The following is a 144,179-nucleotide window of genomic DNA, read 5'->3' on the forward strand; positions in this document are numbered from 1 at the left end:
GTTTCTAATATTTAATTTGTTTCAATCAGGATCCAAACAAGGGCTACATATTTCATTGGGTTGCTAGATCGCTTCAGTCTCTTTTAGTTGATAAGTGTCCCACCTCTCTCTTTTATTCCTTGTAATTCGTTTATTGCAGAAACCAGGGTATTTACCTTATAGTGTTTACAACATTCTAGAATTTGTTGTAAAAACCACGCTAAGGGTATATATGCATTATCTCATTTAATATTCTCAAAAACTCTGAGTGGGCACCATTATGGTTCCCATTTTACAGATTGGGAAATTGAGCTTCAGGAAAACTACCTTGTGGAACCAAGAACTCGAATCCAGCTCTGTCAGACTCTGAAGCCCATCATTTCCATTCTGTGCACAGCTTCTCTTCATCACCTTTTCCATATCGTTCCTCAAGCTGAAGTGAGAGCTGGTTAGGAACCCTTAAGTAGACGTGGATGTGGCTGTGAATGGAAGTTTGGAGTTAAGTACTGGGAGCCAGATAGATAGCCTTGGCCTTTGTTAGCAGCACATCGTAACTGCTGACTCAAGACGCTTAGTTTGGGGCAAAAGAATGAAGCCTTATTCACTGATACTCTTCTGCCACCCCCAAGCAAAAAAGGAGGAAAAAAAAGTCAAAGGCCATAGGCTAAAAGTCATAAATGAACTTACTGAAGCCTAGCTGGACTCATGGAGATCATTTCCATGCTCAAGACCCAAGCTGGTTTCTGATGGCCGGTGGCAACAAATCTAAATGTTTAACCTCTCATATAAATAAATAAAATCTTTAAAAAAAGAATGTTCATGTATTTACCCATTCTTGCATCTAAAATAGAGTGCACTGCATATAATTTAATATTTCTGGATGAACCCTATTGTGAAATGTGATGCCCTATTCCTAGGGGAATGTATAGTATTGTCCAATTTTTTTCCTAGGTTATACTTTCAGTTTTTCTTTTTCTCCTTTACTGTCAAGGTATCAGCCTACTCACTGTTACCAATGTGCCAGCCTGTGTACTTTTCAGCTACTTCTAATCTGATGTTGGCTTAGGAATGAAATATCTGGGATCTTACATGGCATGTAAAATAAGAGTCTACAGAGCCAGAGGAAGACATAACCTCTTATATTATTAACATACATGAGCTTCGAGTATGATTCAGAAGAAGTGAAGGAAGCTAGAAAGAAAATAAAATGACGCATTGGACTTGATTATTGAAAGTGTCTCTTGTGAGCCGCCAAGCTACAAAAATATAAGACTATAACATTCTTGGGGAGCCTGGGTGGTGCAGTCGGTTAAGCATCTGACTCCCGGTTTCAGCCCAGGTTGTGACCTCGGAGTCATGAGATCGAACCCCATGTAGGGCTCCATGCTCCGCACGGAGTCAGTTTTTAGGATTCTCTCTCCTTCTCCCTCTGCCCCTCCCCGCTCCTCTCTCTCTCTCTAAAATAAATAAATAAATAAATAAATAAATAAATAAATAAATAAATAAATCTTTAAAAAATAACATTCTTTCATTGAGGTATATTTCATGTACAATAAAATGCATAGATCTTCAGTGTATAGTTTAGTAAGTGTTGACACATGTATACATACCCATGTGATCCCATTACTCAAAGCAAGATGTAGAGCATTTTCACCACCCCAGAAGCTTCCTTGTGCCCTTTCAAGCCTATGTCTTCTTCCTGTCACCACACGCATACACAGAGGCAGCAGTTGTTCTGATTTCTATTGTTATGGATTCCTTCACCTGCCCTTGAACTTCACATGAATGGAATCATACAATATATACTCTTCTATATCTGATGTCTTTAGTTCAGTATAATGTTTTGCAGGTCCCCGTTGTTGCACATATCTGTGGTTCATTCGTTTTTATTGTGAAGTAGTAGTCCGTTGCCCAAATATAGCACAATTTGTTTATCCATTCTTCTGTTGATGGAATTTGGAATTCTACTTTGGAGCTCTAATAAATGAAGCCTTATTAATTTAAGTATACGTGTTTTGGTGGGCATATGTTTTTATCACTCTTGGAACAAGAGTGGAATTTTTAAAATAGGCCCCATCTTACCACTTATTTTTGTAATGACTTATATACATATTCATTCCTTACATGTTATTGCTTGGCTTTTAAGTTTTAGGACTAACCTATAGACAAAGAAAGTGAAATGAAACTTAGTTCTAGAAAAAAGAGTGGAGAAATGAGCATGATAGGTCAAAGGAACAGCACCCGCAAAGGCCCCAAGGAGGAAAATATTTGATGTAATTGAGGATCTGACTGAAAGGCATGTGGCTGGAGCATAATGTTTGAAGGAAATAGTGATTGGAGATGAAGCTGGGGAGGATGGCTGGGGTCAGAACATGCACGGTTTAATAGGCTGCTTTTAAGCATGCTAGAATTTATCTTAAGTGCATCCAACCAATGATTCTACGAAGCCAAGTAATATGGTCCCTTGTTCTCTGTGTCAGAGATGGAAGTATAGATGGAGAAGAAGACGGATTTCCAGAAGTAAAGTTCAGGGGAGATGCACATGGCCTTAGGGTATAGATGGAGAAATATGGGCATATGCGAGACATATTTTGGAAGTAGAATTTGAGCTCATGACACCCACCAAATGAATTTCCATGTGAAAAATTGAGCAAAATTTAAATAAATTTCCAAGCACCATTTTTGAAATCTTTAATTTATCATTTTTTTCTTTGAGCTGATTTTCTCTGAGTCATTAAAAGGTATTGCCAGGACAGATCAAAGAAATGAGGCTAAGGAGAAAAGGTAAATAAAAAGCCTTCTCTCCATGTTAATAAGCTTTTCCCAACCTTCTGATAGTTATGTATTTTTCAAAGTAGGTCACTTGTTCACTTGTATCAGAAGCACTTGGGGCTGATTGTTTTAAGTGTGCATTCCTGGATTCAACCCTAGACCTATTGAATCTCAATGTCAAGGAGGTTAGGGGTGGGGATTTGCATTTTAAACTAATTCCCCAGAAGATTATGAAGTATCGCTCTATGCTTCGCCAAAGCAGTAACAGCCATCATTCTGTACTAGCCTCAATCCCTTTTGCTGTTGGATGAGTTGGATATACGAGGTCTTGATGAGTTCAAACTATTACACAGTAATATTAGAGAAAGCATCTCAGATAATTGAAGGGAAGTATTGAGAAGTAAACATTCAGAGTCACTTTTCCCAGCATAGACTATCTAAAAATGCTACTGCAAAGAAAAAAATCTAAATATGCTACTGCAAAAGGCATATTTTTAAAAGATATTTATTTATTTGAGAGAGAGAGAGAGAGTGCATGCATGAGTGGGAGAGGCAGATAGAGATGCAGAAAGAATCTCAAGCAGATTCCACACTGAGCATAGAACCCCACAGCAGGTGGGGGAGCTCGACGAGGGGTTCAATCTCACAACCACGAGATCACGACCTGAGCTGAAACCAAGAGTCAGACACTTAACCGACTGAGCCACCCAAGTGCCCCTGCAAAAGTCATATTTTTAAAAGGTACGTTGGGCTAAAACTAAGGTAACTAGTAAGAGGACCAGAAAGAAAAACAAATCCAAAGGAAAAGCTAATGTTTGTGCTGGTCCTGGTGGCTGGAACATTCAGGGAACCAGGACACAAAGCCTAAGAACTGAGCAGGTGGAAGTCAGACTGTACCTCCACATAAAGTTAGGCCACAGAGGACATCTCAGTGAATGAATCTGATCATCCACCATACTACTGTTAGTTGTGAGTCTGTTTGGAGGGAATATTGTGAATAAATTTGCAGTGAGTCCTTTTGTGTGTGTGTGGGGGGGTAAGCCTCCTTAGACACCACTCCGAAGTCACACATCAGGGAGGCAGGTATAACACAGCAGCTAAGAGCGTGAGCTGTGGAGGAAATTGCTGGGGGTATGATCTTGACTCCGTCATTTTCTCAATGTGACCTTGGACGAGCTCTTTAACCTCCTTGGGTCTCGGTGTCCTTGTCTGAAGACACATAGCTCACAAAATTGGTGTAACAATTAAATTATGTAATACACGTCAAGTGCCTTCACCAGTGCCTCACACATAGCAAATTCTCAACAAATACAAGCTGGGATTACTTGCACTGGTGCCCTCACAGCAAATGCAAAGCAGACTAGTCTCTTTGGACTTAACCTTTTAATGTCCAAATCACACCCATTTAGCTCAAGTATTTGGAAATAAAAACAGTGGCCCCTAATTCTGGTATAAACATTGGCAAGTTATTTCTTTAACATCCTAGCACACCATAAGTATAAATAGCATATGGTCTCGCAGCTACTTCTCCATAGAAGTGCAATTCCACACATTAATTTCGGGGCCTGGTTTATTCCAACAGGATCTAGTCCCTCCCTCTTGTCCTCCGCTCTCATCTCCTGCCATTGGCCCATCACTGACAACTCTGGAGATAACTGCCTCGGTGTGGCTTCTAGCCCATCCAAAATGCAATGATTCCCCAATCCTGCTGTGGCTATTTCTTACCAGATTGACTTCTTTCATGCTTTCTGACATTCTGTTTTGCCAAGCCTGTATAACTTCTACATAAAGTCAGCAAACAGCTGTCGATTTTTATAGTCACCACACCCTCTCAAACTCTAGAAAACAAATTCCCTAAAAGCAAATTCTGTGTTTTAAAATTGCTTTTAAATGGAAAACAATCTTCTTCTTTCACTTGAGCTGTGTCTTACGGGATGGGTCATTAATCTTAAACTAAGTAATAGGACTTTGGATAGGTTATGCTGGCACTGTTAGTGCATCCTGCATTATATGTATCTAGTAATTACCAATGTCATAAGCTAGAAAGGAACATTCAAAACTGAAAAATGGTATCAGAGATCTAGGACATTCTTTTTCTTCTCCAAAAGTTTCCATTAGTCTTAAACTAGATTTTAAATATGGAAATTAAGTTAAAATTATTCCTTAACGAATTTTCTCTTTTGACTCATATAACTTTCAAACCATCATTATTTATGAATATCACCTCATGAATCCTCGGAATCAACTGGGTTTTAAAAAGTTAAGTCAAGCAAACAACGTTGTTATAATGTTACTTTTTACAACTGTGAGCAAGGAACCCATAGCATGTCCCTGCTCCTCTTGTATTTTGGAAGGAATTTTTCCTATAAAATCCCAGACTTGAAATGTAAATCTTTTTTTCCGACATGCATAAACCAAAGTTTAATCTAATAAATAAGGGTGACAAGTTACTGATTGAGAACACAACACAAAATCAACAGAAGAACTGTCTTTTAATAACAAATGGCTCGAAACAGCCAAAGTCCAACCTACATAAAACATTGCTCTGCCTTAATCTGCTTGAACAAGAAGTTCCAGTTGGAAAGCATTTACTGTGGGGATTGTGCTAGAAGGACAGGAACATCTGGACTCTGCAGTGGTAGAGTAGAAACAGATGGTGACTTCACGGAAGGAGAACTGTGGCCCTTTGACTACCAAGAACTGTTCATCCTATGTTTTCCCTTGTTTTCCTAATATACAGGAAAATATAATCAGGAAAACAAGAAAACCATTTCAGTGTCTCTATCTAATTAGCTTCGAAAATATTTTATTTTTCTAGAACCCTCTAAAGAAATTGTACATTTGTATCACGGGGTGTCACAGCAATAAAGAATTGAATGTCAATCAAAATATCATTAAAGATCACATTCTTAGGGCACCTGAGTGTCTCAGCCAGTTGAGTGTCTGGCTCTTGATTTCAGCTCAGGACATGATCTCGGGATCCTGAGATCAAGCCCTGCATCAGGCTCTATGCTCAGCGGGGTGTCTGCTTCTCTTCCCCCACCCCCCCACCCCCGCTCCTTCAAATAAACAAATAAATCTTAAAATCTCTAAAAGAAAATCACATTGTTATCTTTATACCATGAATATTTCATTGGGTTTTGAATGCCAGCTAGTGCTTTATTTGCTACCTCCCACCACCCTCACCCCCCCTTAAATAAAAGGCAAACAGCTACAACATAGTTTATTGTGTGTATATGAACTTTGGAGCCTGACTACCTGTGTTCGAATCCTGACTCAGATGCTCACCAACTGTGCCCTTGGGCAAACAAGTTATTCAACTTCTTTGCACCTCACTTTCTTCGTCTGTAAACTGAGAATAATATGTTCTAGAGTTGATGTGAGAATGAAATGAATTAATTCAATACATGTAAGCACCTAAACAATGCCAGCACACAGTAGGCACTCAATAAATGTTAGCTGTTTTTATTTTATTAAAATCTCACAGCAGACCCTTCTTGAGGCTGATGATTTCTAGATGATGAAGTTACTATCCTTCTTGTCAGTGTCCAGTGTGATAGGAAATCATGTGCTGCCTCGGGGACCAGTGGAAAGGACTAGCCAACACTCATTCTTCCTCAGCGGGAGCGATGGTTGTGTCACCCTGAGCGGGTCCTTACTCTGGGAGCCTCCCACGGCCATGCGAATTCAGCGAGTTGCCTTATACCTGTGCACCTCGGCTGCTGCAGAGAGCTCACACAGGAAGCATTCCTGACTGGAAAGATGCATATCTGTAAGGTCCTCTGGGAAATTACTCACAGCTAGCCCTTCTTTTCTAAGTTTCCACAAGTTACAGCCATCAACAAAGCTCTTCAGATAAACTAGATAAAGAAATGATACCCATCGGTTCTGAAAGCTTGGTTAAGCCAAATTTGAAGACTAAATTCACATCTAGGCTGGTTTGATGCCTGAAGGATGTCTTCCTCTGGTTTCTGCTTCCTCTAAGCCCGGGGTTCCTGCCTTCAGGGGTCTCATGGGTTATGTAAATGAGTGAAGCAAGGTAATAGGGAGTGTTAGGAACTGTGAAAAACTGGACCGTAGAGGCTCTGTGAAAAGGACTCTAACTTAAACTTTTTGTCTAATATTTATCTGTAGACCAAAGTCAATCCTTAGGCAACCAGACCTCAGCTTTGGTTTTTGTTTTTTAATTGGTATACCTAGCCAAAAGGGGTGTACTTTGACTGGTATTTAGTCTTTTTATTTACCGTAGCTTTATGCAGTTCTTTGCTGTACTACTCTTCCTATATTCTATAAGTAGTATCCGGAGTTATTCAGTGCCCAGAGTTAAGCCCCACTGGTTGTAAAAACTCGAGAAGACCCACTGATTTTCAAAGCCAAATGTTATTATAGAGACTCATCTTCCCAGGGCCGGTACCCCCATGTATGGGTATCCGGTGTAGGGTCTGCAACTCTCCCGTCTCTGTGCTTGCAGGGCCCCTCCTATTTGTGGTTAGTCTTACCAGGAGTTTTGGTCCCAACCACGTCTCCACCCCACCTACCCTTTTCAGTGTGGCCTCCTCTCTATGATGAACTGTGCAAAGTCTGTTCTGTCAGTCTTCGTTTTCAGAGTTAGTGGCTCTGATGTGGCTATTATCTCATTGTGTCCATGGGACAAGGTGAGCTCAGGATCCTCCTGTTAGGTAGAAACTTGACCTGAGCAGTGGAAAGAATGCCCAAAGACAGAGTCCTAAATCCTTGAAGGGGAATGCTAGACATGGAAGCTGGAGACAAGGACAGTGATAAACGAGCTACACATTAGAAGTCGGGGGACACAACATCCTGACCTTGTGGCTTCCAAGACCTTGGAGCTGACAGATCAAGAACCTCAGGTGTGGAGCATGCGCTCTCCTCCTCCACCTCTGCCCCAGGGTAACCCCTAGACTCATTATAATGCATTTGCATTGTGAGTACAGCCCCACCCTACAGAGAAAGGCTGCCAAGACTGTTCTGATACAAACCTCAACCAGTCAAAAACTCCCCCTCCAACCTGTGGGAGGAGTCCGCCAGATGACTGGAAGTTATCTTTAGAGACCACCCCACTGTACGGTCACAGCTCCTGCCAGACCAGAGAGACGCAACAAATATCCAATCCCCAAACAACCTAGGGCTATTCCAAACCTGGGAGGAACCTGCCGGCTCTCCCACCTTGAGAGTGTACTTTCGCTTTAATAAACTGTTTTGTGCTTGCTACTTTCCTTCTGGCTGTCTTTATTTGAGCATGGATCCCCATGTAGAGCTTTTCGTGGGGAATCCAAGGACTGAGACCTCCATTCACACATTGCAGACTCTCCCACCAGTAACACTCCTACTCCACCATCTTCCCAGAAATCCCCAAGATGTTTATTCAGAATTGGCCTTTCTTCTCCTGCACAGTCTAACAACGATGCTAACACCACACTCCTCTTGCAGCTCTCTGCAATAAGACACTACTCAGGGATATGGCTAGCTGCTCCTAGGAGCTAGTTAAAGCTCTACCCAGTGGAGTAACTGCAGTCATTCAACTTTCATTCAACAGGTTATTTACGGAGTGCCTACTCTGAGCATAACCAAACATCACAAAGGCAGCCAGGCAGGTTTTTCTATTTTTCAGCCCCTATTTTACTAAAAGGATTTGGATTTAGCAAATCATGCCATCACTTTCCTTTCTTATTTCTTTAGATAAACTGTGGCCTTCCCATTTATCAGAAGCAAAACATTTTTTACTTCTTACTTATAAGTAAAATCACAGTAAATCTGTTTCTAATCTTGCCATTTCCGAGCCTGCTCTAAAGTTGTTCTGAACTCTGTTCAAGTTGCCTCAGCCAATGCACATGAAGGCCCAGATACTCTATTCAACCATATGCCGAGGATTATACGGCTTTTTCTTCCTTGTAGGGTTTACAATCTAAAAGGACCACCTGTGACTCTGGTAGACATAAAACGAATACACAGAACTATAATTGCAACACAAAAACATGAAATACACAGAGCTGGGCTTGGAATGGTAAAGCTTGGTTGTCATAGCAGAGCTGTGGCTGTTACTTTAGTTCCACTCATATCTTTTGTTTGAATTCAAGTTGTTCCTCTCCTCATTTTAGAGCTGAGGAAACTGAAGCCTGACCAGTTAAATGTTCTGCAAAGTCCCCCCAGAGCCAAGAGAGACCTCGGGCTCCTGATAGGTTGTTCTCTGCAGTGCACATGGATAGCTTCCTTCTTTCTTCATTTAGTAACTGGGGCCCAATTCTGGACCATTCAAAGCGCATTTCAGGAACGTATTAGATTAAGAATATCATGTTAAATGTGAGAGGATGATGAGTGTTCTTTTTGTTCAATTTAATAAAGTTGATCGAAATCTGTGTGCCAGCCACTACCCTGAGCTCTCAGGTAACAAAGTTGATTTTCTTGAGGAAGACAAACATGTGAGAAACAAATCCCACTATGTTATCAGAGCTCCGGGGTGGGGGTGGGGGGGCACACAGAGGAAGTTCCTGGGAATCTCTGCCTGGAAATATCAGGGACGACCTAAGTAGGAGTTCACTAGATGGACAAAGCATGGAAGGGCATCTGTGCATCAGGAATAGCATTGCAAAGTCTAGTAAATGAAAGTTGTGGCTTCTTTAAGGAACTGCACACAATGAATAGGATATTTGTGTCAATGTAGGAAATCTATGCCAGATCTTGAATGGTCTTCCATACCATGCTAAGAAGTTTGAATGATTTATTTTTTTGTTGTTGTTTAAGATTTTATTTATTTATTTAACAGAGAGAGACAGCAAGAGAGGGAACACAAGCAAGCGGAATGTCAGAGGGAGAAGCAGGCTTCCCGCCAAGCAGGGTGCCTGATGCGGGGCTTGATCCCAGGACCCTGGGATCATGACCTGAGCCGAAGGCAGACGCTTAATGGCTGCGCCACCCAGGCGCCCCAGAAGTTTGAATGATTTCTGTACACAGTTGGAAGTCACTAAAGAGGACTCCGTAAGGGGAGCGTCACGGTCAGATTTGCATTTTAAAAAGAATGCTCTGGCTGCTGTGTGTCACATGAATTACAGAAGGGCAAGACGGAGGTAGGGGAATTTTAGAAAATTAATGAAACAGTACAAGCAAGAAATTATAAGGCAGTGCAATAAGGCTAGAAAACAGGGATAACACCGATATAGTTTTTGATGACCTTCTGGATGCAGGAAACTGGTGAAAGAAAGGAGTTCAGTCATTCCTAAGTTTCTGACCTGAGAAGAGGAGTCAGTTCGGTAGTGGAGCAGTTTGGGAAGAGAAATGGATGTGTTGGCATCCAGGTTGGGATGACCATTCTGGAGGTAGGAGCATGGCCAAGAGCTGGAAATACATGTTTGAGAATTTTCATCTTCTCGATGGTTGTTGAAGCCCTGAGTGTGCGTAAGGCTGTCTGGAAAAGTGTGGAAAGTGAAGAGTAAAGTAACAAGGACAATACCAGGAGGACCAATATTTAAGAGTAAGAAGAAGAAAAGAAGCTGACAAAGGGAAATAAGAAGTGGTCTGAAACTGGAAGGCCACCCAGGAGAGTATGTGGTCATGGAAATAAGGGGAAACAAGTGTCAAATGTCACCAATGGGCCAAGTGGGACACCACCTGAAAAGGAGAAAATGAGTTTAGAAACAAAAAGTCATGTATTTGTTCAAATTGGTGAATATGCACTAAGCATGTATTAGGTACACATGGTATTCAAGGCACTGAGGTGAACGAGTAGAAGATAAAAATCCCTTCATCTAGTCTTACTTCTAGTGAGGGGCACAGACAATGAACAAAAAAATATGTGAAATTTTAATAGATTGTTTAAGTACTATGCAGAAATGTGGAACAGGTAAGGAGGTCCAGAGTTGGGTCTAGGAGAGTTGTGGCTGCAGTGTAGGATAGGGGGGTTAAAATGGTTTTGGGAACAAGTACAAAGACCTTGTCAGAAGAGTGACTTTTATTGCAGTTGGTTTCAATCTCATGAGGGTAAAAACCAGATGGCAATGAATTAAAGAGTGACTGGGAAGGGAGGAAGGAAGGAAGGAAGGAAGGAAGGAAGGAAGGAAGGAAGGAAGGAAGGAAGGAAGGAAGAAAGGGTTGATGAAAGAGAAGGTAATGGAGTGAGTAGGTCTTTAAGAAGTCTGCTGCTACAGGGCAGAGATGAGATGCTAAGCACAGGTAGAAGGGACAGGAGAAACATAGACAAAGAAGGGTCTGGAAATGAAGAGTTTTGTAGTTTGGAGGTGAGGAAGTGGGGCTGCAAAGTTGCACAACTCCAGGGACACCGTTCACTTTCAGGGACTGTCTGTGGGACTACTGCTCCCTCGTGTTGTGAAACGGGGTGTTCCAACTCACCTCCCCCACTAACTCCAAATTTGCCATGAATTAAGTAGCAAGAACACCTGTTTTCAAAAGAGAGACCACAGGGGTATCCTGGAAGGTTTCAACTGGCTGGAACACAGAGTATAAAGAAATAAAAATGTAAAATGTATCAAAAGAGCTGGTGTCCATAGAAATGAAATCTGAATCCAAAGACAAAAAATGGTGGCCAAGTAGCTTTGAGAGCTTGGAGGACAGTTGGGTCACACACTGGACGCTTCACTCACATCATCTCACTTAATGTTACCAGCAGTCTGGCAAGGAGAGATTATTCTTGCTTTACGGATGAGAAAACTGAAGCCTGCAGCACTGAGGTACCATGTACAAGTTCACACAGCTGGGAGGTGACAGAGCCAAGACTCTGGAGACACTGAACTTTCCCCTGCAACATGCTGCTTGAGATACAAAAAGAAATGGGATACGATCCCTGCTCTCAGCTCTCACACCCTATTGGGAATAAAAACATATAAATAACTATAAAACAATGAGATGAATGCAAAACTGGTTTCTGAGCAAAGTGCTGTGGGAATATAGGCTTGTAAATTCTCCCAGGCAGTTGTATATTTATGGCTAGCCAGGAGGGAGAATAGGAATGATAAAAGCAAAATATTAATAAATTCTCATGATGATACAATGAGTATCCTTCAATGCCACTTTATTTTAAAATGTGCATCCAATAGTTATCATTTAGAATCAGCAATTTCTTTTTTTTTAAAGATTTATTTATGTATTTGAAAGGGGGGTGCAGAGGGAGAGGGAAAGAGACTCTCCAGCAGACACCCCACTGAGCGCAGAGCCTGATGCGGGGCTCAATCTCACAACCCTGAGATCATGAACCTGAGATCATGACCTGATCCAAAATCAGGTGTTGGGATAGGCTGGTGATAGGTAGTAAGGAGGGCACGTATTGCATGGTGCACTGGGTGTTATACGCAAGTAATGAATCATGGAACTTTACATCAAAAACTAGGGATGTACTGTACGGTAACTAATATAATATAATAAAAAATATTATTTAAAAAAATCAGGTGTTGGATGCTTAACAGACTGAGCCACCCAGGCACCCAGAATCAGCAATTTCTTAAGATTGTATGTGATTGGTTACTATGAGCCTTATACGCAGGTTTTAAAAACAAACAGTTTAAGACTCATACATTGAAAGTGAAGAGCTTCAAAAATCAAAACCTTCACATTCTGGGTAAAGAATGAGGGAAATAAGAGTATAAACGTATAGATATAAATATAGATCTTATTTTTGCATAAAGAAACACTGGAAGGACAAATCAGAAACCTCTTAAGGAGGGGTGTGAGGAATGGGTTAGAAGGGATAGGGAGGGAAGTGAGACTTTTCTGAGTATAAATTTTTATAGTTTTATTTGTGATCCATATAAATGTTTTATATATTTAAAAAAGAAACAAAAGAATCATAAAATGAAAAACAGACGTGAAACAGGGGCGCCTGGGTGGCTCAGTTGGCTTAAGCTTCTGCCTTCAGCTCAGGTCATGATCCCAGGGTCCTGGGACTGAGCCCCCCATTTGGGCTCCCTGCTTAGGAGGGAGTCCTCTTCCCCCTCTGCCACTCCTCCTGCTCATGCTCTCTCTCTCTCTTGCTCTTGCTCCCTCTCAAATAAATAAAAATAAAATCTTTACAAAAAATTTTAAAAAACAGACTGAAACAAATCGACCAAACTATGTGTCAAATTGGTAAGATAACCACACAGGGATAAGAATTTTGAATGAATTTTTGAACACAATGCTCTATTTGTATACCTTACTGCAATATATTCTAAGGGCAAATGGAATTTTGAAGGTATCTTAAACTTCATCCTATACTTTTACTTTGAGTTGCAATTATAAACTTTTCAAGACCACTTTGTGTATCTTATAGATAAAGCAAATACATATTTTGATATTTTCAGGAACCAAGAGGTGTAGCATAAGAAAAATGGTATACAAATATATTATAGGAGTTTTAAAATGTAATAATGTTAAAATCTAAATTGATCTATTCATCAAAGGACACAATCAACAGGTCAAAAGGCAACTTAAAGAATAGAAGAAAATATTTATAAATTATGTATCTGATAAAGGATTAATATCCAAAATATATAAAGAACTCCTACAACTCAACAACGATAAAACAATATAACCTTATTTTAAAATGGGCAAAGGTTTTGAATAGACATTTTTCTTTTTTTTTAATGTTTTTTTTATTATATTATGTTAGTCACCATACAGTACATCCCTGGTTTCTGATGTAAAGTTCGATGATTCGTTAGTTGCATATAACACCCAGTGTACCATGCAATACGTGCCCTCCTTACTACCCATCACCGGTCTATCCCATTCCCCCACCCCCCTCCCCTCTGAAGCCCTCTGTTTGTTTCTCAGAGCCTATAGTCTCTCATGCTTCATTCCCCCTTCTGATTACCCCCCCCATCATCATCCCTTTCTTCCCCTACCAATCTTCCTAGTTCTTATGTTCCGTAGATGAGAGAAATCCTATGATAATTGTCTTTCTCTGCTTGACTTATTTCACTTAGCATTATCTCCTCCAGTGCCGTCCATGTTGCAGCAAATGTTGAGAACTCGTTCTTTCTGATAGCTGAGTAATATTCCATTGTATATATGGACCACAACTTCTTAATCCAGTCATCTGTTGAAGGGCATCTCGGCTCCTTCCACGATTTAGCTATTGTGGACATTGCTGCTATGAACATTGGGGTGCATATGGCCCTTCCCTTCACTACGTCTGTATCTTTGGGGTAAACACCCAGTAGTGCAATGGCTGGATCATAGGGTAGCTCAATTTTTAACTTTTTAAGGGACCTCCACACTGTTTTCCAGAGTGGCTGTACCAACGTGCATTCCCACCAACAATGTAGGAGGGATCTCCTTTCTCTACATCTCCTCCAGCAATTGTTGTTTCTTGCCTTGTCGATTTTTGCCATTCTAACTGGCGTAAGGTGGTATCTTAGTGTGGTTTTGATTTGAATTTCCCTGATGGCTAATGATTTTGAACATTTTTTCATGTGTCTGTTGGCCATTTGTATGTCCTCATTGGAAAATATATTCTCCCATTCCGTGGGCTGCCTCTTAGTGTTTTTAATTGTTTCCTTGGCTGTGCAGAAGCTTTTTATCTTGATGAAGTCCCACGTGTTCATTTTATATTTTGTTTCTCTTGCCTTTGGGGATGTGTCATGAAAAAGGTTGCTTTGGCCAATGTTGTAGAGGTTGCTGCCTACGTTCTCCTCTAGGATTTTGATGGATTTCTGTCTCACATCGAGGTCTTCCATCCATTTGGAGTTTATCTTTGTGTATGGTGTGAGAGAGTGGTCAAGTTTCATTCTTTTGCATGTAGCTGTCCAATTTTCCCAGCACCATTTATTGAAGAGACTGTCTTTTTTCCACTGAATGTTTTTTCCTGCTTTGTCAAAGATTAATTGCCCAAGGAGCCGAGGGTCCATTTCTGGGTTCTCTATTCTGTTCCATTGGTCTATGTGTCTGTTTTTGTGCCAGTACCATGCTGTCTTTGTGATCACAGCTTTGTAGTACAGCTCGAAATCCGGCATTGTGATGCCCCCAGCTTTGTTTTTCCTTTTCAACAGTTCCTTGGCAATTCGGGGCCTTTTCTGGTTCCATACAAATTTAAGGACTATTTGTTCCAGTTCTTTGAAAAATGTCATCGGTATTTTAATCAGGATATGAATAGACATTTTTCTAAAGAATATATATGCATGACCAATAAGCATGTAAAAAGATGTTCAATATCACTAATCATTGGGGAAATGAAAATCAAAACCACATTGAGATATCACCTCACACCCTTTAGGATGGGTATTGCTAAAAAAAAAAAAGAAGAAGAAGAAAGAAAATAAGAAGTATTGGTGAAGACGTAAAGAAATTGGAACCCTTGTGCACACTGTTGGTAGACATGTAAAATAGTGTAGCCTCTATGAAAAGCAGCATGATGGTTCCCCCCAAAATTAAACAGAATTATCATATAATCCTGCAATTCCACTTCTGGGTATATACTCAAAGGAATCAAAAGTAGGGTTTTGAAGAGATACTTGCACATCCATGTTCACAGCAGTATTCGCAGTAGTCAAGCAAATTGAATGTCCATCAACAGATGAATGGATAAACAATATGTGGTCTATACATATAATGGAATATTATTCAGCCTTAAAAAGAAAGGAAATTCTGGCTCATGCTGAAACATGGATGAACCTTGAAGACGTTATGTTAAGTAAAATAAGCCAATTTAAGGCAAATACTGTATGATTTCACTTATATGAGGCACAAGAGTAGGTAAATTCATAAAGACAGAAAATAGAATGGTAGTTGCCAGGGCCTGGGAGGGGGGAAAGGAAGGAACAAGGAGTTATTTAACAAATGCAGAGTTCCAGTTTTACAAGATGCAAAAGTTCTGGAGATTGATTGCACAATAATGTGAATATACTTAACACTAGTGAACTGAGCAGTTAAAAATGGTTAAGATGGTAAATTTTATGTTATAGGTATTTCTCCACAGTTTTTAAAAATCTGAATCAAAATAGCATTATGACCTCATGATTTTTAAAAATTTAATTCTCAGTGCTGTCCTTCAAAAGGGTCAGAAGCAAGGGGACCCTTGACCTTGTTTTCTTAAATATTATTTCCCACCAAAAGGAACCAGAACTTTTTAAAGAAATGGCTGATTTCAGCCCTGGGCAGAGAAACACAAGTTGAACCCAGAATATCTTAATGTGCCAAAAAGCAAGGAAGTTCTAAATTAGAAAGACTAACAGGGATGTGCCAAAAGGACAGAGGATCCAGTATGAAGAGGGTCCTGCTGGACAGATTCAAGCATTTTGGACATTAAACAGAATGTTTAATTTTAAACTGATTATAAACTATTAAATTTTTTAAAACTCTATGAGTTCAGAGATATAAAAATTATTATACTAATGACTTACTTTAAAATTTGATAATTAAAGGGGAAACTGTTAGGTATTTATCCTACTTTTTGTAAGGAACTGTAGTTCATTCTCAGTGGATGAGGGGAAACCCTACCAAAAACACAATTGATAAATGTGAAAAAAATAATAGAAACAGAAAATCGCTATTTTGCTACCTCCAACAAACTGGTTGATTTAGGCAAAGATTACAAAGGGAATCTAAAACCATTTGGTAAAGTGTTTTGGGGGAAAAAGATGTTGACACAGTGCCGGTGTATCACCCACAGATTACTTACTAATTGCAAAGGGAAACATCAAGAACCGAGAAAAATCTGAGAAAACCCTACTTGCGAACAAATTAGCCTGCCAGTTTTGGATGCCTTAGTGAGGGATCATTCCTCAAAATGTATCAGCATTTTTGTGCTGGTTTCCCCAAAATCCACAGGGAAAAGCAAAGAGGGCCAGATGAGGCCACACACTGTAAATTGTATAACAATAAAAGAACCTTGAGCTTAGGGAACCCTAATTTTTTACACTAGACAGTAAGCATGCCTGCCCTTGGCTGCAAAGGGAGAAATGATTTGTACCTTCCAAGGCTATTCAAACTTCCTTGAAAAGAGAGTTGGGAGGGTGGGACTTGTGGGGGGGGATGCAGTCATGGCCTTGCTTACCAAAGTTGTGCAGAAAAGTGAGAGACCGTGGAGCATTGTCTCCTCATATGTACTTACAATAGAGAGGTCTGGCCATTGCCACCTTAATCAAGTGTCCAAACCTAGCATCATTAATAATAGAACACTTGTGCCTTCTGATGTGATGCAATACAAAATACCCAAACTCCTATGAGTCTTCAGCTGAATCTAATCAAGTCTTTAGATGTAACTTCGAAGTTACAAGAAATACGGGGAATAGAGGAACAAGTTACCACCACCAGGAAGCAGTCAGAGAAATCTGCATGGGACAAGGCAAGCGACCCAATTTAAAAGAGCAGTGTCATTTTTATTTGTTTTTTCTATTTTTCGTGGCGGGGGGGAGAGAAAGGGAATGTGTGCAAGTGGTGGAGAGGCGCAGAGGGAGAGGGGGAGAGAGAATCTTAAACAGGCTCCATACTGAGGGATCAAGACCCTGAGATCACGACCTGAGCCGAAATCAAGAGTCAGATGCTCAACTGACTCAGTCACCCAGACACCACAAGGCAATGTCATTTTAAAAACATACTCTATGTTTTTAATCTAGGGTAAGAGAAGATATAGGGACAATCTAGGGTAAGAGAAGATATAATCAAATGAGATGTGTGAATTTTGATTGGATTCTGAATCAGAAATAGTTACTTTGGGAACAATTGAAATCTGAATATGGACTGGAAATTAGCTATTTTAGGGGATTGTTTTCTTAGGGGTGATAATAATATGGGTTTTGTAGAAGAATGTCCCTCTTGGAAGACACATTTTGAAGGGGCATGCAACATAGTTTCAAACTGGCAACACACGCCCACACAGACAAGACTGAACTATAGGAAATTGTTTCTATTCAACATTTGTAATATTCTATTACAATTTCATATGGTTCAACTTAACAGATAAATAAAACATGTATGGCAAATGTTAACAACAGTACTTGAAGTCTCGTGGTGGATAGATGAGTGCTACTGTACATTCTTTTAACTCTTCTGATTTGAACATTTTATTAATAAAATCTTGAAGAAAAAAAACCAACCAAATAAGAAAACAGGTAACAGTTTGAATGAAAATTCAGGGAGGAAGTGAATCCTGCCTTTGCCACTTAGTAGCTATAGGACAGCAATGAAGCTGAGAGAAGGTTCTTGGGAAGGGAAGCGGAGGGGCATTGGGAGAGGCTTTCGTCTATCCATACCCTCCGTGGGGTCCCCACCCACCCCAACAAGCACGATCCTACCTAAGATCAGTGTGCTTTAACATAAGCCTCCTAAACACTAGCGTTTTGACTCCTAAAGCCCACCCATGGGAAGCTCTGTGGCCTGGGCAGGGTACTTACTTTCCCCAAGGACTTCATACTGAGTAGATCTGAAGAATGAAGAGGAAGGAGAAGTTTAGGATGACTTCCAGATTTCTGGCCGGAGTGACACCTCAGGAAGAGGAGGTGTAAGCATCCCTGGGGTTTGGAAGAATTTCAGGCCAAGGGACTCCTGGGGGAGAAAGAGACTCTTCTCTTCAGAAGTGGTATGAGGGCTCAGAGTTACCTAATTTTAACAAAACGGGATTTCTTTTTGTACCCCACGCTGATGAAGAGGAATGGGACAATTACATCTATTTTTCAAATCTTCTATCAGGAGCGTATAGGATGAGCAGTTCTGCAGTATAAAGCTCAGAAACACCAAAAACTGATTCAAGGTTTTGTATATTTTGAACTATATTTTTAATGGAGTCATTATAGGATTATGACCTAAATCTTAAATTTTAAGTGCATGCATTTGAACTTATAAATTTATGTCAATCAATTAAGAATAATATAGAATAATGTTGCTTGATGGGTTTTGGCCCCTGTCAAGACAGCAACTGACAACAGCCGTGACCGCACCAGCTGGGTCCCCCGCCCGGGCCGCGGGGGTGGCATCCGGAGCAGGGGTGGGCAATGAGACCCAAGTCCCACAGCTGGTGCCGAGAGACACAGGAGACAAGGACAGGACAGCTGGAAGTAGAAACCATCCAGGTTCCGCAAGGAAGGGGGAGAAAAACAACAACCCACAAGCCAGGGTGGGGAGGGCGGAGGTGCAGCCACGACTGGTGGAGGTCCAGCCACGACAGCCGGAGCTAATTCTGCTCACGGCAGCCACAAGATGGCTCACGAATTAACTTTCCAGGCATTAGCAAGAGATCACCCTCACCCTCACCACAACCCTGTAAAGTAGGACTGTTAATGGTTGATTTTTTTTCGTTCGAGTGAAAGTGGGGAGGGGAAAATAGTACAGGAGGATTTACAGCAAGAAGTTCCTTGCTTTTCATTTCCAGCCTCAGTCCTACTTTGTAGGCACAACTGCTTTTCCCTTCCTGGCTTTTCTTCCTCCTGCGGCTGCTCTCCAACCATGCAGGTATGACTGAGCCACTCTTTTCTGACATCACTTATCAACTCTCTCGCCATGACAGGTAGACACAGCTCACTTAACATCACCCCCTACTCCCCCCCACACACAATAGTTACATCACTATTTTTAGTTCTATTGTTTACTTTTGCGACTTGAACTTCCTTAAATTTTGCTTTTCGTTCTCTTAAGTAGAGACAGCGTCTCTTATGGTGTAGAGGAGGATTTTTACGAGAAGTTGCTATTTGAGCTCCAGTGACTCCCACACTCCACCTCCATTTCCTTTTTAAAAATATTAATTTATTTAAGTAATCTCTACAGCCAACATGGGGCTGGAACTCATAACCCCGAGGACACAAGCCGCATGCTCTTCCAACTGAGCCAGCCAGGCACACACCCCCTCCACTTCTACCTCCAAACTTCTCATAATGCTGTGCTCTGACTTAGATTTCTGTGACCGAGAACATTTACGTTCCATTCTGTAACCATATCGTCCTCTATAGTTCGTCCTTAGAGTCCGAGTCTAATAGAGAGTAAGCAATAAATGGCATTAAGACAATTAAATTTATGAAAAATTTCTTCACAGCAGAGCCAAGAAGTGTGATTCCTTGTCTGCATTCAGGGTCACAACCCTGTACTGCTCAACTGCTCAAAAACATGGTCAGTTTTCTTCTTTTTTTTTTCCTAGTGTTTTCTTCTCAAAGAAAATCTGTGCCATCTTGCCCATTCTATTACTTGGAATCCTCCAATTCTATGTTCTATGAAATTCTTCCCTTTCCTATAGCCCTATTCTTGTTCAAATAGGAAACATCACACAGCTGATATTCTTAGTTACACTGGCTGTTTTCTGGTCCCATGTCTTCCTCCTGTTACTTGGCTGTTTTACTGGGCTACCCGTTCAAACAATGTCTCAAGAAAAGGTATGTGGCCAGTAAGCTTTCTGAGTCCTTGCATATCTAACAAAGTCTTTATTTTGTCCTCACAACTGATTTGACTGGGTATAGGTTTCTCAAGTTGAAAATCATTTCTCCCCTGAACGTTGAGGCTGTTAGACCACTGTTTCTAGTGGAGCTACTGAGAAATCTAATGCCAGTAGGATTCCTGTTTCTTGTAGGAGTTGCTGTTGCCCTACCCCAGGAGAACTCTAAGGATTCTCTCTGTAAACCTTGTTCTAAAACTTCCAAATGATGTGGGGCCTTTTCCATTCCCCCTAATCAAAACTCAGGAGGCCCTTTTTGATTGAAAGCTCCTATCTTACGTTGTGGAAATTTTCATTGCATTCTTTCTTTTTTTTTTTTTTTTAAGATTTTATTTATTTATTTGTCAGAGAGAGTGAGAGAGAGAGATAGAGAGAGAGAGCACAGCAGGGGGAGCGGCAGACAGAGGGAGAAGCAGGCTCCTCACTGAGCAGGGAGTCCAATGCAGGACTTGATCCCAGGACCCTAGGATCATGACCTGAGCTGAAGGCCGCTGCTTTAACCGACTGAGCCATCCAGGCATTCCTCATTGTATTATTTCTTTGGTATCTTTCCCCCCGCGGTCTCTCTGTTCTTTCTGTAATTACTACTTGTCTCTTATTGGATCTCCTCTGGATCAATCTTCTGTGTGTTTATATTCTCATATTTTCCATATTTTTGCTCCAGGTTTTGGGAGATTTCCTCTAATTTATCTTACCATCGTCTCTTAAATATTTCATTTCGAAGGGTTCTGTCCCATTTTCTTTTCTTCTTTTTTAAGATTTTATTTTTAAGTAATCTCTACACCCCATGTGGGGCTCGAACTCACAACCCTGAGATCAAGAGTCGCATGCTCTACTGACTGAGCCAGCCAGGCGCCCAACTGTCCCATTTTCTGATTCTTCCTTTTTATGGCATCATGTTTTTATTTCATAGAGAGAATAACATTTCACATCTCTTTGGTGACAAATAATTAATTTTGTAGGGTTTTTGACTCTTCTTATCTTCCCTGAATTGTATGTTTCCTCTGGGGTTGGTTTTTCTCTGTTTATCTTTTTTTCATCATACTGTAGGCTTTTCTCAAATGTTTGGTGATTCTCAGTTGTCAGGCTGTTCTTAAGAATGAGACAGGAGCAAGGCTGACTAGGGGTTCTAAGCACATGTGTGGAACTTGCTGAATGGCAGGCTTCAATCTGGGGTGACTAGTAAGAGGCCTGATCCTTATGTTGAGACCTCTCCAAGGCCAGAATTTAGATGGCTTTGTGCTGGACACTGGCGACGACTCCACTGCTCACGTTTCTCAGATTGATCCTTCAGTGTCTTTAGAAAAGCCCCCTCTAGTTGGTTTTGTTTCTGTCTGTGGCTCAGCACCTAGTTGCTGGGGGTTCTTGGCACCAGAGTTGAGAAGTAGTGTGAAGGATGAAAATACGAATTATGAATATGAAAATATGAATATACAGATTTTCACTGTACCCTGTCTTCTCTTCACTCTACTAACCTCCCAGACTCTCCAACCTCTGCCAGGTTCTAGCACATAGGGAGGCTTCCTCGTCTTCTGCAAGACCCTCCAAGCATATCCTGGGCTATAGCTTCTTTCATTCAGTGTTGTCCCATGCACTTTGTCTTCCAGAAATTCACTGATAGCACTTATCCTTTGTTCTCTGTACGGTTTTTGATATTGTACCTTTTGTATTCCTTTATATAGTTTACAGTTGAGTCCTAGGAGGAAGAGGGAATAAATATGTGTGCTCCCCATCTTGAACCAGTAGCAAAAGTAGGGATTATTCCCATTTTACATTTGGAAAACAGAGGCTCGTATGATTAAGTGACTTGCCTAAGATCACACAGTTAGAAAGGGAAGGGCCAGAATTAAACTTGCATGCTTTTGACTATGCCACACTAGTCTTTTTGTCCAAACCATGACCCAGCTGGTAGGATCTGGAGAAACAAGGCCTTTACATAACACTATGAGTTTTAAATATGCTGTCATTTAATTTCAATTGTTGAACACTACATCTGAGACTAATGATGTACTAGGATCCAACAGTACATTAAAAGGATTATTCACCATGATCAGGTGGGATTTATTCCTGGGATGCAAGGGTGGCTCAACATTTGCAAATCAATTAACGTGATAGAGCACATTAATAAAAGAAAAGACAAAAACCATATGATCCTCTCAATTCATGTGGAGAAAGCATTTGACAAAATACAGCATACACTCCTGACTAAAACTCTTCATAGTACAGGGATATAGGGAGCATACCTCAATATCATAAAAGCCATCTATGAAAAGCCCACAGCAAATATCTTTCTTAATGGGGAAAAAACTGAGAGCTTTTCCCTTAAGGTCAGGAATGCAACAAGGAGGGGCGCCTGGGTGGCTCTGCCTTTAGCTCAGGGCGTGATCCCGGCTGTTCTGGGATTGAGCCCCACATCAGGCTCCTCCCCTGGGAGACTGCTTCTTCCTCTCCCACTCCCCCTGCTTGTGTTCCCTCTCTCACTGCCTGTCTCTCTCTCTCTGTCAAATAAATAAATACAATCTTAAAAAAAAAAAAAAGGAATACAATAAGGATGCCCACTCTCATCATTATTGTTCAACATAGCACTAGAAGTCCTAGCCTCAGCAATCAGACCACAAAAAGAAATAAAAGGCATTCAAATTGGCAAAGAAGTCAAACTCTCTCTCTACACAGATGACATGATGCTTTACGTGGAAAACCCAAAAGACACTACCCCCAAGTTATTAAACTCATACAGCAATTCAACAACATGGCAGGATCAATAAGGCAAAATCAATGCACAGAAGTCAGTTGCATTTCTATACACTAATATTCTAACTGAAGAAAGAGAAATTAAGGAATCACTTCCATTTTCAATAGCACCAAAAACCATAAGATACCTAGGAATAAACCTAACCAAAGAGGTAAAGGATCTATACTCTAGAAACTATAGAACACTTATGAAAGAAATTGAAGAAGACACAAAGAGATGGGAAAACATTCCATGCTCATGGATTGGAAGAATAAACATCATTAAAATGTCTATGCTTCCCAGAACTATTTTCTTTTCCTTGCTGCTTTAAAATTTTGTTTTTATGACTACTTTTTGTAATTTTAATTACTATATGTCTTGGTATGAACCTCCTTGAGTTGATTTTGTTGGGGGCTGTTTCTCCTAGATCTGGATGTCTGTTTACTTCCCCAGATTTGGGATGTTTTCAGCTATTACTTTTTCAAGTAAGTTTTCTGCCCCCTTTTCTCTCTCTTGTCCGAGATTCCTATAATGCAAATAATATTATGCTTGATGATGACCCTGAATTCCCCTAACCTATTCTCTTTTTTATTATTCTTTTTACCTCTTGCTATTCAGTTTGGTTGTTTCCTATTACTCTGTCTTCCAGCTCGCTGATCCATTCTTCTGCCCCCTCTAATCTGCTATTGAGTCCCTCTAGTATATTTTTTTTCCATTTTAGTTATTCAGTTCTTCATCTCTGATTGGTTCTTTTTAATATTTCTGTCCCTTTTTTGAACATCTCCCTGAGGCCCTCCACTCTTTTCCCAAATCCAGTAAGTATATTTGCGACCATTACTTTGTATTCTGTATCAGGCATATTGCTTGTCTTTCTTTCATTTAGCTCTTTTGTTGTGGGTTTGTCCTATTCTTTCATCTGGGACATATTCCTGTCTCATTTTTCTAACTCTCTGTGTTTGTGCCTATGTATTAGAAGAGTCAGTTATGTCTCCTTATCTGGAAAGTAGTAACTTTATGAAAAAGAGGTTCTGTGGTGCCCTGTAGAGCAATGTCCCCTGTTCGCCAGAACCAGGCAATTCTGGTGCTTCCTGTATGGGTTGTATGCACCTTATTGTTGTGGCTGAGCCTGGTTTGCCTTCAGTCCAGTCATCTGCAGTGGTCCATTTTGTCTGTTGCAGGCAGGTTTTGGTCCCTGTACTGCTAAGGAGCCAGTTTGGGGTTGCTATAGGTTTGTAGTGGGACAGTGTGAGTAGTCAGCCCAGATGCCTGCCCTCAGCACATGTGCTGTCACTGCTGTCACACCAAACTGCAGGGCACTCTCCCTGCCTCGTCATTTGAAAGGCTTTCCCTGGTGGATGGGGCCTGCAGTCAAGCCAGATGCCTGCCCACAGTCTGTCTGTTGGGGCTGCAGTAGCACCAACTTGCAGGATGTTCTCCCTGCCTCATCCTCTGAGAGGATTTTGTTGGTGGATGGGGCTGGTAGTCAGACCAGATGCCTGTCCCCACTCTGTCTGCCAGGGCTGCGGTGGCCCAAATTGCAGAATGTTCTCTGTGTATTGCCCCCAGGAGGTTTTTGTTGGTGGGTAGGGCCAGCAGTAAGATCAGATGCCTACCCCCAGTCTATCTGCTTGGGCTGCAGACACACTGATCAGCAGGGCACTCTCTCTGCACTGCCAGTTATAAGGTTTGACTGCTGGGACTATGAGTGCACTCCCCAGGGCAGGAGTGGCACTTTGGAGTGGCACCAATTCCTGCCAGAGCTGTTTGCAGGATGAGATGAGGCAGGGGAACTTTGGAGGGACTTTACTGAGTGCGGCAGGTTGGGTGGGGGAGATTCTCAGGAGAATGTGGGGACGGGACATGTGGTGTTAGTAGGGTATGAGGAGTGCTCATACTGGTGTCTGCAGGTATCCAGGTATCTATGCTGGGGCCCAGGGGAGAGAAATGGCTGTCCACTAGACATCTGTTCTGGGAGCAGTTGCCTAAAGATCCCTGCTTTCCAGTACACATTCTGAGATTAGTAACTAAATCCTCCTCAGCTATACCCCAGATACTTTCAAACTGCTGTTTCTGTGCTTATCTCAGTGGGATTGTTATTCTGGTTCTTCAAGGGCAGGGACTCAATTTCCTATTGCCCTCTGGCTCTCAAAGAGCTAAGGCTACTGATTTTTAAAGAACTTGGTGTTAAGCCCTACTGGTATAAAAGGTCATGAAATTAAGCCCCACTGGTTTTCAAAGCCAAATGTTATGGGGCTTCATCTTCCCAGTGCAGGTCCGCTGTGCCTGGGTTGCCTGTTGTGGGGTCTGCTCCTCTCCCTTCTTCCTGCTTGTTGTGTCCCTCCCATTTGCGGTCTTGCCGGGAGTTTGGTTTCCTACCACATCTCCACCTCTGCCACTCTTTTCAATGTGGTCTCCTCTCTATGATTAACTGTGGAAAGTCTATTCTGCCAGTCTTTGGGCTTGTTTTCTGGGTTAGTTGCACTGATGTGGCTGTTATCTAGGGATGCCTATGGGATGAGGTGAACTCAGGATCCTCCTACTCCACCTCCTTCCCAGAAGTCTGTTTGGAATTTTCATGAACACTGTGTTCATCCACGTTTGTCCCATTTTCAGATAGCATCTCTATGACTATTACTTTGAACTCTTTATCAGGTAATTACTTATATCCATTTCATTAAGGTCTTTTTCTGAGGTTTTATCTTGTTCTTTCATTTGGAACACATTCCTCTGTAGGAGATTATTTCTAATGAAGTTTATCATTTATCCACCAAGAAAATGCTGAAGCATCTACTTTTCTCTTTCTCAGAAACAAGGGCCAAATTAGCTTAACTCTGAATTGTAGAGATTGACTCTTGATTAGAGCCACAGAAAACTGTGCTAGGTAGATGGTGAACAGGCTATACGCTGATATTAAATTCCCTGTTATATTAATTTAGATGCATGATATACTGGGGAAGAACATGATTTAACAGAAAATCTTTCCATTCAGAGTGTTTTTCTCTAATTTTCACCTTCCTTGTGGCTGTTTTGGTCTTAGTCTGACACTGTAGGGAAATTCACTGTGAAGTGTGGAACAAGTGAGCATATATCCTCTGTCCTCAAAAGCTGGCATGCAAGCCTGTGAATTTGGAAAGAGAACAAAGCTTTCTAATATGGTAAACCAAGAAAATGTAGATTAAGAAGTCTGGTTTCCTCTTCTTTGCATCAGCACATAACAGCTGTCAGATACCACCAAATAATCTACTCCTCCTGTTCCTGAAAGGTAGATAGTTATTATTAAAGCATTTCCAAAAGGAAGTGTGTTTTAATTTTGAACAATGGTACGAATGAAGTGGTAATGCAACGATATAAGAGAAATTTCATTTATGACTTTTGGTCCCACCTAATTCCACTCTCTCCCGTGGTCCCTGAAACCTCACCAGCAGGCTGACATCCTGATAAATTCTAAAAGGAAGAAGAAAAACAATGCAAAAGGCAAGGTGGGTGTGGCAGCTAGAGAGGTCATGGTGAACAAGAAGGAAAGTGCAGCTACTCAAGCTTGTGCAGATAAGGCCTTAGGTTCAAGGGCTGAAAGGAAGTACACCAGATTGAAGAGTGCCCACGTGGTACCTGATGACAGACTTCAAGGAAAGAGCCCAACCTTTAGGTTCTTGTTTAGCCCTCACTTCCAAACAAAGCAAGTTGCAAGACCAGTCCTAACATCAAGCAGCAGAAAGTTTCCTTCCATTGGGAAAAACTAATAAAGGCATCGTTCTGTGCCCTCTTCTTGCTAAAATGGCCAGCTTTCTCCTGAAGTCCCTGCTGTTAGGGAAGACTTGTAAAGGCTGCGATGGCATTGTACAAAGGGAATGGTCATTAGAATAAAAATATGAGTCCGTGTTCATCCAACCCGGCAGGAGTTAATTCCCCTCATTGGGAATCGAATTCTTCACCTGTAAATGTGATAGGCAGACTGAACCAGAAAACAAAAGATTTGTTTCTAAAAGACTTATTTTCTCTATTCCTTCTTTACTTCATTCTTCCAATTAAAAAACTTAGCTATAAAATCACAATCTCATCTGTCCGCTTTCCATATACCTGAGATTAATTCACATACTGTCTGAGTAACATGATAAAGTCATCTTTAGAAACATAAACACACTGGTTTCAGAATGACACCCTCTAGGGTCTTGGCTGCCAGTCTGATCCGGGAACACATAGTCAGCATCCTAATGCCAGGCAGTGTCTTTGCCAGCATCCACTGCCCATGTTCTAGTTGATTCTCTCAAGAGATAATACTTTCCTTTCTAAAGTATATACTTTTTGCTCCAAACAATGATGAGTATATGGATAGGTCTTCATTTGAATCACTACCTGAACAATCAGCTTCTTACATTATTTCTCCAAAGCTGAATTAACTTACATAATTTTGTGTCAAGTCACCAGAACTCTTTGTTGCATAAAAAACCATGAAGAGATCACCCAACTCTGGCATGAAAGTTCTTCTGGAATATCTTGTAGCATCAGTCTTTCAGCTTAACATGCAATCTATTCAATACTGCCCCTGGAGGAGTTAAATTCTTAAGTATTTATAACTTAATAAACTATAATTCAGAGCTGTGTTCACAAGTTAACTTTGTTCCAGCCCTTATTATTGTGGAGACTCCCACATTTACTTCATGTTGGACGCTGCCAAGAAAGTGTTCAAAGCACTTCATACTTAATGTCACATTTGCCCTCTTTCACATCCACATGAGAGACCAAGCCCTATTTCACTCTTGTTTAAATTTTATTATTGTACTTATTAGTAATAAACCAAGAGCACTAGGATAACAAAGGGAAAAGTTCAGGATAAGTAACTTCTTCCTTAGGAATTAAAACATACGCACACTTGAGTTACCTCCTCCCCACCCAATCCTAATGTACAAATGGCTACCTAATACAGACCGTAGAACAGTCTGAGCAGCTGAGACCAGGAGCTGGGCAAAGGACCCCAGTTGTGTGAAGGCTCACGCTGATCTGGGTCTAGATGACCAGCTTCTCCACGCTGAGTGTACTTGTGGTTTCGTCCTCTTCATTTGACCCAAAGTAGCCCGGGAGGTCCAGCATCCTCTGCTCTGCCTCGGTGAGGCCGAACGACGTATTGTCATAGAAGGCGAACTCAGGGTGGGCCGGGAAGCTCTGACACTTGTCTTTTCTACACTGAGAAGGGCTCAGAGGGCTGACCCTCTGGTAGCCATCTTTGGGGACAGTGGGGGAAGGCTGCTTCCGTGAGACACCCCTGTGACTGGGGGACGGGCCCCTCCGAGCTCTGTGAGGCTCCGTTCTCTCCACTCCCGCCGTGAATGCTGCCTGGCAGTCCCCCAGGTCTGGTTTCCTCGCGGGCTGCCCCAGGGTGTAGGATTTAGGGGGAGGGCTTAATGGACCTCTGGTCGCCCCTGCCCCTTGGAAAGGGTCCGGTTTCTCAGGAAACGGGGCAGCGCCTCGACTCTGAGGCCGGAATCGGTCTTCCGCCTGGTCCCAGGTCCGCGTCCTAGAGCTGTAGGCGGGGGCCTGCCGAGGAGTCAGGGTGGACATGCTCCTCTCCCGGAACGGCCGCGCCTGCTTGGCTTCGTGAAAGCTCGCTGTCCTCCTGAAGTGGGAGCCCCGGGGGTGGCTCCTCTCCGGCAGCGCGCCTCTGCCGCCCACGTGCCTCAGCGCCGACTTGCGGATCACCGCCTGGCTGGGGCTGACGGCACAGCTGGCAGGACAGGCGGGGAGGTCCAGCCTGGAGGGGGGCCTGGGCGCGGCGCCCCCCGCAGGCTGCTCCGGAAATGGGGCTTTGATCCGGAACTTGCCGGCGGCGGCCTCCTCGGGGCCCTCCAAGTCTAAGGGCGGGACGGCGGCCGCGTCGATGGCCGTGTCCGTCAGGGGGCTCTGAGACACGTGGTACACCTTGGTGGTTTCCGTCAGGCCCTTCTTCTTCATCTCCTTCAGCTGCTGCTGCGCGAGGCGGTAGCTGAACAGCGGCGGGATGATCTTCTGCGCGGTGGACTGCACGCTCTCGCTGCCCGAGGCGTCGTCCTCGGGCGACAGCGGCACGCTGCGCCTGTAGGTCAGGGGGATGCCCGCGTCCCCGGGGCCCCCCGCGGGGCCGTCGCCCCCGTCCGAGAAGCTGCCGCGGGGCTCGCTCAGCTCGCAGATGTTCTCCTCATCCGAGTTCTTCCGGAAGCTGGGGGAGTGGATGGAGTTGTGCCGCGCAGGCGTGCTGCATTTGGGGGCGCGGCCGAACTTCCTCCACAGCGTGATGAGGACCGTGGCCACGATGATGAACAAGCACAGGGAAATCCCCGTGACGGTCACGATGTTGTTGGACTTCACTGGACCCTGGGGCTGAAGAGGGGACGCGCTGGACGGCTGGAAAGCTACGAGAAAAGGAAGAACAGGTATGTGTTCTCGAGTATTGTTTCTCTGCGTGGTTTTAAGGTGCCGGGGGGTGGGGGGGGAGGCTGGCTCGGACTCTCTAGCAGTTCAAGAAAGAAACAACAAGGACAACCAGACCAAAGCACAGGGCCCACAGAAATGATGGGAGCAGAGAGACCACAATCAGGGTGACTGCGGGGCTCGCGAGCTCAAATGTTCCACGAAGCAGCAGCGCAAGTAAAGTGTCAAGGTAAAACCAAGGTTTCTGCTTAAGATAAAGTACACTCGGGCTGTGGTTAAATGTACTTTTGAGATGCACATCGGAAAATTCTTACCAAGTATGAAACCCGACATGCTAAAAATTCACGTAGGCTGTACCTAAATTTTATATTTTGAGAAATTAATAGGCGAAAATAAGTCTTTAGGCAATGTAACGCAACTGGAATTTCCCTTCTAATATCCAGGAACTGTCTTTCCGGAGGGTTGAAGCCTCTGCTTCTCACTCTTCTGTTTCCAGCTGTCCACTGCCCTTGCTTCCTTCCATGGGACATCGATTTGTCTTTTTCTTCCCTGCTCTCTCCAACTGGTTTGTCCCACGTCATCAAAATGTTTCACCAAGCCTCAGACGCCACCTGGGGCCTCAGCCTGCATTGCCACGGAAATGCCTGGAAACCTGAGACCAGCTAACGCCACCACCCTCACCTCTTTTTCCTCCTTGTCACTGTCCACCCTTCAAGCCCTTCCAGTCACCTGTCCTCTCCCTTTCTTCTGCACAGTCTTACCAGCACCAGTTCTGTGTGTCATGTCCATGACCCATCCTCCCACTGCCCACCCTCTTGGGTGGAAACTGTGACACATACTTTGTTTATAAGCAAACAGGACCAGCAGCAGGGAGTGTTCCCCACTCTCCTCATTCCTGATTGCCATTTTCAACGAACTCTTTCACCTCCATATAAAAGTTCTACTCTTTAAAAAAAATATATATATATTCCCTATGCTGTAGTTTGCATCTCCGTGACTTACTAATTTTATGTTTGTACCTCTTGATCTCCTTTATTTTGTCCATCCATCCCACCCACCTCCTTCAGGCAACCACCAGTTTGTTCTCTGTATTTAAGAGTCTATTTTTTGTTTGTTTGTATTCCACAAATAAATGAAATCATATGGTATTTGTCTTTCTCTAACTTACTTCATTTAGCATAATACTCTCTAGGTCCATCTATGTTGTTGCAAATGGCCAGATCTTAACCTTTTTATGGCTGAGTAATATTCTATTGATATTTACACCATCTCTTCTTTATCCATTTGTCTATTGATGGGCACTTGGGTTGCTTCCGTATCTTGGCTATTGTAAATAATGCTGCAGTAAGCATTGGGGTGCATAGATCTTTTAGGATTAGTGTTTTCATTTTGGCAGGAGGAATACCCAGTAGTGGAATTACTAGATCATATGGTGTTTCCATTTTTATTTTCTGAAGAACTTCCATATTGTTTTCTGCCGTGGTTGCACCAATTTACATTCCTATCAACAGTGCACGAGGGTTCTCTTTTCTCTACATCCTCACCAACAGTTATTTCTTTTCTTTTTCATACCAGCCATTCTGACTACTGTGAGGTTATATCTCATTGTGGTTTTTATTTGCATTTTCCTGATGATTAGTGAGTGACGCTGAGCATCTTTGCATGGGCCTGTTGGCCATCTGTATGTCTTTTCTGGAAAAATGTCTATTCATATCCTCTGCCCATTTTTAATTGGATTGTTTGGTGTTGAGTTGTATAAGTTCTTTATATTTTTTAGATATTAACCCCTTATTGGACATATCATTTGCAAGTATCTTCCCCCATTCAGTAGGTTGCCCTTTTGTGTTGTTGACGGTTTCCTCTGCTATGCAAACACTTTTTATTTGGGTATAGTGTCAATTGTTTATTTTTGCTTTTGTTTTCCTTGTCTGAGGAAACATATCCATAAATATGTTGTTAAGGGTGATATCCGAGGTGTCTTCTACTCTTCTGATGCCCATGCCATCTACCCAGACCACCCCTCCCTCAACACGGTCACCTCCCAACCTCATGGCAGTCATCGGTCACCAGCACCCGGGTCTCAGTTTTCCTCACCATGCCCTAGTTAGGCCTATCTGGGCAACGTCAGTGCCCACCCAACATATCATACTTTCCCATTGTCTGCAGCTGCTCCTCTTCTGAAATCTTAAACTTCATAGCCCCCTTTTGAGCTGTATCCTCCCCTCACTTACTCATCACCATTACACTAGTTTTTCAACCTCACTGCCACTTCTGATTCCCCAACCCCTTCATTTTCTCCCCATCTGCCAGCCAACTCCTGGGCTCACTTCTCTTCCTACACTCATGATCCATCACATAAACCATTCTCCTGCCAATAACCTCAACTCTCTGACCTCTAGTACTGAGACATACCACTTTCCCTGCTCTACAGCAAAAGTCCATCCCTAGATAAACCAAGGCATATGAATTATCAGCTGCTGCACCCCGGCCCTGAGCACTGATGTAGAAAATAATACACCCATGCAGGCCAGCGCCTCTGTATACTGACAGCCCCCGACTTCGACTGCCTGCAGATCCTTCCACAGGTTCTTAAGCAACTCACTCTTCCATCCCCTACAAGTTTCACCACTTTCCCCAAGCAGTCTACCTACCCTCTTCCTCAGAATTCCACTGGATCACAAAAAAATAGAAGCTATCAGGCAAGTATACCCCTCCCCCAGCTTCTTCTGCTGTCTTCTCCCCCGTAAACTTAGGAGCAGACACACTTCTATTCATTTCTTTTTCTATGGAATTAGTGGGAGAAGTATCTTCCTATAAAGGCGAGTCCATCAAATGCTCTCTAGGTCACCCTACTCCGGGGGATCAACCCTCTGTACCAATTATCTCTAGCTTCTCCCCTATGCAGCTCCACAGAAACATGCTCAAGCTCTTCTCACTTTAAAAAGAATTTTCTAGAACTTTCATACCTTTCCTTGTCTTCCCAGCCAAGCTTACAGAAAAAGAAGTCCACATTTGCTGACTTACTACTTCTACATCATCATCTCTGACTACTGCGACCTGCCTCCAGGAGTCCAGTGAAACAGCTTCTGCCAATGTCATTAATCATCTAATAGCTAAATTCAAAGAAGTTTTGTCCTGATATTCCTTGACCTCTGCAGTATAGGCTACTGCCCAACACTTCCTGCAACCTTATCTCTTCTTGGTTTCAATGATAGTACTCACTTCGGAGAGAAGAACATGAACTTTAGAGCAAGGAGATCTAGATCTCAACCTGGGTCCATTAGCTCTGTCCTACCAACACCTTCACCTCCACATGCCCAAGACTCATCATCTTTCCCCCAGAATCTGTGCCTCATCCAATATACCCAATCTCAAGGAAATGGCACTAGTGTCCACACAGTTGCCAGTACTAGAATCCTGGTTTTCATCCTTGATGCTTCCCTCTTCATCACTCACCATATCCAGAGTCTTTGAGTCCTTCTCTCCTCTGCATCTCCACTGCCATCATTTCATTTTTCACCTGGGCTACCGAAAAACCTTTAACAGGCTTTTCTGCTGCCACTCCTACCCCTTCCAATGTCTTCTCCACACTACAGCTGAGAGAAATCCCGCTGAAATACAGGCCAAACCCTCAAGGTCCCTCAGGATCTGACTCCTGTCTACCTCTTCAGGTTCATTTTTACCACTCCTTCCTGGCATATTATGCTCTAGATATAGTAAACTAATTTCAGTTTTCTGGGTCTCTTAATGTGCCATCTTCTTCCATGTTTTCATCCATTGCACCCTTTGCTAAAATTCCCTTTCTCACTTAGCTCACCTGGGTTGCACCTACTCAGCTCTCAAACTTTAGCTCAGATATCACCACCTCCAAGAAAGGAGGTGTTCTCAGCATGAATTTTCACCCCTGCAAGTTTCCATAGCAAGCTGCAGACACCTTTCTCACTGCAGGCTCTACATCGTACTGTATATTACACCTATTTATGTCTCTGCAGAGCTACTATACCATAAACACCTTCCACACAGGAACATGTCTTATCTATATATTCCTACCCCAGCCACAGTAACTTACACATAGTTGGTATCCAATAAATGCTAGGTTAATTCATTTAAAACGGTAACAGCAAAATGATCAATATCCCACCAGATGGAATGTGGGCACAATGGCAACAGATTCTCCCACTCTCATGTTTGAACAAGATGGTCAAACTAACATAGAGCTTGATGCAAAAACATCCTTTCAAAGCCAAACAAAACTCTAAGCTCTCAACCAAGTGAACACAGTTGCATGATGAAAGACTTGTTTCCTGACTTACTGCTTCTTTCACGTGCAATGGCTACTTATGTCCATGGGGAGCAGCAATGCAATTGCACCTCAGGGACCTCTTTACTTAGCTGTTACCTTTGACTGTGGCTGGCTGTCTTCAAAACCATGGCTGGAGAAAAGCCTAAGAGCTACTGACCTCAGCCCTCTCTGCCTCATCTACTCCCTCCTTCACCTGGAGTGAAGGAGATTTCTTGATGCTAAGCAGTCTGCGAACAGATCTTTACATTTCCAAGGAGTATGAAATAGGCTGAATAGGAAGAACACTGGAAGAAATGATCATTTTTATCCACATAAGCATTTATCTGAGGACCACTTATAGTAGAAGTAGGGATGCCTACAGCTCTTACCCTTTTTGCTAATTCATAATATATAAATTTCTAGTTCCCACCCTATATTAAAGAATTAAGACATAAGAACATGAAATAATTACACATATTCTCAAAAATGATTACTAATTCCATGGGGCGCCTGGGTGGCTCAGTCGGTTAAGCGTCTGCCTTTGGCTCAGGTCATGATCCCAGGGTCCTGGGATTGAGTCCCACATCTGCCTCCCTGCTTAGCAGAGAGTCTGCTTCTCCCTCTCCCTCTGCCTGCTGCCCCCCCCAGCTCTCTGTCTCTATTTCTCTGTCAAATAAATAAATAAAAATCTTTTAAAAAATGATTACTAATTTCAGGTTGTTGATGCTTCCAGAAGCTAGACTGGCCTGTGTAGAAAGGCAAAGTATTCAAGATAGGTAGCCTATTATGGGTCAGATCTAGTCCTCTGCTTTCTAGCTTTTTGATCTTGGGCAGGTCAGTTACACTTTCTATGCTACAGAGTCCCAAATAAGTGAGATAATGTATTTAAAGTGTTGGCACATAGCAGATGGTCAATAAATGGTTGATACTGTTGTCACTTCTAAAGGGGCCGTAGAACCCAGTGACAATTGACTTTAAATTCATTTAAGTTCATTCATTTGTTCTTTCATTCACTATGGAACTCTAGATGGTTCGAACATCTTAACACAATATGCCATCCCAGAATTGAGACGAATGGATGTATTTGAAGATAGTTATACCCAAGAAAGGAGCTGTGAAAGTGAAGGAAACTTATAAAGAAAGAGTTGACAGAGAAGAGAGCCTTAGAAAATAGTATGAGATATAACTAGAGAAAGAATAGATTCAGAGTATGGCCAAGGGATTATTAAAGAAGAGGGGCAGACTAAGCGCTAGCAGAAGAGTCTAAGTCTTAGGAAAAACAGAAGAAAAAATACCCTCAGGATGCTGGAATAAAGGGAACAAGGCCAACAGTACTGGCTGGAAAAAGTAGATAGCAAGGTCACAGGTGGGGACACTGGCTAAGGTGTTGTTGCTAGGTGGTTTTGGCTAAAAGATGCTCTAAGATCCAAACACACACGAAAAACATCTAACTCCTCTAGATCCCAAGGGACAAGGAACTAGGGATGGTTTTCTAACCTGGAATTGGAGAATGGAGGAAGTCAGGACTGGACAGAGGACTTTATCTAAGGTTCGGGACCAGAGCAAAGGCCAGCAAATTAAATGGGGTACTGGCTGTAGATCAGTAGGTGAGATGGTATGTGGGAAGAGCAAGGACTCTTATCACTATAACCTGAAGCAAATGAATGGAATTCAACTCCATAAGCTGAAGCAAACCTAACTACGCCATGTCAACATCACATCTATAAACCATTTATATCAAATACTCAGTGAGCACCTACAAGTGCCTTCAAGATGTTGAAAGGATGAAGGAAAGGCCAGTGTCTAGGTGATGACAAGAAGAAATCTCCCCACCTTCTCCTCCTGGGTAGGGGTAGTAAAGAATAAATGTAAGGCCATTCAGGGGATAAGATGGGGTGACTTGCCCATTTTGACAAATAATGGTCAATGTGGTGCTGTCAGGCTTCTCTGAGATGGTAAGATGTTCTTCCACAATTTTGGTGGGGAGAAGTGAAGGAAGGATAAATAAGAAAACAAAAGAAAATCAAAAATATCCTGAGAAAAAATGATAATCCCTGTTTTTGTGTTTTTAAAAATGATTTCATATGTCTGAATCTTGAATTTAGGTATTTTGCTTATCATTACCCTATCTTCCACAGTGTTCAATCCCATCATCTCACTGACAAGCTACTCGCAGTCATAGGTACACTAATGAATATAGCCTTAGTAAAGCCAGCAGCACTAACAGAGTGTCAATGAGACCACCTCTGAATTCAGGTTGGTGATTTTCAGGCAGGCTTAGGNTCAGCAGTCCCTCTGGGGAAAGATTCCCGAAGAAAGAAGGATACCTACCAGCACACTCCTCCAGGGAACACAGGGAGGTCTCCGAGGACATTCCAGGGCAGCCAGGTCTGGAGGGGAAGGAAGTCAGGCACACGCGGCGTCGCTCTCTGACACCATCCCCACACGTGGTACTACATTGGCTCCACGGCTGCCACAGTCCCCAAGTTTCTGCAAGGACATTAGCCATGCTTTTAATGCTAGTTCATTTGAGAATCAGAATTTAACTGCACCCAAATGAAGCAGCAAACTCAAATCTCAGGCCTTGAAGTCAGTAAATAAAAACATTCCCAAAGATGTGGAAAGCTGGAAAAAGTGTTTAACAGCCCTTAAAACAAAGGAAAGCTGTATAATTTACAAAATGTTAACCTTTTTGGAACCCATCAGAGAGCAAAGGTCACAGGGCAACCAAATGGCCTGAAATATAAGGAAAGATAGGCTCCTCTAAGGAAAGACAGGATGCAAACACTGCTTCCTGGGGTAGACACCAAGCCTCACACAAGCTGGTGAGAAGTCATCTAAAAATGTAATGAACTGCTAGAAGCTTAGTGTGGTCTAGCATGAGAACACAGAATCCCCGGGAGCCACAAACATAATGAGAATTTGTACCCACTTGCAGGCTCTTCTTCATGGATCCCACCAAATGCTCACAAGAAGGACTGAGGGTAGGTGCAAGACCAGAGAAAGCCTCCCTTGCGGTGGAGGCCTGAGGATGGAAGGAGTGGCACTGTGGGAAAGATACAAACCTCACCTGGATCCTTCTTCCCATCTGCTCTACCAACAAAAGCCTCCACCCCTGGGGACAAAGCAGAAGCCCTGTCATTCTGAGGACACCAATTGAGATATAGTGCTGCTAGGGAATGGAAAAAGAAGGAAATCCTTCACCCCTGGAAAGGAGCAAAAAGTATACTGGGCCTAGACTATTAGAGATCTTCTATCACTGTTGAGGGACAAGATCATCAAGAAGGCCCCATCCCTGAGACTCAGGGGCACAGCATTTATCTAAGACTAAGGATGAACTGGAACAATAAAAAGCTCTCCAGGTCCCATCACCCAATGCCTGTAGCATGCTAGCAATTTCCAAGTATCGATAACAACAACCTACTGCTAGGGCAGGGTCGAGAATGACAGGAGAAAACCTTTCTTACGTGCAGGCTCAAGCCTAAAGCTGAGGGTGCAACAGAAGCATGGAGGAAAACCCTCTGGTAAGCCAAATCCTGCCCTAACTGCAAAGTAACATTAGAAAAGTCTGAACTCTTTCGTGTCCTGAGGATGGCCTTAGCAACACACAAACCCAAACACAGCTTAATTCCTTAGTACATCGACCCAATCCCCACACTAAAGGCCTAGCAAAAACACGGTATGCCATTTCCCCACATAAATACTATTTATTGGTGTCTATAGTTCTAAATAAGATGTCCAACTTTCAACCAAAAATTATGAGACACACAAAAAAGCAGGAAAAAAAAACTATCAAGAGATAAAGTAATCAAGAGAACCAGCCTCTCATGTGAGCCAGATATTGGAACTATCAGAGAGAGAAGTTACAATAGCTATGATTAATATTAAAGACTTTAGTGGAAAAGGCGAACAAGATGAACAGAGGAAAAATTTCATTAGAGAGCTGTAAATTGAGAAGAGGCAAATGGAATTCTAGAAATGAAAAACATGGTAACAAAGATGAAGAATGCCTTCTAGAAGAACGCTCTTTCAGTAGACTCAACACAGCAGAGGATATAAAGAGTAAATTTGAATACAGGTCAGTAGAAATCACTCAGACTGAGACACAAAGATTGAAAAAAGTGAATAAAACATAATAGAATACCCAAGAGCTGGGAGGGGGATATCAAATAGTCTATCATTTATTATTGTTCAAATTAAGAATCCCAGAAGAGAAAAAGAGAATCAAATAATGACCAAGAATTCTCCAAAATTAATGAAAGATACCAAGCTACATCAAGATGCTCAGAAAACACCAGGCAGGATAAATACATAAACAAAACAAAACAAAACACCCAAATAAGCAAAAATCAGACACAGTATATTTAAACTGTTAAAAACCAAAACTAGAAAACTTTGAAGGCTGTGGCAGGAGAGAAGGTGGAAGGTGGAAAAACACTGCATACAAAAGAATAAAGATGAGAAATACAGCAGGCTTCTTGTCATGGAAACCAAGGATAATGGAGTAATATCTCTAAAGTAATGAACGAAAAAAATGACCAACCCAGAATTCTATATCTAGTGAAAATATCTTCCAAAAATTAAGGAGAAATGGACTTTTTAGACAAACGAAAATGAATAAAATTAATTACCAGCAGACCTTCACTAGAAGAAATGTTAAAAGAAAATCCTTCAGGCAGAAGGATTATGATACCAGAAAAAAAACTGCATCTGAAGAAAGAACTGAAAAGTGCTGGAAATGTAATTGATAAAGGTAAGGATAAAACTCATTTTTTTTCTTATTTTTAAATGCTCTAAAATATAATTGCTAAAGAAAAATAGTATTATGTGTTCATAGCATATATAAAGCAAAATTTATCAAAACAATCACACAAAGAATGGGAGTAATGAATTGGAAGTGTCTGTTAATAAGGTCCTTATACTACATGTGAAGCAAAATATTATTATTCAAAGGTAGATCAAGAAAAATTAAAGATATATACTGTAAACTCCAGGATAACCACTAAAAAATATTTTAAGGTGTAAACCACTTAAAAATATTTATGGTATAAACCTTAAAATTGAATTAATATTCAATTAATACAAAAGAAGGCAGACAAAGGAAAAAGAAACAAAGAACAGATGGAACAGACATAAAGCTACCAAGATGATAGATCTTAATCCAATTATATAATGATTAGACTAAATATAAATACTCTAAACACACCAATTAAAAGACAGAGATTGTGAGATTGGGTAAAAAAAAGCATGACCCAATTATATGTTATTTAAAAGAAACTTACTTAAACACTAACTGCAGCGTTATTTACAATACCCAAGATACGGAAGTAACCCAAGTGTCCATTGATAGTTGAATGGATAAAGAAAATGGGGTGTGAGTACACACACACACACACACACACGCATATGCATACAATGGAATATTACTCAGCTACAAAAAAGGATGAGATCTTGCCATTTGCAACAACATGGATAGACTTATAGGGCTAAGTGAAATAAGTCAGACTGAGAAAGACAAATACCATATGATTTTACTCATATGTGGAATTTAAAAAACAAATGAATAAACAGATAAAAAGCAGAATTAGACATATAAACACAGAGAACAAGCTGACAGTTGCCACAGGGAAGGGGGTGGTGGCCTAGGAAAAATGGATGAAGGGAAGTGGAAGATACAGGCTTCCAGTTATGACCTGAATAAGTCACAGGAATAAAAGGCACAGCATGGAGAGGAATATAGTCAATGATATTGTAATAGCATTGCATGGTGACAGGCAGTAGGTACACTTGTGGTGAGCATAGCATAATACATAGAGAAGTTAAATCACAATGTTGTACACCTGAAACTAATGTAACATTGTGTGTCAACTACACTCAATTAAAAAAAAATGTTCACCTAAAAAACTTACTTTAAATATAAATACACAAATAGGTTAAAAGTACACAGATGGGAGAAGTTATACCTGTGAACATGAATTAAAAGAAAACTGGAGTAGCTATATTAATATCACACAAGATAAACTGCAGAACAAGAAATACTACCAGGGATAAAGGAGGACGTTACATAATGATAAAAGGGTCAATTTAGCAAGGAGCTTAACAACACTAAATGGGGATGTTCCTAACATCAGAGCTTCAAAATACAAACAAAATACTCCCAGAACAGTTATTACTGACTGACACGTGCAAACATCTCTTCCAAGCATATATGTAATCACTGCCAGATAGAATAATTAAACATTAAAAAACTAAAAAATTATCCTAAGACCCTTCTCTATCAGTACCCATCTAACCTCAAGACCCAGGTCATGCCAACCATAGGTACCACAACACCCTCTGTATAAAAGTCTTTCTTTTGCTTTTATGGACAAAAACTTGATACAGTCAAAGGTATAGAAAGCACTACAAAAACATGAGGAGAACACATAGGGCAAATATACTCTCAGGTAATCCAAATGGTGCAATCTTTGGAGTGAGTCATGGAATATGAGTTCTTTATAGCAATTAAAAGTCTATGGGATTTTCACAAGAGTGGGAGCATTACAACCTCTATCCTGGACCAACATCAACTGAGGTGTGGTAATTATGTTCCATCCAGTGGTCCAACTGAACACAATATTGGTTCTGTGTCTTCAGATCACACTGCAGCTCCTCAGATGGAAGAACAATGAGCCAGCTTTGTCCTTAAGCTTCAGAGCTTTTCAGACAGTAAGCCCCCTCTGCTTGCAAAAGCTTTGGGAGTCTCATATGAAAGTCTCTCTGAGTCAAAGTTTAGTGATTTATTTTTGAAAAGTCTGGGAATTCCACTACTGAGAAATCTAAATTGAAAATTAAGTCAATGCATAGTTTATCCTTATGTTCATATTTAAGACCACAAAAGGTAGAATTGCAAATGCTAAGAATCTTTTTGTTATTCTTTCTTAACTCTTATTTACTTTACATAAATATAACTTACATAAATATAATATATAAAGTTATTTGTCAAACTAAAAACAAAAATTCCATTAGTAGTGGCCAGAAAGAAATCAAAGGTTTAATAAAAGAATGAATCTTAATGTCAAAAATTATATTTTGAAATGTTGTGTCCTTTTCCCTTGGAAGTAAAATCATGGCTTGTAGGACAAGCAATAATAAAAAATAAATAAACATTGAAGCTACATCTTATGTCCTTTTATTTCTAAACCAAATTAATCAAACAGGAAACAAAGGAAATCACTCAAAGCAATTAACAAATTTAATCCGGCAAATTTTTAAAAATACCTTTAGCAATTCCATCTGTTCCCTGAAGATTTCTACCAATAACTTTGAGGGAAATACTAGGCAAATGGAAAGGCATAAGAGACCTGTAGTTCATTTCTTAGAAATGAAGAGCAAGATGGCCAATATTTCAAATACTCTTACTTCATGAATGAAAGCTGTTCTGTTTCGTCCTGGTTAAATGTCCATACACGCACTCACACTACATAACAAACCTGTTTGGCCAGGATAAATACCTCTGAGACTACTATAGAGGGTATTAATTCTGAATGAGCAAAATTTGTCTGGAATAGGAAAAGGGAGATTTGTTTCCACCCCTCAAGACTATCTGAAAGAATACAGCCCCCCAAATATTCACACCTGGAAGACATTTTGTTCAAGAAACTAAAGCAACTAAACAAAACATGCTGGTAAGAAAGTTCTATAGACAAGAGTGAGTAACTAAAAGCAGCAAATGGAGCAAAGACACCTGGATAAGCAGTTCAGATTTTCTGTGCATAGAACAAGGCTCGCTTACATTGGCTAAATCAGGCTTGTGCCTGAACCAGTGGATTCCAAAGTGGGTTATATGTCTTTCAAGAGGGGTGGACAGCACGAGATAAACCAGTGAGATGAGCAGGAAATATTTTAACTTTTTTCAGTCTAAAAGCTTTATATTGTCTAATACATGAATTGATAGTTGATTGTACGGGAGGCAGTACAGAATAATGGAAAAAAGCCAATCAACCACTAGTAGTGGTTAAGCCACTTAACCACCATTCACCTTGGGCAAATTACTTAATTTTGTGTCTCCATTTCTTCACCTATAAAAGTGACAAAATAATAAACCTAAACCAAATGTTGTTATGAAGATTAAATAGATTAATATTTATAAATCACTTAGAACAGCTCCTGGTACAAAGTAATCACTATATAAACATTAGCTTCATTATGTCAGATAATCACACACATTATGTCACATATCCTGAAATGATATTCCTAAGGAATTCCAAAAGAAGAGTTTACTCTTGGAAGGGTTTACTGTTTCATTCACTTTCAGAGAACCGTGGAGTATTGAAGCATCTAAGGGTCTGCTTATATGAATTTTTAAAATTATATTTTCTAGTTTGAGGTAAACTAACTCACAAGATGGACAAGTGGCTTAAAAAGATTTGGCAGAGAATTAAAGATAATACACAACCCGCAAATAGAAAAGAACTGACGATGTTGACAGTTCTCCTGTTCTTGGTAAAAAGCTCTTGTCAGTCATTATGAAGGAAAAACAAGACCATCTAACCACAGAAACCAGACAGTCTAAAAATTTAAATTATCAAGGAAACTACATATTAAATATACTTTTCATTTATCAAAAAAAAAAACGAAGTTAAAAACAACAACAACGATGTGACTATGACTTCATACACTCTATTATTAATTATCAAGTTGTGGGATGCCTGGGTAGCTCAGCTGGTTAAGCTTCTGCCTTCAGCGCAGGTCTTTAACCCCAGGCCTGGGATCGAGTCCCACATCAGGCTCCCTGCTCAGCAGAGAGCCTGCTTCTGCCTCTGCCTGCTACTCCCCCTGCTCATGCTCTCTCTCTGACAAATAAATAAAATCTTTTAAAAAAATTATCAAGTTTTGCCCTAAATTTATTTACTCCCTTGTCTGAAACCCTTGGGCAGATGTGTTCAGAATTTAGGAATTCTCTATTTTTGTAAGGTGTTAAGTGCTGTGTCATCTATCACTAACACTCCGCTGGCAGGATCTCAGGCAGCACCCCATTGCCAAATACGTTAACATTTCTGCAGAGAAAAATATAAACATTCACACCACGTAGGATAAATGAAGATCATAAAAAAGATCACTTGTGGCAACATCTATTATACATTTTCTGTAAATTGTTATTTACATACTATCTTCAGGTCTGAGGACATATTTGGAAAAAGAGACAAACATATCAAACACATTACTCCATTTTCAAAAGGAACCAATGAGAAATCAGTGGAGGCGGTGGCTCGCACAAGTCATGGGGGCTTCACTGGGGTCCCTGAATGATACCATTTGCCCCCCCAAAAAAGTTAACTGTCAATTTGAGTGGAAAATGAAAAGAAGAGAACAAGATTAAGTCAGAAATATTTATACTAAAACACAGGAAGGCACCGAGGGCCCCCTTGCTAGCATAAATGTCATTGGTTGGCTGGAGTCCGAGCCAGTGGGGGGTGGTCCCACTCCTGGGGTCTCCACGAGCATTAGCCCCTAGGCACTGCTTCCAGCCCTGATCCTCAGTTGTGCCCAGTTGCTGCAGCCCCATGGGGAACCCCTCAACACCCTCAGCCTAGAAACACAAAGAACCACTCCTTTGTTCTGCCTCTCTCTTGTGTCTTGTCTCTGCTGCTGCGGGGGGCGGGGGGAGGACTTAAGTCTTTAGACAAGTAGAAGAATCTGTGGAAACCCCAATAGCTGGGAGAACCACAAAGTAGACCTCCTGCTCCCAATGTGTTTAATCAAATGGCCCCAATATCTTTATTTCCCTAGGTTTGTTTCCACTAAATTCAATTAGATTTTCTTCTCCTAACAAGTAACTTCTTTTGAAAAGGCAAATCTGTCTTGAATGATTAAATTATTTGAATACAATTTTTCTTACTAATACCTGGACTGGCCACAGTGTGTTCAATTTTCACCTTAATAAAACGTGTTCTGAGCACCTATTAATGTACCAGACATACTAAGTGGGCCAAATAAATATCACAAATAGCTTCATGGTAGCACAAGTTGGCTCTTCACACCAAATGAGCTCCCCCCATCAGGGGGATGGTGGGCACAAGGGTGGGGGGCATGGGGAGAAAGACACGGAACAAGCGATGACCGAAACGATCGATGCCCTGAGAGAAGGATGCAGGATGCTGTGCCAGCTTACAGCAAGGGACTTTAACTAGTTTGGGGTCAAGGAAGAGTAACCCAGGTGGAGACTTGGGGGACAGGTTAATGTCAACCAGGCGAAGGTGGGTAGTGACTCCAGCCCAGAGACAGTGACTGTGGGTTGGGCAGCCTGGCCATGGGGGGTCCTGTGGATTCTCATCCTCATGTCAAGGGAGGTAACTGACGGGTGTTAAGCAGGGAACAGCCTCCGCTGACCTGAATTTTAAATAATCCCTCTGCCTGCAGTGAGAGAATGAAGTGGATGGTGGGAGGGACTGAAATCAATGAGGAATCTGTTGCCATAGCTTAGCTAAGGGATGATGGAGGTTTAAGCCAAGGTTCAGACACCGAGGAGCCAAAACCCATAGGGCTTAGTGACTTATTATTTCTAGGAGGTGAAGAAGAAGAGGAAGACCCCTGGGCTTCTGGTTTGAACAATGAAATGGGTGGTGAAGGCCTGTATGGAGGGGCAGGCTGAGGGGGTGAGATGATGAGTCTAATTCCTCTGAGATGCCCGAGAGACATGTGAGGGGCACAGCAACGTGGCAGCACTTAGACGCCAGGGAGAGATGCCAACGGGGAGTCGTACCAGGATGGTGATCACCTAGCAGGTGTGTGAGGAGTGAAAAAAGAGGATCTAGTGTAAGATGCAGGAGTCCAGCAGTTAACAGATGAGCCCAGGCGGTAGAACTGGCCGGCAAGGGAGTCCACGAAGGAATGGTCAGGGGAGTGGGAGGTAAGCAGGTGCAGGTCCAGCGTGATGTCACAGAATCAAGGTATTTTTAGGTATTTCAAAGCTGATGGGAGTGAGCCGGTCAAGGGACCGTTAGAGACAGAGGAGAGAGAGGGATAATGATGAACAGAGGATTCCTGATAGGATCCACAGCGGAGAGGAAGGCTGACCTTGCGTTGGAGGGGTGACACTTCTTCCACGGTGACAGCAAAGGGGACCAATGGCTGCAGGCTTACAGACATTTTGGTGGGAGGTTGAGGGAGCCCGTACCTGAGGGCTGCCAGCTGCCCCAGGGGGCAGGAGACGGACTCAGCTCTGAGGGTGAGCCGGGGGGCAGGGGCTGAGGTCTGAGGGGAGCTGTTCTAGAGAACAGGAGCAGAGCTGGTCAGGGAAGCACGGTGGGTCCAGCTGAGGGGGGAGGCATAGCGCACTCACGGTGCTCCTGTCCACCTGCAGGGGAGCTTCCATGCAGCTTGCGTGCAGCGGGCGCCGGCAGAGGGCTGCATCCGTGCGTCGGAAGGAAAAGAGGGCAGAGGAGTTTCGGCTACTGGTAGGAGAGAGATAATAAGGATGGGCCATGGAACCCAGGCGGGATGGAGAGGTACGTGCCAGCAGGGAACAGAGTCAAAGGAAACGGACTTCTAAGGTGAGGAGATGGGTGAATTTGGAGCAAGAAACACTTGGGGTTCCAAAGACAGTCAGAGGCTTGGGCCGTCAGGGGGCCTGGGGCTTAGCAGGGATGAAGATATAAGCAAACCAGACAAGCTCTGCCAGATGAACCTCTTGCCAAGACCAGGCCTGCACCCAGGAAAAGGAAAAGAAACGCAATGAGGAGCACGGGGCATGGGTGGAATTGCAATAACCCCACTTCTTTGTGACTAGGTAGGGCATTACGCAAAGAATTGAGAATTTGGAGTTTTTAGAACTCTTGCTTTGAAATCTCACTTCTAAAGAAACTCATTCCTGCAATGAAGGAGGAAACAGGAAAGAGACATGCTCAGCTGGAGGAAGCCAGAAGGTAACCAAATACAATTTGAGATTTAACTTTGAATTCTGCTCATACCTGCCATGGACTTGCCACTGATGTAGTAATATAACTTTTAAGATAAAAATGCAATCACAGCTAAGGTTTCCTGGTGCTTCCTCTGCGCCAGGCACTACTCTGAGCACTGCGCACACGTACTTCATTCAATGCTCACAACTCTTTGAGGTAGGTCGGCTTCCCGTTACTCTAATTTTTCAGATAAGAATGACAATGCCATTTGGGACTTGATGAGGAGTGAACCACAAAAATGATGGTACAGTTTACAGAAAATTAAGTTCACCTAAATTCAAAAGAATAATTTTGATGGCATGAAGACAACAGTTTGATTTAAAAATTTTTTAGATCTCAATACCAACCTATGTTTCTCTGAATTAGCATGCACTCCCTCTCCTTTGCGGAAAAATGGCTTCTGCTTGAAACGCCAAAGTCGAAGCAGTATTTATTCCTCCCCATGTCAAACAAAGTGCAGTTGAATACCGTTCTCCTCTCTCCCAAGGTCAGGCTGTTTTCAGCCAGCTGAATGGTCCTTTCCCCAGGGCGTCTGGGGGCCTCCTTGAACACCGTTATCACGCCTTGGACGAAGACGCAGGGTGGAGGCCGCACCAAGACCTCCACCCCGGACTCACACGTGAGTTCCGGCGCCAGCACGAGTTTGTATCCGAATTTCTGGGCCAGGTCGATGGGACCCGTGGAGGTAATGACCGAGTCTCGGCCAAGCAGCTTCAGCACCACCGTGACGTAGGCTTCCGGCCCCACAGGCGCACAGCCAAACTCAACCCACTGACCTTGAGAGAGTTCTGTCCTCTTGCTGGTTCTTATCTCCAGCGGCTGACCTGGCCTTGTTCTCGCCTCGGGCAGACTGTTGGTAAAGGCCACATCCACCAAGATGTCAGGCTGGTCTGCAGGGAAGGAGCACAGTGGCTGGTTGGTAAAAAGGCCCACCTGGAAGGTGCCTTCCGCCGCCTGGGATGTCCTGTTCAAGTCAATGTGAAAGAGGGGCCAGTCCACCTTGAGAAAGGCACTTTGCTCCCCCTGGCGGACTGGAGTGCTGTTGTCTGCCGCTTCCAGAAACATCGTGAACCAGTAGTCGCCAGCCTCCCTGAAGTAGAAGCATTCAAACTCGAGTGTGCCCCGGGACTGGTTGGTCAGGAGGTATTTGGTGGTCACAGTCCGATTGGTGTTGGCCTCCAACAACAGGATAGACACGTTCCTCAGCGTCCCATTGGCACCACCGAAATGCCGGAAATCCACAGACACCGTGCTGTTGCTTAGCGCTACATGGCCTGGCTTTCCCAAGAGGAGATGCTCGGCTTCTGCAAGAACTGAAATGAAATGGGCAGAATTGGTTTTACAAAGGGATCGCGGAGCAGCACTCTTGGTGACATCGAAGAAAACAGCATTTTATACGTAAGAGGAGTCTGAATTCAGCCGAAGAGGAGGTGGAATGATGCTGAGCGCGGATCCTGGGGGCTGGGCCCTGCACCGTTCCCATTCCAACAGGGCTCTGGGCCTGCATGTCCGGCTTTCGGGGTTATGTTTAAAACAAGGAATTCCCGATAAACACCCTGAATGCACCACACTCAACAACGGAGCACATCTGCAGTGAAAAATCTATAAAGCAAGAACGACAACTGACAACTCTCAAGATGCAAATCCCATACCTCACTTTTCTCGTTTTAATCTGTTAAAAAGAAAACAAGCCCCGGAGGGGCACTTCTGCCCCCCCATGACAGCACACCAAGACTTAATAACAGTTTCAACCTATCCCAGGGGTGTGGCCTTGCCACAGTCAATCTGAAATTTCCTGTCCACACTAAATTACCTCAAAGACTAAAAACCTGCTGACCACACCCCCCTTCCCCCCAACCCCCTACACGAAGAAGACATGGGGCCTGAAACAATCCTTTCTGTTCTTTTGCTAATAACTTCTTGCCCCACCCTCCTTCCCATAAAAACCTTCCATTTTGTACAACTCCTCAGGCCATCCCTGCTTGATACATGGGATGCTGCCCGATTCATGAATTGCTTAATAAAGCCAATTAGATCTTCATATTCACTCAAGTGAGTTTTTTTTTTTTTTAATAAATCCTATTCTGGGGGCACTTGGGTGACTGGGTCTGCCTTTGGCTGTGGGCTCTGCATTGCCTTGTGCTCTCTGCTCAACAGGGAGCCTGCTTCTCCCTCTCCCTCTGCCTGCCGCTCCCCCTGCTTGTGCGTGCTCTCTCTCTCTGTCAAATAAATAAATAAAACCTTTAAAAAAAAATCACATTCTGGGGGCGCCTGGGTGGCTCAGTTGGTTAAGCGTCTGCCTTTGGCTCAGGTCATGATCAAGGTCCTGGGATCAAGTCCTGCATCGGGCTCCCTGCTCAGTGGGGAGCCTGCTTCTCCTTCTCCCTCTGTCCCCCTGCTCGTGCTCTCGCTCCTTATCTCAAATAAATAAATCAAATCTTTTTTAAAAAGTCATATTCTGGTGTTTCGGTATTTGGGGGAAACGGAGACAGTAAAGTGAGAAAACTGGATTTAAATGGCGCCGTGCGAGCTGCTCTTGATCACTTGAGATGAAAGACTCTAAGTAGACTTGAAAGTTACCATTTTCTGATATTCAAGACAAGTACTTAAGCATTTTCAACAGTAATAGAACCAGTGCCATTGGTTTGTACAAAGCAGAAATTTTTAGATGAATAAGAAATGTTGACGCTTTTTTCTGCACGGGTCACCCAAGGGACAGAGTGAATGTTTACGACATAGCCAGGCTTGTCTTTGGCAGTTTCAATGACATCACAGTAACCACGACTAGCCTAGATGTGATAGATGAGTACTGGCCTACAAGTATCACTCAGTTAAGATCAGTCATATCTTTTTAAAAAAGAGACCGATCAGAGCAGCTGAAGTAAAGAGTGGAAAAAACACAGACACACAGGAATCCTTGTTTCTATTTTGAACCCTATCCAAATACATATCAAAGGAGACAGAATTTGGCAGTGCAACAATCAGCTGGCCCATGGCTAGGGTAAGAAACATTTCTAGATTTAAGACTGCAGGGCTCTTTTGGCTTGAAAAATAACATGTGTAAGTACTAATTTATTATTCTTATTTTGATTATCTTACATAATATACACATTTCATACCATATCATATGTATGTCCAAAGGGCCTCAGTGTGGTATTTGGGCTGGTTGTCTTAAATATACCCTTAAGTGTATTCAGTTAATGATTATTAGAATGAGCACATGGGTGTATTGGCACATAGAGGTTTTGTTTTTATTTTTTTTACATATTTTTAAAGATTTTATTTATTTATTTGACAGAGACAGCGAGAGAAGGAACACAAGCAGGGGGAGCGGGAGAGGGAGAAGCAGGCTTCCTGCCTAGCAGGGAGCCTGATGCGGGGCTCAATCCCAGGACCCTGGGATTATGACCTGAGCCAAAGGCAGACGCTTAACGACTGAGCCACCCAGGCATCCCCTTGTTTTGTTTTTAAATAGCTCAACACTTCACCCACTTCTTACTTAAGATGGGATGAAATAAAATAAAATATATAAAACTTGGATAGACCTGACTCCTTGGTCACCACTTGCTTGAAAACCATAATAAAGTTCTTTTTCTTTTTTTCCTTTAGTCGAAACAGAAGCTGAGAGAGAGTCCCTTTTGGAGGGAGATGAGTCGAGGCTGAGGAAGGTAGCTGATCCTGGGGGCGTGTGTGCCTCGTTCAGAGCTCACTCGGCACCTTTTTGTAAACGGGTGACCAAAGAGACCCTAACCCCACAGCCCAAGGAAGGAGTTAAGACTGAGAACGCAGTCAGATTAATTTGAATCTCATGGGGCAGGACGGTTTTTGATGCACTTTAAGACCCAGACCACACATCACTTAGTTAACTGACAAAGCCTATCTTCGATGATAGGGATTGTCAGGGGGGCAGATCAGACTGTGACTTGATGGGCACTCAATCAATGGAAAGACACACATGCCCTGTCGGTAGTGGAGAAAAAAGATGAGATCGGTGGGTTCCAGCAGCGCAGACGGCAGGTGTCAACTGAAGAGAGAACTTGCTACTTTACTCCAGAACTCCTGTTTTTATAGACAAGAAGACATCCTCATCTAGAAAACGGCAATTTGGTTGCACCGCATTTTGGCTACATTAGTATAGTTTTCTCTACTCTTTCGATTCCCTTCTCCCCTTTCCTTTATTATATTTAAAGCAACTGGTATCTCAATATGAGCATGTTGCTTAAAAACAACAATAACTGCTAATGGTATATTTTGATCAGTATGAAATGGAGAAGGGGGAAAAACCCAGGTCTAGGAAAATACATCCTTTTCCATTAGCTGCATGTACACTCAACTTCTATGCTCTATTTTATGCTCACTGAACTTTTATTTATACTCCAGTAAGATATTTGCTCTCCACAACAACAAACATCCTTGCAGACTTTGTGTAAATGGCAAATTCTGATGTCTTTATCATTACGAGACCAAGGACCCTTTTATAATTTTTAGTATGAGGCTATTATATTCAGAGGGATCTGTTTTTAAGTAGGGATAAATGACGTTAAGATAATTGAATCCCAGATTGATTTTCAGCAAATCAAGCATCTTCTTGTTTAAATAAATGTCTTAAAAAGGAAAGGCTGAGGAAGGAGATTTACTGGACAAAATGAACAGTGCACGCTCCGGTCCGTTTAAGTGGGTGCGCCACTGATACCACACAAGCCAGGATTCTCCATCCCTCGGATCACATTTCTTCATCCACTTGAAAACAATTTCCACTCTTAGACAATCAACTGCTTAGAAGTCTTTGAAATATTTGGCAATCGTCAAAAGAAAAGTAGAGGGTTTTATACTGTCGAATCTGTTGGTTCAGCAGTTGCATAAAACTCTCTGAATAATGAACTCGATTTTTTGTTGAAACAAACTGAGTGAAGAAAAGTAACAGCGAGCACTTCCTATCTGCTCAGACAGGCAAGGTGTCTCACCTTTCACATTTTATCATCACAACGACTCCGTGATGTCAACAAGAACCTTGTCTGAGGCATACAACTGGCAAGGATTGAAATTTGGACTGGCTCCAAAGATATTGTAACAGCAAAACTCCCCAGTAGGGTGAAATCTTAGAGAATCCCAATAAAAGCACATCATTTCATGCGTGTGAGTGGAGTTTAAATGTATAATACTGAATTCCTAGGAAATCAAAGAAAACATAACGTGTTTGTCTCCAGTTTGTTTAAATGAAAGTGACTTGTTTTTTTATTCTTTTTTAGAAGACTTAAAAATATATTTAAAAGGAAATTTAAATCAATATATACAGAACCTTAAAAGAACCCAGGGTTGCAAGGATTTCAGTTTAAAAGTACTGCATTGTAGTCCACCCCCCTGCCCCGTTCCTGCAAGGTCATCAACATCCACGCGTTTACGTGAACCTCACATTCATGTTTCCTCACTGATAGCGATAGCCTGAAGTATACTTACGATACTCACCATAGTCACAGAGTACCACCAGCAATAGATTTGAAAAGTCTTTCAACATTTGTTTCATTCTGATCAGCAAAATCCCGGGTCTTTGGTCTCCTCATGTCCTTTCTCACATCCAAACTGTGATTTTTTTTTCTTCCAAAAACACCTGAAATTAGCATCTCAAAAAAATGATGTCTCTGTTCAGTGTGATTTATAAAACAGTAATCATGCTATGGCAAAACCGTTCTAAGAAGTCAAACTTTGTAGGTACCACTGAAAAGAGGGAGTGCTCTAATTTTCCCTGGGGAGATGGTTTGTAATTGCACGTGTCCCTTTTGTTCCATTACAGCGCACCTGTTAAGAACATTCAGGTGTGCTCACCACTAAGATTATCTGCAAAACACCAAGCCTCTTATCTTTATAACACATGCTTAAGTGGAGAGGTTGTTATCGGCTGCATTTCATCAAAGCTAAGAGCCAATCTGGAGAATACATTTTCACCTGTTTATCTGCTTGGCATTTCACACTGATCAATTTGCTAAAATTCTGCCAAATTTTCATTTTGCATTGTGCTATACAGATCAGGCTCGCTTCTACCAATGGACTAACCACCACTGTCCTTCTTGCACAAGTGGTATGGTATCTGGATTGCTTCAATTCTTAATGCCTAGGAACTATTATCAGAACTAGCAGACCTTTCAAAAAGATACCCAGAGTACTGCAATTAAATGTGAACTCCATGTGACACTGAGTTTCCTTGTTTAGGGCACTCTAAAGAGAAAACATAAATAACAAGTATCTTCTGTCAGTTTCCCAATACTTGCTGTCAGTATGCATCAGGAGATAGACCACCTAACGGGGCAGGAAAGACCCTGTTGGCCTGTGCTTCAGAATGATCTGTGGGAGGAGGCACTTACTTTGATATGAACAGACTATCAGATCGTAGAATAAGAGTCCAGGCACTTGTCAATTTTTTCATACTAGCGTCTAATAAGTGATGGGCTACCAAACGTAACCAACGATTTATTTTCCTAATGTTTCTATTCCCCCATTATCCAGAGTTAATATACTTTAATAAGATACTATATTCCAAACATGTATGCTACATCTCTTCAAATTCATGGAATTAAAAGGACTGTTGAAACAATCAAAACTTCAATGGAAAAAAAAACTGATGTGTCTCTATTAGCTTTCTTTCAATGGGAGTTGGCTGAACAAAGGAAACACTGTATTTCCTCAAAGGGAAGCAGAGATTTGAAGTGTAATCTGGCAGATGATTAGGGGGTCCCTCCCCTCCGCTCCCCAACAAAAAAGAAAATTCCATTTTGCTGGAATTAAGCATAGATCTGATCCAATCCTTTCCTTGAACTTGGACTGGGAAATGTGGCCAAACACAGCAGGTGAGCATCACCATATCTCCCAGGCAAGCGTGGGCACTTAGGGCAATAAAATGCTTCCTTTTGAGTTTCATATCTCAGTAACCACAGTAAGGAGAAGTAAGCGTTCCCTGGCTCCCAAAAGTTGAACTGGCTCCTCCCAAATTGCTTGCTTTTCCATGATAACCATTTTTAAATGAAGCTCCTAATCACAACTGATTGTGTGATTATAACACAGTTTTCTTCTTATGAAAATGACCAGTAAAACACAGCTTAGTGTGATAATCTATATTTAGAACTGTGTGGAAATACAAAATAAACCAGCCTACCTAAAAACCATATTATGGATTTTTTAAATGTTCTGAAGCTTTTGAAAATAAATGCTTGCTTTTTACTAGTTCAATCACTAATTTGAAGACCTGAACTGAGCAACCCACCATGGAATGGAATGCTGGGTAAAAAAAGCACTATATTGGGGGGGGGGGGGGGAAGATCTGTTCCTTCCTTCCTTCCTCTCTCTCTTTCTTTTCACCTTGTTTGCTTATTTTTTTTCCAACATGTTGTTCCCAATATCAGGACTGGCTACTTGCAATGTTTGGCTTGAGAATCGTTTTGAGAAAATAAAAACTTAGGTCTCTTTTATGCACATTTAAAAATACTTCTATATAGCATTCACACACATAAACATTTGCAGAAAAATTCCAAATGCATCAGACAAGGAGAAGTAGCGAATATTCTCAGTGGCTAATAGCATCACACTAAGCTCAGATCCCATGTTTTTGCTGAAACCAGCTAAGATAAATCCCTACAGTGTCTTCATTGCTGCAGAAAAAGAAAAGGAATTAAGCTAAAGTCTACTGGGACCAATGATTTATCAAATAAAAGGGAAAACAAAAGAAAGCAGAGTGATTTTATCCCTTCTGACAAACACACGCTCGTGGGTTATCGATCTACTACTACTATTTATTAGCAGGAAATCCCTAGTTCAAAGCAGCTCGTGTAAACAGGCTTTATTTATGCATTCAGTGCAGCGGGCTCTGCCCTGGTCCCACGGATGGGATGCAGAGGCTGTCCGCTGCCCACTTCTACAGCTTCCCAGAGGCCCGCCAGTCAAGTTCATGCCTGGAAATCTAGCCCTGCCCAAGTCCTCAGCACAAAGCTCTCTTAAAATGAGGACCGTTTTGAAGTGCTTCAATCTCATAGTTTGTAGCCCAGAAAGGATTTCTCTTTGGCAAGAAGCAAACTTGTTCTGAAACGCGTACTCCAAGACGCTTCCCTTCAAGGGTCCCAACCCCTAGGGCTCAACACCAGCCTGCGGGCAGCCGGTCTCTCGGCAACACCTGCGGAGCCGGGACACCGAGACGCGCAGACGGACGCTTTCTAAAGCGTTTCCGCCGGGGGCTAAGGCTGAGCCCCCCACGGCGAGGGAGACGGGCCGCGCCGCCACCTGCGCTCTCAGCCAGCGGGGAGGATGGGGCCGACAGGGGCCGGGGGCAACGTCCCACCCCACGGAGCCGCCGGGGACCCCCGCCGCACAGCAGTGCCCGAAGGGGCCGGGGACGGGGGGTGGCGGCAGGCTCTTCCTACCTCTCGGGACTGGCGGGCGCAGGGGCTGGAGCCGGGGCGAGCGAGACAGCGAGGCGACGAGGCGGGCGGCGGGCGGGTGGGAGGACTCAGGGGCCGCAAGGCAGCGAGCCGAGCATCCCGCGTCCCGGGACTGCGCGCCCAGGCCGGCGGCGCTCGGCTCCGCGGCCCCGCCCGAGCCCGCCCCCGACGGCGCGGGGAAGGCGGCCCCGGAGGGCGGGGGCCCCGCCGGCCGCGAAGTCAGCCCCGCCCGCTCTGGGCCGCGCATCCTCCCCCCCACCCCCACCCCCACCCCCCCGCCGCGCGGCCGGCGGGGCCTCGGGGAGCAGGGCAGACCCCGGACGCACACACCCCCGCAGCCCGCGGCCGGGCGGGGCCCAGGGCGATCCGCAGTCTCCCCACGTTCCGATCCAATCACTTCTCCCCCGGTGTTCATTTCTCCTGGGGGACCACAGAAGTAAGCCAGCCGAGTGGTCTAACGGGTGGGCTGTAAACTTGGTTTCCCAAATGTCCTTGAAGAGTCTCAAAAGACAATAGTTCAGGTAAAGTGCATCTTCGTTTCGTTTTTTTCTTTCTCCAGAGCCAGAGCTGGTTAAATTTAAAAATGACACCTAAAAAACTCTAAATTCGTAAGTGTTAAAGATGTCTTTTTACAAGAATGCTGGAGGATAGAGTTCCTCCACCTTAACGGCTGGGCTTGTTTTCAGTACCCCGTCCTGTGAATACAGTTTACCATTTGCTTCTCTTTTACACAAACTATACCATTTAACAGACAATACCAGTGTGTGGTAATAGAAATCAGAACAGTGGTGGCCTCTAGGGAGCAGGTGACTGGAAAGAGGCCGCAGGGAACTTCGGGGACGGCAGATATGTTCTATTGGCTGGGGTGTTGAGTTACGTGGATTTATTATGCATTTGTTAAAATGCATCCAACTTAAGATCTGTGCGTTTCACTGTAAATTTTACCTCAATCCTTAAAACTTAAAAAGATAGTATTTGCAGGTTCTTGAATCTATCACTTAATCTTTTATAAGTAGCACAGTTACTCAATTATCAGTTATCAGAGGTTGTCAGAGTTACCAAATTTGTTGAGTACTTATCTTGTCCAATAATTAGTACTAGCAGTACCAATTAAATCCATCCAGGTGTGCACTGACAGAATTATCTAGTCCAACGTCCATTCATCAGCCCAAGTTGAGATTTCTTGCCAAATATATGCCACAGTCCTTGGCATTTTTTGAAAGCAAAAGTTCAATGTAAAGAGTGGGGCTTTAGAGTTAGAGAAAGGGAAGATTAATTCTAGCCCAACTTCAGTAACGTTGGCAAATACTTAATCGCTTCTTTCCTCCACTGTAAAGGGCATATAATAGTTGTACCGAAGTTTTGTGGTGATTAAGTGAAACGTATAGAAAGCAACTTGCTTTGCACTAACCTTTCAGACAGGCTCTCCCTGGAAATCCGCCTTTGGGACTTGGGAGGACCTAAATCCAGGTACAGGTGGCTGGGTCAATGGGCTTGCACATTTTAAAAATTACAGCTATAATTGTAATGCTTGGTCATTTTTGCCTTAGTTAGAATTCTTGCCAAACTGTATTTGTCTTTATTGCACATTTAAGGCATAATCTTTCTGAAAGAAGGCAGCATAGACATGAAAGGAAAAAAGCTTCCATGGTCTTGCTGGGATTGACTAAAACAAGCTGCTGTCAAGGTAGCTTTAATTCTTTCCAGGTCAGTGACTGGTCTAGTAACATGTGCAAACTGTATAAAACATATTCTGTATCTTCGTAGCATCCTTTATATACGTAGAGAGAGCCTTTATTTCCTTCGATAATGCTCTGAGAGAAAAGCTTTAACTGACTCATGATTATCAGGACTCAAGGAAGAACACGAATGACCCAGTCTTCACACTGTAACAAGATCTTACATGCGTGTTCACCTGACTTTTCTGGAGTGCTTCCCACATCATGGCTATGCCCCATGTCATGGAATTTGAGTAAGACAGGGTATGTCAGACGGGCTGAGCCCCGACAAGTCTGGTTGAGAAGCCTCTTGGGTGGATGGTAAAGGACACAGATTTGGGTCTGTGAGTCAATTCATGACACATTATAATCCCCAAATCACTCAAGTATTCAGTTAATACTTAACCAGGAACCTACCATGTACAATCATTGACCTAGGCCAGAAGAGATTTAAAAGATTGAGTTATAGGACAGTCCTTGAACTTTAAAGAAACCCAGTTCTCTTTTCTTATGGCATGAAGACAAAATACAGTCACATCAGTGGGACAGATAATAGAACTATTATGGAGTTGTGTACTGGAAACAGATTTTTCTAAAGCAGGTGGGAATGAGCAAAGTATGGTTCTGATTATTGGGCTGGAGGTAGGTAAGCGAATGGGGAAAAGTGAGGGAAGGCAAGTCTGCACAGTCGAAGGAAATATACCCCTGGAAGAGGAAGGGGCGCGCCCCACGTGTTCCCCTAACCCAATGCCTTCCACCTACTGACAATCTGTTGGTCCTTGTGAGCCTAGTTCATGAGGCTCTTCTCTCCCTGGCCTTTCCAGACCCCTCCATCAGAACAAAAGGACCCTCCTCCCACCCTGCACAGCACAGTACCTGTGCCGCTTCCATGACAAGCACCTCATTCCGTCTTCAGATGACACTGTTCACATGTCTGTTTCCCCAACGAGGTCACCCTCTTAAAGGCAGGCGATGTATCTGATTCATCCCCCCCCCACCAGTGGCCCACATAGTTCCTCATGCAGTCAACATTTAAAAAAAATTTTTTTTTATTGAATTGAATGGGAGATAAAGTAGGATAAATGGAACCAGGTTATAAATAGTTATATACATCAGAGTTCATTCATTCAGTTAATATTTATTGAATGCTTCCTGTGTGCCAGGCCCTGTTCTAGGCTCTGAGGATATATCCATGAACAAACCAGATAAAAATCTCTCCCCTTGTGGAGTTCACACTAGATCTATCATAAGGGGTGGGATTAGCAACAAATTTACATAAATTCAAGCATATCTAGTGGCCAAAAAACAAAAAGGACATTTAAATAGTTTAATTATTGGTGTTATAAGAGTCTACTGATGCTATGTAGTTTTTTTTGTATATAGTATACTTACTATATTCATACCCATGTATCACTCTACAGGGATTCTAATTTTAAGACTATACAGAGCACTTCACTGGCAACTTAAGAAATTTTCAGGGATCATTTTGAGCATGCTTGATTTAATTCTGAGGCACAGTCTAAAAATCTAACCAGCTTATGAGTTGTGTCTCCACCGTACCAAAATGAAAACGCTGAGACTGCTGGGCAGAGCACAAGAAAGAGGCCATGACAAATGCATGTCTGCTCAGGCTAGAGTGGTTAAAGGGAACAAGGGACAGTGCACTCATGTGAATACGCAAGGTCAGCCAACAATGGAATTCACATCAAGAATTTAAACAAAAAACAAAAAAACAGTTCATGAGCCATTTCCCATTGTTTTCTTGTAAAAAAACCTAAAACAGTAAGATCTTGAGGTCATAAATAAAGAAAAAAATCTTAACATCCTGGCTTATTCTCATTAAAGGTTTATCGCTTTCATATATTTTTTCAAAGAGTATTTTAAAAAGAACACCAAGTTAAGAAAAATCATTTGAAAGTTTTCCAGTAATTTTACTCTATATACATTAATTCCAATCATTTAACCCTGAAAACAATCTTCACTTGTACAATGTAAAAAAATTGACAGTAAGTGACTAGAAAAATTCCATTATTGTAAAGCTACAAACAAATTTATGCTCCTAAGAGCAAAGTTAATAAAGCAAAAATAATAATTATACCAGTGATAAGCACCAAGATGAATTTTTTTGCATTTAGGGCCTGATTGGTTGTATTTAAACATAACCGCTATAAAACCTTATTTGGCAAAAAAAGGGGGGGCCATAAAAAATATACACGCAGAGGTCTGAAAACAGTGAAGAATGCCCACTTTAAAAATAAAACCGCAAAAAACTACTTGTTTTGTTAATTAATGTGACATTTGCAAAATATATTCACATGTCACTTTTCTTCCTCTTTAGTTCATTTTATACACTTTAGATTGCTCCATTTTTTTAACGTGTTGTCACACTAATGTAAATTAACATGTTGAACTGTGGGAGTTCGCTGTAATGAATCCACACCGTAAGAGCTAGATCCAGTAGCTCAAACAATCTTAGTTGCAACTCATTCCAGCTGCTGAAACAGATTGTTATTTACCTTTGTAATTTTTTAAAAACCTCAGCCAGATGAGATACCGTATGTGTAAGTGTGTGTGTGTGCATATGAATGTGCGTGCACATGTTTGCCGGAGCAGGGTGAGTACAACCCCGAAACGGGAGAGCCATACAAACAAGTTTACACAATGGCCTGAAAGACACGGGCAGCCAGACACTGAATTCCCCCCGCACAAACCTGAGGCTGAGCAGTGAGGAACTGAGGGGATCTGTCATCACACCCTAGCATCAGCGACAGGTTCGGAAAATGAAGACAGGCAGGATTTAGCCAAGACGTTCCCGTGACGCTGGAGGATGCGAAGCGGCAACAGCCACTTTTTGCAGGCAGGGGGCAGGGACTGACTCCGGCTGCAGGGATAGGGATTCCCTGGGTCTGCAGCCCAGGATCCCTGCAACTTCCCCAAAGGGCATCTGTCGTGGCCTCTGGCAGTGGCCTCCACCTCACTCAGTGACAAGGTCTTTTGGATCCCAGCGTGTGAGCCGGGGTGTCCCCTCTGGCTGGTCACAACAGTTAGCTCAATACAGGCACTATCCCTTCTGGAGGCGTGACCGAAAACCATCACTACTTTCCCTTTTCAACAGAGTCTTAGAAGGGGAGTCTCCTTCCGTCCCTGTGGGGTCCCTGAGTTTGAGGCAGTGCCAGCACACTGTATGCTGGACAGCAGTAACATAGGAAGTCAGGCAGTCCACCTTAGAACTCAAGCGATCTACGTTCAATATCAGCCAGTTTTTGTTATCTCAGTCATACTTTTCAGTGAGATCGTTTCTCTACGCAACTTCCAACGTATGGGGTAAGGACAAAAAAATATTGCTGGAATATGAAAGATTTTTTAAAGTTCCTTGTTGAAACTCCTTAAGGGAAGGAAAAGGAGACCGATTACTTGTCCACCTTCTTTGTTCCTGTCCTTGGCTTTCGAGGTCAAAGAGCACCAAGGTTCCTGTTAAGCTACTCAGAGGTTCTCCGGGCCCCTCCACCCACACAATCCTAGGGAATTCCTCAGCCCTCTACTTTCCAAATTTGTAATCATATCTCTGGGCGTGTCTATACAGCTTGTTAATTCAGTTTCAAAATCCACAGCATTTCTTAAACAAAATGAGATAGCTGCGTTCTTTAAATGCCAGCCGTGAAATCATCACTTGAAAAAAAGAATGAGTCAGATTATATATACATAAGTCAAATACAGTTTTCTCCTTTTTTAAGGTATCTGTTGAAGACACGCGTTGACTGCTTCCAAAGAAAAGCCCTTAGCAAGGGAGCCTCAGACGGCCTCTGCAGTTTCACGTTCCGTCCCAATGCTGCCAGTTCTTAAGCTACCTTGACAGTAGGGCTTGCTTCATGAACCACCCCCCCGCCCCCAAATGGGCACATAAGATGCAGAGAAAAACTCTTTACAATTCAATGAATTTTAGTCACGCCAGAAAAATGATCTAACCTGTCCAAACATGCAACTTCTTTCTTCCCCCATTAACTGAACTCCCTTCTTTAAAAAAACGGTCATATTTGAGGACCGAGTTAAAGTCCACCATATTTCGAGTTACACTCTGACGGTTCCATACAACTAGAGCATGGTTTCAAATTCATCGTGGCGTTCAGTTTTCTGTATTTTCCTATATTGATCCCAAGTGAACTGCCTGGACCACAATATTTAGGGAGAAATTAAAAGGGGTTTATATTATAGTATAAAGTTCCAGAAATTCTCAGTTTCTCAGGGTTTACTCTGAGCTCAACGTCCTACAACTTCTACACGATACAAGTTTATGAACAAGAAGTATTTGAAATCCGAAACCCTTAGCTCTGTGTCATAAATAAGTTTGGGTAAAACCGCAAGCCTTCCACTGAATCATCTCGGCAAAGATGGCCCATCTTCTCTGCAAGAAGCAACCTAGGAATCAAGGGGAAGAAACCACAATCATCTGTCCATTCAGAAACACAAATATAGTTAGTAATGAAGAGCAAGGACCACTTACCTTTCCTTAGCCAGGAGGACAGACATTCCCACCAGCTTGGCAAACTCTTCTGAGGTCAGGGATCCCTTTTCTGAAACCTAACAGAAACATAGCAGGGAAAAAATGTGATAATTTAGGCCACCTAGGTACTAAGCTAGGGAGAGCGTCGACCAGTCTACTCAGGAAATAATTTACTGAATTTCTTACTAAAATCCAAAGAATATTCACTATGGAACTAAATCTTCACTAATGTTTAATTCTAAAAACACTGAAGGACTGAGGAAAACACAGTAGAGCCTAAAATATCGTGAAGCCCTCTGTACTGTAACAAAGGCATTATGCTGAACCCTAAGAAGAATTCTTTGATATTCTGACAAGGAACATCTAACAAATTCTGAGTGCATACCTCATGCTCCAGTAAACGAACCTCATATATAGGTTTAGCTTAAAATATACGGTAGGAGTATCGATAGTCTTGAGGTTTTCATCTAGTTTAAAATCAGTGTAATAAATATATGAGTTATTCAAATCAAACAGGCTCACCACAGAGGCTCTGAAGGCAGTAATATTTCAGGTCTCCTAATGAGTAATAGCCATAGTTTGGCCAATAAAATCCATCTAAACTACAGTTGCTTTTCATATTTTTTGAAGCAATTCTTTCGTAAGACAACTTGTGATGTTTTATAATACTGCTTACGGAGGTGTTACTCAAAGAGAAAGTTCCACCAAGGGTGACGTTCTGATTAACAAAGTCAAAAAACTTGTCCGCAGGACTGAGCTTCAAACAAAAAGCACCTCACGAATTCCAATTCTCCTTGGTAAGTTTCAAGAGTTTTATAAGTGTAATTTTGATTAGTATTTATTCATTGTTAATATTAGGTGCTTTTAATTGGGTCTACAAACATTACTTTTTAGTAAAGTTAAATTCAAAAGGAAATCCTGTTTCTCAAGTTCCTAAGCATTCAAGTCTCGGTGGGCAGACTGATGAGGAGGAAACGGGGTTCACATACTGTCTCCAAGGCTGAGGCCACCATTTCCTCTTCCTTGTGGCTCTGAAGCTCAATGACCATGACGCCACTGTCAAAAACTCGCAGCCTAAAAAAACCACAGATGGGAGAACAGAGCTGTGAGTATCCCGGATCTTCCACCACTAAGGAGGTGCAAATATCCCGTGCTCTCTTTTGTGCCCGGGAATGAGGGCTAACATTTAAAATGTAACAACCACAAGCAAGCACAGCATAACTAAAAGGCTCATGAATAAACATTTAATAAAAGTATGAACTATAATCCCACATGCTAAAGAAAAATATGTCTGGCACTTTTGTTTTTAACCTGAGGAGAGGAAAATATAATTCACAGCTGAACGTCTGTACTTTGAAATCTCCAGAAGCGAACACAAAAAGTGTCAAGCACGGGGGCTGGTTACTCTGACCTCCTAGGAAGAGCCCACATTCTTCTGTCACTGCCCCCAAATCAACAAGACTTGGACCACCAGCCCCAATAAGAAGGGAAGCCAAGATAACAAGTGAATTCTGTTCGTTTAATTTCAAGAAGGGCAATATGCTGGCTCGCCACGCGGATGGCAGGCCCCGCAGGACTTTCCTGTCTACTCTGTACGGAAGAGTGGCTCTAGTTGGCAAGCTTCCCGCAGAGGTTCTTTTACCTGAGAGGTAATTTTAGCGCTTCCAGCATCTTGCATGCATTCACCAAATCTTCTGGTGAGAGCAACTAAGAGGAAAAAAATCCAGTTTACATTGCAAATTAATGGAGTGATGCTGTATAATTATAATGATCACTAAAACAGAAGAGGAAATTTAACAATTATCATTTATTTGTGACTTGATCTCAGGGTCATGAGTTCAAGCTCCATGTTGGGCATGGAGTCTGTTTAAAAAAATTTTTTTTAAATAAAAATATAAAAATGATCATTTATCAAGGATTTTAGGTGGCTTAATCACTACTACTATAAGGCAAAAAGGATTAGCAAAGAAGCAAAGCAGTGCTACCCAACAGAAAACAAGGCAAGCCATATATGTAATTTTAAATTTTCCAGTAGTCATATTAATAAAATAAACAGGAACAGGTGAAATTAATTTTAATACATGTATTTTATTTAACCCAATAGATCTAAAACATCAACATATAATCAATATCAAAATTATTAATGAGACATTTAATCTCTTATTCTGTACAAAGTCTTCTAAATCTGGTGTGTAATTTACACTTACAGCACACCTCAGTTTGGATTAACTGTATTGCAAGGTCACAGCTGTCACATGTAGCTAGCCAGTGGCCACCCTTACAGACCAAGCAACCTTGAAGAGTCAGCCCGGTGTGGTGGTTGACAAGTACAGCTTTGAGTCACACAGAATGGCTCCAGAGCAGGCCCAGCCTGGGTCCACACGCCTGTCAAACCATTGTTTCCAGGCACAGCCTTGGTCACATAATGTAATCTTCATGAGCCTCAACTTCCTCATCCTCTCATCGTGCCCCAGATGGGGAGGGGGAAAGCAGCTACCTCACTGAGGTACCGCAGGGATAAATGCGGTCGTGTGTGCAGCGGGCCTGGTAGACAGTAAGTACGCACTGAGCGAGCGCTGGGAAGACATATATAGGAAATATTCGCACAGAGGTGACTACTGACACAGAAGTGTGCTTGACTAAAGGGCACGAAGAGTGCACGGACAGAACTTGGGGGCTGAAGACATGTGGGTGTGAAGGGACAATGAGGGTCGAAGAACAGCCACTGCTGCTTGAGAGCCAGAGGAGGAGGGCGGCTTTCCCCCCGTTTCTCTACAGGCAGTCTGTATCCAGCCCAGTTAATCTGAAACAGTTGACAATCACAGAGAAAAGGCATCATACGCAAGCTTATCGATCACAGTACAGACACAGAATATTAAAGCCAGAAGGTATTAGTCAGTCCAAATCCTTGTTTTATAGGTAGGAAAACCGAGGCTCCGTGAGCTTAAGCAAGCTATGCCAGGTCACTCAGCACATCACTGGCCAAACAAGGGAGAGTCGACCTCCTAGGTCCCAAGGCAGTAGAGAGTTCTTTTCACTGCACCACACTGCTTCTCAGATAGTTTTGATATTCTCACCCCTTCCTCAAATTGTATTCACTTTGGGGAATTTGTGTTATATTAAGAAAGTCTATTTAGTTAAAAGAATATCTAAGTGTTCTGTTCTTACTTCCATTCCTCGAGCTCGGTTTACCAAACAGTACACCTCCGTGAGTGACATTATTCCCCCTCGTTCCTGTTAAAATATGGAAATTCAAAAGTATTATGTTATCATTAGCACCAGTTGGCATTTCTTAACAGAAATCATAGTCAGAGTGAAAGCGGAATCATAAAACTTCCTAAGAAGTCTTTAACAACTAAATTTATACACAGGAAAACCTAGTCAGATACATGAAGCACTTCAAATTCAATATTTGGACTTTCACATCATTATTACTGTTTTAGCGTTTACTTAAATGAGAAGAGGACCTCTATACCATGTTTCAAAAAGTGTAATTAAATGTTTTATGTTATCACAACTAATAAATGAAGAAATTATGGAATTAAATAGGAATATCACCATTGCAACCCCAAACGAAGGAGCAGATCTAGATCCTGACTGCTAGTGGCTGCTGCCGCCTCACACACGAAAAAACGGACAGACATTATGTACCTCCCAGTAGAAATGCACAGCACACTCTAGGAAATATTCGTCAGAAAAAAGAAAAAAGAACTTCTTGGTATAACTACCAGTCTACAGGGAGTACACGGGACAGGGAAGTATGTAAACATACAAACCAATAAAATCCAGGCTCTGAGACACTCTCTAAAATAAACCACTAGTTTCTTCAATAAATAAATTGTTTTTGAATTGAAAATAGAGATGGGAGAAGGGGAAACCCATGGAACTTAAAAAAAACCTTGAGAGACAAATCAACCAATTGCAATGTATCCTGATTTGAATAAACTAAATGTGAGAGAAAATGTGAATACTAACTAGATATTTGACAATATTAAAAAATTATTTTTAATTTTTCCTGTGTGAAATGGGATTATAATTACATCTAAAGTATCTTTATCATTGTAATTACATACTGAAACATTTACAAAGTGATGTGATGTCTGGGATTGCCTTAAAGTAATTCTGAGTGAAGGCTGCTTACACACAAACCTGGATGACAGGCACGCAGGGATTCGTTATACTATTCTATTTTGTCATGACGCAAATACGTCTTAATATAAGTGTTTTAATAAATGAAGTTTTGATTGCCTGGGTAATGTCAGAAGATAAATCTGTATTATGAAATAATTAACAGTATACTTACATTAAGATTCGATATATAGGAATACACACACACACACACACACACACACCCCTAGAGATCATATATTTCCTTTTGAAAACAAGAGATAAGAAAAACTTCCTGTCAAATAGATTTAAGAAGTTACAGATATCTGAAATGGAAATTGAAAACAATCTAGATTTTGACAACAAATCTACTAATAAGTACACCAAACTAATTTAATATTCCTGAAAGAAAAAAATAACATGTTGGTTGAATAGTAGCCACACTTGAAAGGAGTTCAACTCGAGTTAAGATTTCTGATGACGGGCAGAATATATGAACACTTTTCCAATGAAGACACACAAATGGCTAACAGACACACGAAAAAATGTTCAAAATCATTAGCCATCAGGGAAATTCAAATCAAAACTACACTGATACACCATCTAACGCCAGTTAGAATGGCAAAAATGGACAAGACAAGAAACAAATGCTGGAGAGGATGTGGAGAAAGGGGATCCCTCTTACACTGTTGGTGGGAATGCAAGTTGGTACAGCCACTTTGGAAAACAGTGTGGAAGTCCCTTAAAAAGTTAAAAATTGAGCTACCCTATGATCCAGCAATTGCACTACTGGGTGTTTACCCCAAAGATACAGACGTAGTGAAGAGAAGGGCCATATGCACCCCAATGTTCATAGCAGCATTATCCACAATAGCTAAATCGTGGAAGGAGCTGAGATGCCCTTCAACAGATGAATGGATTAAGAAGATGTGGTCCATATATACAGTGGAATATTACTCAACCATCAGAAAGAACGATTACCCAACATTTGCAGCAACATGGACGGGATTGGAGGAGATAATGCTAAGTGAAATAAGTCAAGCAGAGAAAGACAATTATCATATGGTTTCACTCATTTACGGAACATAAGAAGAAGGAAGATGGGTAGGAGAAGGAAGGGAAGAATGAAGGGGGGGTAAACATAAGGGGAAATGAACCGCGAGAGACTATGGACTCTGGGAAACAAACTGAGGGCTTCAGAGGGGAGGGGGATGGGGGATCGGGATAGGCTGGTGATGGGTAGTAAGGAGGGCACGTATTGCATGGGGCACTGGGTGTTATACGCAAGTAATGAATCATGGAACACCACATCAAAAACTAGGGATGTATTGTATGATGACTAACATAACATAATAAAAAATTATTATTAAAAGAAAAAAAAAAGATTTCTGATGACGTGGCAATTCTTTAACACAATGGAAAGAGACCACTTCGGTTGTGTTTTTACCTCGAGCGGCGCCTGCAGTATCCCAACCAGCTGTTTGGCCAGCTGCATATGGTACTGGGTGCCAGAACCATAGGTCTCCCTGGTAACCGGGTTAGCTATTCCCATGCTCAGCAAATAGGATTTAAACCTGATGGTCTATAATCACAGAAGAAAATGCACAAAAAAACAAATAAGCAGCATTAGTCTCTCCACCCTGACATCTGAAATCTTTCTATCATAAGTTCACTTCCACTCAATTATTTCTATATCCACCCATTTCTTCTACCTTGTTTCTGTAGCATAAACTCTAAGAAAGTGGATTTCTAGTAGTTCCCTGCATAAAGCTAATTAATTCTTCTTCTTCCCTCTCCTGTCTCAATATTTCCTACTCCACTGACCTCACACGTTTGGTGTGAGAAGAGGTTTAGGTAACAACTGTGCTGTACTTAATGCCACAACCAAATGACGGAGCCAAAACCTTAGAAAGGAAAATGGCTGTGATCAATTTGTAGACAAATTTAATGAAACAAATATCAAACGTATGGATACGTATAAAACCACCACTCCTTACACATTTCAATCTCTCTCTTTTCCGCACTCCAAGAGAAGGTATTAAAGTATCTTTTAATCCTATTGGATGACTTTTTTTTTTAATACTTTCATATATCCACAAGCCATAAGAGAAATCACTACATTAAGAAAGAAACTGCTAACCCACCAAACATCACTGCATTATTTGTCTACTCCGGTTTCTAATGCCTTAAAAAGGGAACCTATTTACCTCATCTTCTGTGATGTCACCTTGCTTCTCTTTAATCTTATTAGCAATTGATTTTGATAACTCCACCATTTCCTTAGCCTGTCAAGAGAACAGCAAAAGACTGAAAAAAATCATGTCCCCAAAGTGTCTGCTAACTGGTAAGAATTCAATAGGTGTAAATTACACATACCTTGACCATTAGCTTGCTGAGGTCTTCAAAGGCCTGAAATGAGAAATGAGTTTTTGTTGGAATCTATCTAAAGCATTAAAATGTTTTACAGCAGTGAAGCACTCTACTTTCCTCCTTTTTGAAAATTCCTTACAATTTATCAATTTATATAAATATTTATATAATATATATATATTATATAAATATTTACGTAATAAACCTATCTTCTTCTATGAATTTGGTTTAGCTAAGAAACCATACATTTTCCAAAACAAACTGCAAAAACAACTTTTCACATTTTCAAAGAGAAAACAGTTATTAGTGATTAAACAAACAAAAGGTGACATAAGTAATAAATTGTTCAGAAAATATTTTTTACTGTTCTTTCAAACGAGTAAGAAAATTTGTCACTGGCTTTTCCCAAAACCATTTCCTGACAGGAGGTCAAGAATCAAAGGCTTTTGTAAAGCTCTCCTGGTTGAAATGGCACTGTGCAGCTGCCGGAGTACTTCCTTGGGCACAATAATTTTGGCTTTCAGTAGCAGGTGTGATTTAACTGAAACTGAAAACCTCAGCCTTTAAATATTGAACAGATTATACTTGTAGGGGCGCCTGGGTGGCACAGCGGTTAAGCGTCTGCCTTTGGCTCAGGGCGTGATCCCGGCGTTCTGAGATCGAGCCCCATATCAGGCTCCTCCGCTAGGAGCCTGCTTCTTCCTCTCCCACTCCCCCTGCTTGTGTTCCCTCTCTCGCTGACCGTCTCTATCTCTGTCTAATAAATAAATAAAATCTTAAAAAAAAAAAAGATTATACTTGTAGCTTTGGATATAGCAGATATCACAAAAGAAAACCATTCAAATACCACCGAAAATACTTAAATAAAACTCATCAATAGTTTGATTTACTACAACGAATATCCACTTCAAAGTGGTCGTCAAACTTAACCAGACATATTTATAACAAATTTATTTCATATTGCCAACACTATACTTCCAGTGAAGAACGGCTTCCAAATGATGTGCATGGATGTTATTTTTTAAACCTATTAGGCAACTTATCATTAAGTGAAAAATCTTTTGGTCCATATAGAATAGTGGTCAACAGATTCTGATTAGTTCGTGCCCATCTTAATTACATGCAGAAAAGTATCCCCCATCTGCAAAAGGATTTTGCTAAAAGAATAGAGTGTTGTGTAAGATTCTTATGGCCAGACTTACTAAGGCTAATGCTGAAAACAAAGGGGAATGTGCACACACCTAACAGGAATTTCCTCAGATAAACAAAAGGCTGAAACACTGGATTCTTATCAGCAACAGCCAGCAGATGCAGGAAACCTTTTGTGGGAAACTCTGGGCACCAGCTCTGAGACTAAGTCAATTCTAACATTTAAATGGAAGGCAAATCACACACCAACCTGGTTTGCAAAAATAAAACACACAAACACTTTACACACTTAGATTCTTACTTTGAGTATACAAAATATTAATAGATTTCTCTTAGCTGTGTAAAGAAAACTAGCAAGACAGCACTTTTTAAAATTTTATGGTAAATCACTTTATATAAAAAATATGCTTAAAAGTAAAAGTGGGTCCACACAGAATACAGAATACAGAAATTAGCCGTATTGCTTACAATCTGTAAAAAATAAATACAAATATTTGTGTCTTAAAAGAATTACCTATATTTTAAGTAATAATAAAACACGAAAGCTTCCTCACTTCTCTCTCTATTATTATTCTAAAATTTAGAATTAGCCAATTATCTAAAAATTAGATAAACTACCTCTAATAAAACTAAAGCAACATATGTACAAATGCAAAATAGATGCATTTGCCCGTTCTATTATTTTATCTGCCACTTTATAGAACCATCTATCCCTCTACCATATCTACAAATTTTCACTCAAAAAAATGGCATCTGCTCTAAAAATATCCTTGTAAGTTGATTTATAGCATTATTTCTTGCTTTCAGTCAATATTTTGGTTATTAGCTTCAGTAATTAATACATTCTTGAATTTTGTTTCAGTTTTTTTTTTTTTAACAGAGAGAGAGAGAGAGAGAGAGTGTGTGTGTGTGTGTGTGTGTGTACGCACAGGGGAGGGGCATAGGGGGAGGGAGAAAAAGAATCCTAAGCGGACTCCACACTCAGCCCAGAGCCTGATGCAGGGCTCAATCCCACAACCCTGAGATCATGACATGAACAGAAATCAAGAATTGGACGCTTAACTGACTGGGCCACCCAGGCATCCCGTTTCAGTTTTCTTGATTCTCTACCTTTATATATTCTGTTCCCTCTACCTGGATCCTCTTATCCCTACTAGTCATCTGCCAGTGCCTGCTAAACTTTCAGGCCATGACTGCCATTACATGGCAAAGACAGTGGCCATGATGCAGGAGGACCACACTTGTCTGCAAATCAGGAGACCTGAGTTCTCAGGACCCTGCTTCCGAATCCAGTCACTAGCTCTGAGAGGATTACTTCTCTGGATGGTAAGAACCCCTGTAATGCCAAAATGCCCGAACTTTACGAATTTAAAGATTCTGGGAAGACGGTGGCTATGGCGGCAAAGTTTTCGAATCTCTCCAAATCCCAATATAAAAACAGGGCAACTAGATCTCAAAACCAAAAATCCATAGGCGGCAGCTACTATAAAACTAAATGACAAGAGAGCCGTAAAAAACCTCAAGATACAAGCAGGTAGGGACGAACCACCAAGAGTCACAATATCTACATGCTATCAGCATCTAGGCAGGAGAAAGAAGTGGGAAGCAACAGGGCAAGTGATGGATTCGACAACAACAGAACCCCAAAGGAGCCCACAGGTAGTCGCTGGAAAGAGAGTCTAGCCAATGTGAGGACAGTAACTAAAACTGGGAGGGTTTTGCCTATGTCAATAGTGGGTGGGTATGAGGGGTCCTCAGGAAGGGCTGGCCCTCCAGACTTCCCTTCCAGAAGGGGATTCCACACCAGGGAGAAACCGCTAAGAGGACTCAAAAACTGAGCAAGATAAGAAGAAGAGAGGAAGGGGAAAAAAAGGTTGAGATAAAAACAGGGCAAGGGAATAGGGCCAGGAAATCAGAAAGCAAGCCACCACCTTTTTAACGCTGCAGGAACACAGCTGGAGAGTGAGCTCTGTGGAGTAAGACAAGCTACCCTACACTAGGCCTTCCTCTCAAAGTTCAGGAAAACCGATTTCACATGAAAAATAGCAACAGCAAAGTATCAAGGTCAAATGTCACAAAAAGTTATTATGAGAAAAAAAGAAAATAAGGAGTAGAGTAACATTACAGACAATAAAAGCAAGCCGGAAAGACATGCTCACAGATCAGATCAAAATTTAACCTTTTATTTCAACATGAGCTAAAAGATGTTAATAAAATGGCACAAGCCACGAATGGACAAAATAAATCAGAAATGAAGTGACATGATTCAGGAAAGAATTTTTGAAAAAATCATTTCAGAAATAAAGACTATATTAGAACACAAGAATGAATAAACACAACAGTACCTTAAGAAAAACAACAGGTTAGAAAGAGGAAAATTTCTTCATAAAAAAGAAATGAAAGAGATAAAAAAGGTTTGAAAGTCGCAAAGCGGGGGTACCTGGGTGGCTCAATTGGTTAAGTGTCTGCCTTCCGCTCAGGTCATGATCCCAGCGTTCTGGGATCGAGTCCTGTGTCAGGCTCCTTGCTCAGCAGGGATCCTGCTTCTCCCTCTGCCTGCTGCTCCCCCTCTTGTGCTCTCTCTCTCTGACAAATTAATAAAAAAAAAAAAAAAAAAAAAAGTCGCAAAGGGTAAAGCAAGGCAGTAGAGCTGTAACGTACAGCTGACAGTCTCAGAAGAAAAAAAAATCAAAGCAATTATTAAAACTTATAAAATAGAAAAAAATCCCTGAAATTAAAAGAAACAATTTCTAGAACCAAATATTAAGAATATATTGTGTATCTGAAAATAACAACCCAGAATGACTAACACAACACATTCTAGTAAAATTACTGGGCTTTATAAAAAAGACGTATATTTTTGGAGAAAAAAAGCCTTTGGGCATCTTGGAAAAACAGCGACTTCTCAGGTAATGGCTGATTCCAGATCTGGGGCAGGAAATGTACAAGCTGGTCCTGGAACTTTAGTCACACCAAATAGTAAGGAAGCTATCAAAGTCTACCGGGTCACATCAAAAGCACTCAGGAGCCAACCTGAAGAGGCTCCCACTGGCCAAAGATGGGACAATGTGAGCTTTAAACAGGATAATAATTCTAATTGATTGATCAAAACCCATCAAATATGTTAAGATTTGTGAATTCATAATAATATGTAAAAAAATCTCTAATGCATTGCCATTGGAGGATGATAAGGAACCAATTTATTATCCTCATGATAAAGAAAAAGGCACTTATTCTGCCTTCCCTGTATGAACTATATCACTGAGTAGTCAGAGAAAAGATGAAGGGAAGCATGTCTTCAAAAGGTATTCCAACTAATAAAACATAAATCCTAGAACATCACCAATTGTAACCACCAGTGAACCAGCAGAGCTATGCCACGAACACGAACGGCCGGTGCCACCATTAACAAAGACATGACGTGCCTTCTTAGCAAAGAACACAGCATCACGGCTAGTCTCCGCAAAGGGATCAAACACGAGTCTGATCAGGCCTCTAGACCCAGCTGCCAATTTGCAGGAAATACTTAGAGCTGAGGAACATACATAACTATACCATAAATACGAGATGAGCAAAACCTAGACCATGGGCATTTAATAGATCAAATGACCTTGGTTTCTCAATGATCTATATTCTCAATCTTGTGGGTCCAGAATTGGTAACATGGGGATTAATTTTATATGTCGACTTGACTAGATCATGAGATGCCCAGGTTCTCGATCAAACATGATTGATGGGTCTGTGAGGGTATTTCCAGGTGAGGTTAGCCGTTGAATTGGTAGACAAAAGCAGAACTGCCCTCCTCACGGCGGTGGGCATCATCCAATCTGGGGAGGGCCGGAACAAAAGGCTGGAGGAAGGGAGAACTCACGCTTTCCCTGCCTGACTGGCTAACCTAAGACAGCAGTCTTACCCTCCCCTTGAACTGCACCTAAACTATCAGTGCTCCCGGTTCTCAGGCCTTCGGACTCAGATTAGAATTTCTATCACCAGCTTTACTGGGTCCCCAGCTTGCAGGTGGCAGACTGTGGGACTTTTTGGTCCCCACAATCACATGAGTCAATTCCTCATATTAAATGGCATTGTATATATATATAGAGAGAGAGAGGGATATGGTGATATCTACATCTGTATATCGATACTTATTTATCTCCTATTGATTGTTTCTCTGGAGAATCTTGATTAATACAGGTATCCCATAACTATTTGCACCTTAGACTTTATTTGATTGATATACGTCTTTGAAATTCTATGAACGGCTCTCGTCCATGGAATTTTACTTATAAACTAATATTAAAAACTAAAGAATTACTTCATACAGTCATTTCATAAAAAATCCAAGACCATTTTTATATAAACACAGGAAGACCAATAACACGTTCCGATGTAGTAGCTGCCGGCCGAATCTAACACGCATAACTGCTTTTCTTACCTAGACTTCTCTCCCTTTCACTTGCACTTCCTCAGATACGATGAAGTGGCAGACACCCTGCAAAGCACATGGTCGGGGTTGTTTTCCTGGTGGAAGGGATAGGCTGGTCTGAGCCCTTCTTTCTTTTTTTTTTTTTTTTTAAGATTTTATTTATTTATTTGAGAGGGAGAGAATGAGAGATAGAGAACATGAGAGTGGGGAGGGTCAGAGGGAGAAGCAGACTCTCCGCCGAGCAGGAAGCCCGATGCGGGACTCGATCCTGGCACTCCAGGGTCAGGACCTGAGCCAAAGGCAGTCGCTTAACCAACTGAGCCACCCAGGCGCCCCCAGGCTGCACCTTTCTTACTGTGTCTGTGTCTGGTCCCTGAGCATCAGCGGCATAAAACTGTGTGGTGTCTGGCCAGGTTAACAGCCACAGAACAGCATTTTTCCCTCAACTAAGTTAACCAAACGTCCAAATAATTATACAGAGGACCGGGAATTCATTAGGAGTATTCTCCAATCAATTCCATCTAGGCTTTAAAATTTACACACAACAATCCACAATGTTTTCTAACATCACAAAAAACAAATTTGAGTTTTGTTTTCATTTCTTGTTGGAAAAGGTTTTTAAAACATGGTTTGGCTAAATTATGCCAACCTGAAGAAGACCTGGAATAAGAGACTGTGCCTTCAGGCAAACTAAATATATTCCAATACACAGAATGGAATTAGTACAGCCACATCCAAAAGAATAAACACAAATGGCCAAAAAAGACAGCTGACCGGAACTTATGTATGAGTTACCTCAGAAATGTTTTTGTCCGTTTCTTTCCTTTTTTCTTCCAATTTCCTTTCAATGCCTACAATTCCTACAGCCCTTATTCTTCCTGGCTGAAAAACAAAAGTAGAAAATAAAACATACAAAATAGGAAGGACACACTCTTTTGCAACCCACCACAATGTGTTTTCAATGGCGGGAAGGGACCCACAAAGAACCAAAGAAAACCAGCATACGATTACATCTAGTTTCCTTTCAAAACATTTGTCAGTTTCTTGTCATACGTAATGATCCTCAAATCATTATTTAAAAAACTAAACATACAATAAGTGGCATATTTTACTCTGGATTTTAGATATAAATTAAATTCATGTTTGTTCTTTGGCAAGCTGTTATATATGTGTCAGATATTTAATAGGGTCTCAAACATGCAAGAAATTATAGTTAAAATTTTAGTATTTGACAGTTATTATATAAACTACTTTCACACATTGGAGGGTCTGTGCACGGTTGGCGGTTAATTTAGACTGGCCTGAAAAGCATCACCCAGAGGCATTGTCTGTTCTCTCAGATGCCACACTGATTATGAAGAACAGTGAAAGGAACCAAACTTCTACCACCCCGACAATCACTCTGGTAAGTAGTCATTTATTTTTGCTAAGTGTCTACTGTCTGCAGAGCACTAAATTAGGTTCTGTGAAAATAAATGTTTAATCAGAATATCATTTATTTTGTTTCTGGCAAGTTCTATAATCACAGAAATCTTTTCCCTTAAAATGAAGATGCAAGTACAGAACCGAAAATATTGGATTAAGAAACAGTTTCGACAATACCTGGGGTCCTCTATTTGTTTGTAATGACTGAGAAACTGGCATATTCTCCCATCTTCTCTGTGTCATTTCCTCGGATAAACGCCTGTAAAACTGTTGTACACATATATACACTTTAAATGAGTCAGTCAGGTTATAGTATCCTCATACGAATCATTACTTAACATTTCTTTAGTTGAAAGGTCTGTTCAGTCATTTGCAACAAGCCGAGAACTCTCAGAAACATCAAAAGAAACCAAAGGAAGTTCTTTTCTTGGATCAGCTTCATAAAGCACAAAGGGAAAAAAAAAAAAAGAAAGAAACTGACCTTCTCTATAAAGTGAGCTATTCTCAACAGAGAGATGAGTGACAATGAATAAATAGACCTACTTTAAACAATCCGCATTATGTGGATTGTTTTCAATCTATAGCGAAACAGATACAGTGCCAAGAAAAATATACAACCATTATCCATGAAGGAAGCAGAGAATAATTTGTCTAGTTAAAATGGGAAGCCAGAAATGAGGGCCAAAACATCCCTACAGTCACAAAAAATCAACTATATTGTTTAACTACAGTGAGAATGACTTCAGTTAGTCGCTTCTATTTGCTTAGTGCCTACTGTGTGAGGAGTGCTGGATGACGTGCCACAGAGAAAACATAAATAATTTAGGGTATCAATGTGGAGATCCACACACACTCGTGACTGTCTGAAGAATACTTACGCAGTGACTTACTAATCAGAACCTGTAAACTATCGTACTATGGAGTACTTACGTGATTAGATTTGTGTGGAGTCAAGGAAGAAAGACTTCCTGACTTAAGGCCAGTGAGCTCTCAGATACTGAGATGCTTTTACACGTCACTGCAGTACACTCTGCCTTTCACCAAACCACTGACAACTTTACTAGTAGCCTAATGGCATGACTTAGCGTATTTCCAGCTTCTGCTTTTGCCTTGGGACCACACCCTCTGCCTTCCTGTTCCCACCAAAACCTAAACTTCATATCTTCTCCTGATAAGGCTTAAGATAGAAAAATTTTATTGTGAAAATATGGTGAAACCTGGTATGATGAACAATATCAATTTACATCATATTAACAAACCACCACCAAACACATGCAAGCACACCTTTCTAGGCCAGTTTTAGGCACGGAAAAGCCCACCTCAATCTGGCCGTGTTCTTTGAACGAGAGCTTGATGTAGGAGTTCTTACTGCTCTGGAACGGGCCAGGCTCTTTGCTGGCTGGAGCTGGGTGAAGATGAACCACTATTTTGGCACTAAAGAATAAATGTAATGAATTTAATTACCTTTTAAGAACCACTAATTCTATTTTCATAATTTTTCATATATTTAAGTTCACTTTTAAAATTCATGTAGAAACAAAGGGCATCCTGAAAGGAATCCTTTTAAACTCTGTTATTGAGTATTAATGAACCTTTCAAAAATACCTCTACTGACAGCTTATCAGCGCTGAACCAAGAAGTTCAAGTTACTAGCTCTATAGATCAATGAAAAATGTGGTTGCAAAAAAATAAGTTCAAAATAAGTTTGCAAAATTTGAGATAGTTCATTATTTTGGTTTATGATTAGGGTTTTCCACATACAGAGTTATCCCCAGAGGTTACCATGGGGCCTATAATTTCTGCCAAAGCATACTACCCTACTCATTTGAAAACAAAATGTGAAAACTTATCTGTGTAAAACCGGCCGGCTGACATTTTATTAAAACTCCATCCAAAACTAACATTCTACAGTATCATTTTTGGAAAATGCCACTCAATCAACAGAATGATCTAGAAGATAATCCAACAGCAAAAACAATTCTCAAAATGCTGCTGTGCTAGAAACACAAACTACCATAATCTTTATGACTACCATTATCTTCTGTGCTATTAAAAATACTATTATATTTGTTCAGTTTTACAAGCCTTTTTCCCCCAACCTGCTCAATAAACAATCTCCTTCCATAAATTAGCAAAACCAAAAAAACCCGGTCAAAATACTTTGGATATGCAGCTTAGAGTTTTTTCTTCATGACCACATTATAGATTTGCCCATTTATTATCCTACTTTGTTTAGGTCCATATGATTGCCTAAATATCACTGTTAAATTAAAACACCATGTGTGGGGCCTCCTCAGTGTCATAAATGCTTTAATTAGTAAACTGGGGCTAGACTTGTACGAACCCTTCACCTATTTCTTTGTGGTGAACTTCTTTAAGTGAGGTGAGCAAATAAACCATGCACTCACAGTAACAGGACTGTCGGAAGGGAACTGTCAGGTAGAGTAACAGAATAGGACAATTAGGTTAAGGTGACTGAGCAAAGCATTACACAATCTTTAAAACTGAAAAACCTGAGCCTCACTATCAGATTTTGTCAAACGAAACTCAATGAAGAACTAAAGATTGCAAGACAAAACGAAGTTTACAAATCTCAAAGTAAGCAAAAAAGATCCAGGCCAATTTTTAAATATATTCATTTCACAAGCCATTCAATTACCATATTTCAAGTTTAAAAACCACCCAATCAGGGGCGCCTGGGTGGCACAGCGGTTAAGCATCTGCCTTCGGCTCAGGGCGTGATCCCAGCGTTATGGGATCGAGCCCTACGTCAGGCTCCTCCGCTAGGAGCCTGCTTCTTCCTCTCCCACTCCCCCTGCTTGTGTTCCCTCTCTCGCTGGCTGTCTCTATCTCTGTCAAATAAATAAATAAAAAATCTTAAAAAAAAAAAAACCCCACCCAATCAGGGGCGCCTGGGTGGCACAGCGGTTAAGCGTCTGCCTTCGGCTCAGGGCGTGATCCCGGCGTTACAGGATCGAGCCCCACATCAGGCTCTTCCGCTATGAGCCTGCTTCTTTCTCTCCCATTCCCCCAGCTTGTGTTCCCTCTCTCGCTGGCTGTCTCTGTCTCTATCAAATAAATAAAAAAAATAAAATCTTTAAAAATAAATAAATAAAATAAAAATAAAAACCACCCAATCAAAGAAGCATCTTGGGATGAGACATGTTAAAATGTGAAACTATATGTACAATTTTGAAGCAATGAAATATGGTAATTGCTTGGGGCGAGGGAGCTGAGAACTAAAAAGAATATCTGAGAAACGTTAACCTGACGTATTATTAAATTCTTCCTCACTGGAGATGTTTAAAAATAAGACACTAATGGGAAGGTAAATATTTTAAACAATTTTTGTTACGCAGTGTAAATTTCCTAGGAACACAGCAGAGGAAAATTCAAATGATCTGGAACACCTTCAAGTTTTACTTTGTAGAACTTAAGAAAAGCAATATACGCCAATATCGAATCATTTTGTTGTTACCTGAAACTCATACAATGTTATATGTAATTGTACCTTCATTAAAAAAACAAAAAACGAATAACTTAGTTAACATGGAAAAAGGGACAAGGAGAAAAACAGAAATTAGAGAAATAGCCCACTCTAAAGTCTGCGCTTTTATTACTCTTTTTAAAACGTCAGTTTCTTTTATGTCGAATAAACAATCTTGCCTGCTAGCTACAACATTATCATGAAGGCAAGCACTGCATTCCCAGCGAAGTTCAATATGTCTCGCCTCTACTGAAGTAACTGTACTAAAGCTCGCAATGGGCCCATAAGGAAAAAAAAAATTCTCATCAGCAATACTTGTTCATAAGTTGCCCTCAATTACATGCACTTAAAAGTAAAAGCCAGGATTTTCTATACTTGATTAAAAAGAAACATTTTAACGTGTGGCTTTAAACCAGGGTGATCACATGTCCTAGTTTGCCTAAAACCGTCCCATTTTACGCTTCCTTGGTCCAATTATAAACAGCACCCCCAGGGCGCCTGGGTGGCTCAGTCAGTTAAGCATCGGACTCCTGGTTTCAGCTCAGGTCATGATCTCATGGGTCGTGGGATCAACCGCCATATCCAAGCTCCTCGTGGGGCTCCGTGCTCAGTGGGGAGTCTGCTTGAAAGATTCTCTCTCTCTGCCCCTCCCTCCAACGTGCTCACTCATGCTCTCTCCCTCTCTCTCTCTCAAACAAATAAATCTTTAAAAAAATAATGAAGTAAAATAAACAGCACCCCCTATTACTTTTATAAATGTCCTAATTTGGACAATAAATATTATGAAACTCTATTTAACACTGATATATGAAAAAGTCAAAGTAGAGAAACTTAATGATCAACTAGACATACGAGTAAAATCAGTCATTTTTCTCAGATGAGTCACTTCTGATTTTAAGTACGAGATACACAGACATGTCAAAGCGAATGTTTATGGAAACGCATGCAATGACAGCTGGCCGACATTTATTTTGACTGAAGGATATTATAGTAAACCTTAGGACTTGCTTTGTGCTTTAGGAATGACTTCCATTGATCCATGAGTTTAATGTAGGAAACATCTTAGGGGAGCTCCTGACCAACGACTATTCTTTATAAAGCCCCAAAACACAATCATTAGATTCCTTCCCACATAGGAAGTCATGGCACAACAATAAATCTACTAAGTTGATAATAACAGCTTGACTGGAACATTTTTGTGAAAAAAGACTGCACTAGAGACACCTCACCTTTTCCCAATTCCAGCTGCCTGTTCCTCAATGAACACAATCTGGGAAAGAGGAATGGCCATGCAGCACTCCTAGAAGGAAATCAACACAAAACATGATTCATGAGACTCCGTGTTAGAAATCCTTATTTTATAGTATTTAATACAATGTCATGCACCTTTACTTAATAATAAAAACAATTTAAAAAACTGTAAAATGATTTTATTCCTTAAATAAACTGAAAGAAAAATGGAATGAAAATAGTACTGTGGTAGCATTTTGCCACATGGAAGAAGAGAAGAGGTTTAAAAGCCACTGTAACTACCTTTGTTTTCACAGTAGATACATCTTTTTTAAAGTAGTATTTATATGAAAACTTTTTATATGTAAGATATCCTTATATGGAAAAAAAACAGGACAGGTAAATCAAAACAACTTTAAGGAATGTGCTATACAGGTGATTTTTTTTTCTTTTTAATTTTCTACACTCACTATTTTTAACAGAAAATACTAACATCAGTTCCCTTTATTAGCATATTTAATTTTAAGCTATTGTAAATGACTGGCATTTACTAGCTCTAAGGGTTTCTAAATTAGCCTCTTTATATGATAATCAAAAAATGATACTAAGATTTAATTTATAAGCATATGTTTTAAGGACACCTATCCTTCCAAAAAAGACTTTTTCCTAAATATATACTTCTTTTAAAAGAATTAGACACCATCAACAGTTGTAAGGTATGTGTTACCAACAGGGGCAATATCACCACTAACGGAGCAAAGACTGATTCTTGGGGGCCAAAAAGAGTCAGATTTTGCAATAGTTAGTGGCCTTTCAAAGAGCCTCAGTACAGTATATAGTTTGCCTATAAAATTACAATTTCATGGTGGAGGGGGCAGCAATTATGAAAATAACATAGATTGCTTATTTTACTGGCAACACCAAAATTTATACACATATACGTTTCAAGTTAAAGCTCTTTGGAATTAAAATAGCTTTATACATATAACTTGTTCTCTCTTCCTGGAAACGAAAAAAACCAGGGAGGTTTCTCCTCTTGCGGAGCGACTTAGATGCCAGTCCTCTCAATATCTAGGTAAAAGCATGTACTTCCCAGCAGACCTATCCTTCCAGAGTCTCAGAAATAGTTGTTCTGAGGACCCCTGACAACGATTGGGAGAAATATTCCCATTACACACAGAACATTCAGGTATGGGGCAGGTTCTGATTGATGTTTAAAAGCAGGAGTGACCATGATTCTCTCTCTCTATTCAGCAACTATAGACTTTTCTGGAGCTGAATGAGGGACAACCCCTAACTCCTCTATCTGCACTCCATTCAGAGAGATCACATGAGACACACTATTTTAACATTCTGAAAATGGAAATTTATTCCATTTCTTAGTTTTAACAGAAAAAAGAAAGAAGAAAGAAAGAAAGAAAGAAAGAAAGAAAGAAAGAAAGAAAGAAAGAAAGAAAGAAAGAAAGGAAGAAAAAGAGAGAAAGAGAGAAAGAAAGAGAAAGAAAGCTGGGCGCCTGGGTGGCTCAGTCGTTAAGCGTCTGCCTTTGGCCCAGCGCGTGATCCCGGAGGGGAGCCTGCTTCTTCCTCTCCCACTCCCCCTGCTTGTGTTCCCTCTCTCGCTGGCTGTGTCTCTCTGTCAAATAAATAAATAAAATCTTTAAAAAAAAAAAAAAAGAAAGAATGAATGAAAGGACTTCAGTGATTTAAAACCTAGAACAGGGTTTTTAAAAACCCTTTATCTTACATGATTTTTCTGATCTCTCCAAATTAGTCGGTGTGTACTAAGAAGGAGGGTCCCAGCATCAAATTTTATCTAGAAAGATAAGATTGTCACAAAACATTAATGATGTATCACTTAATGTGGTCCAGATTTTCTTCCTTATGAATTATACAATAGTAAGTTAATCATATAAATAAACATTTGAGAATTAGGCTTACCACAAATTAAAGAAAAGCAATGCTGCACATTTCATAAGCTTGCACGCACGCGTGCTCTCTCTCTCCACACACAGCCTTAATAAATTAGGAAAAAATTGCCAACAACCTAGGTGTGTAACAACAGGGTAGTAGTTAAATCAAGCATGATACATTCATACTGTGGAATCCATGCAGAGGTTAAAAAGAATGAGGCAGAGCTGCATGGACTATCACAGAATTCTATGACAGAGTTAGTGGGGAGGAGAGAAAGCAATTTATATCATATCACATATAATGTAATCAGATAGAGATGATCTCCATATCCCCCAAACTACATTGTGAGATATATACATGTGTATATATATATATATATATATGCACACATAAGCAGTAGGAAAAGACATCCACTTCACTATTGATTGCATTTTTTACCATGAGATTGAATTTGTGTATAATTCATATAATTTATTAAAATAATTTTTAAATAATAAGAAAATAAACACAAACACATACAAAAATAAGTGTGGCTAGAGAGTCAATCAATGGCACTAGGACAACTCGGTTGCCCAGTAGAGAATAATAATAATAATAATAATAATAGTAATAATGTTGGATTTATAGCTAATATACTGCACCAAAATAAAGTCTAGATCAAATATTAGAGTCAAAATATTATAAAAGTATAGAAAAAAATCACAAGAGAGTTTTCTAAATAATCTAAGAACAGAGAAGGTCTTTCAAGGAAAACACTAAGCCCTTTAGCATTAGAGGCAAAGATTTATATATTGAACTCCACACACATGCACACAAATTCCTCATGGCAAAAACCACCGAGGACAAAGATGGCAGACTGGGAAAAATAACTGTAACTCACATCAGAGACAAAGGGTTAATTTCCTTAATATATAAAGTACTCTTACAAATCAATTTTTAAAAATAGCCTGTAATCCATTAGAGTAATGGGCAAAGACTATTAACAGAAAGTTCACATAAAAGGAACTACAAATGACTCTTAAACACATCAATAGACAGCCAACCTCACAGATAACAAGAAACAAGCAAATTAAGAGAACATCAGGACACCCCTTCATCCAGGAGATTGGCAGAGGCCCTGAAAAGCTTGATAACACTGCCAGTGAAGTGTTGGGGAAATAAACATTCGCACACATTGCTGGAGGGACCATCTCCACGGAGGGCGATGTATTAATATTTATCAAAAATACAAACACACGTATCCTTTGATCCAGTGATTTCACTTTTAGGAATTCATCCTACAGATGAATTCGCACATGTGCATAATGATATACTACTAAGGTATTCATTGCTCTTTGCGAAAAGCAAAATATAGTAAACAAGTTAAATATCCAACGAGAAATGTACATCCAATGAATGAACTGCTACTCAGTTGTTAAAAAGAATGAGGAGACTCTTTATCTACATATGGCATTCAATAAAATCTAAGGTGCCATTATCAAATGCATCCTGATTCCAGCTGTTAAAATGTGTGCGGGGAGGGGGAGATGGGCATTTAGAACTGATGAAATATGGTAAATTCTCCACACAGATTAAGTGAAAAAAAAAAAAAAAGCAAGATTTGGAACTTTGTATGCATAGTATATTACAAATTTACATTTTAAAAAAGGAAACACAATTTACTTTATACAAATACCTATGCATGATACCAATGCACAGCTCTCTAGAATGATACACTGGTGGCCTCTGAGGGGGAACTGGGTGACAAAGAGACAAAGGTGAAAGGGAGACTTTTAACTTTATACTTTTTGTGATTTTGGGATTTTTGTCATGGGATTGCGTCACCTACTCAAAATATAAATGTAAAAAATGTTTTTAAAAACTATAATACAATCACACACAAAAAAAAATACCAGCTATATCTTTAGGACCAAACTCTTAATCCTCATCCTTTGTTATTATGCATTGAAAATTATACAAATAAGCAAATTTGAGAGTTGGAACCCAAGAGATAATATATCAAATCCCTTCATTTCTTTTAAAATCAAGAAATATACTGGAAGCTTCTATTAACCCTAATTACTAGGAAGTAGAATTTGTTATAAGGTAGGACTTGCTTGTATCCTTTTGAGGAGTAATTAGTTATTTCAAAAGTTATAAGACTGGTCCCATTTTAAGGCCATCTTAAAAGACAAACTCAGACGGGGAAGGAGGCGGTGTGGGCAAAATGGGGGAAGACGAGTGGGAGATAGAGGCTTCCGGTTATGGAATGAATGTCATAGGAATAAAAGGAATATAATCACTGATACTGCATTGGGACAGATGGTGGCTACACTTGTGATGAAAACACCATAATGTACAAACTTGTCAAATTGCTATGTATGTTGTACACCCCAAACTAACGTAACATTGTGGGTCAACTATATTCGAATTAAAAAAATTGTTTAATTAAAAAAAAACTCAAAGGAAAGCATTTTCATTAGGGTCCAGTTTATTACAAATAATCCTTTTGAGTTTAAAATAATGTGGTTAAGGGGCGCCTGGGTGGCACAGTGGTTGGGCGTCTGACTTCGGCTCAGGGCGTGATCCCCGTGTTATGGGATCGAGCCCCACATCAGGCTCTTCCGCTATGAGCCTGCTTCTTCCTCTCCCACTCCCCCTGCTTGTGTTCCCTCTCTCGCTGGCTGTCTCTATCTCTGTCGAATAAATAAATAAAATCTTTAAAAAAAAAAAATTATGTGGTTAAAAATGTCTGTCAAGTGAATAACCAATTAGAACATTGTTACATAGCATTCAGTAAAAATAATCATGAATTTAATTATTCATGCAAATCGACATTTAATATATTACAAGATATTTATATTAACAAAGAAAAAGTAGGTTTCAAAGTAGTATACATAGCGTGATTACGCACACACACACAAACACACACAGCCACAAACAGAGAATGTGCCAAAAGTAATTGTTTATGGGTAGTAGGATTACTGATTATTTCAGGTTTCTTCTTTTGGCTTACCCATATTTAACAACTTTATTATTTGTCTAATGAAAAAAAAATAAAAAATGTGTTACAGACATATAACTTCGTGTAGTCTGAAATGTGTATAAATTATTTTTTGTTAAACATACACAGAAACACTTTTTCTGTCAAAAAACTCCCTGTATAATAAACAAACACTTTTTCTGTCAAAAAACTCCCTGTATAATAAACAACCAATCCCCTTTTTAATATGAATTTTTAAAAATTATTTTCTAAGAGTAAGGTATGACTATATTAGTAATATGTTAGTCATTATCAATACGGTTAACAAGCTTTAATGGTAAGAGGCCTACTGAGCCGTCTAGTTTAAATACACTCTGTGAGAGATCATTCCACAAAAGTACTTCAAACCCTCCGAGAAAAGACTTGATGAGTTCCATGTTTTCTACTGAATCAGAACTAAAACACACATACTCCTGGCACTTAATTCAGCCTGGCTTCAAATGTTTATGCAAAACCAAATAATTGAGTTTAAGAGATTTTAAAAACCTCTTTTTTGTCAATGAGTAAGAATTCCCTCTTCCAAAAACAACTATTTTATCAACTTGAGAGTACACAATGCTGCATTACAGCATAACAGTTCTGATTAAGAAAATGCATTTTCTCTTACTGGAATTCAAGAATAAGGATGTGAATTTAAAGCTGAAGACAGAGTATATTCCATTGCTATGTTAATTAACAATGTGCAAACGTAAAATGCTGCTGCTCTAAGCGAAGAAATTGTGTAATACTTCCCTTCAGGGATTCCAAGGGATTACGAGCTAAACCTGATAGACAAGTTCAGGCTGGTTTGCTCCTGCCACTCAGAGCTAGAATAATTTTAACTACTTAAAGGTTGATCTAACTTAGGCATTTGCTGGATAAGCTCTTACCCTGTTTTATTAGTTAACATTTTTCTGTTATAAAAGTAATACACTGCTGAAAATCTGGAAAAAAAATTTAAGTCTAAAAAAGAAAACGAAATCACTCGTAATCATACCAACCAGAGAGTGTGCGTGTGTATACACACACCATGCACAAATGTATATGTATGTATATATGTATACGTGTGTGTATGTGTGAATAATCTTTAAATAAAATGAAGCCATTATATTTATCGTTTTATAACTTGCTTTTTTCAATTGGCGGCCTATCCTTAGCAATTCCTCGTGTTGATTAAGGCATGTCATATTTAATTAACAAAACCCTATGGCGGACATTCAGACTTCTTCCAATTTTCCGTATACGGAATAATACAGAATACATATACGAATGCTGAGATGAGCAGCCTCGCTCATCGTATTTTTATGCATCTCTGATTATTTCCCAGGGGTCAATTCCTCAAAGCAAAACACCCAGCTGAAAGAAAAGAAACGTTTTCCAAGTCTCCCAGTATATGCTGCCAACTTGCCACTTTAGACACTGCTAACCTGCTTTCATTATATTTTTAAATTAGCTGAGACTATAGAAGCTTCTGTGAATTTAAACAAATGACCTGTCTTCGCTGCTTAAGAAAACAACACACTATCCCAGTCATAATGGGCCCATGAAAACTCAGCCTGTAGAAACAGGCAGGCACGCACTTATTCACAAGAGACGCTCGGGTGCTTGGGCGGTGGGAAAAGCAGTCTACTGCGCCTCCACCAAATACGAAGTGTGTGACCTCAGACAGGTCGCAGTTTCCTCAGCTATCAACTATGAGCCTCTGGGTATTCATCTTTGGGAGTAGCCACTATATTAAACGTTACATAAAGAGTCTGGCCCTGGTGACTGCTATATTCGGGAAGCATTGTGGCACAGCGGACAAAGGGCAGGCTTTGGGAGTCTGATCAATGGAGATTTACCTCCTGTCTCTCCTAACTAACTCTGCGTGGGCAAGTCACTTTCTAAGAGTTATTTTCTCGTCCATAAAATACTCACCAAATATGCCCACTGAGAGGATTAAATGAGATTTACGTAAAGCTCCTGGCACATAGTAGGTGCTCTAATTGTTCAGGTCTTTTTTTTTTTTTTCTAACGTGTTTCACACCCACAATGAGCCAAAGATACAAAGAGGAGTAAGGCACAGTTTCTGCCCTCCAGGAGCGACCGCCTGATCGAGTCGACAGCCACGCGCACGCTTGCCTCAGCAATGTGTTGGGATGCAAAGCTATGAAGGCTGAATAGACCGGCCTGGAGTGTGCCCTAGCCCAAGGGATCCGGTGGAAGATATTGAAAGGGAACTGGACCAGATCTGGAGGCTGATATGAAGCTTCCTAGAGTCTTCAGACTATATGAGGTCTGGAAGCCTTCCAGCAGGTGCAGGAAGCCAGGACATGAGACTTTCCCCCAGGAATCAGTCTAGCCCTCAGCCACCCTGGGGACAGCCAGCCCGTGACTCATCAGATGCAGCTCAGGGACCACAGTGGTGAGCAGGCTTGTCTTAGAGCTCTGCTTCAATTTCAGGACACCTGCATCCCTCCCTCACTACCCTCAGCTTTTGGAACAGCTAAGAATTCCTCAGTGGATCCTAGGGTCTTAACTAAATTTTTCCCAATACTTCTTTATTAAACCTCTGATAACTATATCTACTTGTCCGCGAAAAGAAGAAAAAAACTTAAAAGGAAACACTAGAATACACTGGTTTAGCAATGGTTTTTCATATACAGGTACTGCTAGTTTTGACTTTTTATTGTCACAGTTGTATTATGTGCCAGCCAAGATGTTCCTAATTTGCATATTGGAATTACACAGAACAGAGTATGGTGCCCTGCAAAGGTGGACTTCACAGCAGGGACTGTCTTTAGTGGAGTCTCTGAACACCAATCTACGATTGCATTCAGTTCTGAGAGGGAGGCATAACCAAACCGGCTGAGAGAGGGGAATTTGATTATGCTTCCCATTTAAAACAGTTCCAAAGGTTGTAATCTTGGTGCAAAAAAACATTCAGCTTGTCACTCCAACCAAAAGATGCAAACCCAATTTGAGATCAAGTTAATGAAAGTGCTGAGGCAGGATATCGAGTAAATCCAAGCAAATTATTTGAAGACAAAGACCTTGACTTGATAATGGAGGCAGCACAGTACATGGAAAATACCCTCAGGGAGGCAGAACACCTGGGTCCCATGTCATGTCAACTGTGCCCCTGGATAGCTGGGTAACCCCTGCCCTCCATGACCGAGGAGGAAGGAAGTCTCAAGCTTCTGCAGGTACCGACCAGGAAAAGCTAGGGGTCAAGGAACAAACGCAAAGTACATAAGGAAGTTTCGTTAACTTCCACAAAGTTTGTTTCATTAACAAAACCACAAAAAAGAAGTGGCAGCAAGTGAAAACTTCTGGAAAATATAAATGCTGGTGAATGAACGGGTTTTTAACATGTTTCTGATTCCAGCTTATACATTTCATCCAGAGGAGGTTACTAATTTTGCAACAGCTCTCCAACCGGTCTTAAGGGCTAACTTGCCTCAACCTTAGGCCCTCCTTGCTGGGCTGACCTAAGTCCCTTGGTGTGCAGCAGAACTACCTACTTCCCTTGAGACTTGCAGACTACTGGCCTTGAGGAGTGGACCAGACTTTCTCAGAAAATAAAACCTGACTGCATTGGAAAACAGCTGCGGCTGATGCCAGCGAGACTGTTCACCTCGGACTAACCGCCAGGGAACCTGCTTCTCCTGCACGGAGCACCCCGCCCTTTCCCCCCGCCTTTCCCTTTAAGCCCTTCCGGCTTGCCCTGGACGGGGAGGATGGTCCTTGGGACGTTAGTCCACCGTCTTCCCAGGTCGCCCGCTTCCTGAATTAAGCAGCCTGTCCTTTCCCCGCAGCACCCGTCTCCGGAGTACGGATCTTCCCGCGGGGTGCAGCCCCAGCCGAGGTGGAACCGGCTTCCCCGGCGGGAACAGTGGGACGGAAGTCTGCACCGAACGCTCACAATGGGAACACTTCTCTCCAGATGCAATCGCATCTCCTAAGGTTTATGCCTGGATGACAAGGCACGGCCTACCACGTCACTTAACAAAACAAACGCTCTAGACTCCTTTCTAAAGTCATTCCAGGGGGAAAAAAAAAAAAGAAGGCGGGGAGGGGGGAGAGCCTTGAGAAAGGCGTCCCGGGGAGACCCGGACACGCTTCTCAGAAACCCCTGCAGGGCACTCCCGCCCGCTCGGCGGCGCAGACCCCACGCACTCCGGCCGCACCCCTCTCACCGAGGCACCCCGAGTCAGGACGCCGGGCAAACGCGGCACTGGCCCAGCGCGGGCGCCGTCACCACGCCCGATCCGGGGCCGGCGGCGCAGGCACCCGGACACACGTCGGCCGTCCCCGCCGCTCCCTGAGCTCGGCCGCCCGAGCACCGCGGGGTGGGGACCCGACGCCGGGGCGGGGAAGCCCCGCAGGCCGGCCAGACCGCGCGCCGTCCCGGAGGCCACCCCTACCTTCTCCTCGCCGTCGTAGATGCGCACCCCGCGCTGCTGGATCACCAGGGTCTCGTTGATCTCCAGGAGGCCGCTGGTCCACACGAAGCGGTCCATGGCCGCCAACAGGCCGGCCTCCGCCGCTCGCCCGCGCCGGCGCTCGGGGGCGACCAGCCGAGTGCTGGACAGCCTGCGGCGCCCCCTGGCGGCAGGCGGGGCGGAGGCCGGGCGGGGAGGGCGCCCGGGACCGTGGGGTCGTGCGTGGAGCGCCCCCTGGCGGTCAGTCCGCCTGTAGCCCGGCGGGAACATCCGTCCCATCCTTTGTCCAGATCGGGCGCAGACCCGGAGCTTACCGGGGACTTTGAGGAAGGCCAGGCCGCACGCTGGCCCTCCTCACTGTGCATTATTCTTGCATATTTGTGCCGTTTCCTTGTCAGTGTCCAGCGTGTTGCCACGTTCATGAAAGCTTGTAGATAATTCTACTGTAACTTTTCTTTTCAAATAAAGATTTATGGCCTGAACTGTTTTTTTACACAGCTGCCAACAGTATGAGAAGTACTATTTTGTGCCCCTCTTTCTTCCCCATTAAGATCATTTTCATTTAAACATTTTCAGTGTCAACAAGAACCTCATGTATTTACTCTAGACAATATTTTAATATATAGATCTTTCATAATTTACCTCTGTGTTGGTCCCCACAAACCGGTCCATGGTTGCCGATAGCACCTGCTGGGCTTCTGTCGCTGCCCCTTTCATTTTATTTACATCTTTACATTATAAATAGAGCACCTGTATATGTATTTCTACAACTGATGTATTTTTGGTGCTTTAGGATTATTTTCTTAGAGTGTCTTCCCAAAACAAAATTAGTGCTTTAAAGAGTTTGCACACATTTTAGACAGCTTGCTACATACTGGGAACTGATTTAACAAGGATGCAGTGCCACCTGCAAATTGGTCTTTTTCCCAGGCCGAATAGTTCTGTCCACATTAGACATTATCATTTTTGTTATATTTGCTGCTTGACAGGGATTTTGTTCTTTTTTTTATTTGTTTACTGATGAAGTTATTTCCCAATACCTTTTAATCAAAAGAAAAACATTTTTTTAAGTAGGCTCCATGCCCAACTTGGGGCTTGAACTCACGACCCTGAGATTAAGAATCACATGTTCTAGTGACAGAGGTGTTGCAGTCAAAAGAAAATCTTGTCCTGAATAATCACTAACACCATGTGAAGTTGGACAGCCTCCACCTAAAAGGATAGGATTATTTAGACAAAATCAACACATGTCAGGAGAAGAAGAAGCACAGAAAAGGAGACAGTGAAGGAGCCGCTAGTGAGATAGGAAAACCAGGAGGGGGTGGGGTCCTGGAAGCCAAGTAAAGACAGTGTATCAGGGAGAAGGAAAGAGTCTGTGTATAATTCTGCTGATGGGTCAAGTCCACGGGACTGAGAATTGCTCAGTGGAGTTATGGGAGGCCTTGACAAGAGTGAGTGCAATGGGGCGGGCGGGGGGCGGTAGAAGAACAAGTCTTAATGGAGCGGTTTTTAAAAAGAAAAAGAGGAGAGGAATTGTAGGTAGGGAACATAGACAACTCCCTTGAGGACTTTGCTGCAAAGGAGACCAAAGAAATGGGTTGGTAACAGGAAGGGGAAGTGAGGTCAAGAGGGAGTTTGGATTGTTCATTTGTTTTCCAGGTGGAAAAAAATAATAGTATGTTTGAGTGCTGATAGCCATGAGAGAGAGGGGAGACCTGCTTGACTGATGTCCTTGAGAAGATGAGAGAGGACGCACAAGAGAGGGTCAGAGACGTTGCTATTATCAGAGGAGAGCAGGGTATGTGAGGCGGATAGATTTTTGTGGGGGGAATCTGCAAGAATTCTCTGGACTGCTTCTGTTTCTCAGAGGAGGAGCAAGACTGGAAGAGGGGAAGAAGTGTGAGGAGGTCTAAACGCACTAGGGAAGGATACTATGAACTTTCCTAGCCCGAGTGAAGTTTCCTGGCATGCAGCTAAAGCCAGAGAAGCAATACTCCAGCCCCACTCAGGGGCAAAACTGAAGGAGAGAGTAGGAAAGATATGGATTTAATTAGGTATGTGATTTTGCCGTGCCATGGATTGAAAGAGGCAACGGAAGGGTAAGCCCAGCGTGAGACTACTTTGCCCTTTGTAAGTGATCTGTTCTGTCTGCCTGGAATCTGTAAGATTTTCTCATTAACCTTGAGGTTCAGAAATTCCAGCAGGTCAAAGATTCTGGGTCTGTATCCCTCCTCATTTTCCTGCCTGTGAGATGATGATGCTTTTCAATTTGAAGGCTCAAGTTTCTGTCTTCTTCAGAAAGGTGTTCCTCTATTATTTATTTGATTATCACTTCTGGTCTATGTGTTCTTTTTTTGCCCCTTTGGAACTTTTGATTATTTGTGTATTTTAAACCTGTCGTAACTGTCTGTCTCCCATGACTGCTACCTTTTCCCTCATCATATTCATTTCTACATATTTGAGGGCTGAACTTTCCTAATTCTTCTGTTGAATTTTTAAATTGGGCATTTTTTTTAAGTTCTAGATTATTTTTTAGTTCCAGAAACACCTGAGTGACTCTTCGGATTACATCTACATAGAGTTCTCATGGCATTTTTAATGAAGTTTTCTTCTATGGCACCCCTGAGTTCACACTCCACAGAGGTATCCCATTCTAATTCATCTTGTTCCTTCTCCTTTAAGCCACTGTTCCTTAAGTGTTTTATAATCGCTTTATATGTGAGATCTCACAGTGCCTATGCAAGGCAGCCTATTAAGATCTCACACGACAAGGTTTGACAGGTGGTTTTTCCCAGCGGACCATACACAAGTAGGTCAGTAAGTTGAGAACATCTCTTCTGAGTCACTTCAAGACAGGCTTCTTGGTTCTCAGCCTTCTCACTCATTCAACAAGTATTCAAAAAACATTCGTTGAATCCCCGCTATGTGTCAGGTACTGTTCAACTCCTTTCCAATGCTGCTGGCAAGAGAAGCTGTTGGTTCCTCCCAAGCTGGGCAGGATTGGCACTCAGGCGAGGGGAGGGAGGCACTCCTCTCAGGTGCAAAACTTAAGGGGGTGCCAAAAAATTCGGTGATCCATATGAATGATATGTTAAAGCAATATGTTTGGGGTTTTTTGTTCTTTTTTCTTAATTGACTATATTCCCCATTCTGTACCTTATATTCCTATGATTTATTCCATAGGTGGAAGCCTGTATCTCCCACTCCCTTTCACCCATTTTGCCCATCCCCCATCCCCTTCCTCTCTGGCAACCATCAATTTGTTCTCTAGATTCACGGGTCTGTTTCTGCTTTTTGTTAATTCATTTATTTTGCTTTTTAGATTCCACATATGAGTGAAATCATATAGTATTTGTCTTTCTCTGTCTGACTTATCTCACTTAGCATAATACCCTCTAGTTCCACCCATGTCATTGAAAATGCTAAGATTTCATTTGTTTTAATCATTGAGTAATATTCTATTTTATATATATATGTACATATATATATAAAATAGAATATTTTATGTACATATATACATATATATATATGTACATCTCACATCTTCTTTATCCATTCATCTGTCAACGGACACTTGGGTCACCTCCATACCTTGGCTATTGTAATTAATATTGCAATAAATGTAGAGGTGCATATATTTTTTTGAATGAGTGTTTTCACTTTCTTTGAATACCCAGCAGTGGAATTACTGGATCATATAGTAATTCTATTTTTAGTTGTTTTTTTTTTTAAGATTTTATTTATTTGTTTGACAGAGATAGAGACAGCCAGCGAGAGAGGGAACACAAGCAGGGGGAGCGGGAGAGGAAGGAACAGGCTCATAGCGGAGGAGCCTGATGTGGGGCTCAATCCCGAAATGCCGGGATCACGCCCTGAGCCGAAGGCAGACGCTTTAACCGCTGTGCCACCCAGGCGCCCCTATTTTTAGTTTTTTGAGGAACCTCCATACTGTTTTCCATAGTGGCTGCATGAGTTTATATTCCTACCAAAGTGCAAAAGGGTTTCTTTTTCTCCACATCCTCATGAACACCTGTTATTTCTAGTCTTTTTGAATTTAGCCATTCTGAAAGGTGTAAAGTGATATCTCCGTATGTCTTCTTTGGAAAGGTGTCTATTTAGGTCCTCTGCCCATCTTAATTGGATTATTTGTTTTTGAGGGGTTGAGTTGTATAAGTTCTTAATATATTTTGGATATTAATCCCTTATGGGATGTATCATTTGCAAATATCTTCTCCCATTCAGTAGGTTTCCTTTTTGTGTTGTTGATGGTTTACTTTGCTGTCCAAAAGCTTTTTATCTTGGTATAGTAAGGCAGTATGTTTTTAAAAAATCAAAATTAATTCAAAAAATCCATGATAAATAAAATCACCATTTTAAATAAAGGCAAGATCAACAGGCCAGGATTAGGGCAAGGAGAGTAAGGCCAGGCCATGCACGTGAGGCTACTTACCTCACCGTGCCGGTCTCACAGGTCCCAAAGCCGCATGCTTGTCCATGTGGCAGAAGGGTGGAGGGAAGTCTCCCTCTGCTCCCAGGCTCTGCATTTCCCCTAATCATGAAGTCACTGATCTATATTACAAGTTCCTTAAGAAAGGTAAGACTCTTTCCAATGAACAGAAACCATCTTTTCTCCACTGAATTAAATTGCCTCCTTTATCATGTTCTAAAATCACGTGTGTATTCTGGTCTATTTCTGGCCCTTCTTTTCTGTATTTTTGTATCTTTCGTTTTATTTCATGAAAATATCCCAAAGCACTAAACATTGACATTTTATTCATGGTAATATACCATCATTACATGTGATCATTTACTATCATTTCCTGATTTTTTAGCATCAGATTATTTATACTTTTAAAAAAACCTTTTCTCCTATTAAAAGTACATCGTGTAAACTAAGTGTTCTAGTCTGATGTGGAATTGTGTGGTTTTTCCTGGACTTTGCAATTATCAAAATGTTGGGCAGTGTGGACATGAAAACAAAGTATGCTTTCTGCCCTTGAAGGGGACACAGTTTGTAGTAAACAAACAGAAAGCCTGACATATGACAGCTGCTGTGATAGAAACAAGAGTTTTCTCTTTCCACTTTGGAGCAAGGAGAAATGTCATGTTCTCAGACATGTCAAGAAATGAGAATGGAGTAGGCCATAGTACCTGCCAGATAATTCATCCAAGAATGAAAACAGGACATCTGTATTAGTCAGAGTTCTCCAGAGAAAGAGATGGGATAAAGAATAAGTTTGTGCTGTTACGGATGCTGGCAAGTCCAAAATCTGTAGGATTGGCAGGCAGGCTGGAAACCCAGGAGAGCTAAGGTTACGGTTCAAGTCCAAAGACCACCAGGGGCAACAATCTGGAGAACTAAGAGGAGAAGATGGTCTGATTTGAGTCTGAAAGTCATCTGTTGCAGAGTTTTTCTTGCTGGGAGTGGGGAGGTCAGCCTTTTGTTCTGTTCAGGCCTTCAACTGATTGGACGAGGCCCACCCATGTTATGAAGAACAATCTGCTTTACACAGAGTCTGCCATTTTAAATGTCAATCTCACTCAAAAACACCTTCACAGAAACACCCTGAATAATAATATTTGACCAAATATCCGGGCACCCTGGGGCCCAGCCAAGTTGACATATAAAATTAACCATCACAGCATCTAACTGGAAACAGGAAGATGTTGAAATCCAATGGACAGAGCTGTCAGGATTCCCACGGGCCAGTCCTTAGATCCTTGACTTGGGAGAAGTGTCCAAAGATGAGAGCCAGGGAGAAGGAAATCTGAGAAGTCCCCAGGGACAAGAAAAGTACACTCTTTGGCTCAGGATGCAACAATCAAGATTAAAACTGTTCAGCACAGTGAGCTCCCTAAAAAGAAGAGAGATAATAAAAGTGTACATGGTTGGGTTCTGTGATCTGAGTGTTCCACTACACATAGGGAAAATGGTATAGGATCCCTAGTTTCCTGTGGGAAAGTACTCTAGAATGTAAGTCTCATGACCAAAGCCACACACACACACACACACCCCATAGATTATACATCTTTTGAGCTAAGTATCTTATATATCATAGCTCATAAACCTTTGGACCAAAACCAGAACAAAGATATGGGAAGAAAGTTAGAGATAATAGAAGAAAAGCTTAATTTGTGAGCTTTGTTTTTCTGCAGGCGTTATGTTCCCCTTCTAAAATATAATTTTTAAAATTATGTTATTCTTCTGTAATAATGGTAAAATGTTCAAAACAACTGGTACATGTATTGCTATTATTGCTACTTAAATTTATTCCACACTATGATTTTTTTTAAGTATGTAATGGGAAGATTTTGTTGTTATAAGACCAGATACTAGCAATACACGGATTCAATGTAATCTCTATCAAAATACCAATAGAATTTTTCACAGAACTAGAATACTAAAATTCGTATGGAACCACGAAAGACCTCAAAGAGTCAAGGCAATCTTGAGAAAGAAAAACAAAGCTGGAGGTATCACAATCCCAGATTTCAAGATACACTACAAAGCTGTAATCAAAACAGTATGGTACTGCCACAAAATAGACACATAGACAAATGGTACAAATAGAGAGCCCAGAAATAAACACATGATTATATGGTCAATTATTCTGTGACAAACAAGGGAATAATATACAATGGGGAAGACAGTCTCTTGAATAAACAGTGTTGGGAAAAACTGGTCAGCTACATACAAAAGAATGAAACCGGACCCCTTTCTTACACCATACACAAAAATAAAATCAAAGTGGATTAAAGGTCTAGATGTCAGACCTGAAACAATAAAACTCCTACGAAAAAACGTAGGAAGTAATTTCTTTGATATTGGGCATAGCAACATTTTTCTAGATATGTCTCTTCAGGTAGGGAAAACAAAAGCAAAAATAAATAATTAGGACTACACCAAATAAAAAGCTTTTGCATGGCAAAGGAAACCAACAACAACACAAAAAGACAACCTACTGAATGAGAGAAGATATTTGCAAATGGTTTATCTGATACAGGGTTATATAAACACTTTTATAACTACACCAAAAAAACCCCAAACAATCCCATTAAAAAAATGGACAGAGGACATAAATAGACATTTTTCTAAAGAAGACATACAGATGGCCAACAGATCCATGAAATGATGCTCATCTCTAATTACCAGAGAAATTCAAATCAAAACCACAATGAGATATCACCTCATACCTGTCAGAAAGGCTAGAATCAAAAAGACAAGAAACAAATGTTAAGATATGGAGAAAAAGGAATGCTTGTGCACTGTTGGTGGGAATGTAAATTGGTACAGCCGTTGTGGGAAACAGTATGGAGGTTCCTCAAAAAACTAAAAATTGAAATACCATATGATCTAGTAATTCTACTACTGGGTATTTGCCTAAAGAAAATGAAAACACGAATTCAAAAAGATATCTGCACCTCTATGTTTATTGCAGCATTAATTACAACAGACAAGGTATGGAGGCAACCAAGGTGTCCACCAATAGATGAGTGGATAAAGAAAAAGTGGCATGTACACACACACACACACACACACACACACGTGTGCATGCACGTGCGCGGTATTACTCAGCCATAAAAAAAGGATGCGATCTTGCCATTTGTGACGACATGGGTGGACATAGAAGGCATTATGCTAAGTGAGATAAGTCAGACAGGGAAAGAAAAAAACCGCGTGATTTCACTCATATGGAATCTATGTCTTTTCCAGAATTTCATGTAAATGGATTCATGAAGTATGTAGTCCTTTGTCTCTGGCTTCTTAAATGTAATGCCATGTTTTTGAGACTCACTCATGGTGAGATAATAGAAAATATTTATTGGGCTCTGCTCCTGGTTCCTGGCATAGAGCTCCTAAAACCCTTGTGATTTCCTAAGTGATAAGCACTCTAGGAAAGTCTTTCGTTTTATTGAGGTGACTCTTGGTGGTCTTCTGGATGGGGGCTGGTCACCAGAAAGCCCTGATAAGAAGCTTGAAATTTTCAGGTTCCATCTGGTCCCACACTTCTCCAGAGAAGGGAGAGAGCCTGGAAACAGACTTAATCATTGATTGTGCTTACATGAGAAAGCCTCCATAAACTCTCAACAGTTGGGGGTTTGGAGAGCTCCCAGGTTGGTGAACTCATCCGCACAAGGAGAGTAGCACACCCCAACTCCACGGGGACAGAAGCACCTACACTCCGGACCCTTCCAGACCTTCCTCTATGTATCTCTTCACCTGGCAGTTCATCTGTATCTTTTATGTTATCCTCTTAAAAACTGGTAAACACATGTAAATACTTCTCTGAGTTTTGTGAGCTGCTCTAGCAAATTATTCAAACCCAAGAAGGGGTTCAGTGAGAAGCATAAGTGATAACCTAGGTTTCCACAGGCCTCTGAAGTTGAAGGGAAGGACTTTTGGGGGATTGAGGGATCGAGTCCTTAGCCTGTGGTGGCTGACACTCTCTCCAGGTTGTGTTAGAACTGAGTTCGACTGCGGGACACCCAGCTGGTGTCACTGAGAATTGCTCGTTGTGGAGAAAAAAAACCTCCACACCTTTGGTAACCAGAATTGTCAGAAGTGAAGTATTCTGTGTGAGAGAAAAGAAGACACACTGGAAAGAAACACAATAGGGGAAGCTGGGTGTTTCCCTGCACAGAAAGGAAAAAACTGAGTTTTTTTTCATTTTATCCATGTTGCATTATTCAGTATTTTGTTCCTTATTGCTGAGTAGTGGTCCATTGTATGACTATGTCACAATTTGTTTATCTACTCATCAGTTGATGGAGATTTCGGTTATTTTCTGCTTAGAGCTATTGTGAATCAAGATGCTATAAGCATTTGTGTACATGGTTTCATTTCTCTTGGGTAAATACCTAGAAGAGTAATTGCTGGGTCATATGGTAAGTGCATGTTTAACTTTATAAGAAACTGCAAAACTGCTTTCCTAGATAGCTACATTATTTTGTATTACAACCAGTGGTATATGAGAGTTCCAGTTCCTTGCCAAAGCTTACTATTGTCTACCTTTAAGTACTAGCCATTTTAGTGAGTACATAGTCAGTGGTATTTCATTGTGATTTTAATCGCATTTTCCTGATGATTAAGGACATTAGGTATCTTCCTTGTGCTTATTTTTGGTTTCCTGGATCTTCTTTGGTGAAATACTATTTTTTTTTTTTTTGCCATTGAAAAAATTGAGTTGTAAGAGTGCTTACATACTCTGGTGAAAGTCCTTTATTAAATACGCTTTGCAAATATTTTCTCCTGCTTTGTAGTTTGTTTAGTTTTCTAAAGTGACTTTTGCAGAGCAAAAGGTTTTAATTTTGATGAAATCCAGTGTATTGTTTCTTTTATAGTTCGTGCTGTCTCCTATTTAAGAAAACTTTGCCTAACACGAAGTCACCGAGATTTTTCTTCTATGTTTTCTTCTAGAGGTTTTATGGTTTGGGTTCTTACATTCAGGTCTACATTCCATTTTGAGGCTTATTTTGTTTGTACAAGGGGTGAGTTAAGGGTCATGGTTAACATTTTCTATGTGGACATCCAGTGGTCCCTCTATTTGTATTAGTTGAAAAGATTATCCTTCTCCTCCACTGAGTGGTCTTGGAAACTTTGTGGAAAATCAAGTGACCATAGAGGCCCGAGTATATTTCTGGCATCTCTATTATATTCCATTGATTTCTTTTTCTTTACACCAATGCCAGCTACACTGTCTTGATTACTGTGGTTTTATAATACATCTTGAAATCAGGTAGTGTTAGTCCTCTGACTTTGTTCTGTTTCAAAATTGTTTTGCCTCTCTAGATTCTTTGCATTTCCATTTAAATTTTAGAATCAGTCAATTTCTATAGAAAAGCCTTCTGGGATTTTGATTAGGATGGGATTGAATAGATCAGCTTGGAGAGAATGGACATCTTAATAACATAGGGTCTTCTGATCCCTAAGCATCTTATCTCTCTCCATTTATTTAGGGTTTCTGTAATTTCTCTCGGCAATATTTTGTACTTGTCCTCAGAGTGTTTTTGCCAGAACCTCCTAGCTTCTGAATCCAATGGTTCCTTTCAGTCCCAATCCTACTAGACCTCTTCAGTGCCCAACACTGGACCAATTCCTCTTTCTTTAGGCTCCTCCCTCCCCAGACTTTCTGTCCTCATCCTGCCTTTGTCTTCCTTCTATTCTTTGGATAGTCCCATCCTGTTCTCCCACAGGTGCTCTCCCTTCCTTTCACAAGAAGCTGATCAGCTATACTCCAGATGGCTGCAGTTAAATGGTCAGCTGTGTTGGTGAAGATCTGTTCTGAAAGGAAGTCTTCTCTCAGATCTTTTAGAGAATGGTCTGCTTTCCCTCCAATAATTGTGGGATGATGATATTTTAACAAGTGTCTTTAAAAAGATACCATTCTTGGGGTGGCTGAGTCTGGAGATTGGGGGGCTGAGATTGCCATGTTGGAAAACCTAGCAGTTTTGCAGGATTTTCTATCCACCATCTCAGCCTATTGAGCTCTCCATGGTTTTCTTTGAGTCACTATTTTTAATGATGCCCATTAAAAAAAAAAATACTGAAATTTACATAACATAAAATTCATCCTTTTAAAGTGAATAGCTCTTTGGTCTCTCCCCATTCCCCCTACCCATAGCCCCTGGCAACCACCACTCTGTGTCATTTCTCTGTGGATTTATCTATTATAGGTATTTCATATGGAATCATACCATATGTGTGACCTTTTGTGGCTGGCTTTCACTTAGCATAATGACTTGGATGTTCTTGAGTCACTTTTTTTTTTTTTTTTACTGTTCTATTTTGTTAAACTGTTCTCTGTCACTTAATGGGAATCTCTGGTTACCCAGCCTGTCCGATGAAACTGTAGTAGGTCACCGACAATATTAACAGTAATATGCAAACAGCAGTGTTGTCTTAGGACCGGTGATCGGTGCTGTTTGGCTCTTGGTTCTCCCAGAATTGGCCTCGAGTGCAGGCAAAGTTACACAACGTTACACCTGACGTTTCAGCAAGAAAAAAACAACAGAATATCCCAAAGTAACTTCCTCATTAGCAAGACGCTACCATAAGATGCCTTTAGGAAAAAAGCAGAGAAATACGGGAAGAATTGACCATTGAGAGCCAGCTCTGGAGGCTCTCAGACCTGTGCAGAAGATATAAAAATTGTATCCTTCTATCGGTGTCCATGCTTAAAACCCGGCTCAAACAGTTACCTAAAGTGGCTCCTTCTGAGTGCCACTTTAGGGACGATCAGAGCAAACCTTCCTGCATTCCGGTCTGGGCGTACGTTAACCTCCAGGGGGCCTGGAACACGAATCCGGAGGGAAGTCATTGCGTGGGCACAAACAGGATGGACCGCCAAAGGAGGAGTCAGCGTTGTCAGCAGTCCGAGAGTCCCTCTTCCTAGCTGTCATATGGCTATGAAGTCATGTTGGGGGAAGGGAAATACACCTGCTTTCGGTCCAGCAGTCGATGCTTACAGCCTCCTCAGAGAACACGCCCTGGTTTAAAAAGCGCAGCCAAACGGCACTTTTCTAGTCTGCCTTCCTCTACTCACTGTGAGCGTCCAAAGACTAGTCCTATCTGCCACACAGCAGGGACTTGGCAGGCCCACTCCCCCCAGGTCGCAAGCCCAACATTGAACCAGCTGACCAGGTTGGCCAGCCTGGGGACTCAGGGGAGCCGCCCTAACTGAAACTGGCAGACGCACAACCCTCCCCCGAAGCCCAGGCTCCGCCCCTCGGCGCCCATTGGCTCATTCAATTCACGCCGCGCCTTCTACAGCCCAGCCGGCGGCGTGTTCAGTGTGCCGCGGCCTTGGCTTGCGCAGTCCCTCACTGTCAGAGACGAGAGGCATCCCCCTCTGGTAGCAGCCATGAGCACCCCAGCCGTGCCCCAGGACCTGCAGCTGCCCCCGAGCCAGAGGACTCAGCCCGCGTTCAGAGGTGAGGGCCGCGGTGGCGGGAGCGGCGCGACCCGCGGGCGCCTCGTTTGCTCGAGGGGACGGGGGGCGACCGTGGGGGAGGGGGTGGCTCGGACTCATCGACCAGGGCCTCGAGTCCGCCGACCAGCTTCAGCCCTGACCAGTTGGGTGAGATCCCTGGGCAGATCGCTCGGCTTCTCTCAGCCACATCCTCGGCATTAGCGAAATGGACAACCAGAGCGGCGCCCGGTCCGTGGTGTTAGTGTGCGGGGCTGAGTGCCTCACGTGCGGTCGTTACTGGCCGGGCGTGACTCACGGGTGGCGGAGACACGCCTGCGGTGGAGTCCGTTTAGCGAGGGAGGGTGCGCGGCACTCCTGCCCGCCCCGCGGGTTTGGGGACTCGGGACCTGCGGGGGGCGGGGCCGCGCCCCGTTCGAGTGCCGACTGCGCTTGCGCAGGGCGCTCCCGCCTCCTGAGTGGAGAGCGAATTTTTGGGAGAGGTGGGGTTGTCTCTGATGCTTCAAATTTAACACAATCGACTTTACGTAAATTCAGGGTTGGCTGGGTCTTCAGAAATATTATTTCTTTGTCCTGGACATGGAAATGCAATGGAAGAAACTCACACCCGACCCAGTTCTGGTAAATTAGAACTTGGAGTCTAGTGTCTCGACTCTGCTATTTAGTTTCTTAAAGCTTGGCTTTCAGTAACCGTATGTTGAAAATGATGTTCTCCAGATTTTTCACTTTCAGACAAGAGAGAATGTGATTCTTGTGCAGTGATTGTGGGGACCTTTTATGGTAATGATCTCTTAAAAATGGGACTATTTTTCAAAGGCAATACTGAATTGGGAAATTTTCTGTTGTATATCAGATCTGATCTCTAGTAGAACATTTTTCGAAGTACGATGTTCATTTAATGAATATTTATTTGCTGTTATTGTTGTAACAAATGTTGACTTGTTGCTTTTTTGTTGTTTAGAGCAAAGAAGACAAAAACTGAAGGAACATATCTTAAAAAGAAAAACTTTTTTTGCATACAAGCAGGAAAATCACATACCCAGGTGAGGTCAAATTTTCTCATTTCAGATCTGTCGAATTATATCAGAACTGTCTAATAAAAATGTAATGGGAGCCACAATTGTACTGTAATTTAAAATTTTCAGGGTGTCTGGGTGGCTCAGTGGGTTAAGCAACCCACTCTTGATTTTGGCTCAGGTCGGATCTCAGGGTCCTGGGATTGATCCCCACTTCCAGCTCCCCTCTCAAGGCGGCATCTGCTTGTCTTCCTCTCCCTGTGCCCTTCCCCCAGCTGGCTCTTTCTATCTCTTAAATAAATAAATCTTTAAAAAAAATTTCTAGCAGCCACATTTGAGAAGTCTTTTTATTTATATGTATATACATATATATACACTCACATACATATATACATATATTTTTTATTATGTTCAATTAGCGAACATATAGTACATCATTAGTTTTTGATGTAATTATTTATATATATTTTTAAATATATTATTTATTTATTTGAGAGAAAGAGCATGAGCAGGGGATGGGCAGAGGAAGAGGGACATGCAGACTCCCTGCTGAGCTCAGGGCCTGTGGTGGGGCTCAATCGCAGGACCCTGAGATAATGACCTGAGCTTAACCGACTGAGCCACCCAGGTGCCCCCTGAAAAGACTTTTTAAAAGATGAATTGTAATAACATTTAATCCATATATCCCATGTTATAATTTCAACATGTAATTCTTAAAAGTTATTGAGCTATTTTGCATCCTTTTTTGGTACTGAGTTTTCAAAATCTTGGTATGTATTTTACACTTTCACACATCAATTTGGACTAGCCACGTTTCAAGTGCTCAGTAACTGTACCTTCTTGGATAGCTCAGCATTGTTTCCTGTGTAAATTAAATCACACTCTAAGATGAAATAATTAATTTTAAAGCGAAGTGTTTGTATATATCAAAATATTGACTTATGGTTTATGCAGTGCTACAAAGGTCAGTCTTAATTTAGCAAGGTTTTTACTGTGTGTGTGTGTGAGAGAGAGAGAGGGGGAGAGAGGGGGTGAGGCATGGATGGTTATTCTTCAGGAGGTGGCCCTCCCTAAATGTTTAGAGATCATTTGTTTTAGTCTCAACCCTTGGTGTTATTTTGTTAAAACTTTATTTTTTATTTTTATTTTTTTAAAGATTTTATTTATTTATTCGACAGGATAGAGACAGCCTGCTAGAGAGGGAACACAAGCAGGGGGAGTGGGAGAGGAAGAAGCAGGCTCACAGCGAAGGAGCCTGATGTGGGGCTCGATCCCATAACGCCGGGATCACGCCCTGAGCCGAAGGCAGACGCTCAACCGCTGTGCCACCCAGGCGCCCCTCTTTCTGGCTTTCTAAGAGCATTGGCTTTCGAGTGATAAGGGCTGGACTCTCTAAGTCTGCCACTACAACTGTGTAACCTCAAGGGAGTTACATGGCTTCTTTGAGTCCATTTACTTATATTGAAATGGGATAATAATGTGTGTTTCTTGGGGATCAGATGAGATAATGAATGCATCGTGTTATGCCTGGTATATAGAGAGAGCCCAATAAGCAGTAGCTAGTATTTCATGATCTCTCAGTGGCTTTACACACAGAGCACTGGTTCTTGAGTTACTCTTACTTCTGGTTTCTGTAGTTTCTCCACACAGTTATTGCTGTGTTTTGTCTTTGTAAATGCTTCATACCCTTCCTCGTGGTTGCAAGTGGTCAGATGGTGCTTATAGTTAGGAGGCAGAGATGATAGACTTGGTGATGGATTAGGTATGGATGGGACATGAAAGAAAGAATGACCCTGAATGTTCCAGATGAAGAGCTACCACTCAATCCGATACCTGACTGTTAATACTATATCCTACCGTGGAGGGGGAAATGTTAGACAAGACATTATTAGGTTGGTTTTCAACTAGAACATAAACAGTAAATTAAGGGGCATATCAAGTTGAATTTAGAGGTTTGATAACTACTATGGTTATGTAAGAGAAAGTCACTATTTTTAGGAAATAAACACAGAAGCATTTAGGGTTTAAAGGTAATCGTGTATATATCTTGACTTCAGAGATTCAGGTAGAAAAAATTGCACGTGCTCCACACATACACATGTTCAGAAACAATGCAAATGATAATGCAAATGGAATAAAAGTTTAACACTGTGCAGATCTGTGTAAACAGTATATGAATATTCTTTGAACTATATATAATTTTGCAACTTTATGTAAGTTTGGCATTATTTCCAAATTTTAAAAATTCTTTTTAACTTTACATTAATAGGTTACTTTAAATGCTTTGCATTTTCTTTTACAAATCCCACATTTTTTCATTTAAAACAGAAAGATGATCCCAGATTTTTAATTTGAATAATTGAGAGGATAGTGATACCATATATCGAGATGGGGAAGACTGAGGGAGGCATGGGAGAATCAGGAGCTTTGATTTGGCCATGCTAAGTTCGAGGTACCAACAGGACATCCAAGTGGAAATGCCAAATAGTTACGTGTCTAAAGGGCTGGGTTGAGATTGGGACCAGAGATTTAAACTTGGGAATTATCAGTTTGTAGATGGTATTTATTTAAAACTTTGAGGTGGGATAAGATTACTAGAGAGTGAGTAAAGAGAATGACTCTCAACTACTTATTTAAACAAGGAATTCAACTGGGCCATGGGATTTATAATACTCTTTTTTTTTTTAATTGTGATGTTTTTTTATTATATTATGTTAGTCACCATACAGTACATCCCTGGTTTCTGATGCAAAGTTCGATGATTCATTAGTTGCGTATAACACCCAGTGCACCATGCAATACGTGCCCTCCTTACTACCCATCACCAGCCTATTCCATTCCCCCACCCGCCTCCCCTCTGAGGCCCTCAGTTTGTTTCTCATAGTCCATAGTCTCTCATGCTTCATTCCCCCTTCTGATTACCCCCCCTTTCTTTATCCCTTTCTTCCCCTACCGATCTTCCCAGTTCTTATGTTCCATAGATGAGAGAAATCGTATGATAATTGTCTTTCTCTGCTTGACTTATTTCACTTAGCATTATCTCCTCCAGTGCCGTCCATGTTGCAGCAAATGTTGAGAACTCGTTCTTTCTGATAGCTGAGTAATATTCCATTGTATATATGGACCACAACTTCTTAATCCAGTCATCTGTTGAAGGGCATCTCGGTTCCTTCCACGATTTAGCTATTGTGGACAATGCTGCTATGAACATTGGGGTGCATATGGCCCTTCCCTTCACTACGTCTGTATCTTTGGGGTAAATACCCAGTAGTGCAATGGCTGGGTCATAGGGTAGCTCAATTTTTAACTTTTTAAGGGACCTCCACACTGTTTTCCAGAGCGGCTGTACCAATTTGCATTCCCACCAACAGTGTCAGAGGGATCCCCTTTCTCCACATCCTCTCCAGCAATTGTTGTTTCTTGCCTTGTCAATTTTTGCCATTCTAACTGGCGTAAGGTGGTATCTTAGTGTGGTTTTGATTTGAATTTCCCTGATGGCTAATGATTTTGAACATTTTTTTCATGTGTCTGTTAGCCATTTGTATGTCATCATTGGAAAAGTGTCTGTTCATATCTTCTGCCCATTTTATGATTTGTTTATTTGTTTCTCGTGTATTGAGTTTGAGAAGATTTATAATACTCTTATACACAATGGGAAGAAAAGAAAATTCTGAAATTCTTCTGGCTTTACCAAGAAATCTCACAAGTACTATATTTATTCCTTTCAGAAAACACATGTCAACTTAAATATTGTTACTTGAGCAAGAAATTGTTAAATAAACAATCAGAGTTGCAGCTTTTCAAGATTATATCCTTCTATTTTACAGTCTCTAGTGTGGGTATTTTAAGGTACCTATGCTTAGGAACCTTGTGAGGGCAGTTTTATCATAACAAGACAGAATGGAACAGAACTTATTTTCATATAACTCTCCATCCTGGACAGGTGAATAAGGTGGATTCTCCTTATCCTGAAATGTTTTTTAGCTAGCAGTTAAAAAGGTCAGCGATTGTAAGACTAAGTACTAGGATTCTGTTAGCACAGACAGACAAGGAGGAGACCCTGAGAAGTATAAAACTAAAATAAAAAGCCAGAAGAAAAATGAAAAATTTATTTATTTTTTTTTAGAGATTTTATTTATTTATTTGAGAGAGAGAGTGAGCAAGAGAGAGAGCATAAGCTGGGGGGGTTGGGGGGTGGGGCAGAGGGAGAAGCAGACTCCCCACTGAGCAGAGAGCCCGACATGGGGGCTCTATCCCAAGACCCTGGGATCATGACCTGAGCTGAAGGCAGATGCTTAACCAACTGAGCCACCCAGGTGCCCCCCCAAAATTTAAAACGGAAATGCAGCTTTGAGCCCTAGCTCAGAGGTTAGGAAGAAGAGAGACAGACTTAATAGAAGTTGACCACAAAGGTAGGAGGAAAAGGAGAAGAGCCGGTGGTCAGTAGCATGTGAAGAAAGTGTTGAAAGAAAGAAGAATGGCTGATGGCCAGGAGTTGACTGCCTCTGTTTCCTTTCAGGAGTTTTATGGTTTCAGGTCTTATATTTAGGTTTTAATGCATTTTGAGTTTACTTTTGTGTATGGTGTAAGAAATTAGTCCAGTTTCATTCTTTTGCTTGTGGTTATCCAGATTTCCCCAAACCATTTATTTGAAGAGGGGCTATATTTAAATTTTTTTTGATATAAGTCCTTTACTGAGTACTTAAAACTAACCCAAAAAAATGTTGCTTAATAAAGATTTTGAGGACTTGTTTGAGTGACTAGGAAGAATGGTTTGGAATGAGATTAGCAGGTGTTTACAGATTCTATGTGGGGAGGGTGTTAAGATTTTTAAGAAAATATCTCTAAATTCCTCAGCTATCTTGTTTACACTGTTCAGTCACCCTATAATAAAGACAAAGGACAAATAACTCTCAGCTCCATTCTAGCCTCAATTTAAAATTACAAAGTCAGATGATTGTGAATATTCTCCCATTCCTCCCCGCAAAGAGAAAACTTCCTTGATACATGGTTAAACTTTTTTTTCATTTTTTATTTTTTAAAGTAGTAGAGACCAGAAAGTGATGAATTCTGAGGGCCAGGTCCGCGAAGAGACAAAAGTTCTGAAATTTAAAGCAAAAATGGTAAGATACGGACATAGCCCTCCTAAACTGTCCCTTTCCCCACCCCCCTTTCCCCTACCTAAACTCTTATAGAAATGAGTTCTGAAATACTGATTTGTCTTAAATCACTCTTTTAGGCTGGTAAAGAAAATGTCAGTAGACCTCCTGGGAACAAAAATCATATAACAATGGGAAAAAATTGTATTCCTTTAAGACCTTCTAATGAATCAACCAATTCAACAGTAGCAATCGACACACATAATTTTGAGGATAATAATCAAATGGGACAGTCCGTACCAATTAAAGATGACCCTCCAAGTCAACACATGACATTAAGCCAAGTGTTTCATCTTAAAAACAACAATAAAAAGAAACAAATATCCACAGAAAAACCAAAGCAAGATGCTAACACGTCCAAGAAGCTTGTGCTTGGGTCCTACCGTGGCCAGATTGTTCAGTCTAAGATTAATTCATTTAGAAAGCCCCTCCCAGTCAGAGATGAGCGTTCTGCAACAACGAAGAAACCGTCAGCTGCTGTCCCTAAAGCCCCAGAGCCTCCGCCCGCAGATACCCACAGTGCGACAGTGAGAAGTGATAGAGCCCCAAACGTGGTGACCACCACTAGACTTGGGGGCACCGCATCTCAGGACAGACAGCTGGTGCGGCCTCCTATCAGAAGCCACCGCGACAGTGCTCAGGGCGCTGTGAAACAAGGCATCGGGAGAACCACGGCCAATGTTACAATCCGGAAAGGACCTCGGGAGAAAGAATTACTGCAATCAAACGCGGTTTCCTCTAGTGCCAAAACCAGTTCTCAGGATGGAGCGAGAAAGAAGACACTGTCGAGAAGCCTGACCTCTGAAATTGTAGCCAGGCCTGCTGCGTCTTCTAACACCAGACTGATAGAGAAATCAAAAAGCAGTGACCCTCGCAGACACACTATAGCAAAAACAACTATTGATAGATCAGCTCAGCCCAAAGAAACAGCAGAAGAGAGAAAGTAAGTAGATGTAATTTTGGGGGCTTAATTTTCGGTAGAATACCACTTGTGAATTTGGCTTAGCGTCTCCCTGAGTGTGTGTGTGTGGGGATCCTCGTCTGTCGTATTCAGACCAACTGAACCCAACTGATGCTGTGGAACAGTGAGACCTAAGTTATTATGCTTGAGTATGTTTCATTAGGTCGTTGTAATGTAATCTGAGTCACAGTGCTTAGTACAATCGGGAAATATCGTATAACCTCTCCATTTAAAAACACAATCTTGGGGTGCTGGTGCATGTAACGAACGTTGATATGTTCAGTATTTCTTTTTCTTCGAACCTGTGAACCTACGTGTGGGCCACGGGTGTGGAACTACTTAAAGACCTGAGTTATTTTTTAACTTCTCTGTCGGACGGAATTCTGTCATCAGTATCACAGTAATGCTTATATCCTGCTTCTAACTCTAGAGCTCGTCTGAGTGAGTGGAAAGCTGGCAAAAGAAACGTGCTGAAAAGGCCTCCCGGCTCAGCGGTTACCCAGCCTGAGCCTGGAGGGCAAAACGAAAACTCAGTCGGGTCCTTTTGGACAACCATGGTAGAGGAAGATGAACAAAGATTATTTACTGAAAAAGTAAACAAGACATTTTCCGAATGCCTAAACCTGATTAATGAGGTACGGTCCTTATATTTGTGCAGTACTTTATAGTTTGTAAATTCTCTTATAAATATTCTCTTACTAAATTACCTTGTCATTCTTTTGACCACGTAATGTGTTAGTGATGTTATGTAGACGTAATGTTAATTGTGAGATTCTCTTTAGCCTGTAATGGACGGCATTTGCTTTGAGGTCATATAAATATATCAAAGGGATAATTAGGTTTTTTACTTGAATTTCTTTTTTTACTTATAAATATTGTATTCCTTTAAGATGTGTATATAGAATGGGCTGGGGTGGATAGTCACTCTGATACTTCTATTTTTTACATTCCTTCAGCATATTCACACATTATTTTTTTCTACTCATTACATATATTACTGAAGACTAACAACATATATTAGTGAGTCATTACCTCAGATTAAATTCAAGTTAACTAAAATATTTGCAAACAAAATTCCATTAATCGAAACAAACATCATCATGGTCTTAAACTTATTGTAGCATTTCACTATTTGGACCAAAGTCCTACAGAGTATAATAACTCCAGAATATTTCCTTTATTTTCTGACTACTTTTTAATCTTGATTTGATCACCCATGCCGTCTAAGATCCATAGCAAGACTGACTATGTGGAGTATGATTTCAGACCTTAATCTGGTCTTCATGAGTGTCTTTAAGCTTTCTGGGATTTTGAAGACCAGTGAAAATTAGGATTGGAGTTTCCCTGATTATATTCTTACTTCTGCTCAGCTGGGGTTTGTCACTGATACTGTGGACGTTCTCTGCCCTACCCTAGCTCTTACTTATATCAACCATTACACATTCATTTTAACCCTAATATCAAGACCTGACAAAGACTGTTTTTAAAAACCTGCAAGCTATTCCCCCTTATAAACATTTGGTAGTTGCAAAAATTCTAAATCAAGTATTGAATCGCATAATATATATAAAAGGATAATCATCATGACCAAGTGAAGTGACAGTCATTTTTGACTAATATTTTTCTCAACTAGTATTTCATTGTTTCCATGCTTTGTACCCATGGCTTCTTGCTAGCCATTCAGAATGAGTTTGGAGTAAGGAAGAGAACACTGAATATTTTTATGAATAATTTTCTATCAACTTTTTCTCTCATCATTGATCTTGATTATAGTACACTTCCTTAATTGTTCATCGTTTAGAGGCTAAAGGATATCACTCACTTCACTTCTTGCTATTTTAGGGGTGCCCAAAAGAAGAAATATTGGTGATACTGAATGACCTGATTAAAAATATTCCAGATGCCAAAAAACTTGTTAAATATTGGATATGCCTTGCACGTATTGAACCACTCACAAGTCCTATTGAAAATATTATCACAATCTATGAGAAAGCTATCCTGGCAGGGGCTCAGGTACGATTAAAACTTACTGATCTTTACTAATACAGTGTAAAGGATTCAGAGTTATTTTGAAGCACATCACAACATAACCTGATAAAATTGTGGTTACGTATGTAGTAGTAATGAATGTTTAAAGGCCACAACAATCATATACCATAAAAGCTGTTTCTCAGCCTTCTAAAACTTGCTCATGAGCTAGTGATAATCAGACCTTAGAAGATGGATATACACTGAAATGTACATTAAAGAAACTTGCTGTGAGAAATATTTTAGCATAACGTCATTTTGCACATTTCCTAGTTAAGAAATCTGGGAAATTGAATTTTTAATATTAAAATTTATTTAATGAATATAAAACAAGTAGAATTAAATTAACTTTTAAAATGTTAGCAGGTCCTGTGGCTTTGTGAAAGAAGTCTTTCACTTGAGCATTTCTTAAATGTTCTCACATTTTTATGCCGTATGTTTGGTCCTGCCCACACATAGAAAATGGCAGTAAACTAGTTTCCCTAACATATTAGTGCCATAGTGGTTTGATACCACACCTCTCCCCTCTTCCTATAAAAGGCTCTGAGTATAGAATAAATTGTATCTCTAGGTTTTTCAGTTCGGCTGGGTTTTTTGTTTTTATGGTCAAATGTTTCTAAAATGCATTTCCTTTTAACCAAGTTTCCCAAAAATGCATTTTGAAGATTATTTACAGAGAGAGTTTTAAAACATTCTTTTCTTTAACCTTTCTTTAAGAAAGGTCTACTCACGTTAGTCACAGCAAAGCCAACAGATGCTACTCGACCTTGCACTTGAATCATAAATCAAATGTTCAGCAGATACTCTCTCAAAGGCTATTATGTGTAACAACACTTTGCTGAAGGGTAATTGTATTTGACAGAATCCGACCTGGAAGGAGGTGTGAGGTTCCCACTACATTGAACCGGAAGGGACATTACTTAAGGCAGCTTAGGGCAGAATAGCTAGCATCCATAACTGGAGACAAGGGCTCACATAGAAAGCAGGGTGTAAAGAGAGAGCTGTGACACTGGAGCAGAAAGTAGAAAACAAGTTAAAATTAGCCAAGAAAATTGAAAGCAGGATGAGTGAGTAGTTCAGGACTACGTTCTAGAACTAAGAATATGAGCCAGAACTTCCCTTTTATATACTATCTCAAGTATGTTGCATTAGCAATCGTGGTAGTACAAAGAAACACAGTAGGTACTTATATGTCCTGGCATATAATGGACACTTGGTAAACTGTTGAATTTGAATGAAGGAAACGTTAGGTTGGTAAATCTTGAGCTATTCAGAGATGCACTTAATAGCATGTGAAAAAAATATGTAACCATGGACTTGAATGTAGGAGAAAAGGAGTAAACTTTATATTAAATTCACTGTACATTTATATTATCAGCTCTTTAATAGATATTAATGTTAGTTTGCTACTTATCCATTAATTTTGTTTATATCAGACAAGCAGTTAAGAGTTACCAGAGGCTTAAGAAAAATTGTGGGGAAAAATTTTAATCTGATAATTCTACCCCTTCTGTTCATTTTTATGCTATAAATTGGAAAGAGTCATTTTCAAAAATTCACGTGTCAAAATAAGTATTCTGAGAAAAAAACATGATGTAAGAACCACTGCCTTGTTTTAAAGTGTGAAGAATAATCACTGTTTTAAATAATTTTGACTTGAACAACCTAGTTAATATCTAAGAATATAAAACTTGTATTTTCTTCATTAAAAAAAATTAAGCCTATCGAAGAGATGCGACATGCAATTGCAGACATTCTAACAATGAAGGGTCAAGAAAAAGTGAAATATGGTAAGTTTTTACTTTTCTTCAAGTGAATTGTGATTTTATTAGATTTCTTTGAATTATTTTTCTTTTATCTTTTTAAGCTTTTTAAATTTGTAGGATGTTTCTCTCCTCTTACATCTGTGGACATACCTCTGAGATTCAGTGGTCTTATGTAATGTAAAAATTTTTAATTAGGATGTCTGGTTCAAAACCCAAGTTTATCATTGAGTGTTTGTGAAAGTTACCTTATCTCTCTAGGCCTTAATTCCCTGTGTTAAAAATGAGGCAGTTTGATTAGATGATCTCTAAAATTTTATCTGTTTCATTCTATCATCTGTTCTATGGTCTAGAGAAGCTCATTCAAGAATTCTCTTTGCTGAGGATAGTAGATGTGGGAAGAGATTCATTAGCTGTCATTTACATTATGAAATGTAAACATTTTCTAGACTCAGATATATCCTATAACTGAAACATCTCTTGGTACAAATCTCTAATAATTGCCTAATAGTCAAATCTAGAGGTCTTTTCAGCTTGCTGGATTTATCAAGATGTCTCAAGTATTTCACATTGAGCATGTTTTATTTTGAATTCATTGTCTTCCCTCATTGCTTCCCCATACCATCATCTCTTCCTCCCAAAAACAAAAAGAAAAGAAACTCCTCTGCCATCGAAGATGCCTAAGCAAGAACTGTTAGAAGAGATGCCCCCGATATACCTGCACACTCATTCAGACGTGCACATGCGTTCATTTGTTAAGTCCCAACTTAGAAATAACTCGTAAATTGGGCCCCTCCTTCTCACTGATGCCTGCCTCTCTACCACCCTGCTTAGAGACAACCATAGCCTTGTTTGTCTTCTTATCATCACAGGTCATTCCTTTTCATTCCTCGCCATTCTAAACCATCCTTTATAGTGGTAAAATCTGATTGTATCTCTGTTTCTCCAGTTCTTTTTTTTTTTTTTTACCCAACTTCTTGCATGTAAAGCTCATTATAATCCAGCCCTTTCTATCTTTCTGAACTCATCGCCTCCTCCCCGCATTCCCACCTTGCTCCTCACTCTATATTCTAAGCATGCTGGCCCATTAATGTTATCTTAAGAGGTCATTTCCTTCTAAGCTTCATAACCAAGATTGTCTTCCTTGGTCTTATCAAGTACTCGTTTCTCAAGACCCAGCCTAGATGTCGTTTGTGAAGCTTTCCTTAGCCCTCTCCCTGTCCCTCAAACAAAGGTGGTGGTTCCATTTTATGGGTTCCCATAATCCTTTGTTCTTGCCTCAGCTATATAGAATTTTTCTCATTTTAATTATTTTCGAGCTTGTCTCTTCCATGGAATGTGAACTTAAAGGACAGGGATGGTTTCATCCTTATATCTACATCTGTAATCCCAACCCATAGGTGATAGTGAATATTTGTTAGTAGTTGTCCACAGCATTGGCTTAGGAAAAGTCATGGTTAGGAGATGGCAGTTTGGTTCTTCTATTTTGAAAATCTGACCAACTATGAATAACTTTAATGTCTTCTGGTTTGGCTCTTTAACTTTGACCAACAGCTTAATCTCTGAATGTATTTCTATAGGAGAAAATGCTGAGGCCTGTGCAACTAAGGAATGTATCCAAGAAGTCGACAGTGAAGATACAGGTGTTAATCCAGAGTCAGGAAGACCGGAAATGGAAAAGAAACCTAGAAACGTGGTATTTCAAGAAGAGGAAGATGACAAAGCAAAAGATCCAACCAATGATGTTAAAACCCCCAGTACAGAAACCAGGGGAAGTTGCTTAATTAAATATAATGTGTCTACCACACCGTACCTACAAAGGTAAACTTTCAAAATGTAATGTGCTGTGATTTGCTTTTCTGTTTAGGAATAATAAATATGGCATCTAAATATCTTTAGCTTCCAATTAGAAAGGTTTCAAACAAATATCATTGGGACACTCATCTTTATTTATTTTTTGTTTTTTATTTTTTTTGTGAGAGAGGGGGCATACAAGTTGGGGGGAAGGGGCAGAGGGGGGGAAGAGAGAGAATCTTAAGCAGGTTCCACACCCAGTGTGGAGCCCTGTGCGGGGCTTGATCTCACAACCCTCATATCATGACCTGAGCCGAAATCAAGAGTTGGATGCTTAACCGACTGCCTGAGCCACCCAGGCACCCCTGGACACTTCACCTTTTAAATACTGTATTTGGGGGGCGCCTGGGTGGCTCAGTCGTTAAGCATCTGCCTTCAGCTCAGGGCGTGATCCCGGCGTTCTGGGATCGAGCCCCACATCAGGCTCCTCTGCTGGGAGCCTGCTTCTTCCTCTCCCACGCCCCCTGCTTGTGTTCCCTCTCTCACTGGCTGTCTCTCTCTGTCAAATAAACAAAATCTTTGAAAATAAATACATACATACATACATACTGTATTTGGGGACGCCTCGGGGGCTCAGTCGGTTAAGCGTCTGCCTTTGGCTCAGGTCATGATCCCGGGGTCCTGGGATTGAGCCCCGCGTCGGGCTCCCTACTCAGCGGGGAGCCTGCTTCGGCCTCTCCTTCCCACTCGTGCTCTCTCTCACTACCTCTGATGCTAGCTCCATCTCTCTCTCTCAAATAAATAAATAAAATCTTTAAAAAAAAATACTGTATTAGCTTTGTTTTTACCGTAAATATTGCCATTTTGTAAAAGAAAACTTTGACATCATTTTACTTTAATGTCTGTTTGTTATTGATAATGGGTTTTGGAATTGAGCAATTAGCCAATTGTACAGATATTCAAGAATCTACTGAGTACAAACTGTGACAACAAATAAAGAAAAGAATTAAGTTCCTAACACAAGGAGCTTTCAGTACCTCTTTTTGTAAAAGGCAGTCACATGGTTGTAACTTACAAGCTATATGATGATAAATGGTGTAAAAGGACAAAGTAAAAATGTTAATGTTTTTTAACTCTGGGAATAATTTTGTGTCTTTTCAGTGTAAAAAAGAAGATACAGTTTGACCACACAGATACTACATTTAAAGAGCTAAAGTTTCTGACACCAGTTAGGCGTTCTCGACGTATTCAAGAGAAGACTTCTAAATTGCCAGATATGTTAAAAGACCATTATCCATGTGTGTCTTCACTGGAGCAGTTAACAGAATTGGGAGGGGAAACCGATGCTTTTGTATGCCGTCCTAATGCAGCACTATGCCCGATGTACTCAGAGACGGGAACAGCACAAGAGAAATAAAGTGATGATGAGGAGTAGGGCTTCTATTGTTCCTGGGGTCTTTTGTTTGCTTGTTGTGTATGTCTCTTAGGTGTTGGCCAAGTACCTAAGTATTCACGGCAGTAAGCTCTTTTACTGATGTTCACGTTATAGCAGGAATTGCCTTCTGTGCAGCACAAAGCTAATCCTACCATGTCAATCTCAGCAGAGGGAGTTTCTAAGAAAGGTAGATTTTGTCAAGTAGTTTACTATGTTCCCCGAATATAAACAGGTTTGATCATAATGTTGACTTGTTCACTTTTAATAGTCTTACATTGTTAGTCCTTAAATATAAGTAATGCTGTGGCAGAAGAGGTGTTCTAGGTAGAATTTAGATATTTGCATGTTCTTAAAACTTACATGTTCTTAAAATTTATAATACACATGCCAGCTTTTAAACAGAATACAGACTTTTTTTGCCTTTCCTTAATTCTGGATCAGTAGGAAAGTCAGTAATTGCAATGTAGAGTGACCCCCTTCAGAAGTGAAGACATGGAAGATTTAGCTTGCTTTTCCACCCAGTTCTTCTTACCCAGGCTGCCGTGGTCTCTTGTGGCCTCTTCACTCTCGCCTTCCATCAGTGCTGGTGAGTCTGTGGTCTCTGCTGGCTTCTTTCTTTTTTATTGTAGCTGAGGTCACCACAAATGATAATTATCTAAATGCCCCATTTCTAAGAGGAAATACTTTGTAGTAAAAAAGAAAAGGTGCCAAACGCAGTGGGTATTTGAAACTTTAAATCTGAGTTTCTTTAGTTCCTTTCGTAACTTGGCTGTCTAAAATGTTAAAACTTTAACTTTCCTCATTTCATTTGATATAGTTGTAGACTATTAGAATGGAATTAGAGAAGGAATATATAATGTCATTCTAATTTAGGTAGTATTTCTAAAATAACTAATATAACTAATATAAAATAAAATCTTTACTGTTAAGTCATGTCCCTTGAAACATGATTGTTATATACAGTAAACCGTTTCTTCTCCCCACACATTAAATATCACCCATAAAATTGTTTTATAAGTCTCCAAACTAATACTTAAATACATCCTCTACCAATTCTACAGTTTCAAAGATTCGAGAGTTTTAAAACTGTGTGTAATATAAATGTGCTTGAAAATCACAGTCTTATGTTCACTCATTCCATTTGTATAATAGCACCTATCTTTGTTCTATTGTCTTATGCTCTAGAAAGGAGTTTTGTTCTTTTATAAACTGTGTTCCTAATATTTATAAATAAATATATCTGTATGGCGATGTTTCAGTGACATTTATTTCAGCAAATATGAAATGCAGTTTAACTAAAGTGAATAAATTTGAGCCTTGCTTTTGAAATACATTATAGTTGGATTTGACTTGGGGTTTTTAATACTTAAATATGTGTTTGATGGTATATTTCCTTTTGAAAAATTTATCAGTATATCTAATGATTTACCTTAATTTTTACCTTCATTTTTTTTTTATACTTTGTATGAATGGTGTAAAATATGCCATTTTGAGATAAACTTCAAGCTGGCCTATACTCAGCTTTATAATAAGCATACCACGTGGTTCATTTGGCCATATAGAGTAGCTTGAAATGCCTCAGCGAGAGGGAACTTGAGATAAACCATTCTGTTTGGAAAAGTTTTATAGAGTGTTTTTTCTCCCCCCTTCTCCCTCAACTGTGGGAAAATCTGTCTCCTTAAATAATCCTAGCGCTAACCTTTACAGACACAGGTCTCTCTCCTCTCAGGTGCTTAAGTACAGTTATCAAGTGTCTGACCTAGGTTTGTTCCAAGCTAAATATCTCCAAGCATATTATATATGGTACATGAGCTTTGAAGTCCAGCAGATCTACATTCAAAATCTCGGCTCCTACCTTCCCTTAAAAGCTATGTGACCATGCAGAAGTTAGTTGAACCTCATCTTTCTGAGGGGTAAAGTGGAGATAATCCCCTCTGTTATTTTTGTGTCATAATTTCTGGCTGTCCCCCTGGTTGATTGGCCAGAATGGGCACCTGACCCAATCTGGACTGTCAGAGTCCTTCCCATAGGTATTTGAGAATCAAGACTGAGTCTTTTCTATGTAGTTAGACCTGAAATACATAAAAATGAGGTACCAGGTGACCATATGAAGGCTGGGGAGCAAAGGTCACCAGTAAACTGATGAAGTAACTACCCAGACAAAAGCAAAGAGACTCCTGCCTGGAGTTTTCTATAGCTCATCACTTGTGTATCCAAATATGTTCTTGTTAAATCCAAATACAGGTAAAGACAATTTTTCTAGTGCAACCACACCACCTTTCTTAAATGTTACTAATATTAGTACAGTAACCCCCCCCCAATTTTTTTTCTGTGTATTTGACATATATACAGACTTACACACATATAAATACATGTGTGTATGTGTGGCTTTTATAGGTTTTGTTTTGGTTTGTTGGTCATAAATGGCACCATACTTCATGTATGGTTCTTCAACTTGCCTTTTTTCTAGTTTATTAATAAGGAACTCTTCATTGACCTAGATCAGTGTAACATTAAGACTACATGGGAGCTTTTTAACTCGGTCACCGTTTCACACTGTTTACCACTGCAAGCAACATCTGACACTGCAGCATAGTGGTTAAGAGTCAGACTGAGGAATGGGATAGGCTGGTGATGGGTAGTAAGGAGGGCATGTATTGCATGGTGCACTGGGTGTTATACGCAACTAATGAATCATTGAACTTTACATCAAAATAGATAGATAGATAGATAGATAGATAGATAGTCAGACTGAGTCATACCGCCCAGGTTCTAATTCCAGTTCTACCACTTACCAGCTGTGGGACCTGCGGCAAACAGCCTCTTGTGCCTCAGAGATAATTGTATCTTTAGTGTTGTTTTGGAGATTAAAATGAGTTGATAGCTAAAACTTATCTAGTCCTACTCTTAAGCATGTCACATGTATTGACTGACTTAAAACAGTGCCTAGGACCTTGTATACGTTTTCTATAGTAATATTTTACTTCCAATCACTACCCAGTTCAGAACTCCCCTCGCTGGGATCCACACCTTGGCAACAGCTTGGAGAGAAAAGGAGTGAGATCTATTCTCACTATTTCCTCCTCCATACTCACTAGTCTGTGCTTGCTGATCGTTAGTAGGTTGAATTGTGTCACCCCCAAAAAGATATGTTGGAGTCTTAAGCCCCGGTACTTCAAAATGTGACCTTATCTGGAAATAGGGCCACTGCAGATGCAATTAATTAAGAGGAAGTCAGACTGGTCTAGGGTTGGTTCCTAATTCAACATGACTGGGAAGAGGATGTGAAGAAACAGGAGACAGCAGTCTACAAGCCCCAGAGAGAGGCCCAGAACGGGCCCAGTTCTGAGTCTCAGCAAGAATCCTGCTGACACCCTTATTTTGGACTTCCAGGCTCTAGAACCGTGCGAGGACACACTTCTGTTGTTCAAGCCACTGGGTTTGTGATACTTTGTTCGGGCAGCCCTAATACGCTCATGGAACAAGATAAAAAGACCTTTTCATGACTATGGACATTGGGCGGGGGGGAAAAAAAGAGTCGGGTGTTTTTATGACTTTTGCCCCATGCTGCGTGAATATTAAGTGGTTGGAGTCTGTGCCTGTGGCTAATGGGCAGGATCGTTAGTTCATGGAATCATGAGCTTGTAGCAGCATTCTAGGCATAGGCATGGATAGTAGTTCTGTTTTTGTTTCTTCAGTTGAAACCAAGCAAAGCAGATGTTGCAAATGTTGACCATTCAGAAAGAAGATGATACTCCAGAGACCCTGCTCTTATCACTACACTTACAGAAGCATCACATATTAGCTCTGCCACGTTATGGTGGACTCGTTTAACACTTACAACCAGAAGTTGTTCTAAAACATATGCTAATATACCCATTTTGATTTTCACAGTGCTCCTAGGAGGGAGGTACTAGGCCTTGCTGTATGAGTTTCCTAGAGGGGCTGTAACAAATCACAGACTCAGTGGCTGAAAACAACACAAATGTACTCTCTCCTGCAAGTTGTAGGTCTGGATTAGATCTCACTGGACTAAAATCAAGATATAAGCAGGACTGTGTTTCTTCTGGAAGTTCAAGGGGGCAATTCGTTTCCTGGCCTTTTCCAGCCTTTATTTATTTATTTATTTATTTATTTATTTATTTATTTATTTATTTATTTTTGAGATTTTATTTATTGAGAGAGCAAGAGGGGGATGGAGGGGAGAGGTGCAGAAAGAGAAGCAGACTTCCTGCTGAGCAGGCAGCTCGATGCAGGGTTCAGNCGCTGGGCTCCACCCCAGCATCCCAGGATCATGACCTGAGCCAAAGGCAGACGCTTAACCGAGCCACCCAGGCGCCCCCTTTTCCAGCTTCTTAAGGCCCCCTTGTTCCTTGGCTGGGGGCCCTGTCCTCCATCTTCAAATCTCTGACCACCACTCTGCCTCTCTCTTCCACTTGGAGGTGCCCTGGTGATCACACTGGGCCCACCTGGAGATTGCAATCGTCTCCGTATTTTAGAGTTAGCTGGTTGGCAACCTTAATCCCACCTGCAGTCTTAACAGCCCTTTGCCACAGAACCTAACATCCACGATTTCCAGGGAGAAAGATGGGGACATCTCTGCTGGGGCCACTCACTGTTCCACTCTCCACACTTGCCCAAGGTTCCACAGCTAGTAAGGGGAGTGCTGAGCCCGAGAAACTTATCGCTTAAACTGGAAGCAAAACTCCTGTTGCTGGAAGGCACTTTCCCTCAATAGTACCGGCATTGTTCTAGGGCGCTATGGAGCAACAGTTTGAAAACGCGCCCTTAGTAGGCCCGGCTACTCCGATAATAGCGCCTCCCGCCCAACCCGAGAACCTTTCTTCACCCGCAACCCGAGAGACGCCCTGCCGGCCCGCCCGGCGGAAGCGCTCTAGTCCGGGGACGCCGGGGTCGGCTCCGGTCGCCGGGGAAGCCGGTAAGCGGTCCCGCCGCCGGGCAGGGAGCCCCTGGAGGAAGGAACGCGGCTGGCGGTGGAGGCCTGGGGTCCGGGGAGCGGGCGGCGCCCTCGCGCGGTGGGGGCGAGTGGGAGACCCGCTCTGGGCGCTCCTGGATCCCCGCTCCGGCTCCGCCCCGGGTCTGGGCCGCCCGCCCGCCGGTCCCCCTCGCCTCCCAGCAGCCTCCTGTCCTCCCGGCACCCGCCGCGGCGCTGGTCCAGCGCTGGGGGAGGACTGCAGGCGGCGCAGGCTCCCCGGCAGGAAGGATCTGCGCGCCGCTGGCCTCCCGCGTGGTGTGATCAGCGCGTGCGTGCCTTCGAAGCTTGCGCGCCAGGGTTTCTCAGCCGTGAGCCCACTTCGGGCTATTTCCAAGTCATTTCGCTAGGGTTTGATTGGGAGAAACGTGCAAAGGGGCTTTGTCACCCTCAGTGTATACAGGTCTTTTACTGATCTTGTGGGTGTCATATTGAGTATCGTGGGCAGAAAGGACCAAATAAGTACTGGTTTTCAGCTAAAAAAAGTCAGTGGTGGCTCTTGCTTAGCGGTTACTGTCCATGACATAAAATAAAGACCCTGAAGAATAAAAGAATAGAAATATGGGAAAACTTGTTATTTTTCTTTTTTAAGATTTTATTTGAGAGAAAGAGCGCGGGCAGGCAGGGGAGGGGGAGCAGCAGGCAGAGGGAGAGGGAGAAGCCCGCTCCCCACGGAGCAGGGAGCCCAACTTGGGACTCCATAAAAGGGCCCTGGGATCATGACCTGAGCTGAAGGCAGACGCTTAACCAACTGAGCCACGGAGGGGCCCTTGACCTCATTAAATTGGGTAATACCAAGTGTCAGAATAGTGGCAACTAACTTTTTTCTTTCAGGTCCCTAAATTTACTGAAAGACCCGATTGTTCTTGAAAAGAATTGTTTTTGAACACAATGCCTCTAATTTGGCTAATAGGAAGAAATTAATTCTAAAGTTGCTGAGTGATTCTATGACACACATGAATACAAACAACATTTTTACAGGTCACTGTAGTGTATGTTTTGGTTTGTGATTTTTGCTTTACCTGCCATGCCTCATAATTCTTTGAGGTGCGATTTTAAAAAAACAAAACACGACAAGTAAGCTTTCTGAAAATTAAGTTAATTCATTCCAGTGTTTGTTTGTTTCTTTTTTTTAATGCATGGTGTTGCTAAGGTAAAAAAATGCGTCATGTTGCTAAGGTTTTATAATAATAATGGCTGCCATTTATCCAGGGCCTCCTCTGTACCAGGCAAAGTGTTAGGAACTTTAGTCTCCTTTACCTATGAACCAATTCAGCTAGCTGCTTTATCTGGAAAATACAGAAAGGGAGACTGAAGTTCAAAGACTCTGCTTATCTCTTCTTAATCCCAGGCACCTTCAACTCAACATGTCCTCAAAGGAACATATGTCTCCCTTCACCATGCCAGTCCCCACCCCTGCCACACTCCCACTGCCAGAAAAATGAAACACACACACACACACAACCATGGTGCTTTTCTCTCAGGGAATGGTATCATTTACCCAGTTTACACTGGAAACCTGGGAGGTCTACCCTGTCCCTTTCTCCCAGCTTGTCCCCCATAAATCTGTCATCAATTCTTTCTACATATTTTCTTCTCATTTTCTTCATCCCCATTGCCACCACCCCATTCCACTCCATCATCATTTTCCTGCCTTTTCTCTTGTCAGAGTCCCACTCCAGCCCTCCTGCCCCCTCCCGTGTGCAGTCCATTCACTCTGCAGCCAGAGTGAGTGATTTTTTTCTAATATGCTCTCTCACTTAAAACCCTTCAGAGATAGCACATTAACTACCGCAAGGATAAAATCCAGCAACCTGAACGTGGCTTACAGTGGCCTTCAGATAAGGCCCTGTCTGCCTCACCAGCCTGTGACAGTCCTCTTTCAATTCCTTGAACTGAACACAATCTCTTCTGCTCTTAAATATGCCAGCCCCTCTGCCTACGTCACTCCCATCACTCCCTGTGCCCTCGTGCCTAGCCAACTTCCGTTCATCCTTCAGGCTTCAGTTATATATCATTTTCCTGACTCCTCTGGATATTTATGCTATATGCCACCAAAGCTCTTTCTGTAAGACTCAAAAGCCTATTTTTGTTGAGGTCAGAGGTCCCATCTGCTTTGGGGCATGCGTGACAGCAGGGACCAGGAGAGGTCAAAGTGTGCTGCTAGAAGTATACGAGTCACACTTGACCCTTGACCACACTGTTTGAACTGCATGGGACCTTATATGCGGCTATTTCGATAAATGCAGTACAGTTCGTAAATGCACTTTTCATTCAGGATTATAAAACCTGGTGTGGGTGCTCAGGGTCCAACAGTTCAGCCAGTAAAGCTGTTGTCCTATCATGGTGATTTTGAGCTACTTTGAATTCATTCTGCCTTTTGAAAATAAATTTAATCCTCAACATTTCTGTTGTCTGACTACAGTTTGGAAGAGGTCGTGGTGACTGTGTCCGTGGAGCCGGGCTGCGTGCTGCCCCAGCATGAATGGCTACGTGGTCCTGAGAGTGATCGGAGAGGGCTCCTTTGGCAGAGCCCTTTTGGTTCGGCAAGAAAGCAGTAATCAGATGTTCGCCATGAAGGAAATAAGGCTTCCCAAGGTCACTGCTGAAGCCATTAGCTCATGTTGAAAATGTACATGTAATTTGCCCAGGAAAATGAGTTCTCGAGATTTAACATGGAATTGCTTTTTCGTGCAAAAGATGTAATGGGTTTATTCATTAGCTTTACAAGGTCTAGATGTATTTTATATGGATTTTTAGGTAATTTTTGTAATTAACGAAAAGGGAGAAAAATAGTCTAGGTGGAAATTGCTGTTTCTTTTATCTTAATGAGTAATGTGCAATAATTTCCAATTTTGCCTATATAAGAGGCAAAGAAGGGTAAAAAGCTTTGCCAGAAGCAGCTCAGGGGCCATATTAATGAAAATAGAGCATGAAAAATACAATGAAGAGCAAAAAGCTAAAATGCTAACCTTTGGTTTCGGGGAAGCTATTTTGTGGATCCGTTTTGGGTTTTGTTTCCCTGGAAGGTGAGGAGGGTGCTGCCTTACCCTTGTTTATCCTAGTTGTCACAGCAAAGACTCTGTGCCATGGCGGCTGCTTAATAATGTCTTGATCAATGTTTTAAAAATACATTTTAATAAAGTTCTCAGAATTCTAAGTATTTATTTCCCCACTGTGTTCTTGACCTCTTTTAGTGATTCTTGAGTGGGCTTCAAAGTCATCTGGAGGTTAAAACACTGATTGCTGGGCCCTATCCCTGAGTTTCTGGTTGAGTAGGTCCAGATGGGCCTGTGAATTTGCATTTTTTTAAAAAGATTTGTTTATTTTGGAGAGAGAGAGAACAAGCGAGAGAGAGAGAGAGAGAGAGAATCTCAAGCAGCCTCCCCGCTGAGCATGGAGGCCAACAGGGGACTCCATCTCATGACCCTGAGAGCATGACCTGAGCTGAAATCAGGAGTTGGAGGCTTGACCTACTGAGCCACCCAGGTGCCCCTTTTTAAAGTATCTTCTTTTAATTCTTTTTTTTCCCCCAATGGCAGTTTCTTCATTGAAAGATAAGCCATTCGGGATTTCGTCCTCGGAGAGTAAGTTAGGGGATAAACAGTTCTGGAAACTGGCTTTGTAATCCATCTTCTTCCATCCTTACTGCACTAACACACCAGTCTCTTTTTCATCTAGACCAGTGGGCTGGAAACATGATGCAGACAGTAAGACATGAGAGCCCTAGTTTTTCTTTAAGGGTGTATTATGGTTAATGGCGTGCTGGCTCTCCAAATCAGTTATGGTCAGGCTGATGTGAAAACCGGTTTATATTCTATACTTGTAAGGATATAAGGGGTCAGCTTTAGCATGCAAAATAGAGCCATAATATGTATTATGGTTAATGGCATGCTGGCTTTCCAAATCAGTTATGGTCAGGCTGATGTGAAAACTGGTTTATATTCTATACTTGTAAAGATATAAGGGGTCAGCTTTAGCATGCAAAATAGAGCCATAATTGAAAAATCACATTTTCTTGTAGAGTTTGATAAACATAAGTTGGGTCACGGCGCAGTGCTATAAAACTGCCTCTGGCATTGACATATACAAACCACACTTGACCCTTGAACAACACAGGTGTGAGCTGCACGGGGCCACTTAACGTGTAGATTTTTTTGATAAATGCAATACAGTACTGTAAATGTATTTGCTCCTCCTTGTGATTTTCTTAGTACCATTTTCTGTAGCTCACTTTATTGTGCAAATACAGTACGTAATACATGTAACATACAACATATGTGTTAAATGACTCTGTGTTATTCCAAGACTATTAGTGGTTAACGTTTTTGGGGAGTGAAAAGTCACGAGTGGATTTTCGACCGCACGGGGGTGGGGTGGTCACTGCCCCCGACTCCCCCATGGTTCAAGGGTCAACTGTATACTGTATTGTTGTAAAGCTATCCATTTTAAAATGCTATTTAAAATCTTCTTCTAGTCTCTCTCCGGTACACAGAATTCTAGGAAGGAGGCTGTTCTGTTGGCCAGAATGAAACACCCCAATATCGTTGCCTTTCAAGAATCATTTGAAGGTAAACATGAATTCTCCCAAATAAATGCATTGTGGAATTTGATTTATGGCCACCAGGCTTTCCTCCAAGTCATCTGTTTGTTTTAGCTGAGGGACACCTGTATATTGTGATGGAATATTGTGACGGAGGGGACCTCATGCAAAAGATAAAGCATCAGAAAGGAAAGTTGTTTCCTGAAGATACGGTAAGAGACTGGCTTCCACGGTTTCTCAAGGTTTAGAAGCAGCTTTCCACTCCAGATGTGTATAAGTTCCAATGAAAGCATTGTACGTATGATTACCTGATACACTTCTATCAGTGCTACTGCTTCGTGTGCAGGAGGTGGCTGCCTGAGATATTTTCAGCAAGTTCAGTAGATACGTTTATAAAATAGCGAGGAATAAAACGCCTGTGTTTAGAAGAGTTTCAAAATTTATTACTCCTCTTTTGTCCTATATATTTCAAATTTTGGATTTTGTTGTACTGTCATTGTGGAAGACAGACGGATTTATTTTGCATTACTAGAGAATCAGAAGAATGAAGCCCAAATTCCTGTGTCGTGGGAATACCTATTCTCACACTTTTTCCTTTTACAATTTAGCACTTTCCTTTTAAGTCTAGTACTTCCTGTCTTTTTAAAGGAAAATTATATATTGAATGTTATTGGAATGAATTGACTAAAGAAAATATTTAAGTAGACACCGTGAGTGGGACTTCATTTGATTTAAGGTATAACATGTTATGAAAGCATATTGGTATGAATATTTCTATTTAGAAGTTGTGTTGTTGAAAATATGGATTCCAGAGGAGGAGGTCAACCTTGGCTTCAAATGAATGGATCTCCTAGCAAAAAAGAAAAAAAAAATCAGTTTGACATTTCATTATAGGCCCCCTAGGTACCTAGGAATTCTGAATACTATTGACTAGGGATTTATAAGAAGAAAATGCTGACTCACAGGATGGTTGACGATATAACGAGTCTTTTAATGTTAATAAATGAACATTCTGAAAAGGCAAATGAAGGTCTGACTAATGATTACAAAAAGTTGTAGCATACTCATTCCTTAGTGGTGAACCACCTTGATGTATATATTTAAGAAATACTTTTATTGGGTTGAATTCACGAAAACCATAGTGGAGTTTTATTGAACTAAATTGCTATTTAGATCACACACAAGATGATGGAACATGGGATTCACAGTTTTTCTGAATTCCTCCAGCCAACATTGAATCTTAGTTGAACTGTGTAATTTTTAGGAGTTCTGTATTTACATTATGGAAAATCTAGGTCAGCTAAGGCCTGGAGACGATTCTGTGGGATTTGGGGTTAACACGAACCAGTTACTGCGTTCCTGCAGCTCCTGCATGCTTTTTCCTTACAGATCCTTAATTGGTTTACACAAATGTGCCTTGCAGTAAATCACATTCACAAGAAACGTGTGTTACACAGAGATATCAAGTCCAAGGTAAGTGGAAATACCTTTTGGGGCCTAAAAGTGAAAAGAGAAACAAAAACTATTCCGCTCCGTCCTTTTTTCTGTGTTATTCTATTTCCTCTTGGGACGTTTTTATTTAGCCTAGAAACATTTGTTAACCTAATATTTATAGGAGCCAAGTAAGGTGCAACCTGAGGAAGATCATTAAATCTCTTTACGAGTATAGTTAGGATGTTCCAAGCTCTCTCAGAGAGGGCTGAGACCATACTACTGTACATTCTTTTTTTTTTTTTTGACAGAGAGATAGACAGCCAGCGAGAGAGGGAACACAAGCAGGGGGAGTGGGAGAGGAAGAAGCAGGCTCCCAGCAGAGGAGCCCGATGTGGGACTCGATCCCGGAGCGCCGGGATCACGCCCTGAGCCGAAGGCAGATGCCTACCGACTGCGCTACCCAGGCGCCCCCGTAGTACTGTACATTCTTAGATGGAAAATCACTGAGACCCAGACCTGCCCCATGGAGTCCCCCTGACGCCTTCCCAGGGGCTCCATCAGGCTCTGCCTGATACAGTCCTTTCTTTTTTTTTTTTTTTTTTTGTTGAAGATTTTATTTATTTGAGAGAGAGCACACATGAGCAGGGGGAAGGTTAGAGGAAGAAGCAGACTCCCCACTGAGCAGGGAGCCCATGTAGGACTGGATCCCAAGACCCTGGGATCATGACCTGAGCTGAAGGCAGACGCTTAACCAACTGCGCCACCCAGGGGCTGTCTGCCGATATAATCTTAAACTTACTTGTTTGATTTCTAAGCAGTGATCCTGAATTCCCGAGCGGGGGGAACGTGGAGCTCTCAAGAGGGTATCTCGTCCTTTTGTGTTCTCCTCCGGGACTTAGCTGTCAGCATCTCTACCCTTCCATCTCCATCATCAGCAGGCTTTGAAAGACAGCTTCCCCGGAGATCTCTGCCTTGCGGGTAAATGATGCAAGACATAATCTCAGCTCTTCTTTTTTAACGCAGAACATCTTCCTCACCCAAAATGGAAAAGTAAAACTGGGAGATTTTGGATCTGCCCGTCTTCTCTCCAAGTACGTGTGTCTATTCTCTAGTAGTGACAGCAATCAAAACTTTCCGTGACTCAGGCATGCTCTGTAATTGTGCTTTGCCTTTTTATGGTTTTAGCCCTATGGCGTTTGCTTGTACGTATGTGGGAACACCTTATTACGTGCCCCCTGAAATTTGGGAGAACATGCCTTACAACAATAAAAGGTAAGTAATGTTCTTACTTGGTGCAGTGAGTACCAAGCATGACTGTTTGGTGACGGGCATTGTAGCCGACACGTGAAGTGTGGTTTTTGGAAAATATGTTTGAAAGCCGTGTAGACTCTAAATGCCCAGGCACTAGATGAAAGTCCCAGTTCTCCAGCTGGTTTCATCAGAGCTGAGAGGAGCTGAGTGTAATGCTGAGGGAAGGCTCGTCATTCCTAGGGAGCGGTACGAATGACGTGACCGCTTCTCACACGATACTGCTCTCACCTTTAAACGTCCCGAAGCGCAGGTTGCAGCCCCACCAGTTGTATCAGAATGTCTGGGGGTGGGAAGCAGGCAGCGGTCATTTTCCAGAATCACCAAATGATTCCGGAGTGCAGCAAAATTTGGGAACCCCTGGATTATGTCAATGAGTTCATATTGGCAGGAGTGGATGATAAGTACTTGACTGATAGGTTAATTAATTAAAAGAAGCTAGTATCACAGACCTTATGATTTAAAGCATAGTATTTTTCTGAATATAAGTAATAACGTGCCCATTGATGGAGCGGGTGAGCAGGGGGAGTATTGGAAATAACAGAGATATACGAGAAAGGATATAGCAGTTACCTACTTTTTCACTGCTGTTAATAATATTTTGCTGTTCTTTCCATCCATTCACTCCCCCCTCTAAACCTGGTTTATGTATTCTATATACAACTTGACTTCCTCCTTTTTTATTATATCATATTCATATTACCACATATTTAAACTCTTCACAAATATTGTTGTTGGCCTACTGATGTATTTCAGATTTTCAGTATCATTATCAGTGTTGTGATTAATAGACCTGTTTTGCATAAACGGGTCATTATTTTGTAACACATTCTTGGCCTGAATTCTTAGAAGTAGAAACACCTACAGGCTCTTGTTAGCTTCTGTCGAGTTGATTGCTGGAAAGAATATGATAATCCGTATTGAATAGTTTCTTCTAAGAGTAAAACTGAGTACATTGGGGACAGAGCAGCTATAAAGGAACTTACTGGTTTGGAAAATTTGAGTTTGGACAAAGGTTCGATGATATTATTGAATTAAGGTTAAATTTCTTGGATGTGACACTGGTATTGTGTTTATGAGGGAGAGTATCCTTGCTCGGAGGAGATACATGCTGACATGTTTGGGGGTGAAGTCTTCGGTGTCTGCCATCTTTTTTTCAAGAGGTTCAGATACACGTGGAAGAGGGCACCAGCTTGCAAACGTGGCAAATTTAACAGTGGGGGAGTCTAAGAAAGAGCATGTGGACATTTACTTTTCTGTAGGTTTGAAATTTAAAAGAATCAAAAGTTGCGGGAAACTGTTGATTAAAGCCATTAGTTAAAATGCAAAGAATATCATGTAGAAAAAGTCTGGGGCATGACAACTAGGTGGTGAGAATGACAGAGAAAATGGGAATGCTTAGTATGAAGAAGGGTGGGTGTTTGGGGGTAAACTCCAGGCCTCTTTTCTGAGTTTTGAAGAACTGTTTTGTGGAAGAATGAGTAGTCTTATTCTCTTTGTTTGGGAATGTAGAGCTAACACAGGGGGTGGTGAGGGTTCCCAGAAGACACATTTTGGCTTATGATAAGGAAGACCACTATCCCTAGAGCCATCCAGCGGGGGCACAGGCTGGGCCCGAGGTAAAGAGCTTTTTATCGGAAGGCGTGATCCGAAGGCCTTGGGTTGCGCACAGATGGTCTGGGTGGAAGCTACACTGCGTGACTTCTAAAGCCCTCTTCCAACTATGCCAGTCTGAGTCCACGAATATTCCCTCTTGTACCAAATGCTACTGAAACGACACCTGAACCACCCTGATTTGGAGGGTAGGGGCTCGGGAGCAGAGAATTTCACCGTGAACATGACTGTTAGTAAGTATCTAAGTATTAGACCAAACTTACATATATTTTAGTTTAATAGGAATTACTTGTGATATTTATTCTTATTAAAGGTAATTTTTCATTTGTCTTTTATATTTCATATAATCATTCATAACCCATTTGTCATGACGTTGCTTCTTTATGCTTCCAGTGACATCTGGTCCTTGGGATGCATTCTGTATGAACTCTGTACCCTTAAGCATCCGGTAAGTATGGTGTGTAAAATGGGAAAGGCAGCCTCTTGTTATATCTGGCTAAGTCCTTCGTAATTCCACTTGGCCATGTGCTTCCCTAGGACGCTGTAGGAGGGCCGACAGCATTGACTCCATCTTTGGCCTTCCGTCTTCTTCTTCCCTCTGGTGCACAGGTCGTACCATTTTGGGTAACTGCCTTGGGACCTCACCACCATGCCCCTCCTTCCGGAGAAGCTGGGGGTTAAGGTCCGGAGAGTTGCAGAGAAAGGGTGGAGAATAGGGTAGAGAAAAGCTGTGTAGTGCCCTGTATTCCCCTGCCCGCCTTGTGCCCTACCCTTTGCCCCTGTGTGTAATTACCCTGCATAAAACTCTGCGTAAACGGTATGGAATGGCTTGCTTTGTTTTTCAGCATTAAAGTACCTTCTCGGTCTGGAGGATCCATTACTGACCCTCCTCCACCTTCTAACAGATGAATTCATACCTGTTTCCGTGGGATCACCTTTGTCTTGAGCCCCTTTCGTAGCGTATACTAATAGGGAACTTTCATTATTTAGTTTCTGTAGTTTTATATTTAGCTTGCCTGCCTGCCTGCCTTCTTTCCTTCCCTCCCTACCTCCCCACTTTCTTCCTTTTTTCCATTATTCTCAATTTTTTTATGTTGGTAAAATATATATATATATATATATATATATATATATATATATATAAAACATAAAATTCGCCATTTTAACCATTTTGAATGGCATTAATTACTTTGCAATATTGTACAATCTCTAGGACCTATTTGCAAAACTTCTCCATGGTCCCAAACAGAAACCCTGTACCCGTTAAACGATAACTTCCCATCCCCATCCCTCCCCGCCAGCCCCTGGTAACCTCTAATCCTCTTTCTGTCTCCGAGGATGTACGTATTCTAGATATTTCATATAAGTGGAATTACACAGTACTTTTCCCTTTGTGTCTGGCTTATCACATGTAGCATAATGTTTTCAAGGTTTATCCATGTTGTAGCATGTGTCAGAATTTCATTCCTTTCTACGATCGAACAATAGTCCATCGTGTGTTTATACCTTGTTTTGTTTATCCGTTCATCAGTTATTGGACATTTGGGTTATTTTCACCTTTGGCTGTTGTGGAGAAAACCATTTTTATATTTATTTTTTCAAGATATTTTAAGAAATAATTTAACAAAAAAGAGGTTAAATAACTTGGCCTGCTCATTTAACAGTTATTTATTGCACAATAAACTAACAATCATAGTGCTCGTCCCTGTTAAGTCTTAGATTTGCATAGAAATAAATTCTGTCCTTTGGGTACAGATTGAAACTTAGCTCTAACCAAGCATTTTTTTCATTTTTAAAATTTTAATTGAAATGTGGTTGACAGAGTATTATGTTAGTTTCAGGTGCACAGTGTAGTGATTCAACACTTACATACATTACAAAATGCTCACCGTAACCATAGTTACCATCCGTCACCATACAAAGTTATTACAATATTATTGACTATATTCCCTGTGCTGTACTTTTCATCCTCGAGACTTATTTATTTTACACCTGGAAGTCTGTGCCTCTTAATCCCCTCCACCTGTTTCACCCATCCCCATCCACCCCCAGCAAGCATCTTTACAGATGTGCTTGAGAGATATGAGAGTGAATGATGGAGAAAAAGCCTTCACCACCACTAGGTGAAAGGCACTCACACTGAAGCCACGTGCTGTCCTCCTTGAGTGTACGTGGTTTATAATGCCCGCTGTACCATTAGAAAAACTTGGGAGACTTTACAAAATGGCGATGCCTGGGCCCATGCCAAACTAATTGAATTGAAACCCCTGAGGGTGTCCTGGACAGCAGTGTTTTTTAGAACAGGTGATTCTAGGGGCGTCTGGGTGACTCAGCTGATTGAGGGCTCGACTCTTGGTTTCAGCGCAGGTCATGATATCAGGGTCATGAGATTGAGCCCTGCGTGGGGTTCCCAACTCAGCTCGGAGTCTGCTTGAAATTCTCTCCCTCTGCCTCTCCCCCTGCTCTCGCTTGCTCTCTCTCTCACTCTCTCTCTGAAATAAATAAATTTTTGACACAGGTGATTCTAATGTACAGCCCAAGTGAAGAATCGCTGTTTTATACAAATAAGATTGTTTTTTAAAATTCCAGTATCTTTTTAATGATTATATTCTTTATTCCCCCGATTCTGTCTTTTTTTGTGAGCTTTCATATACATGTTCTTATTTTTTCTAGCAAGAATAAGAATTAAGGAATATGGGGCCCTGATATTTGGCACACAATCTGTTCTCTCGTCTGCTTTGAGGCAAAAGTAGTTCTCAAATCTTTAGGAAATGCAGAAACCTGGTATAATGGTTTAAAAGCCAGAGACAAAGCAGATTCAGTCTCATTTTTCACTACCTGAATTTTTCCCTTGTTCTGTGTTGATTTTTTTTTCCTTTTTCATATCTTCACTTGCATATTTTATTAATAGGGTGCATTTCCAAGGCAGAATGCCAGCATGTTCTTGCATAAGTATCACCAAGGCTGACTAACATCTAACATTAATTTCAATGTTTATTCTACAGTGAAGATTTTTTAAAAATGTTACTCTGGCATGTCATTTTGACTCCCATTCTATTGCTTGTCAAAGTTTAATAGCTATTTTGAGGACATGAAAGGTAAAAGGGATTTGGCAGTAGACGTTTAAAGCTGGCATAGTCTGGAGTGCATGTCACAAGGGAGCAGGCCTGGGGGGTTCTGGGGAGGAACGAAGCAAAGGGATGTTACACTTAGTGTAAGCCTGTTGGTACCATTGACTTCTTAAAAAGCAACATATACGTGGGGCGCCTGGGTGGCTCAGTTGGTTAAGCATCTGCCTTCAGCTCGTGTCATGATTCCAGGGTTCTGGGATCGAGCCCCGCGTCCGGCTCCTTGTTCAGCAGGGGAGCCTGCTTCTCCCTCTGCCTTTTCCTCTGCCCCTGCTGGTGTGCTGTGTCTCTCTCACTCACTCTCTCTCAAATAAATCAATGAAATCTTAAAAAAAAAAAAAAAGCTATATGTATGTATTACCTTGATTTTAAAATATGTTAAAAATGTGTATCTGCACACGCATTGCTTATGAGTAATAAAGCACCTAAAGCTGGCATCGATGCTGAGATTTTCTCCAGATGGGGGAGTTTTGCACTGTTTATGTTTACCTTCCTTCTGAACCCACCATAAGATTTCGAGTAGTACCTTAAGGATCCGTCTGGGAAGAAAAATGACCAGGCAGCAAATACTTTTATAAAATTAAATGGGGTGCCTGGGTGGCACAGCGGTTAAGCGTCTGCCTTCGGCTCAGGGCGTGATCCTGGCGTTATGGGATCGAGCCCCACATCGGGCTCCTCTGCTATGAGCCTGCTTCTTCCTCTCCCACTCCCCCTGCTTGTGTTCCCTCTCTCGCTGGCTGTCTCTATCTCTGTCGAATAAATAAATAAAAAATCTTTAAAAAAAAAAAATTAAATGAATTCATAAGAATTCCATTGAGCTGGTAATTTCTTCCACTCTTGCCTTGTCTCTGCTGTTACAGTTCAGTTTTACTTTTTAGTTTCAGGCAAATAGCTGGAAAAGTCTTATTCTCAAAATATGTCAGGGGTCCCTGCGCCCACTGCCGTCTCAGTACTCCTGTGAACTGCAGCATCTGATCAAGCAGATGTTTAAAAGGAATCCCTCCCATCGCCCTTCTGCTACAACACTTCTCTCTAGAGGCTCTTTGGCTCGGCTTGTCCGCAAGTGCTTACCCCCAGAGGTATGATGGATCAACTGTGAGTGGTTTTCAAGTATGGTCAAATGGTTCGTTATCTTTTAAACACAACATGTAGCACATGGTTGTAAAAATTTAAATAATGCAGAAGAGTATACAGAAAAAATTAAAACTTCCTTTCCCTCCTCCTCTGCCTTCCACAATACCGTTTGCCGAGAATACTCACAGGGAGAGTTTGCGTAACCTTTCTGATATTTTTCTAAACATGTAGAAACGTCTAAATTGTGTGTCTAAATTATAGGTATTTTCTAAAGGGCATTTTGCTTTTCAACTGTAAATACGATTGTGGGGAAGAATGTTGATAATTAAATGACATGGCAGTGTCTAAAGAAAAGTGTACCTCACATCTTTAAATTCTCTACTTGAAATTTTCAGATCATTACAGAATATGGCGAGCAGGTATTAGAAGAAACCAAAAATTCTAAGCCTAGCACACCAAGAAAAAAAGGTAAGAATTTTAGAAAGCTTACCTTTTGTTCAATTTCCTTTCAAAGTGTAGTTTAACAAAAAAGAAAAATACAATTTTCAAGTTACTAGAAACCATTTCAGAGATGTCCTGAAATTAAAATTTTCTTCTTGCTATTTCAGATGTAATTCTGTACTGACTTTATACATTTAGTTTCCCAGGGATCAAAAAGCCTAGTTTGGCGATTTTAATGATGTAAAGATTGTTTTCTGTTTCATTATTAGTACCAGGTTCCCTTTGGTCAGGTAGAAGGCTTCTGTGTCATGGCCTAGGAATCTGACCACGAAATTACAATGTTAATCTTGTAGGAAATTATCCCCAAGTGTCCAAAGAACCATCTGGTAAACAAAAGTTTAAAAAGCAGAGCCTTGGGATGCCTGGGTGGCTTAGGCGGCTAAGCATCTGCCTTTGGCTCAGGTCATGATCCCAGAGCCCTGGGATCAAGTCCCGCATCAGGCTCCTTGCTCAGTGGGCAGCCTGCTTCTCCTTCAGCCTGTAGCTCCCCCTGCTAGTGCTCTCTCTCTCTGACAAATAAATAAATAAAATCTTTTTAAAATAAATACAGAGCAGAGACTTTTCAAGAGTTAGAACAGTCCACTTAATAGCTGTACAAAATTTCCATTCATACTTAGTCGATCCTGAACAAATTTCAAATGTAATGTATTGCCTCTTTGGAAGTTGTCATCTCTTAATTGTTTCAAAGCTATTTTTGTTCCTTTTTTTTTTTTTCTGTTTTCTTTTCTTTTCATTTATTTATTTATTTATTTAAAGATTTTATTTATTTATTCGACAGAGAGAGAGACAGCCAGCTAGAGAGGGAACACAAGCAGGGGGAGTGGGAGAGGAAGAAGCAGGCTCATAGCGGAGGAGCCTGATGTGGGGCTCGATCCCATAACCCCGGGATCACGCCCTGAGCCGAAGGCAGACGCTTAACCGCTGTGCCACCCAGGAGCCCCTCTTCTTATTTTTTTTTAAGTAAACTCTATGCCCAACATGGGGCTGAAACTTAGGGCGCTGAATGTAAGACTTGTCGTATGCTATACTGACTGAGCCAGCCAGGCGCTCCTATTTTTCTTCCTTTTTATTTGTCATCAGTGACTCAGACCTTCCATCTGAAGAGCTCCACCGAAGATGGTAGATAGGACCAGAATAAGAGAGAAGACAAATGGAAACAGATCATCCACTCACTGTAGGGACATGTTGCAGACCTCCATTGTTTGGTGCCCATTATCTCAGTGTTACATGCTCCACAAGAAGCCCTCAAAAACTCTACTGTTTTCTGACAGTTCAATTTTACATGTTATTTTTGTAGGAATGTATATCCTTCTAGTAATGCAAGCCCTTTGCTCTTATAATTCAGCCTTTTCTCCACTCCTTAAGGGGTAGCCAATTGCCTTTGTTTCCATAGTTCGCTTTAGTGTTTATTTTACGTTAGGTGCTATTTTGTAGCTTTTGTCCGCATCCCAGGGTAGTGGAAAATTAGTTTCATAATGCTGGGCAACAACAATAAAAGCCAGTCTGAGAAAAGTTTCGAGATAGTTTGCCTAAGTGTAGTCTTACCATTCCTAAAAAAGAGGACTAAACCAGCGGAGAAGGGCCACCATGGCAGACGGTGTGTCTGGTGGCATTTCCACGCGGTTGGTGGACAGTGCCATCAGCGCAGTGAACACTCCGTGAGGGCAGGGGATGCGTCTCTTTCACCCCCTGTTGTAGCCTCAGCGCCCGTCGTCACGGATGCTCAATAGCAATTCTTTACAATGTTGAATGAATGAGGAACACGGCCGGCCGGGCTCTACCGGGGCAAAGCAGCCACTCTTCCCGAAGGGAGCTGGTGCCGAAGTTCTCGCTGACTGCCGCCGCCGGTGCCTTGTGAGGGGACAAGCAGCTCCCTTCCTACGAGGGGTCCCTATTTCACGGGCTGTCATAGCTGTTGTGAAAAGCACAGACTCCATAGCCAGCCTGAGCTGGAGGTGATGGTGGCCTCCCAGGGATGCGGAGTATCTCACCTTCTAGTGCCGAAATGCGGGGGCATGAGTGAATCAGGTCTTACCTTTCAGATGTTGCCATTGGGAACAACAGAACGGCCTCCGTTTAAATTCCCCGGGGATTAAAGCTTGATACCACGATTCAGGCTAAGGCTTTGGCTCTTTGACTTTAAGAACTCCGTTTGTCTTTGGGCTTTCTGCAGATCACACGAGGAACTTAATCACGTGAGCCTCCGCATGCTCTCTCTTCCTACCTTGTCTTTTCTTTTTAAGCAGACGCCGGCGGAATCAGGGTAGCTTTGGAACATGAGGCAACCGCGATGGTAAGAGCTCGAAAATGACGTTTGTGAAACACCTATCTACCGGGAACCATCTGGGGCTGTGAGAGGTTTGTGAGACTGGGGCCTGGTCCCTCCCGGCCAGCAGTTTCCCGTCCTTTGGCACTGAAGTAATTGGTGGCCGTCATCCTGCACTGTCAGCTGCGCCACTGGAGATCACCGAGCGTTTGGTTCATGTGCCTTGTCTTTTCGTTTTCAGTTGTAGATGACTGGTGGTGTCAATATAGATGTGAGAGAACTTTGTTCTGCTTGCAGTCGCGAACATCTTGTTTCAGCCTGGATTTGGTTGGTTTGTCATTGTGGTAAACCATATATAACACAGGATTTCCCATTCTAGCCATTTTTAAGCATACGATTCAGCAGCATTAATCACATCCACAGTGTTGGGTAACCATCACCGCTCTCTGTTTCTAGTACTTTCTCATCACCCCCTTACAGAAACGCTACACATTATATAATAACTCCCCATTCCTCCCCGACCTGCACTGCCCCCCCACGCTCCTGGTGACCTCCATCCCACCTCTGTCTCTATAGATGTGCCTATTCCAGATAGTTCACAGGAGCGGAATCATGCAATAGTTGTCCTTTTGTGTCTTTTTGCTTAGCATAGGTTGGTTTGGTTTGGTTTGGTTTTGATTTTGCTTAGCGTAGTATTTTTAAGGTTCATCCATGGTATAGCCTGTATCAGAATATTTTCCCTTTAATGGCTAAAGGATATTTAGATCTGTATTTTGCTCTTGACATTTTTCTTTTTCTTTTTTTTTTTTTTTAAAGATTTTATTTATTTATGTGACAGAGAGACAGCCAGCGAGAGAGGGAACACAGCAGGGGGAGTGGGAGAGGAAGAAGCAGGCTCCCAGCAGAGGAGCCCGATGTGGGACTCGATCCCGCAACGCCGGGATCACGCCCTGAGCCGAAGGCAGACGCCCAACGACTGTGCCACCCAGGCGCCCCTCTTGACATTTTTCTGTTCAGGAACTTTTAGTGCTTCCCCATTACCTGCCAAACCAAGTTGACATTTTTCAGCCTGGCATTCACGGTCCTGTTTATCTAGTGGTGCCCTGGGCAGCTGTGAGCTCTTTGACACGGGAGCTGCGGTCAAGTGGTCAAGTCGTGAAGGGGAGCAGCAGGTCCACTTCTGAGTAGTGCCATACCCAGCTCAGCAAATCATGCCCTACTCCTGATTTGTTTTTCTTTCTTCAACAGTTTAATCAACCTTTTAATTCGAAAAAGAAAAAATGTTGCACTAACAACAGATCATTCTATTTATGGAATGTACTAGTAATTAAACTTGTCAAATTTTTTGGAATGGAGGTTTGGCTGTAAATAAATAACAGCATCCCACCATTATGTTGCTACAAATAGACTAGCTCCGGCCCCTGTACTTTTTTTTTTTTTATTCCTGTGATAATATCTATATTTTTTCCCCAGCTTTATTGAGGCATAATTTATATGCGGTAAAATTTACCCATTAGTGTAGAGTTTGACGAATTTTGGAAATTTTATAGTGTCATATAACCAGTACCACAATCAAGATCAAGAATTCCAACCCCCCAGAAAGTTTCCTCAGGGCCCTTTGCAGACAATCCTGACTCCTGTCCCAGGCTGCCACCCCTGTCGTTGTAATACCACCTACAGTGGACACGTCCATGGGTTCTCGCAAAATGAAAAGAGGGCGAAGTGTAAGCAGAACAAAGAGAGAGCAGGAAGTCAGTCAGGTAAGGGGAGAGCTGAGGTAGGAAGAAGGTCCTGGGCAAGCCGGCAAGGCGTGAGGACGTGAGGGCCGAGCCAGGAGCGCTGTTTGAGCAGTGGCTTTTGCCTGTGGAGCTGTGACTGTTGGCGGGGATGGAACACCAGAATCCCCTCAGGGCTTTTAGAAACTGCTCATCACCACTACCAGCCAAGATTCTGACTTCTTTGTCTATGGGGGGCCCTTCGTCGGGTGGGGAGAGAAGTTTGAGATCCACTGTATAGAAATACGAACAAACTTCCAGCAACAGCCTACTGTATTTATTCATTCAACAAATCATTGAGAACCTGTATGCTGGAAACTGTCTAGGCATAGGAGATGTATTCCTTCTCAAAATATGTGCAGATTTAGTGATGTCTAGACAACATGTTATGATATTTCAAGAAATCAGGAGCTTAGATAATTTGAAAAAACACCGAATTAAGTGGGAACATTTTAAAGATTTTATTTATTTATTTTTAGACAGAGGGAGAGAGAAGGCGAGAGAAAAAGAGGGAGAGGGAAAGAGGGAAAATCTCAAGCAGACTCCCTGCCAATTGTGGAGCCCTACATGGGGCTTGATCTCACGACCCTGAGATCGTGGCCTGAGCCAAAATCAAGAGATCAAGATGTTCAAACGACTGAACTACTCAGGTGAAGTGGGGACATTTTGACCATATAGAGCAACTTTATAAAATATTTCATTTTGCTATTCCAGCATGAAAAGCCCAATACAGCAAACCATATTGAAATTTCTCATTACTCATTGCTTCTATAAAGACCTCTCAAATACCTGTTATTTTATAAATCCTCTTCGTATTTGCGATGGTCGATATTAATGATTAGTAATATAGGGGCACCTGGTTAAGCATCTGATTTTTACTTCAGCTCAGGTCATGATCTCCGGGCTGTGAGATTGAGCCTCGCGTCATGCTCTGTGCTCAGCGTGGAGTCTGCTTGGGATTCTCTCTCTCCCTCTCCCTCTGCACCTCGCTCTCACTCTCTCTTTAAAAAAATATAATGATTAGAAGTATATAGGACTTTAATATACATATGTACATATGTGTATGGTTTTTAACTGACATGTAAATATGTACAACACACAGTTATGTATAGGGTTCTATGGTTATTAATCTTTTTAATTCATTAATCTTTATTTAAAATTAAGATAGCTGACTTGCATCCTTTACCTTGTTTGTAGCATTTCAAGCATTTTTAATCTGTATTTTTAATCCCTTTTAAAGCCAGGGGAAGAACAAGGTAGAAAGTACAGCCACACTGATTTAGAAAACATTAATAAAAATTCAGTGGAAAGTGCCCTGGGGACAGTAAACAAAGGGAAAGGTAAGTTATTCAAATTCTAATTGTTGTATAAGTGAGGAATTGAGGAATATGGAAGGAATATTAATTTTCATCTTACTAAGTCATAGGTGTCGTAAACAAATGGACAAGCAGATTTTTGTTTGCTTATCCAGCGGATTTATTTAATGGTACAGGAATACTTTATTACTCATAAAAAAAGAAAATAGTGTTTATCAATAAGAGCGTTTACAATAAAATAGTATTAATTGCACTATGTACCATAGAAACCATGTACAGAAATACACAACCTAATTGGGCTTCATTCTTGTACATTCTATAATATATAAATATATACGTAGTTTTAAAAATTCACTTTAATGATTAGCATTACCTTTGCATTTGGAGATTTTTTTTTATTCCCTTTACTGCTTAGACTTGAAAAACATTGTGAGTGGGTGTGAGTTTGGAAGAGAAAAGAAAGATTTCTTTCTATGTAGCTGCTTGAGTATATGTGTGCATATAAATGATAAATAATATGCTTAGCAATACTTTTTTACATTTTAAAATCAGATAATAAATCAGTCCATCTGAGGAAACCCAGTTCACCAAGTCCTCTCAGGCGACAGTGGGAGAAAAATGTCCCCAACACTGCTCTCATGGCTTTGGAAAACGCAGCCATACTGTCCTCCAGTTTAGCAGCCCCGGATGAGAGAGGTTAGTAGTCAGATTGAACGCTGTTACTATAGATCATTTTCTTTCTTTTTCTTTAGGTGATTTTTTTTTTTTTTTTAAGAGAGCAAGTATGAGTGGGGGGGTGGGGAGCAGAAGAGAGAGAGAATCTTAAGCAGGTTCCACTCCCAGTGCAGAGCCCGATGTGGGGATTGATCCCACAACACTGAGATCATGACCTGAGCCGAAATCAAGAGACGCTTAACCGCCTGAGCTACTCAGGTGCCCACTATAGGGCATTTTCTAATGGTTGTTTAATGGGCTGGAGACTGTTCTTGTTGTTGTTTTTAATGTCACTCTGTAGAAGATACTTGGTGTCACGTATCAGAGCAGTGCCCATGTAGGTGAGTGAAATAGGTTTTAGTAGAGAGTAAAATATAACTAACTTAGTTTAAAATACAGTATGGAAGATATATGCTGAAAATCTTTTTTACGTGGCCCTAACTGTTACCTTTTCACAACTAGGTGGTTCTGTAATAAAGTACAATGAAAATAACACCCGTAAGCAGTGGCTCAAAGAGACTCCAGAAACTTTGATGGACATCCTTAAGAATGCGGATCTCAGCTTGGCGTTTCAAACATACACAATATACAGACCAGGTGACTCAAGTCTATTACGTACCTGTGGAAACTCTTTAATTTTTAATTTTTATTTATTTATTTATTTATTTATTTGTGTGTGAGAGAGAGAGAGAGTGTTCATGAGCAGGGGGGAGGGGCAGATGGAGAGAGAGAAGCAGGCTTCCAGCTGAGCAGGGAACCTGATGCGGGGCTTGATCCCAGGACCCCGATTTCATGACCTGAGTCGAAGGTAGATGCTTAAAGGACTGAGCCACCCAGGTGCCCCCCTCCCTTTGATTTTTTTTTTAAAGTGTGGTAAGATATGCATAAAGTAAAATTTACCATTTATTTATTTAATTTTATTATTTTTTTTAAAGATTTTTATTTATTTATTTGACAGAGAGAGAGAGAGACAGCCTGCGAGAGAGGGAACACAGGCAGGGGGAGTGGGAGAGGAAGAAGCAGGCTCATAGCGGAGAAGCCTGATGTGGGGCTCGATCCCAGGACTCTGGGATCATGACCTGAGCCGAAGGCAGACGCTAAACGACTGAGCCACCCAGGTGCCCCTAAAATTTACCATTTAAACCATTTTTAGGTGTGCAGTTCAGGGGCATTAAATATATTTACATTGTGCAGCCATCACCATCATCCATCTCCAGAACTTTTCCCATTTCCAGATCTGAAACTACGTACCCATTTTTAAAAAATTCCCTCTTCGCCCCTCCCAGAGACTTTGATTTTAAAGTTGTAACTTTGATTTTAAAGTTATAAAATGATTCATAACATTGTACTTTTTAGGTTTCCTTGAATCTTCTTTAGCCGGTCTCGAGCTCTAATTAAAATTTCCCATGGAGCTTCATTACTTTTAACTGCTCGTTGTTTGCTTATTTTAATAATCGTGGGACTACTTTGAAGAGTAGCGCATTTTTACCACACAAATGCACCCCAGTTTTCCTGACTTTACACTTCAGACTCCATCATAGTGTAAACTTTGAGGAATTTCAAGATTTCTTTTGCTCTATGCTTGAATCCTGCTGTATTGAATAGAGCTCAAGAAAAAGGAGTAATTAGGATTTGATTTTTTTATCATTTCTGCAGACTTGTCAGTAAATCGCATGAAATTACCTTTTATAATACTATCTTTAGGAATCGAGGCCAAAGGACTGCATTAAGGGTGTGTACATCTGTGTATAATTTTGATAATTCAATTATTAAGCCATCTTGCTAAGTGAAGCTCTAAGATAAATTATGCCAAGTAGAGCCTGTGATGCTGTGGCAAGTCTTGACCGTATTTATTGTAATTTAGTGTTTTATTATACATATACATATACATATATATATATAGTGTATTTATTATATACAATAATTTATTGTAATTTAGTTGTCTTTGTTTATTTGGTCAGTATTTGTCGAATGCCAAATGTGCTAGGTTAAGATTTAAAAAAAAAAGAAGAAAACACAGTTCCTTCCCTGGAGGAGTATGGTGGGAGAGCAGCACTCAAGGAGAGGGCTTTAGAGTGGTGTAGATGAATTTTTAGAGGTGTGTTCTGATAGAGCTGTGTGCGGATTGTCGTAAGAGCCCCGAGCAGAGGCGGATGCATAGAGGACAGTGTTAAGGAAGGCTAACAGTTGTGAATTTTGTGGTAGCAGTTGTAGGCCCTGGATTTTGTTTCTGGTCCCTGTTCACTGTTCAAAACCTATGTCATAGCTCTAGTATGAAAGGGTTTTATAAAGATTTAGCCCACATTTTTGTGTTAGGTTATTGTCGTGTGAGCAAAAATCTGAAAGCAGTTGCCATCTAGGAAATTTTTGAAAGCACGCATGTGGTCTCCATTCCTTAATTTTATTCCCTATCCTGGGGAAAAGTTGGGGGTGGGGAGCTCAAAGGAGAAACAGCTGGAAGACGATGATCCGAAGATATCTTTAATATACGTGCTTATATTTGAAGGTTTTAATTATAATTTTCTAAATTTTTCTTTTGAAGAAAGCACTGTTTTTAAATTTAATACCCATACTGATGCTTCATGGGCCTGTTTTATGCCAGAAATCGTGCTGTGGAATGGGGGAGGCACTACAAAAGGAATAGAGCATTGTCCTCAGTGAGCCAGCAAGCTCTTGGAGGATTTTAGTCCGACATTCACTAATTAAGCAACTACTGTTAAAATTGGCATAATTTTCCTCTGAAGGTTCAGAAGGGTTCTTGAAGGGACCCCTGTCTGAAGAAACAGAAGCGTCAGACAGTGTGGATGGAGGTCACGATTCTGTCATTTTGGACCCAGAGAGACTGGAACCTAGACTGGATGCAGAGGACACGTACGTTGGGATATACCTACATGGCACTGGTCGTTGTGTGTGAAAATCATACCTTAATTTCAGGTGTAGCAGGAGCTGGGTATACTACTCGACATCACAAATGAATATTCATATCTTGGATCTTTTGTCTGGGCTGAGTAATGTGTTACGGTATTATTATAGAATTCCTGAGTCTAATCATTCAGCTAGGACTTACTATTTTTTAATACACTGGAGTTTATTGGCAAACGTTATAGAAACATGAAAGAAGTGCTCCCTTGGAAGAGCTAACAATGTTTTTTCTCTGGTCATTTGCCTTATGGAACTCATTTTTCAAAAATCTAAATATTGTGATGATAGCGTTCTGCTTTGAGCCATCAAAAAATACTTACCGTGCCCTTACTATGGAGGCTTAATATCAAAATTGTTTCCTCACAGGGATTTCGAGGAGGATGACGACAGCCCTGACTGGGTGTCAGAACTGAAGCAGCGAGCCGGCTGGCAGGGAGTGTCGGATGCGTAACGCCCAAGGAGGTGCTCCATGGTCACATGGAGTAGATGTTTAAAGTGAGGAATTAATATTTGGATAGTATCCGTGCACGGGATTTATAGTTTTCTTTGGACACAGAATGAAGAGGGGGAAACTGTGAATATTTAAAATTGTTCCTGATTAGTACCACAAGATTTTAAAAATCTGTAGCTCATGAGTTTTTGAACTGAAAGGAGAAGGGGTAGAAGAACGGCTTTGCAGTCAGAACAGAAATCGGATGCTACTGCTTACAGTTTGTGCGATTGTGGGAAATTATTTAAGCTCTTTGAGCCCCAATTTCCACGACCCTAAAACGAGGGTAGTAAGGCCTTCGTCATAGGAATGCTGACCAAAGACCAATGGCAGCAGCCCGTTATGTCGTTTCTGCACTGTCATGATTGGTGCTTAATTGCTGTATAACTCTTTTTACATTTCCGAAAGGTTTGAGGATCTAAATAAATTTAATTGGAGCAAAATAACGTTGTGCGGTTTTCCAGTAAGACCCATTTCTGGGTAGTGATCCATGATCTTCAACGATCTTCACCAATGACCCGCCATCCTTAAATACAGCCCCTCGCAGGACGCACAGAAGCACCCAGGTCAGAGGATCAGCCGTGGGAAGGGGTGGCGGGGGTGGGCGCGGGGGCACTACAGATCTTGTCAGAAGTTGACAGTCTTGTGCAGGAGAAAGAAATAGGCCAAAGGTGGAAAGTATTGGAAACTAGAGAGGGCTGTGGAACTAATGGGATGCCAATTTGTGTGGGTCACCCTGACACGCATGTGCTGGGTCCTGTCATTCCCACTGGGATGCTGTCAGGAGGCGAGATACTGTACTCCAAAGACAGAGGCTCCTCCCTGGAGATCTCACGGAGGCGGGGGTGCACACAGCAGAGGCCTGAGCCGGTGTGAGCAATGGTGCTCAAGAAGCAGGGGAAGTAGCTGAATCTCCAGCAGGATGGCTAGTAAGGATCTCCTGAAATACAGAATACCTACATCTTGTAGATTTAAACCGTTTTTTTTTAATCTTCAGGTACAAAAGCTGTAGATAAAGTGGTCCCACCCACTTTATCTACCTTTAGACACCTCGTCATCCTTCGTCTCCTCTGCTCTCTCATGGTCTCTCCATCTGTCCTTTATCAGGACCTTGACATTTTTGAGGACTACCAGTTAGGCATTTTGTAGCATGTCCCTCAGTGTTTGGTCTGGTATTTTTCTCACGATGAGACTAAGCTCTGGGGTGTTGGGAGGAATACCATGGAGGTGAGGTGCCCTTCCCATCACATCTCATCAGGGAGTATGCGGTTTCCACAAGATTTATTACTGCTGTTGTTAACCTCGGTCACTTGGTTAAGGCAGTGTTTGTCAGGTTCTCTTCTGTAAAATGACCGTTTTTCCATTTTTGGGCCCTGGGAAACAACTTTCCCAACGAGAGTGCAGAGTTTATGTCCTGTTGTTAGTGCCTCTAAGCGAGTCCCTGGGTCCAGCTTGTCCTCAGCCCCACCTCATGAAGGGGCTGTGATCCAATGCAAAGTCCTTGGTTTTGTTCCTTCAGTTGGTCTCGCTTTGGCCATTGGGAGTTTTCCAGATTGCCTCTGTGTTCCTTTGACATGACCTCATTCTTTTGTGTTTTGAGAACCTCCTTACTTCCTGGTACTACAAGAAGATGGCCCAGACGTATCTTCAGCCTTCTCTGTTACAGCTCCAGAATCAGCCATTTCTCCAAGGAGCCCTGGTTCCTTTCATTGGTTTAGACGCCAGGATCTGGGAGCTGGGTGTGCTTGTTATTACGGGCTGTCGCTGCTTCTAGGCCCTCTTAGCAGACAGAGCGAGGAGATCCACATATGTTTGCTGTCATGTGCACGTCCGCACAGCTGTAGTCATTTCTGTGTCTCTCTGTCTGTATGTGTATTAGGCCGAGAATGAGTTCATACTGTTGTCCTGGACTCTGATCTAGCACCACAGGGTTCATTCTAGCCGCCCCTGCGCCCCGGCTTTTCTATAGCTTCTCTTTCTGACAGTGAGAAACCTGGCTTCAGCCATCTACTATCCACTTAATTGCTCAACACCAGGATACAGATTACCAACCCATACTCCCATGAGGAACAGATTTCCCAGCTAGAGCACAGAGTTCATTTTCTGTTCCTAGGGCCTCTGGCCTTACAATTCCAATCAAATCACCATTTCCCAGAGTGACTTAGGTCCCCCCACTTTTTTCTCTCTTTTTTTTTTATAAGTCTCTTGAGGACTTTTCCAGAGTTAAGGTAGGCAGGGATAGCTTTAAGGATAGTTCCAGATACCCAGGTTCCATAAATACTGTATTCTGTACCTCCTAGTCATCTCAAATGTTAGCATGGCATCAGGGGGTAAATATTTCCAAACCACCAAACAAAGGGAACGTGGAATTATGTGTAGTTA

The 144,179-nt window shown here is 41.4% G+C and overlaps 4 protein-coding genes across 12 annotated transcripts; 2 read left to right on the top strand and 2 right to left on the bottom strand.

Annotated features, from left to right (window-relative positions):
- Positions 1-27,594: 27,594 nt before the first annotated feature.
- Positions 27,595-53,944, bottom strand: THSD1 (thrombospondin type 1 domain containing 1). Of its 3 annotated transcripts, XM_040622355.1 has the most exons (5): positions 53,873-53,942; positions 50,934-51,075; positions 45,815-46,780; positions 35,857-36,015; positions 27,595-29,224 (listed from the first exon to the last, which is right to left on the bottom strand). In XM_040622355.1, the coding sequence occupies exons 2-5, from the start codon at positions 50,989-50,991 to the stop codon at positions 27,846-27,848; spliced, it is 2,562 nt and encodes an 853-aa protein (XP_040478289.1). In that variant the 5' UTR covers positions 50,992-51,075; positions 53,873-53,942; the 3' UTR covers positions 27,595-27,845. The 3 variants fall into 3 exon arrangements, with proteins under 3 accessions (XP_040478289.1, XP_040478295.1, XP_040478301.1); XM_040622361.1 differs by lacking the exon at positions 35,857-36,015 and having other exon boundaries at positions 53,873-53,944; XM_040622367.1 differs by lacking the exons at positions 50,934-51,075; positions 53,873-53,942 and having other exon boundaries at positions 45,815-46,357; positions 46,467-46,673.
- Positions 53,945-56,728: 2,784 nt separating this feature from the next.
- On the bottom strand, positions 56,729-87,798 carry VPS36 (vacuolar protein sorting 36 homolog). 2 transcript variants are annotated; one of them, XM_040622376.1, is made up of 14 exons: positions 87,619-87,798; positions 80,045-80,113; positions 78,300-78,370; positions 74,903-75,017; positions 73,761-73,850; positions 72,954-73,040; positions 66,593-66,625; positions 66,424-66,501; positions 65,664-65,798; positions 63,278-63,343; positions 61,752-61,816; positions 61,099-61,183; positions 60,110-60,186; positions 56,729-60,024 (listed from the first exon to the last, which is right to left on the bottom strand). In XM_040622376.1, the coding sequence occupies exons 1-14, from the start codon at positions 87,712-87,714 to the stop codon at positions 59,931-59,933; spliced, it is 1,161 nt and encodes a 386-aa protein (XP_040478310.1). In that variant the 5' UTR covers positions 87,715-87,798; the 3' UTR covers positions 56,729-59,930. The 2 variants fall into 2 exon arrangements, with proteins under 2 accessions (XP_040478310.1, XP_040478316.1); XM_040622382.1 differs by lacking the exon at positions 80,045-80,113.
- A 10,502-nt stretch (positions 87,799-98,300) lies between these two features.
- Positions 98,301-114,970, top strand: CKAP2 (cytoskeleton associated protein 2). 3 transcript variants are annotated; one of them, XM_040622391.1, is made up of 9 exons: positions 98,302-99,567; positions 100,525-100,606; positions 105,624-105,702; positions 105,819-106,681; positions 107,130-107,334; positions 108,542-108,712; positions 110,448-110,517; positions 112,071-112,311; positions 113,446-114,970. In XM_040622391.1, the coding sequence occupies exons 1-9, from the start codon at positions 99,498-99,500 to the stop codon at positions 113,699-113,701; spliced, it is 2,037 nt and encodes a 678-aa protein (XP_040478325.1). In that variant the 5' UTR covers positions 98,302-99,497; the 3' UTR covers positions 113,702-114,970. The 3 variants fall into 3 exon arrangements, with proteins under 3 accessions (XP_040478334.1, XP_040478325.1, XP_040478329.1); XM_040622395.1 differs by having other exon boundaries at positions 105,627-105,702; XM_040622400.1 differs by lacking the exon at positions 108,542-108,712 and having other exon boundaries at positions 98,301-99,567.
- A 3,603-nt stretch (positions 114,971-118,573) lies between these two features.
- On the top strand, positions 118,574-142,234 carry NEK3 (NIMA related kinase 3). Of its 4 annotated transcripts, none has more exons than XM_040622409.1 (16): positions 118,574-118,658; positions 121,138-121,310; positions 123,190-123,283; positions 123,370-123,467; positions 124,645-124,728; positions 125,713-125,780; positions 125,875-125,961; positions 128,005-128,059; positions 131,618-131,818; positions 132,209-132,281; positions 134,558-134,607; positions 137,596-137,695; positions 138,224-138,367; positions 138,848-138,982; positions 141,130-141,256; positions 141,674-142,234. In XM_040622409.1, exons 2-16 carry the CDS (start codon positions 121,194-121,196, stop codon positions 141,756-141,758), a joined length of 1,518 nt encoding a protein of 505 aa, XP_040478343.1. In that variant the 5' UTR covers positions 118,574-118,658; positions 121,138-121,193; the 3' UTR covers positions 141,759-142,234. The 4 variants fall into 4 exon arrangements, with proteins under 4 accessions (XP_040478343.1, XP_040478354.1, XP_008705115.1 ...); XM_040622420.1 differs by having other exon boundaries at positions 134,561-134,607; XM_008706893.2 differs by lacking the exon at positions 118,574-118,658 and adding an exon at positions 118,961-118,983.
- The last annotated feature ends 1,945 nt before the right edge of the window (positions 142,235-144,179 follow it).

The sequence above is a fragment of the Ursus maritimus genome, unplaced genomic scaffold, assembly GCF_017311325.1.
Source record: "Ursus maritimus isolate PB19 unplaced genomic scaffold, ASM1731132v1 scaffold_10, whole genome shotgun sequence".
Taxonomy (NCBI): domain Eukaryota; kingdom Metazoa; phylum Chordata; class Mammalia; order Carnivora; family Ursidae; genus Ursus; species Ursus maritimus.

Coding starts and splice junctions, on each gene's coding strand:
- THSD1 (XM_040622355.1), bottom strand. CDS start 50,991: ATGAAACAAATGTTGAAAGACTTTTCAAATCTATTGCTGGTGGTACTC. Junction 36,016..45,814: donor GCTAATTCAGAGAAACATAG/GTTGGTATTGAG, acceptor ATGTCCTTGCAG/AAACTTGGGGACTGTGGCAG. Junction 29,225..35,856: donor TTCCCTGGAGGAGTGTGCTG/GTAGGTATCCTT, acceptor CTTTTCTCGTAG/CTTTCCAGCCGTCCAGCGCG.
- VPS36 (XM_040622376.1), bottom strand. CDS start 87,714: ATGGACCGCTTCGTGTGGACCAGCGGCCTCCTGGAGATCAACGAGACC. Junction 66,502..66,592: donor TCAGCAAGCTAATGGTCAAG/GTATGTGTAATT, acceptor TTCTCTTGACAG/GCTAAGGAAATGGTGGAGTT. Junction 61,817..63,277: donor ACCGAGCTCGAGGAATGGAA/GTAAGAACAGAA, acceptor TTTTCCTCTTAG/TTGCTCTCACCAGAAGATTT.
- CKAP2 (XM_040622391.1), top strand. CDS start 99,498: ATGAGCACCCCAGCCGTGCCCCAGGACCTGCAGCTGCCCCCGAGCCAG. Junction 99,568..100,524: donor GACTCAGCCCGCGTTCAGAG/GTGAGGGCCGCG, acceptor TTTGTTGTTTAG/AGCAAAGAAGACAAAAACTG. Junction 108,713..110,447: donor CTATCCTGGCAGGGGCTCAG/GTACGATTAAAA, acceptor AAAAAAATTAAG/CCTATCGAAGAGATGCGACA.
- NEK3 (XM_040622409.1), top strand. CDS start 121,194: ATGAATGGCTACGTGGTCCTGAGAGTGATCGGAGAGGGCTCCTTTGGC. Junction 131,819..132,208: donor GCAAGTGCTTACCCCCAGAG/GTATGATGGATC, acceptor TGAAATTTTCAG/ATCATTACAGAATATGGCGA. Junction 137,696..138,223: donor GACAGTAAACAAAGGGAAAG/GTAAGTTATTCA, acceptor TTTTAAAATCAG/ATAATAAATCAGTCCATCTG.